Genomic DNA, 141,635 nt, shown 5'->3' with positions numbered 1-141,635 from the left:
CGCGGTGGAACAAGAACTATGAGGAGAGGAAGAAAATGAAAAGTAAAAAGATAGGCCTTTTTAAAGATTGCAAACACACTGAGAATGTTAACATACTTGTTACATCATTGGAGACTTTGTTCTTGATCTTCAGTTCCAAGGGTACTGCTAGGATCGGGTTGAGTTCCAACCATTGCTTTTTCTTCTGCAGCAGATGCATCTTGTAAGATCCTATGGGATTGTTCTGCATTATAACACAAGTGGGTATCACATTTCTGGCAAGCTCATCCACTGGTTGCTTATCTTTTTTAAAGTTATAACAATATGTTGCTAGAGATTTAGCTATCTCAAATTGTATATAAAAGAACCAACATTATTCAGTTTACATTTCTCTAAACAAACATCCATTCATTCATTGAAAAATACATCATTACCAGTTGTTCAAAATAAATAAGTGCTTGTCTCAGCTAGGAATAGAGTGGCCCTTTTTCAAAAGTGCATGCTGCTATTTTTCTGAACATGGGGCTTTGAGAGGAAATACCTACATTCTTTGCAATATTTAAAAACGGGTTTCACGGAATCAGGGGAAGAAGGAAAAGGAGGCACCAGAATCCCTTTCAAATATGGCTTCTTCCTGAGCCACCTACCGGTGATGCGCACGACTTCCCCATCTTGGGCTTGGGTTTGGGCTTGGTCCCTCTTGAGCTTGGGAACCAGAGTCAGAGGGCGGTTCTGGCTGACTTCTAAGACTCACCAGTTGAACTCGTCTTGCTCCTCCTCGGGATCTGACCATGATTTCTGCCTCTGCCTGGACAGCACTTTCCCCGCACACCTGGTTGAACACTTCAGCCACTTGGTTCCCTCATAGGCCTTTCCGCCCTGCTTCCCATCAGGCCCAAGAGGCAATGGTCCCCAGCAAAGAGCTGACGGCACATGGATTGAAACTTTCTGTGGATCCTCTTTAACTCTCCAAGCCCGCCTCCTGCATCTCTTCACCCACCCCTGCGCATATCGGCCGCCATCTTTGTTCACGTCTTCTGCTCCTCCAGCTCCTGAAGGCGGCGCCCATCCTCCCATCATCATGTAGTCAGTGCCAGCCCCGTGCGTGCTGGTTGTGAACACATAATCATGCAGTCACATTGAATCACTTCACTGCAGAAGAGCCCACCCCAAGAGAAGAGCTATGGGAAAAATGGTTTGGGGGCCGCTTTCCCTGAGCTTTCCTGGTATGTTTACACTTCAGTTGCCCTTCTAGCTCTAGCTCTTGCCCATCTTCCCAGTGGGAGAAGGTCAGGAACAAAAGAAATGTGTGGCCACTTTAAGAGGTGGGAAGTGGGCCAGGCGCGGTGTCTCACGCCTGTAATCCCAGCACTTTGGGAGGCCGAGGCGGGCGGATCACAAGGTCAGGAGATCAAAACCACCCTGGCTGACACGGTGAAATCACGTCTCTACTAAAGATACCAAAAATTAGCCGGGCGTGGTGTCGGGCGCCTGTAGTCCCAGCTACTCGGGAGGCTGAGGCAGGAGAATGGCGTGAACCCGGGAGGCGGAGCTTGCAGAGAGCCCAGATCGCGCCACTGCACTCCAGCCTGGGAGATAGAGCGACAGAGCGAGACTCCGTCTCAACAAACAAACAAACAAACAAACAAAGAGGTGGGAAGTGCTGCAGGGATGAGCCTCTTGCCCCTACTCCCTGGTCCCTGTGAGGTACGTCTTCCCCTGTAATTAGAGGTGCCAGTCATTCTTTTTATGGTACAAGTGACCTGTTGTAACAACCAGTATTGTCCACAAACAACATTAAAATGTGGATATAAAACATGAAGAGACAGTATAGGACTTCCAGGCCCCGTGAATATCACTAGCAATGATAGCGAAATACCACGAGTTCTTGCCTTCAGTTTTGTGCTGAATTGATAATTCTGCCTTCTGCGGAGCACTCTGCAGCAGCACTGCTAACTTGGAACTTCCTTGCTGTGCTACCCTAGGATGCAGTTATTTAATAGTCTGTGTTTCTAATGACGGCAGCTGCTTGTTTTTGTATCACAGAACTGTAGGGCTTCCTCAGAATTTATATGAGCTGAGTCTACCCCATACAGTGAGAAGAAATGGATTTCCTTCTGAAGTTGGATGTCGTTATAGCCGATCATAAATCAGCCTCTTTGGGGGCACCCACAGAGGCTGAGCCCCACTGAGCACAGATGGCTTGCCCAGTGCTGGGAGGGGCTTAAGCTCTTGCAAAGTACTTGCTTTATAGCCTGGGATTGATTATTACCCAGGGAATCACTTACAAACATTAAAAGCCTAAATTCTGACCACTGCTATGACATTCAGGTGGCAAAAGAACGAACATTTTCAAATTTTCCTTTTTTCTCTGCTTTCTCTTTCTTTCTTTCTTTCTTTCTTTCTTTCTTTCTTTCTTTCTTTCTTTCTTTCTTTCCTTTCTTTTCTTTCTTTTCCTTCCTTCCTTCCTCCCTCCCTCCCTCCCTTCCCTTCCCTTTTCTTTTCTTTTTTTGAGACACAGGTATTATAAGGTATTACAGTAATAATACATTATTATTATTATTATTATTATTGAGACACAGGTTTGCTCTTATCACCCAGGCTGGAGTGCAATGGCATGATCTTGGCTCACTGCAACCTCCACCTCCTGGGTTCAAGCGATTCTCCTGCCTCAGCCTTCCAAGTAGCTGGGATTACAGGCGCCTACCACCATGCCTGGCTAATTTTTGTATTTTTAGTAGAGATGGGGTTTCACCATGTTGGCCAGGCTGGTCTCAAACTCCTGACCTCAGGTGATTCGCCTGCCTCAGCCTCCCAGAGTGCTGGGATTACAGACGTGAACACAACGCCCAGCCTAAATTTTATTTTTCAAAAAAAAAAAACAAAAACCAAAACCTCAAAAACAATCTCTTCAGTTAAACTTGGATAATATAATTGCTATATCATTTTTTAAAAAAATACAACTTTTAAGTAGTTTTAGATTCTCGTGGAAGTTGCAAAAACATGTAGCTTTCATTCAGCTACATGGATGAATAAATACTTCTCAGAAAAAAATTGTATTACATGAAAGCCTAAAGTAACATAAGAAGTCGTTCATAAATATTCATTTTCACCAACTTGACTTTTTCAGGGGATTGATCATTTTACTCAATGTTACGGAGACTGTGGAATGGAAGGGTTTATAATTAACCTGTAATTTGTCACAACTATCCTAAAAGCCAAAGGCAATTTTTCCAGAGACAAACCTTAAAATATATTATTTCAATATATTGTAAAATATAAAAGCTTGACTGTATTACAAACGCTTAAAATATAAGTCTGGGCCGTTATGGTTCTGTCTTGGAGAAACGTAGGCAAATGAAGACCAGCAACCAAATGCTACTTCAAAATAGTTCAAATCCTTTTCTTGCAATTCTCTGAAACCTAAATAGGTCCACATGCACACAGGTCATGGTATCACAAAATAGGAATCTCCTGTTCTTTCATCTGTCCCCGTTACTCCTGCAACTTTCCCAGAACATCTGCTGCGGTTACCTTCCCCAAACCTTTCTCTTCTGACCAGCCCTGTTCACCTTTTCTCTCTCCTACTCTTCTTTCCCTCCCCCGACTCTTCATTTCTTCTTCTTCTTCTCTTTTTATTTATTTATTTATTTATTTATTTTTATTTGAGACAGAGTCTCGCTCTGTCGCCCAGGCTGGAGTGCAGTGGCGCGATCTCAGCTCACTGCAAGCTCCGCCTCCCGGGTTTACGCCATTCTCCTGCCTCAGCCTCCCGCGTAGCTGGGACTACAGGCGCCCGCCACCTCGCCCGGCTAGTTTTTTTGTATTTTTAGTAGAGACGGGGTTTCGCCGTGTTAGCCAAGATGGTCTCGATCTCCTGACCTCCTGATCCACCCGCCTCAGCCTCCCAAAGTGCTGGGATTACAGGCGTGAGCCACGGCACCCAGCCTTCATTTCTTTATGACATCAGCCAACCCAAACCCTCTCCTAGCAAGAAAGAACCCTTTCTCTTGAGAAGGAAGGAGATTGGAAAATTAGAACAGGCAATTACAGATCTCTCTTTGGAAGGCTGGGAGAAGAGAAACAGTTGAGAAGACTTCCGTGCCAATTTTTTTTTTTTTTTTTTTGAGACAGAGTCTCACACTGTTGCCCAGGCTGGGGTGCGGTGGCGCCATCTTGGCTCACTACAACCTCCGCCTCCCAGGCTCAAGCCATTCTCCTGCTTCAGCCTCGTGGGTAGCTGGGACTATAGGCATGTGCCACTACGCCCAGCTAATTTTTTTTGTATTTTTAGCAGAGAAAGTTTTCACCATGTTGGTCAGGCTGGTCTCAAACTCCTGACCTCAAATGATCCACCCACCTCCGCCTCCCAAAGTGCTGTGATTACAGGTATGAGCCACCGCACCTTGTCCCTGTGCCAATTTTTTTAAATGACAGCTTTATTGAGATATAATGTGCATACCACAGAAATCACCCTTTTAAATATATATTTAAACATTTAATATGTTTTTAAATATTTACTGTATCAAATGTTAACATTTATATTTAATATTAACATATATTTAATATATTAAAATATTAAATATTAACATATTTAATTTTAAAATATATATAGTTCAGTAGTTTTTAGCATATTCACAGATGTATGCAATCATAATCTAATCTCAGAACATTTTCATTATCTCAAAAAGAAGTACTGTACCGTCAGCAGTCACTTCCCATTCACTCACGACCTCTGGTCCTGGCAACCACTAATCTACTTTGTCTCTGTTGATTTTCCTCTTATGGACATTTCATAGGAACGGAAACCTACAGATGTACATTTTGTGATGGGCTTCTTTCTCTTAGCATAGTTTTAAAGGTTATCTGTGTTGCAGCATGCATCAGTAATTCATTCCTTTTTATGATGAAATAATATTCTGTTGTGTAGAGACGCCATATTTTGTTATCCATCTGGTTGATAGGTAATTGGGTTGTTTCTACTTTTTGACTATTATGAACAATGCTGCTATGAACCTTCTTAGACCAGGTTTTCATGGACACATTTTCATTTATCTTGAGTTTATAACTAAGAATGGAATTCATAGATCATACATCAACTCTAACATTTTGAAGAACCATGATCATTTTTGTGCCTCTACCTGCAGAATGAAAGCTAAGTCCAGCTTCCTTAACCTATTAATATTTTATGTCTTGCACTTAAAAATCCTCATTAAAACAAGAAAGATATAAATATTTCTATTAGATGATTAGAAATCATCCCTCAGGTTGTGTCAGGAGCTGTACACAGTTTTATTGGGCATCACAGATGCTTACTTCTATATCATTAAGGAAGGAGACCACTACTACTCCTGCTGCCCTCCTCCCCCCACCTTGCCTAGTTCACAAGACAGGAGGAGAGTGAGAAAGAAACAAAAGTAAGATAAATAGCCGGACAACCTTGGCACCATCACCCAGTCCTAAAAGTTAAACAAAGTAATAATAATAACATCAACCCCTGGCCTAAACTACCTGTGTTATCTGTAAATTCCAGACACCGTATGAAAAAAGCATTGTAAAACTTTCTGTTCTGTTAGCTGATGCACGTAGCCCCCAGTCACGTTTCCCACGCTTGCTCGATTTATCACGACCCCTTCACGTGGACCCCTTAAAGTTGTAAGCCTTTAAAAAGGCCAAGTATTTCTTTCTCGGGGAGCTCGGCTCTTAATACGTGAGTCTGCCGACACTCCCGGCCGAATAAAAAAACCTCTTCCTTCTTTAATCTGGTGTCTGAGGAGTTTTGTCTGCGGCTCGTCCTGCTACATCATGAGATTTTAGAGAGAAGCAGTGGGTATTTTTATTAAAGTAAAAATCAATGCAGGGTTGAAACTCATGATAACATACTGTGGCTGGGTACCTGATATTTTGGTTAGATCATAATTAAGCTTACTACTTTTTAGAGCAAACTATGTCCTTACCTTCGTAATGAAGAAAAAAGTAGGTGAGTAGGGAAGGCAGAATTCCTCCAGATGAGAGCAGAAAGCACAGGAGGCTTTTGCACCTTTGAAAAAGAGCTTCAGGAGAAAAGCTTCCACTCTCTTGGGATAGCAATCCTGAGGGAGGATCTCTGGGTACTCCTTTAAGGAGAACACGCCATCAGACGCCAAGTGCGGGAGCAGCTGACTCACATTGAATTCCTTCAGGATCTTCTCTTTATAACTCATCAGTATCCGAGAGGCACTTGTTCCTCTTCTTTTCTCTCTGTGTTCTTGTCTCACTGTCGTAAAACCAAGACTTGGCTCTTCTCTCAAACATCCTGGTGTGTGGAGAACTGGGGAAATATCTCCCTCCTGGGTCTTGCTGCTCTGTGCCCTCCGTGGGCAATGTCCACATCGCATGGACACCTGTAAGCAAAACCATACTGCCACCTGGAATTATTACAGATCTGCGGGAGGAAGGTAGGCTTCAGATTAAAGCCAGGAGCCGCACAATGCTGACTGTCCTGTCCCAAGACCATTATGCTGCACTAATCAACACCTTGCTGCAGTAAACTTCAAAAGACGAAAAGAGATGCAGTCTGGCTAACCCCTGATCAATTTAAATTCCTCCTTGATCCCCAAATAGTCATTTCCGCATCTCCCCACACCCTCAAATGATCATTTTCAACATTATGGAAATAACAGGCTCACAGTCTGTATTCAATGGTCTCATCATAGGCAGGAAGCCCTATCAGGAACTGCGCTGCTCACCTATCCCTGCACTTCCCACCATGCAGTTCGGGGTTAAGCAGGGAATTGCAGTAAAACTATACACAGTAAAGAAAAGTTAGTGTTTTGTGTGTGTGTGTGTGTGTGTGTGTGTGTTGTTTGTTTGTTTGTTTGTTTTTTGAGATGGAGTTTCGCTCTGTTGCCCAGGCTGGAGTGCAGTGGCACGATCTCAGCTCACTGCAACCTCCACCTCCCAGGTTCAAGCAATTCTCCTGCCTCAGCCTCCTGAGTAGCTGGGATTACAGGCGCGCGTCACCACGCCCAGCTAATTTTTGTATTATTAGTAGTAGAGACGGGGGTTTCACTATGTTTGCCAGGCTGGTCTCGAACTCCTGACCTCAGGTGATCCACCCACCTTGGCCTCCTAAAGTGCTGGGATTACAGGCATGAGCCACCGTGCCCGGCCGGCATTTCAGTTTTATTAAACTGTCTACTGCATGCCAGTTCTTAGTAGCACAGTCTCTTTTTGTTTTAGAAACTCAAAACCTTCTAAGTGATCACCTGGTTAAATAATGCAATCCCATAAATGACCCTTCTCTTCTGATCCACGCCTGGTGTCCACTTAATTAAACCAGTTTAGAAAAAGGGATTATTGCCGGCTCAGGGAGGCTGCTGCCACAGACAATGCCTCACTTCAGATTGTGCAGTTATAATACAATTGCTCCAAGCCACCCTTCATGTTTACACCTGCCTGGAAGCTCTCAGGCCCTGGAGTAACCTCAGGACACTCCTGGCCTTGTCTGTGGGTAACCAGTTCTTCTCTCAGATGTGCGGTCTGTGCTGTCCCTCCCCATCTGCCAGTACAAGTTAGGTGGGGTACCTGGGCCCTTCTCCCACTCACATTGCCTGTGCCCTCTCTGTAAGAGTCACCTTAAGACCATGTGGGTAAACAAGAGTGACTTAAAGGAGCTCAAATACGTCTTACTTTTTTCCAGTTGGGAAATTGGCAAAAAATTCTGTGGTTATGGTAATATTCTTGCCAGTTTATAGAAGCGATTAGATCTTTTTCTATAGCATCAGTGTGGAAGATTTCCTTTTCAGGAAATCAAAACTCCTCTGAGTGGCCTGATAATAGTAACCATAAGAAACTAATTTTCCTGGAATTGCTTCTGACCTCACTTGTGAACTGGAGATTGTAACTTTGCGTCACTATACTCCATTTTATTAACCATGTGGTTCAGACGCTTTGGCATTTTGGAGCCTTGGTGACTCTGGAGAGAGAGACTGTGCTTCCCAGGATTAGCCAGTTCCTTGAGATAGCAAAGAGCTTGCCTGAAAGCCTGCCTTTCGTACACAAATCAACCAATCCATTGCAGACCAGCCTGGCCAACGGGGTGAAACCCTGTCTCTACTAAAAATACAAAAAAAAATTAGCTGGACATGGTGGCACATGCCTGTAATCCCAGCTACCGGGGAAGCCGAGACAAGAGAATCTGTTGAACCTGGGAGGCAGAGGTTGCAGTGAGCCAAGATCACGCTACTGCACTCCAGCCTGGGCCGCAGAGTGGGACTCCGTCTAAAAAAAAAAAAAAAAAAAAATTCAAGCAATCCAGTGCTCATACCCTAGCCCCCTCCTTTCTCAGGCTCTTACACTCTGGGCCAGGATCTACCTGCCCTAGTCACCCCAGGGCCAGCTACCAGAATACTACGGACAGCCCTATGCCCCAGTCAATCATGCCCCAGAAATTATTCAAACCAGTCAATGCTAAGTCTGCTTACCCTGCCTCACCTGTCCCTTCTTGTGGAAACCATAAGAAAGGCCCTTGCCCTCCTTTTGCTCCTGCTCTATCTCCTGACCTACCTGGTACCCCTTCCTCTTGGGAATAGTAAAAAACTCTCTTTCCAGTGGCAGTCATCTCCTGACCTGTTGGCCTCATCACACCTGAATCCTAATAATACCTATCTTTAATAACACCCATGGAAAGTACAAACCTGGGGCTGGGCTGGGACAACATTGTGAAGCTCTTTGAGCTTCATGAATAACTGGGCCGGGGCAGTCACAATCCCTGCTACACTCTTTAGCAGCAGCAATTTCTGCAAATGCAGCCCTCATTGAAGCTTCTGAGAGAAAGAGTGTCATCTGGTGGTATTTTGTAGTCTCTTAGGCCATTTCTTTCGCTCTCTCTCTTTTCTTTTCTTTTTTCTTTTTTCTTTTTTTTTTTTTTTTTTTTTTGAGACTGAGTCTTCCTCTGTAGCCCAGGCTGAAGTACAATGGCATGATCTTGGCTTACTGCTCACTGCAACCTTTGCCTCCTGGGTTCAAGCGATTCTCCCACTTCAGCCTCCTGAGTAGCTGGGATTACAGGCACCTGCCACCATGCCCAGCTAATTTTTTGTATTTTTAGTAGAGATGGGGGTTCACCATGATGGTCAGACTGGTCTTGAACTCCTGACCTCATGATCCTTCCGCCTCGACCTCCCAAAGTACTGGGATTACAGGTATGAGCCACTGCACCTGGCCTCCTCTCTCTTTTAAATAGATCATTTTTAGAGCAGTTTTAGGTTCACAGCAAAGTTGAGCGGAAAGTACAGACAGTTCCCATATAACTCCTGCCCCTACGCATTCACAGCCTTCCCCACTACCAACATGGGCACCAGAGTGGTCCATTTGTTACAATCAATGAACCTATACTGATACACCTTTATTGCCCAAAGTCCATGGTTAACATTAGGTTTCACTCTTGGTGTGTTGGACATTTTATGGATTTGGTCAAAAGTATAATAACATGTGTCTATAATTACTGTATCATACTGAGTAGTTTCACTGCCCCCAAATCCTCTATGCTCTGCCTATTCATTCGTCCCTCCCTTCAACCCCTGGCAGTGCCTGATCTTTTCACTGTTTCCATAGTTTTGTTGCAGGCCATTTTTACTCTAAGATTTTCTTTATTTGACAGTCCACTTTGTGCTGGGTGTGTAATACAGAATCACGATGAGTGAGAGAGACAGCCTGGAGCATCTTGGAGTCCATGTTGGGATGGACTCATGGATTCCTATATTTTCCTACTCCAGGAAAGAGGTGTGGGTAGGGATAGAAAAAAAAAAAAAAGTCAAGTAGACAAATAAAAATAATTAGGCCTGGAGCGGTGACTCACACCTGTAATCCCAGCACTTTGGGAGGCTTAGGCGGGTGGATCACCTGAGGTCAGGAGTTTGAGACTAACCTGACCAACATGGTGAAACCCTGTCTCCAATAAATATACAAAAATTAGCCGGGTGTGGTGGCGGGCACCTGTAATCCCAGCTACGCAGGAGGCTGAGGCAGGAGAATCGCTTGAAGCTGGGAGGTGGAGGCTGCAGCAAGCTGAGATCACACCATTGCACTTCAGCCTGGGCGACAAGAGTGAAACTCCATCTCAAAAATAATAATAATAATCCCAGCACTTTGGGAGGCCAAGGTGGGAGATCACGAGGTCAGGAGATGGAGACCATCCTGGCTAACACGGTAAAACCCCGTCTCTACTAAAAATACAAAAAGTTAGCCGAGCGTGGTGGCGGGCGCCTGTAGTCCCAGCTACTCCAGAGGTGGAGGCAGGAGAATGGCATGAACCCAGGAGGCAGAGCTTGCGGTAAGCCGAAATGGCACCACTGCACTCCAGCCTGGGCAACAGAGCGAGATTCCCTCTCAAAAATAATAATACTAATGATAGTAATAATGAATTATTTACAGGTAAAGTAAAAATTCTCTAGTGTTCAAGAGATTAAAATAAATTGTCTCAAGCAAAAGTCAAACTAGGATGATTTTTTTTTATTATTCAACTTATTTAGAAGTTAGGTTTTTTTGTTCCTGTTGAATTGCTTTGTTCTGTTTTAGGTACTAAAAATAACCTTTCATTCTTTGGAGCTGATGGTATTTACTATGACAGGCAAACAATTGCCCTTCTTCCTACCACCATCTTTTCGTTGTTAATATTCCTGGTGTCCATAAATGTTCTTGCTTCTTTCTTTTTTTGTCTTTGCTTATTCAGTTACCTTCACCTAGAAATGCCATCTCCTTACGTCTGTCTGTGCTTCTTAAGGACTTGCCCAAATGTCATCTCCTGCAAGCAACAGAAATCTCCACTAGCTCACAACCACCCTTAACTTCTTCCTGGATTTACCTATTTAGGCATCAATTATTTACTTTTTACTATAATACATGAGAATTTAGCTCTTATACCACCCACTTCCCCTTCCTCAAACATTATCTTTAGTCATACAAGTAATCTCTTATCATTAGGACTTTGTAGAGTAAAGCCAAGTTTTCTAGACTATTTAGGATAGGGTATTTCTTTTCTTGGCACTGTTTTTTGTTTTGCAGGTCTTCGTCATAGTAGTAATTTTTCATTTAAAAAATGCTGTTGTAGCCCTTTCTGTGAGATCTCCTTCTCTTTTGAAGCCTTTGGCTCCTCTGTGCCCATCTTGGCAGGTTGTTCTTTCGGTTGGCTGTGCAGATGCCATCTTGAGGGTTTTCTCATCTGCTTTCCTAGAGTAGCTCCATTGTTTCCTGGATCCCAGGTCGTCTTTCTTGGCTTACTCTTTCTCATTTTACCTGACAACGTCCTCAAATAAAACCCTAAGAAAGCATGGAGTGGTATCTTTTCTGAGCTCTATCTTCCAAAAAAATATGACTCAGTGTTTGAGTTTTGGAGCCAGTCCGAGATAGGTTTGAATCTTGGTTCTCCTACTTATTAGCTGTATGCCCTTGGGATGATTCCCTAATTGCTCTATGCATGAATTTTCCATTTGCAAAATGGGGGAGCCAGTAATAGCAGTAGTACCTATGTTTTTAGGGAGCTATGAGGATTAATTGAATTGGTACATGTAAGCCATTTAGAACACTGCCTGGTGCGTACCACATCCCCATCAGTATTCACGTCTCTCATATTCTACCCTCACGCTTGATTGATAGTTTGGTTGATTATGTATTTCTAGGTTGAGGATAATTTTACCTTAGAATTTCAAAGTCCGTGCTGTTGTCTTCTAACCAGTTGTGGTGGTGAAGCCTCACGCCATCCTGAGTTTCACTTCTTTATGCAGAACTTTCTCCCTGGAAGCTTTTAGGAGTTTGTCTTTTCCTTGGTGAGCTGAAATAGCACAACAGTGTACTTAGTGTGGGTCTTTTTTCATTCATGTGCTGGGTACACCAAATGGATAGGCCTATGGATAGGCTCTTTCAAAGTTGAGTCTTGAATCTTGTCATATTTTTGTTGTTAACTTTCTCCTTTCCATTTTATTTGTTCATTTTGAAGTGTCTGTTAATTGGATTTTAGACCTCTTGCCTTGAGTCTTGTATCTCACGTTATTTCTAATGTTTTTAAAAATTTTAAGTTCCGGAATATTTTTCTTATCTTTCAACTTTGAGGAAATTTTATTTGGAGAGTCATAACTTTAAGTTTTGTTTTGGTTATTTATTGTTGCTTAACCAATTATCCCAAAACTTAATGGCATCAAACTACACATTTGTCTATCTGTCACTACTGTATGGGATAACTGGGGCTAGCTGGACAGTTTTTCTGCTGGTCTCATTTGGCAGCTCTCACTGTGCGGTTAGACGGTGGCAGGGACTGGTCGTCTGGATGCTCAGCTGCAGTGGAATGTCTGAGACGGCTTCTTCACCCACGGGACTCTGCTGCCTTGGTGTTTCTTCCTGTGGCCTTTCTCTCTGCATAGCACCTCATCCTCTCGGGCCTCTTCATGTGGCTTTTCTTTCTCCAAGAGGGTAGTCAATTCTTATTTTTGGCTTCCAGAAGCACAGAAGTGGACCTGCCAGGCATTCTTAAGGCTTAGACCTGGAACAGGTCCAGCGTCATTTCTACCACATGTTACAGGTTAAAGTGAGTCTTGGGGCCAACCCAGGTTCACTGTGGGATGGACCTGTCCAAGGACGTGATGACGGGAGGTGTGGCTCATTGCGGACCAACTCCCAGGATGAACCCTGAGTTCTAAGAACTTTTTCTTCTCTGATTATTTCTTATTCATATTCTGTTTTGTTTTATACATGTAATATATTCACAAGTGTCTTTATGAAGTGATTTTGATACTCTTTGTCTTCTCCCTTGCATCTCTTTGTTCTTTAATACATTTTTTTCTTAGTTTATTTTGGTCTTATTTTTCTTTTTAAAGCCTTTCCTTAAATATCTCTTCTATGTTGCTTATCATTTGTAGTCTTTTTTTCTTTTTTTTTTTTTTGAGACCAAGTTTCGCTCTTGCTGCCCAGGCTGGAGTACAATGATGAGATCTCGGCTGACCACAACCTCTGCCTCCCAGATTCAAGCGGTTCTCTTGCCTCAGCCTCCCAAGTAGCTGGGATTACAGGCATGCACTACCAGCTAATTTGTGTATTTTTAGTAGAGATGAGACTTCTCCATGTTGATGAGTATGGTCTTAAATTCCCAACCTCTGGTGATCCACCCACCTCGCATCCCAAAGTGCTGGGATTACAGGTGTGAGCTACCGTGCCTGACCTGTAGTCTTTTTTTTTTTTTTTTAATTCCTTTATTTGTTCATTCATATTTGAGAGAGGTGCTAAAAGACTGGGAGCCAGTGTGTGGTGGCTCACACCTATAATCTCAGAGCTGTGGGAGACCAAATTTGGAGGATCATTTGAGCCCAGGAGCTCAAGACTAGTTTGGGCAACATAGTGAGACCTCATCTTTACAAAAAATAAAAAAAAAATAGTGAGGTGTGGTGACACCCTTCTGTAGTCCCAGCTACATGGGAGGCTGAGGCAGGAGGATTGCTTGAGCCCGGGAGGTTGAGGCTATAGTGAGCTGTGATCACGCCACTGCATTCCTGCATTGCAGCCTAGGTGAAAGAGCAAGACCCTGTCTCAAAATAAATAAATAAATAAATACAAATAAAAATAAATAAAAATTGATTGGGAGTTCTTTGTGGCCAAGACTTGTCAACTGATAGCTTTTAGGGGAATGTATGCTGATTCCTAATTGTTATCCTCCACCCCTCTATCTTATCTCCTGGTGCAATTGTAAATGATGGCTGGAACTACTCCATTCCTCTAGACGTAAAATCTACATTCTCTTGCCTGAGGTAGGTATGTTTGCTTGGGTTCTGCTTAAGGAGATGGGGGCAACAGTGTATTTCAGGGCCTGTAACATGTGTTCTCTATACAGGCTTTTGGTTAATCTCTGTTTTCAGTCTTGCCTATCAGTCCCACTCTCGGGGGTACCTCGTATCTGAGTCTAAAACCTTTCCAGGTTGCTGTGGGACAAATTAGCCTCCTTGTTCTCAGTATCCCCCTGACCTCCACCTTTGTTAGCTTTGCTCCGTTAATTAACCATTTTCCATTTACTATCGTTGTCTAACGGAGATGAATTCTCTTCTATTGGTAACCCCATTCCTTTTTGTAATTGTGTGTTTATACAATGTTTATTCTTCACTGTATTTCTATTGGAGCCTCAGGACAAAGAGCAGATGGTAAAAATATGTGTTCAGTGTTCAGTTTTCCTTCTGTAAGATATCTGCAAATTGGAATAGATCATGGACTTAATGCATATAGAGCTACTTTGCTTTTCATGATTGTGCCTTCAATTCTATGTAGAAATATAATTTGTGACTTGCCTGATGAAATTTTCCTAATTTTGAGTTATCTTTACATTCCTATAATAAACACTGTTAGAATGGCTATGGTAATATTTTATTTTTACATTTTTCCTTCTGTATTAAATAAGATTATAGTTCTGTTTGTTTCCTTTAAGGCTGTTATTTCATTTCAGTGTCAAGGGTATGCAGGGCTGACTTGGGAAGCTTAACATCTTTTTTTCTAAGATCTGGGATGTAGATCTAGTTTACAGAGTAATTTTCAACTGCAGGAGTATTTTACCTTCCATGGGACATTTGGAAACATCTGGAGACATTTTTATGGTCACAACTGGTCATGGTCGGGAGGTCTTATTGGCATTCTGTAGGTAGAGGGGATGTTTCTAAACGTCCAACAACACACGAGGAGAACCCTCCACAAAGAATTGTCTGGCCCAATATATCAATATTGCTGAGGCTAACAAATTCTGGTTTAAATAAATATCCAATTTGGAGGATGAGTCTTTGTCTTTTTTCCTTCTTCTGCATATTGGTCTCCAGATTTTCCACTTCCTCAGTTAGTTTTCATAACAGTAGATTCTTAAACAAATGAACACTTCATCCATACTTCTAAGGTGTTGTAAAGATGTGTAGTTTTCACTTTTTGCATCATATTCACATGTGGCTATATGCTCTTTTCTCTTCAAGGTTTTCTTTATCTTGATTACTTATCAGAGACTTCTCTATTTTATTATCTTAGTCTTTTGAAAGAATCCTCATTTAGTATTATTTTTTAAATCGTTTTTTTTCTACTTTTTCCTTATGTCTTAATTATTTACCCTTTTTGTTTATTTTGCTTTTCCTAGTTTAGTAGATCAATGTAATTTAAATTACTTTGTAAACAAACATATAAGGGTATACATTTTCTTTGAGTGCTGTTTGACTTTGTTCCACAAGTTTTAAAATTATTTTTTAATAGCTTGTATTTTCTAAATTATTTTATTGCTGCTTTTGTTCAAATTGCTCTATTAAGTTTTATTTATTTATTTATTTATTTATTGAGAAGGAGTCTCGCTCTGTAGCCCAGGCTGGAGTGCAGTGGCATGATCTTGGCTCACTGCAAGCTCCACCTCCCGGGTTCATGTCATTCTCCTACCTCAGCCACCCAAGTAGCTGGGACTACAGGTGCTCACCACCATGTCTGGCTTTTCTTTTGTATTTTTAGTAGAGATGGAGTTTTACCGTGTTAGCCAGAATGGTCTCAATCTCCTGACCTCGTGATCCACTCATCTCGGGCTCTCAAAGTGCTGCAATTACAGACATGAGCCATTGCACCCAGCCCAAAACTTTGTGTTTTTACAGATATTAGACATGTTTCTGGTTTAAGAAAAAAAATCTTAACAAAAACGTAGAAGAATAAGAGAAACATTTTTCCAAAAAAGAGAAATCATTGTGATTATTTTGTCTTATTGGAATATTGGATAATATAGTCTGTTTCATTAATCATCAAGCATGCTATGGATTTTCCATTTTTATAGAATTTGTATCTCAGTTAAGGTAACACTGGTAATTTTTGTACTGTATTTGAAGATGAAAAATATAGGCCAAAATCATAGACCTTGCATAGAAGCTGGATAATGAAGACAGTTCTGGAGGAAAACATAGATACACACACATGGACACACATATATATAAAGTATGCACACATTTTATTTTTAAAGTTTTAAAGCTTTTAAAGCAAAAGCCAGCCCCTCCCCTCTCCCAGAGTGGATGGCCTCTCCTCTCTCTTAGAGTGGGTTGGGATAGCGGTTGCATGGGGACCTTTCCTTGTGAGCCACAGGTCCCTCTGGACACACTGCTGTCTGGCCACGCCCCCTTTCCCTTTCATCTTTCTCATTGACCAATGGGCTTGGAGCATTAAGGCCACGCCCCTATTGAGCATTCTACTGGGGCCCTGGTTACGCCTCCTCTGGCTCAGTCGCACAGCAACCTGGTCAGTGACTGGAGGTGTTCATCAGTGCTCACTAGGATTTTGCTGATGTGGCCCCAAACCCGCCTCCCTCCCCACCCTGCGATGGCAGAAGAAACTCAACAGAGCAAATTGGCTGCAGCCAAGAAAAAGGTAAAAACGCACTGCGTCATGGCCTCCCAACCCAGCCACAGATCCCCTCTGATAACAAGACTTCTGCCAGAGTTGATACCTCTCCTGAGGCACACCGGACTGGGCCCCCCAACCCCGGTGCCTCTGGGCTACTCCCACCAAAGTTTTGTCAGTCAGCCCCACCCCTTCAGCAAGCAGCCCAGTCCCTGCCCACACTAATCACCCCAGGTTGACTTTGGGCAGGTGACTCCTGGGGCTCCCCACTCCATTACTGGGCCCTCATCTCCTGCCACCCCAAGCTTGATCTCCCTGGGCTCTTTGGGCTCTCATCCCAAAGGACCTGGGTTCCCCAGCCCCAGCCCCTCCCTTGCCAGTCATCCCTGGGTGACTTTGGGCTGGTGACTCCTGGGACTCCCTGCTGCAGACTCTGCCCTCCCCTCCTACTGCCTCAAGGTCGACCTCCCTGGGCTGTTTGCACTGGAGTCTCCAAGGACCTGGGTCCCAACCCTGTGTTTCCCTCCCCCATCATGAAGCAGCAACAGACATCATGTGGATGTGGTCCCTCCCCCGAACCAGGAGGAGTGGAATGTGATGATGTCACAGTCCACCTAGTAACTGTCATTACTGGAAGACTGGCCTTTGATCTTATGATTAAAGTCCCCTAAGCGTTCTCAACCCATTTCTGGTTCCTCTGGTCACAGCACACATTTCCAGCTGGAAGGGAAATGGAGACTATGGGACCTAGGAGCAAGAGGTTTCAGGCTGCCTCACTCCCTTAACATTGACATTGACAGGGGGAAAAGCCTACACTTCCCCCGTGAGCTCAAAACGTTGACAGTATCTCTGGGTGGCAATGGGAGAATGGGTTTGGTTTTGGTTTTCTCCCAGGCTTCTACTTTCCAGAGAGATTTTAACATTTTTTTTTCTGCGTTCTCCACCTCATATTCTAATTCTCCATGGTTCTGGGACCAGACTGTGCTTCAGTCAGTGTTCTCTGAAGTGAGATTTGCTCATCTTCTGTGGAACAGATCTTGGGAAACTGAACTTGATGACTTGCATCTTCCTCATATTATCTCAATCTGGGGTACTTTGAGTGCCACAGGATAAATGTGGGACATCTTCCTGAAGCATCAGTTTCCCTTGATTCTCTTGAGATCAGGAGAAAAATCATTAGTGTACTTAAGGATGACAGTCACATAGGTTTCTAAGAGAATACCAGACTTCTCTCTGAAATGAGGTTTGGGTTGTCCTCTTTCTGATAAATTCCCAGATTTAACAGAAAGGCTGTCTTCTGCCATGAGGACACATTGATATAAAAGTTTGAGAGGTACTGGTGCACTTCTTCACACTAACAGACGTGTGAGGATGTATGACTCTAAACCACATGGCATACAGCTCCTGCCTACCTAATGTTTACTTTTCTACCTCTGCCTCTGGTTTTCATCCCTGGCAGCTGCTGATTCTTGGCAAAACCTCAGAGCTTGGAGTCAGAAGATTGAGTTTCAAAGTTCCAGTTTTGCCTTTTTCTTATTTTTTTCTAGCCATGATATCAATCCCTCTCAGTCACTAAATGATTGTGACAACACCTTGTATAGTTGTTGGTGTCATTAAATCAGATAGTGTATGAGAGTATTTTGTAAAAACTGTAAAGGAGGATGTGGTTGTAGGGGCTGATGGTTCTCATGAGTATTACTGTTCTTCTTTCCCACAGTTAAAAGAATATTGGCAGAGAAACAGCCCTGGTGTTCCTGCAAGAGCGAAGAGGAACAGGAAAACAAATGGCAGTGTCCCTGAGACAGCCACTTCTGGTGGTTGCCACTTACCTGGGGATGTGAGTCTTGGCTGACCAGGCTTCTGGGGACAGGGGGCCCAAGGGGCAGTAGAGGGTAATTGTTAAGATTGTGGATGGACTGCTGGGTACTGGTTCAGAATTCTGGATTTGGCTGGGCATGGTTGCCCACACCTGTAATCCCAGCACTTTGGGAGGCCAAGGCAAATGGATCATGAGGTCAGGAGATTGAGACCATCCTGGTTAACACGGTGAAACCCCGTCTCTACTAAAAATACAAAAAAGTTAGCCGAGCCTGGTGGCAGGTGCCTATAGTCCCAGCTACTCAGGAGGCTGAGGCAAGAGAATGGCATGAACCTGGGAGGCGGAGCTTGCAGTAGCCGAGACCGCACCACTGCACTGCAGCCTGGTGACAGAGCAAGGCTCCATCTCAAAAAACAAACAAAAAAAAGAATTATGGATTTGAATCCTGCCTCTCCATCTGCTAGGGATATGATTTAGGGCAAGTTCCTTGAGCTCTTTGGGCCTCCCTTTTCACATCTGTGTAATAGAGGTGGTATCGTTTGACTTCCATTTTTTAAGTTTAAATGAGATTTGTTACTGTTGTTTTTAATGTTAATCCCCAGTACATGGTCTGCTGTAAACACTCAGGACACCCAGGATATAGTCATTGTTTGATTTTTCTCATCCCCAGTCTTAAGGGGAAGCCAGGACAATGAGAACAGCCACTTGCCATCAGGAGTCACTGAAAGGGCCCCACGGTGGGATGGTGGGGAGATAAGAACCATGAGAGAAGTTGGCACAAAGGAGTTATGGGGCAAAGGGTCCAAGATAGGCAGAAAAGAAAATTGTAACAGTTGATGGGGAAGAAAGGAAGTCAGAGGGCTTAGACACTGAGGGGGAGAGAACATCTCCATATGCACTCTCATCTCTTGTAGTCAGCAACAGGTATTGGCGGGGAGGGCCCTACGTCATCTGCACCCCTCAAGGATCTGGAGGTAAGAGGCTCTGGGCGGAGGTGCAGTGACCCTGCAGGCCAGCCCTCCAACCTCCTCCCACAGCGGGGACTGGGTGCCCCTCTGCCAGCTGAGATAGCCCACACACACCCCAGCTGTAATGATTGTTCTCTCTACCTCTCCCCCGACTCCTCCTCCACCTCCTCCTCTCTGCATATGCCTCAGAGCCCGTGCCAAGAACTAGCAGTAGTCCTGGACTCGAGGTCTGTCAAAATCAGTCAACTGAAGAACACCATCAAATCTTTGGTAAGAGTCCAGTGGGGTCCCCTGATTCCATGCTGCCAATCCTGGGCTCCAGTTTCCCCTTGGGGCCCTGAAGAAAGGGGTTCAGGCCCCCTGGTGCCAAGGACAAATAGGGATCTGGGGTGCCCAGACCTCACCTGGAGGGACCCCAGAGCACGCACCATGGCTCTTCTTTTGCTGCCCTCTTTGCCGACTGTCTCCTCTCCACACACCCCTGCTTGAGTCCTTGCTACACACGCCCTGGGGCTGTGGCCTCTCGGGGAAGTGCGAGCCTGACTCGTTGTCAGGGGTGCTGTATTTCTGCCGTGACTCAGTCCCTAATTTGCTCTTCGATTCTGGACAAGCCACCTCTCCTTTTGGGCTCATGTTTCCAGAGGAGGTAGTGAGTATCAAAGGTGTCTGTTAGCTCTGAGAGTCCGAGATTTAAAGCCCCCCTAGAACAGAAACCTCAGGGCGAAGGGCACCTGACTGTCCTTTTCCGTCCTATATATACTGTGAGGAACCGTACCTGGCCCATACGTGCTCAGTGAATGTTTATTGAACGAACACACTTTTCTTTTTTTTTTTTTTTTTTTTTTAGACGGAGTCTCGCTCTGTCACCCAGGCTGGAGTGCAGTGGCCGGATCTCAGCTCACTGCAAGCTCCGCCTCCCGGGTTCACGCCATTCTCCTGCCTCAGCCTCCCGAGTAGCTGGGACTACAGGCGCCTGCCACCTCGCCCGGCTAAGTTTTTTTTTGTATTTTTTAGTAGAGACGGGGTTTCACTGTGTTAGCCAGGATAGTCTCGATCTCCTAACCTCGTGATCCGCCCGTCTCGGCCTCCCAAAGTGCTGGGATTACAGGCTTGAGCCACCGCGCCCAGCCTGAACGAACACACTTTTCTAAATGACAAGTCAGTGGAAGAGGGGGGCCTTTCTCAAACTCCGTCTCTAGAGGTTTATGTTCCTGTCCTCTCAAGAGATTTCAGATTCAGACTTTGAGATCTGTGACTGTGGGTGGAAACCAACAAAGACCCAAATCCTCTGTCCTTGGGCGCTTGAGGAGAGTTTACCAGTTCGTGTTCCCATTGGGTCTGAGAACTCTGCCTTTAAAATCCATTCCTGGCCCCGCCTACCGCTTCCTGGCCTGGGGAATAGAGTTGAGGGGCCACCCTCCATCACCTTAATTTGACTCTCCCGACAGAAACAACAGAAGAAACAAGTGGAACATCAGCTGGAAGAAGTAACGTGATTTGTTTCCTCGTGACATGACTGCTGGGTTTGGGGGGCACTCAGACGTAGAGGCCCCAGTCTCATCTCGCCCACTCCTAGCCTGGGGAAGAAGGCTCACCCCTCAGATTCCACCCCATCCCCACAGGGTCCCTGATAACCTGGTCCCATGGGTGGGCCTGTCCTGGGGCATTGGTGGCTTTCTGGGGGCATGTCTCTTGCTGTGCCATCTCTGCCTCCCCCTGGTAAGAGCTCTGTCTTCCTCTTCCTATAGGAAAAGAAGGCAAACAATGAGAAACAGAAAACTGAAAGGGAGCTAGAGGTGAGTGGAGGGTGTGAAGTTTTCTCCTGTCCTCTGGGGAATGTTTCTTTCCTTCTCTTCCAGCACTTGCTTGGCTTTTCTCCCAAAGGTTCAAATCCAGAGACTGAACATGCAGAAAGGGAAACTAAGTACGGACCTGTATCGCACGAAACGCTCACTCAGATATTTTGAAGGTGGGAATCTGGGCACCCTGTCATCCTTCAGCCTGGCACTTTGACAGGTCTTTAGAGGGAGTCCTTTGGGCCCCATCTCAACTCTCTCATTACAGAGGAGTCCAAGGATCTGGCCGACCGCCTGCAATGTTCATTGCAGCGTAAAGGAGAGTTAGAGCAGGCTCTGTCTGCTGTCACCGCCACACAGAAGAAGAAGGTGGACAGGGTGAGTCCGACCACCCGCCCTGTGCCCTGGGAGCCCAGCTTCGCAGATGGAGGAGTGAGCCTAAGGGTCCCTTCTTCAGGATGGAGTGGCCTGCCCAGGAGGCAGCATGGCTATTTCTTGCTGTTTTTGTGTCTGGTTGTTAGAGGCAGCCTGGGGCTGAGTCAGCTGCTGTGGGTGAGTTGGGGGGTGCGGTGGGGAGCACTGGACACAGAGCTTGGAGGCCAAGTGCCTGCCCTGCCTTTACCTGGCTGGGGTCTTGGCCAAGTCCTAGGTGGGGTATTGGGTACTTGTACTGTGAAGGTACAGAAGATTACCTTTAGTATGATACCATTTCTGTAGAGAAGAAACGTGTGTGTGTGTGTGTGTGTATGTGTGTGTGTGTGTGTACATATTATGATAATATACATAAAACATGTCTGCAAGGTTCATAAAAACCTCAGGAGAGAGCAACAGGGTGGCTGGGAGATACTTCCCTTCTGTACCTTCTGAGTTTTGGACCATGCAAAGGTCTCATCGTTTCAAAAACTGAACGAAAGATTAATTTTCCCCTTCCTATCTGTACCCCCATCCCCAGCAAGAAAAATGGGCTTAGAGTATCAGATAGACCTGGGTGTTCAAATCCCAGCTCTGCCTAAGTGGTGTTAGGCAAGCATTTAACCTCAAATACTCCATGGTTTTTCATTTACACAATAGAGGGAATCATAGTAACTGTCTCCTATGGTGGTTGTGAGGATTAAATGGGATTGCTAGCATGGTGCCTGGTGAAGCACTCCGTAAAGGTTCAGACAGTGCTAGTAATAACAGTAATAACAATAGCAATATTATCTGACCTCTCTGGGCCTCTGTTAGCCAGCTGTAAATTCCATCTCATTCCCTGTCCCTTCCAACTTTACTGAGTTCTTTTAAAAACCAGACCATGGGCTTGGAAGTGCGTTGATCTTTACTGACTGAGTTGTATACTGAGTCTAGCCCTAGCTCTTTTAAGGGGCACTGTGTGGAATGGCCCAGGCTCCCCAGATTGAAACTTCTCACTCTTCACCATCCAGTCCTCGAGCCACAGGAAAGCACGTATGGAGTGGAAGTTAGAGTGGTCCACACGGGAGCAGGCACTTCTGAAAGCACAGATGACCCAGGTGAGGTTTTGCAGAGGGAGGGATGTGGAAGGAAGATGACCCCAGGTGGCCAGGAGCAGGTGAGGACCAGTGACAGCCCTTCCTAACTTCTGTGCCCATTCTTGCAGTTGAAGGAGTCACTAAAACAAGCTCATCTAGAGAGGGATGAATATGTTCAACATCTAAAAGGAGAGAGGGCCCGGTGGCAGCAGAGGATGAAGAAAATGTCGCAGGAGGTGAGATCTGACCCTTCAGCTCCCCCATCTTAGATGGGTCACGGAATCTTTCTGGGCATCTGTAACATGGGAACAGTACAGCCAGAGGTGGTCATGGGTCTGGGCTTTGTGGAGGTGGGGGCAGAGAGGGAGATGGCAGCCACCAGCCACCAGCCACTCTCTCCAGGGCCCTTTCCCCCTGTGCTTTGGGCAGGTTTGCACCTTGAAGAAGGAGAAGAAGGATGACATGCGTCGGGTAGAGAAGCTGGAGAGGAGCTTGTGCAAACTCAAGAACCGGATGGGTAAGATGGGCCTGCCGTGACCTGGGAGCAGGCCTGGCATCAGAGGGCTGTGGGGGGCTTAGAATGCCCCAGGGAGGTGGGTGGATGGAAGAGCTTTGAGGCAGAGGGAAAGAGGTCTGTGCCAGGAGATGGCAAATCTTGTCATCTCCATGAGCCTCAGTGTCCCCATCAGCACAGAGGGCCCATTGTCAGCCACCCACAGTGCTCTGTATCTGAAAGTGGTTGGAAGATTGGCTACCATCCGGGTGCGAGGAATCATTAGCAGTGAGGCCAAGTTTGGGGAGCCTGAGAGGAGCTGTGCACCAAGAGGAGGGGTTTTTGTTTGTTTATTTGTTTTGTTTTGTTTTGTTTGAGAATCCAGAGGCCCTTATTGTCTGCTTCCTTTCTCAGCTAAACCCCTGCCCCTGGAGCCCCCAGCAGTGCCCCCTGAGGAGGAGCTGCAGCACCTGAGGAAGGAACTAGAGAGAGTGTCAGCAGAACTCCAGGCCCAGGTGGAAAACCAACAGCACGTAAGTCTCCTAAACCAGGCACAAAAGGAGAGGCTTCGGAGGCAGGAGGAGAGGCTTCAGCAGCTGGCCGAGCCACAGAGTGGCTTTGAGGAGCTGGTGCGTTGCCCCACCTGGGGAGCCTGCCCTCCTCCCTAGCCCTCCAGGCCTTTGTTTCCCCATCTGTAAAATGGGGCAGTGTAGCCTTCACGTGAAATGTTACTTTTAAAGGCACCTGTGAGCCAGAGCCCTGCTCTGGTGGCTGTGGGAGAGAGGGGATGATTTTTCTAACCTGCCTCCACCCTTCCCGGTGCCATGGGAGGCAGACACCAAGTTCTGGGGTCTCCAGCTGCAGTGGGTGGCTGCTGATTGCTTCTCTCTGTCCAGAACAACGAGAACAAGAGCGCACTGCAGTTGGAGCAGCAAGTGGAGGAGCTACAGGAGAAGGTGGGTGAGGTGAAGGGGACGGTAACCTCTGCCCCATCCAAGAAGGGCAGGGAGGCAGGCACCAACCTCTGGGGAGGGGAGGTGCCAGGCCAGAGGCAGCTCCAGCCTGGGGGCAGGTGACCCCAGCACCCTCCAGGGCAGTCCTGTGATTGTTTGTTGCTTCCTATCCTCTGACTTTTAGAGGTGGGTAGCCCTGGGCTCCTCCCAGGTCTGGACATCATCATCCCAGCTAGAGGCATAGAGCCCCCCAATCATAGGGGAAGAGACAGTGGGATAAGAGGCTCCTTATGCCAGGGACAGTGGCTCACGCCTATAATCCCAGTACGTTGGGAGGCTGAGGCAGGAGAATCACTTGATGTCGGGAGTTTGTGATCAGCCTGGCCAATATGGTAAAACCTCATCTCCACTAATATTATATATATATACACACACATATATATACGTATATATATGTGTGTGTATATATATATAAAAGCCGGGCATGGTGGCGCATGCCTATAATCCCACCTACTCAGGAGTCTGAGGCATGAGAATCGCTTGAGCCCAGGAGGTAGAGGTTGCAGTGAGCTGAGATTGCACCACTGTACTCCAGCCTGGGCCACAGTGACACTCTGTTTCAAAACAAAGCAAAAAGCCTCCTTAGATTAAAACTGGCTTCCAGCCTCAGTTCCACTGGTCACCGTTCAAGTACTTTGCATCTCTAAGTCTCTGTTTTGTTGTTGTTGTTGTTGTTGAGACAGAGTCTCGCTCTGTCGCCCAGGCTGGAGTGCAGTGACACGATCTCCGCTCACTGCAAGCTCCACCTCACTGGTTCACGCCATTCTCCTGCCTCAGCCTCCCAAGTAGCTGGGACTACAGGCGCCCACCACCACACCTGGCTAATTTTTTGTATGTTTTAGTAGAGACAGGGTTTCACTGTGTTAGCCAGGATGGTCTCGATCTCCTGACCTCGTGATCTACCCGCCTCGGCCTCCCAAAGTGCTGGGATTACAGGTGTGAGCCACCACACCTGGCTGTCTCTATTTCTTTAACTTCAAAAGGAAGTTAGCATTGTCCTTACAGAGGTGCTGAGGATTAAATGAGATAATACATGGAAAGCATTAGGCCTGTAGCACACTTAGCAGATGGTGGCTGGCTCTCACTGCTTTTCCACCAGTCTGTGGCCTACAGTTTAAATGGTGAGAAGAGGGTATGAGATTTGAGGCTGGGGAAGGAGGCATGGGGTTCTAGGAAAGGGAGACAGTCACTTAGGCCTGGAGCAAGGGGCCTGGGGCCTGGGCAGGTGACAGAGCCCCACAGTGCCCTCACTACCCTATTAATGGGCCCAGAATCTGGAAGCCAGCCGCCACGTGCCGTCATGCCCTGGGTCTTCCTGCAGGTGGAGCTGAAGAGCCAAGACGCTCAGAGTCTGCAGCAGCAGCCAGACCATTACCTGGTCACCTGCAGCAGTCCGTGGCCACCTATCAGCAGCAGGTGGCCGCCTATCAGCAGCTGACCTCCTAGAAGGAGGCGCTGCACAGGCAGTTACTGCAGCAGACCCAGCTAATGAACCAGCTGCAGCAGCAGGAAGCTTGGGGCAAAGCGGTGGCCGAGATGGCCCGCCAAAAGTTACAGGAGACCCAGGGGAGGGAGCGGCTGAGGACGGGGCCATGAGGGGGACGACCTGGCAAACTCAGTGCCTTGTCACTCTTTCCTGGCCCCTTAGGAGCACCTGGAGGCTGCCAGCCAGCAGAAGCAGCAGCTAACGGCCCAGCTGCGCCTCATGGCTCTCCCCGGTAAAGTTAGGGGAGACCACTCAGAGGAAGAGGGCAGAGCCCCAGGAGGAAGGGGGGACTGTTAGCAGCACAGGATTGAGGAGTTGGAAGAGACCTTTAGAACAGCTGGTCATTATGCCGACCGGGTGCCTGCACTAAGTTCGGCATCAATATGGCGACCTCCTGGGAGCGGGGGGCCACCAAGTTGCCTAAGGATGGCTGAACTGGCCCAGGTCAGAAACGGAGCAGGTCAGAATTCCTGCACTGACCAGTAGTGGGACTGTGCCTGGGCGGTATAGCAAGATCTTGGTTCTTAAAAGAAAAAATAAAGAACAGTAGCTCATTCTTCTCTGGGGAGGGGCTGGCTCAGGGTTACCCAGTGAGGGTGGAGGCAGAGTTGGGCCCACAGTACCTCCCTTGTTGGGTTGTCTGAGGAGCCCTCTGGCCACCCCCCACAGGAGATGGAGGACATGTGGACAGTGAGGAGGAGGAGGGACCTCGGCCCATGCCGAGCGTCCCACAGGACCTGGAGAGCTGGGAGGCCATGGTGAGCCTGACTCCCCCTGCACCCATTTTGCCACCTTCCTCTGTGGTCCCAGCCCCAGGGACTGGGGGCGAGTCTGTGATCAGGGAGCCCCAGCGGGGCCTGCGGGAAGTCATGGAGAAGCTGGAGGTGAGTGAGTGCTGGCATGGGCCAAGAAGGGCAGGGGTGGGGCAGGTCACTGCCGAGATGTGACCCCATTATTTTGGCTCCAGAGCGGCCTTATGGACCTCCTGGAGGAGAAGGCGGACCTGAGGGAGCGTGTGGAGAAACTAGAAGTTCAATTCATCCGCTACTGGAGGGAGAGATGCCATCAGTGAGTGGGAGGTCAGGGCACGGCAGGGGGAGCTGCAGGGCCCTCAGAGGGGCCCCAGCGTCTGAGCCCTGTCCTCCCGCAGGAAAATTCGTCACCTTATAAATGAGTCAGGAGGCAGTGTCAAAGATGCAGCACGAGGAGGACATCATCAAGCTGGCCCAGGACAGGGAGGAGATGAAGGTAGCGTGTGCAACATCTCTGCGGGGGTGGGGTGGGCGTGAGGGTGGGCGCCGGCAGCGGTGTGACGGCTGAGCACCCCTCCCTCCAGGTGAAGCTGCTGGAGCTTCAGGAGATGGTGTTGCGGCTTGTGCTGACCACAACAACCAGCACAGCAAACTCCTGACCTCTTCCCAGAACTCTGCTCATGAGCCCGGTCCAGGAGCCCCAGCCCCCCAGGAGCTTGGGGCTGCCCACAAGCATGGCGGTGGGTAGAGCCCTCAGGCGGGGCGGGCAGGCAGGAGCAGGGGGTGCTGGAGCTGCACTCAGATCCCTGCCCTCCTCTCTCCAAAGATCTTCGTGACATGAGCCTCACTGACAGCGCCGAGACTGGACAAGGAGAGGCCAGGGAGGGATCTCCCCACAACAACCCTACTGCACAGCCCATCACGCAGGAGCACCAGGAGCACCCAGGCTTGGGCAGCAACCGCTCTGTACCATTCTTTTGCTGGGCTTGGCTGCCGAGAAGAAGGAGATAAACATCACCGTCATCAAAGAGCTAGTCAAGACATTTTAAAACAAGAAACAAAGCTATGGGGTGAATCTCCTACACAATTCATTTCCTTCCTTTGAATGTTAGAGCCACGCTTGATTATTTTTGTTTCCAATTTATAGTTTAAGTTTATTTGTAAAAAGTTATAAGAGAGTGGGTCTCTGTGGCTTTCACTGAGGTTCACTCTGGCATCCTTTAGCATTTTTCTGTTTTAATTTCATAATTGTAGGTCATTAGCATGTATATCGAGTTTGCCGTTATGTGGTGGGAGTTCAAACACACAAAGACCCACTGTTTGCACAAAACTATTCTCGCTGGTTTGGAATAGGCTGCCATGCTTTTTTAATGTTATTACAGCATGTATGTTCATTACAGAATTCAGATAAAATTTGCTTATGTTGTGCTATTATGTTTGATTTAATCTTAATCACAGTGAGCCCTTCATTAGCTCAATATGCGGTTTGCCCTCAAGTGTGCACTGTTGATTACTTTGTAATATATGCCACCGTGAGTACTGACATTAGAGTTGTTTAAAGGCCGAGAACTGGAAACAGCCTTTCCCCCATTTTCTGTATACTGGTGATGGGAGTAATAACGTTTTGGGGAAGGTTTTTAAATCTCACAGAAGAGGACAGTGGCCTGCTCCAGCAGGAATGTGCGGGATACAGTGTGTTTCCTTTGTTCCGGTGCCAAGAATGAGCGCTGTACTATGGCAGTTCCCTTAGGATTTGTGTGTGCTCTGGGCTCATGAAGATATTGCATCAGGAGCTGCAGCAGTTGTACTCTTTATCCCTCACCTAAGAAGGGATTATTTCTGAGGAATGAAAGGCTCCCATCGTTGACTGTGGATGTGGAAAACCTTTCCTAGCTTAGAGCATTGGTATCTGTAATACATTTGAAAATCAGAGTTCATGTTACCTGTTTTAATCACATGACTACATGTCCCAGTACACAAAAGGGCACTGGCTGGCATTCTTCTTAATGTATTTAGTAAAAAGCATGAGAAGTCCTTTAAGAGTTTAAATGTCCCTGGAACAGGCATAGAGGCTCTAGTCCAGAATGAATTAGAGTGAAGGAAAGCCGTGTGACACCTGGCATTCCTCTGTTCACTGAGCTTCTTTGAGGCTTGAAGATTGATTTTACCATCTAGACCTCTCTGGCTAATACCTATTCTTCAACCACCTTAGTTACTCTGACATAGGAATTTACTTCTTTCCTTGAAAACACTTTAAAAAATAATAACAAACATTATTATAAACTAATATATGAGAGTACTTAGCTGAAACAAAAAAGTTTTAGTAGACAGTATTATACTATCTTTGAAAATCAAGGAGAAGTTTATGCAACTTAAAATGTTTACAAACTGCAGTGCAATCTACTGTTTGTGAATGTCAGTGTATTATCAGGAAACGTGTCTATACAATCACAGAGTAGTATATTTCCTCACAAACTTCTTTACGAAGAGTGAAATATGTTTTTGTACCTCTCGGTGTCAGTTAGGGACCTATTTTGTGCAGTATTTATGTGATTGTGCCTATGCATGATGAATGAATGAATTTCAGTCACACATTGTCTAAATCATAACTTGATGCTTGGGAAAGAATCAACAGTTAAAACCTCATGAAGTTCTAATGTCTGTGTTCAAAACACATCACAGTATTAGGATGTAGGGAGATACGTACGTGTGCTCCCTGGGGTGGGGATTTCTAGTTACTAGACCATCTCCATTTTCAGCATTTGGCATCTTCATGATACTTTTATAAATATGACGTTAACAGAAGAGCAACAATATGATTTTACCGATGGAATAACAGATTTTCTGCATTCACTGAAAGACTGTAAATATTGGGTCCTTGTGACTTCAACTGACTCTTCCAAATTGTATGAATGTATCAATGTATCAGATAAACCCAGTTTCAGAATGATAAAGAAAAAATATTAGACCAAATAATGCAGCTGATTAACAGTGGTACGATTTTTAGCCTGTGTTTTAAAATGGACTTAAAGTCCTGTTCTGCCTTTTATTTGTTGAACTTGCCACTTTGCATTCTTTGAGTTCAAAGACAGTTGCTAGCATCTGTACCTAATCTGACAATAATGTGTTCCTCAGCTGCCTATGGATTAAATCACATACTGGCATATTTAAGCTGAATGTCAGTCTGGAAAATAAATTTACTATATTAATTGAAATACCACTCTTTGTTTAGGTATTTGTCATATATTTAAGAAAAAATTACAAAGAATGGAAATCGTATGACAATAACGTAAGTCTTTCTTCAAAGTGCATGCAGACTTTTGCGATATCTCATTCAGCCAAGTATTTGTGCTCTTCCTCATTCAGTATAACGCAACTTTCAACTTGCTTAGAAGGCAACGTTGGAAGGTTAGAGTTCACCAGAAACATGGAATTTTACAATGTGAGTTCAACTGAATAAATTTGAATTTCTGTAGGAAGAATCAAAACACCTAAAGACCGCAATATATAATAATCGTTTTTAAAGTATTTATTAAACCTGATAGATTTTCCAGAAATGAAAAAAAATCAGCTCTAAAACCAAAGCAGATTTTTAGAAAACTGAAAATGTTAATCAGCCCTATCCATAATGAAGTTTCTCTAAAACTTTATCTTAAAGAGTCATTTTAAAATAATATAACTATTAAAAAATGTAACTGCTAGCTTAATGTTCTGAAATAAGTTTAAACATTTAAAAATATGAATACTGTTGCTTAATATAAAGATGGTGGGAAGGAAAAGTAGAGAAAGAAATGCCAATTCCAGTCCAAAGTTTTATTTGCCAAGCTTTCTTAGAATGAATTTTACCGATTTACGAATTCTTGTAAACAGAATGTATAATGGAAATACTGAAAGACTTTTGCCTAAAGTGGCATCATGGACTGCTGGTGTGATGCTACTGTAATGTAATAAATTCTTAAATTGTTGCAAAGTGCTGTTTTTGCCTTAAAATTTTATTTTGCGTGTCTCGAAAACTATAATATTAAAGGTATTGAAAGTGTGCAAATGTTGGGCATGCCTGGCATGAGATAATCTGTTTCATTTTTACAAAATTGTAATATATGCAAGTGTAATATATGCAACAAAATAAAGTTACGGGATTAAAAAAGTTATGGGGTGAAAAACTTATGGCAAAAAAACTTGTGACAAAAAAGTAGAAAAAAGTTTTATGAAAAGTTACCAAAAATAGTTATGAAAAATAAATTATGGGATAAAAAAGTCATGAGATAAAAATAAAAATTAAAAACCGGCCCCTCTCAGCAAAGCCTGGAGAAATGGGGCTGAAGTCTCCACCGCCACCATGTCCCTGCCACCCCTTCCCAGTCACCCCTTTACAATTAGGGTAGCAAGACAAGACCTCTGTCTAATGGGGAAAGACAAACAGACCCTTTGCCACCTTGACCAGGGCTGAGTCTTTAAATTTCCAGATGACGATGATTGTTATTTAAGAGCCAGAGGCTGGTGGAGTTGGTTTGTTTGGAGGCCTGATGGCCTTTCTCTCACCATAGCAACTTTTCCCTCAGCAGGGCTCCCAGCTTCTTATTCAGAGAGGTAACTGAGGCAGGACAGTGGGGCTAACTGTGGACCAGGCGAGGGTACGGCCTGCTGGGGTGGCCCCCTTCCCTGGTGTACATACTGTGTCTGTGTAACGTTTTGTATATTCCAGAGGGTAGGGCCATCCCTGTATTGGACCTAGCGGTGGTTGGAGCTGGCACATGGGCAGGAGGTTCTAATAATTATTTGTGGCTGGAAACTTATTTATTGCTAGCACAGGACAGAGGAAGGAGGCGGGGATGGGGTCGTGGCTCCCTGGTGATGCGACTCTTGTTTATTTTGCTTTTTATTTTGGAATAAACCGATTTAGCCATACTCCTCGGCCTGGTGTGTTCCCGTTTCCCTCACTGGGTCCTGGAGTTTGTGCCACCAAACGAGGAACCCCAGAGTGTCTTGAGCATGTCCAGCTAGGCTGTTGGGGACCTTCCAGGCTTGTTACCTGTATGCTGCCTGGTGGCACCTGGGGGATTCCACGGGGACTGCCATGGCGCCTATGGGGCGCAGTCTGGCCCTGACAGCCAACAGGCTCAGAAGCCTGATCTAGCGGTGGCCGGGAAGACAGGTACCAGCACCTAAGGGCACTGACTTCCACCCAGCCCAGGCGTCTTCCATTCCGTCCCCGTGCCTCCCTCTCCTGTCTGCACCTGGTGGCCTCTTCTGTCTGTCCCTCCAGAGTGCCGGCTGCCCCGCAGGCTCCCTCCAGGCTGAGTTCATGGCCTGCCCCCTGGTGGCCAGAGCCGGCTTCACAGGATAAGAGCCAGGGAAGCTCCAGGGGCTTTCCAGGAAAAGTGAACCTTGGAAAGGGTATGTCCTTTTCACCGCTCCCAACAGCACCCTAGAAATGGCTTGGCCTTTCCCCTCCCCTGAGCTCCACAGAGAACACAGCCAGCAGAGGACACATTTCCCCGCCATCCAGAAATGGGTGTGAGGGACAGCAGGACTGGTAGAGACTGTCAGGCCACACAGCTGCCTGCACAGCACTCCCATGCTTGGTGGGGGTGGGAGGGATGGCGGGGGCTGTCCGTAGGCCGGGCAGGACAGGGAGGCTCACTGGAGGTGCTGCACTTTGGAGGGGCAATGTCAGGGGACAGCTTTCTCTTGTTGGGACACAGGACTCCAGAAGGACAGCACGGTGACTGATTCCCAGTGCTAGAGGCCAGGCGGCCAGCCACATGTAGGAGAGTGTGTGTGTGTGTGTGTATATATGTATGTGTGTATATGTATGTGTATATATGTATGTGTATATATGTATGTGTGTATATGTATGTGTATATGTATGTGTATGTATGTGTGTGTATATATGTATGTGTGTATATATGTATGTGTGTATATGTGTGTATATGTGTGTATATATGTATGTGTATATGTATGTGTGTATATGTATGTGTATATATGTATGTGTATATATGTACATACATGTATTTATAGATATTTATAGAACAGGGCAGGGGCATACCACAGAGGGGGGCACACGTTTTTAGCCACAGTCACACCTGGAGGTGTCAGCTCACCACTACAGCAGACCAAGTCACAGATGAAGGGGGCTGGCTTTGGGGCTGGGGGAGCCACTGTCAAATCACAGAACAGCCACCCAGGCAGGCCTGGAAAGGGAGGTCTCAGAGAAGAGGACGGATCTGTTTAGAGGTCAAAGCGGGGCCAGGATGGACTTGCCGGACCCGATCGGCTGGCAGTTGGAGAGAAAGCAGAGAGAAAACAGGAGAGAGAAAAGTGAGCAGAGAGCTGGTGAGGCAAGTGCAGAGCACAGGTGTGCCACCGCAGCTGTGGGAGGGCCGGGGAGGGGAGGGCGCAGGTGAGGGTGTGGCAAGGTTCCTGGAAAAGCGGAGCTGGAAGGGAAAGGGGAGGAAGACAGAGGGAGGAGCAGGAGCTTCACAGGTAGTGCCTGGGGGCTGTGGCCACCCTCCCCACCCCACACACCCTGGCCTCGTCCACGGCACCCAGGCAGTGCACCCACTGTTCAGACCAATGCTCACCCCCTTGGGCTTCCCTCTTCTCTGGTCACTCGGTCTTCCAACCCCTGGTCTGGGGTCACCTCTTACTTTGGGGAGCCCAACGTAACAGCCACCAGGCCTGATAGAGAAGGAACACTGCTTGAACCAGGATGATGAAGCTAAAAGGGATGGATGTCTGGAGTGATCGCCGGAGAACCCTCTGGGTGGTCGGAACGCCCAGGATCCTCTGAAGGGACCCTGGGGGAGGCAGGGAGGGCAGGCAGCCAGATGCCACTGGCTATAGACTTGTAAGTCTAAGAGGGAAGCCTCAGCTTGTTGGGGGTTGCAGGTCGCGTAGGTGAGGCTGGGTCCTTCCTGCTGGGAAAAGTAGAAGAGGGAGAGTCCATGGCAGGGGAGGTGGGTGGGCTCAGCCAGGCCAGCAGGCACTGTGGTCCCCTTGTCTGAATAGCAGAGGCGACCTCAAGGAGCAACAGGCCAAGGTGCATGAGCCTGCTGGCCTGAGATAGTGCTTTAGCGGGGACCAGGGACCTTGCCTTCAATCACACGCTGGCAGCTATGATGGGACCTGGGAGGGAGGGAAGGGGCTGTTTGTCCCCGCCTGGTCTGTGAGGTGTGTTGTGGGTTGACTGTGTGTTTGGGACTCTCGAGGTTTTATCCTGGATCACCACTGGGTTGCCGACAGATAGAGGAGGTGGGACCCTGACTCTCACCCTGCTCTGCAGTGGATTTGGCTCTCACACTCCGAGGCTGGGAACTGGATACTCTGCCCTGGCAGCATGACTCGGACTGCACAACAGGTACAGTGTGCCCAGGATGACATTCCTAGGCCTCTGGCTGTCTCAGAGTACAGCCCCACACACAACCCCCTCCCAGCTCTCAGCCCTTACACCATAAACTGTGAGCTCTCTGATGGTTCCAGAGAGCACCCACGTCTGCCAGCTTGGGCATGGAGCCCGTTCCAAGAGCCCCAGGCTCAGCCATGGGAGCTGGGGGGGTTTGGGGCCGTGGGGGCCAGCCATGGTACCTGGGTCCGGCAAAGATGCTCTGCACCTGCAGCCAGGAGTTGTCCACGGGCCCCCGTGGAAGTGCTGACGGTGGTTGTGTTGATGTCGTGGATGATGCTGAGTGCCTCCTTCAGCAGGTGGTGCATACGCAGCATCTCACCGCGCCACTGTGCCTGCTCTGCCGACTCCTCCATCAGCGTGTTCTGGTCCCCACGCGAGTACAGGGTGGACAGCAGCTCTGAGAAGATGAACTCCTTGGTCTGAGAGTGGGCAAAGAGGGAAGGAGGTTGGGACCTGATGCCTGTGCTGCCCTGGCCTCCTGCCAGGCCCTGCTGGGACTGTGTGCTGGACTTGGAGCCCTGAGTATGGCTTTTCAGACGCAGCTTCTACACCACTTAGACTCAAAGATCTGCCTCCCCACCGCCCTTTTCTCACTCAGATAGGGACACTGAGGTCCAGAGGAAAAGTCACCTGTCCAAGGTCACAGGTCTGGGAGGGGACCCAGGACCTATCATGCCACCAGCACACCTGTCTACTGAGTTTTTTAAATAAATTTTTTTGGAGATAGGATCTCGCTCGGTCACAAGGCTGGAGTACAGTGGGCGAGATCACCGCTCACTGCAGCCTCAACTTCTTGGGCTCAAAGTGATCCTCCAGTGTCAGCCTGTCGAGTAGCTACGACTATAGGCACGTGCCACCCCAGCTATTTTTAAAATTTTTGCGTAGAGACCAGATCTCACTACATTACCCAGGCTGGTCTCAAACTCCTGGGCTCAAGCTATCCTCTCTCCTGGGCCTCCCAAAGTGCTGGGATTACAGTCATGGGCCACTGCGCTCAGTCCCACCTTATATTTCTATGAGACAGCTCACGTCTGGACCATGCCTCCCTCCTTGGACCTGGTCCCATAGGGCTGGTCGGCATCTCCCCCAGGCCATCATGGCCACCTGCATCCCCAGTGCCACAGGAGCCCCCACCCCCATGAGGCGGTGCATGCACGTTGTTGATCATGACGTGCACAATGGTCTTGGGCATGACACCAACTATGAGGTCCCACGTGGTCTTGCTGACAATGGCCATGTAGGAGTACACCAGGTTCTGGGTGGTTTCCATTTGCAGCTCCAGCTGTGGGTCCATGGACTGCATGAAGCTGTCAGAGCCATTCTCCTCAGCCTTGCCGTCCTGTCAAGGAGAACACAAGGGCATCAGGGTGGCCAGGTCATGCAGCCAGGCTCCAGGAATCCCTAGGCGTCTAGACCCTCCAAGGGTACCTGGAACATTGAGGCTTAGAGAGAAGCAACTGGCCTGAACACACACCCAGCTACCTACACACTCTAGATGGTTTCAGGTCTCTGCCTCTCAGGACCCCAGACTCCCCTGATTCACTCTCCTCTTAGTTCTGACTCTAGTACTCAGAATTTGCCTCAAGTTACCAATCCAGAAATTGGAAAAGAACAGCTCCAGGTCCCTTGCTTGAAGACCTGGCCAGAGCTTGTGCCAGGCTGCAGACATCTGGCAGGAGGCAAGAAAAGGGCATACTCACTTTCCCCTTGTCCTGGGAGGCCCACGTACCAACATTGCCACCGCCGCTGCCACCAGGGAACACACCATAGTAGACACACACAGAGAGGAAAACGGGAAGGGTCGAGTGAACCTGGGACACTGCACCCCGACTTTAACGTGTTGTTGAATTCAATTAGCTAATATTTTGTTGAGGATTTTTGCATCAATATTCATCAGTGATATTGGCCTGTAGTTTTCTTTTTTGGTTTGCATCTTTGGTTTTGGTATCACGGTAATGCTAGCCTTGCAGAATGAGTTTGGAAGTTTTCCCTCCTTCTCTATTTTTGGAATCATTTGGGTAAGGTTGGTATTAGTTCTTCTTTAAATATTTGCTAGAATTCAGCAGTGAATCCTCAGGTCCCAGGCTTTTCTTTGCTGGGAAACTTTTTATTACCGCTTCGATCCCATTATTTGTTATTGGTCTGTTCAGGTTTTGGATCTTATCGTGGTTCAATCTTGGTAGGCTGGATGTGTCTGGAAATTTATCCATTTTTAGTAGGTTTTCCTATTTCTTTGCGTATAGTTGCTGACCACTAGTGATCCTTTGAGGGCTTATTTTTGTTTGTTTGAGATAGAGTCTTGCTCTGTCACCCAGGCTGGAGTGCAGTGGGGCAATCTCAGCTCACTGCAAGCTCTGCCTCCCGGGTTCACGCCATTCTCCTGCCTCAGCCTCCCGAGTAGCTGGGACTACAGGCGCCCACCACCATGCCTGGCTAATTTTTTGTATTTTTAGTAGAGATGGGGTTTCACCATGTTAGCCAGGATGGTCTCGATCTCCTTACCTCGTGATCCGCCTGCCTCGGCCTCCCGAAGTGCTGGGATTATAGGTGTGAGCCACCGTGCCTGGCCAGTTTTTCTTTTAAATAGATTTGGGACAGACACTATGAGAGTATATAAGCGATGCATTATAGGACACTAAGTAAGTATCCTGTGAAATGGCAAAAACCGCAATCACTTTTGCACCAACCTAATAGAAACTTACCAGTGCACTTGCTTATTTTTCTACCTGCTCTTTAGGGCTTTCAATGTCAACCTACCGTGGCATAGACTTTAATCCTCTGGGTACTCTTTTGTTGTTCTTTCCTGTATATGCTGTGGAATTGAGATAGACTGGTTCGTGAGAGAGAGATTTTGTGTTGCCACAGGTAGGACACACCCAAAAAATACTTGGGTCATTTGCTGACACAAGTCATCTATTTGCCACAGTTTTGTAGCACTGATCTTGCATACATTTCATGTATCTTCCATGAATTCCACATCAGCTGTTTATAGAATACTCAGAGAGAAATTCAACACTAAGGAATAAGAGTGTTGGGTAGGGTTGAGTTTTGGAGAGTCACAAATCTTGTCATGTCTAAGATTTGTAATGTCTCCCCGCTGAGAATTAGTTTTGGCTTCCTTGGAGGTGATATTGCCTCTGTTGAGAATAAGTCGCCTACTGTGATCAGACCACTACACTCTAGCCTGGGCCACAGAGCGAGACCCTGTCTCAAAAAAAAAAAAAAAAGAGAGATTGAGAGAAGAGAGAATGCATGGCCTAGATGATGTCTAAGGTTCTTCCCACCCAGTTCCTGTTTTCCTGTTCTAGGCAGAGCAGTAAAGGGAGAAAGACACGGATGTGGGAGTTTAGTCCGGCATTTCACTGCCACTTACCCTGAGAAACGCTTCCATATTTAATCTCTCTGAACGTATTTACTCATCTTTAAAGGGGAATGATTGTTAACATCTTTTTCTCAGGGAAACTATGTCAAGGAGATAATATATTTAAAAATCTTTTTAACTGCAAACACTGTTTCACTCATTGTTACAATGTGACTGATCTCATCGTAGTGAGCAGTTGGCTAACTGCTAATTGTGCCTTTTAGAATGTAGGGAAGATAACAAGATTTTTAGCATATTATATATGTAGCTGGTTCTGGAACCGTAAACATACTCTTTTTTTTTTTTAACGGAACTATGAGTCACATAAAATTTACTCTTTTAAAGTTGTACAATCCAGTGGTTTTCGGTATATTCAGAGTTGTGCATCTACTACCACCATTTCATTTTAGAATCTTTTTGTCACCCCCAAAAGAAACCCTGTACCCATTAGCAGTCAGTCTCCCTTCTCCCAGCCCCTGGCAACTACTAATCTACTTTCTACAGAAAGTCCATACAGATTTGTGTATTGTGGGCATTCCGTATAAATGGACTCATGCAATATCCTGCCTTCTTTCACTCAGCATAGTGTTTTCAAGGTTCATCCAGGTTGGAGCGTGTATCAGTACTTTGTCCCTTGTTTTGACTGAATAATATTTCATTGTATGACTATATCCTGTTTTGTTTATCCATCTGTTGGTGAACATTTGGGTTTCTACCTTTTGGCTCTTATAAATAATGTTGATTTGAATGTCTGTGTACAAGTTTGATACCAGTTTTCAGGTCTCTTGCATATATAATTGCTAGGTCAGATGGTAACTCTACGTTTAACATTTTGAGGAATTGCCAGACTGTTTAACAAGGTATATGTACTATTTTACACCAGCAGTATATGAGGGTTCCCATATCTCCACATCCTTGACAACACTTGTTACTGTCTTTTTTATTATAGCCGTCCTAGTGGCTGTGATGGGGTATCTCGTTGTGGTTTTGATTTGTGTTTCTCTGATGACTAATGATGGTGAACATGTTTCCGTCTGCTTATTGGCCATTTGCATATATCTTCTTAGGAGTGGCTACCCATTTACAGTACGGAAAATGCTTCAGAAGCAACTCTAGTCATGCCTTAGAGATGGAGCTTTATTAAACATTCAGATCTGTAGCCCTATGAGGTGCTGGGTTCTCCTGAACTCCTCATACAGATTGAACTGAGTTTAGTGAACCTTTTCTGGAGCATTCCTGAGTTCAGGTAGAGGGAAAGGTTTTGGCTGTCATTGGTTCGTTATGTTCTTTCTAAATGGAAAAGGAATTGAAGTGTCTCCACTATCCATTTACTGGAAGAGTCATGAGAGACATGATTAGATGATCCCTGGGAGCCTATGGCTTAGGTCAGTGGTTCGCTACTTAGGCTGCACATTGGAATCACCTGAGAGGTAAAAACAAAAACCAGGACACCCTATGCCTGTGTCTCATCTCCAGCAATTCTAATGCGATTGGTCAGGGCTGTGGCTTGGGCAGCCTGTGTCTCATCTCCAGCAATTCTAATGCGATTGGTCAGGGCTGTGGCTTGGGCAGCCTGCCTCTCATCTCCAGCAATTCTGATGTGATTGGTCGGGGTTGTGGCCTGGGTAGCCTGTGTCTCATCTCCAGCAATTCTGATGTGATTCGTCGGGGCTGTGGCCTGGGCAGCCTGCCTCTCATCTCCAGCAATTCTGATGTGATTGGTCGGGGTTGTGGCCTGGGTAGCCTGTGTCTCATCTCCAGCAATTCTGATGTGATTCGTCGGGGCTGTGGCCTGGGCAGCCTGCCTCTCATCTCCAGCAATTCTGATGTGATTGGTCGGGGTTGTGGCCTGGGTAGCCTGTGTCTCATCTCCAGCAATTCTGATGTGATTCGTCGGGGCTGTGGCCTGGGCAGCCTGCCTCTCATCTCCAGCAATTCTGATGTGATTGGTCGGGGCTGTGGCCTGGGTAGCCTGTGTCTCATCTCCATCAATTCTGATGTGATTGGTCGGGGCTGTGGCCTGGGCAGCCTGTCTCTCATCTCCAGCAATTCTGAGGTGATTGGTCAGTGCTGTGGACTGGGTAGCCTGGGTTGTGTTTTAATGGTACCAGGTGATTCTGATGTGCCGTCCAGGTTGAGAATCACTTTAGGCCCTTTCCAGCTCTTTAAATACATGAATTTATCTAGGAAGGTATGAAAGTGTAAGTTTCTTGAGACTGCCTTTAATATCTATAAAGGCTTCAAAGCAGCTTCTATAGCTTTTTTTAATGGCTGAATATTATTCAACAGGCAGCATTTGGGTTATAAAATTAGGTTTTGGTGGCCGGGTGCGGTAGCTCACACCTGTAATCCCAGCACTTTGGGAGGCCAAGGCAGGCAGATCACGAGGTCAGGAGATGGAGACCATCCTGGCTAATATGGTGAAAACCCATCTCTACTAAAAATACAAAAAATTCGCCAGGCACGGTGGCGGGCACCTGTAGTCTCAGCTACTCAGGAGGCTGAGGCAGGAGAATGGCTTAAACCCGGGAGCTAGAGTTTGTAGTGAGTCGAGATCGCCCCACTGCACTCCAGCCTGGGTGATAGGGCAAGTCTCTGTCTCCAAAAAAAAAAAAAAAAAAAAAAAAAAAATAGGCTTCTGGCAGAGTGGATACCACCTGCAGCTTTTGCTCTCAAAAATAAATATGGTTCTTTTGGCACACTCATGGTTTTAGCCTAAAGTTCCTCTTTGTAAGCCAGTTATTAAAAGTTGTGATGCAGCCAGGACGAAGTGGTACACACCTGTAGTCCCAGCTACTCGAAAGGCTGAGGTGTGGGGATCGCTAGAGCCCAAGAAGTCAAGGCTGCAGTGAGCTGTGATTACACCACTGCACGGCAGCCCGGGCCACAGAGCGAGACTCGACTCTTTAAAAACAGAGAATGCTGTGATGAAAGGTGATGCTCACCTCTCCCACACTCATTTACAGTTTAGGGATTGTATTTCCAAGGCTTCTGGACTGAGAACCCTTATCTTTACCTCTTTGCTCATTGACACTGTATCCCCATTCATCCTCCTGATTAGCTCCCCTTCGATGGACACACGGGTAGTCATGGTGCAGGTCTCTGAACTGTCCTTCAGGCTCTAGGTGATCAACCAAGGCCCTTGTCTGCAGTGTCAACTCATTGCTGCCCCTTCCTAGTAATCCCCACAGTTTAGCTCTCCATCTCATAGACTTTCCTTGGGTGTGTTAACAGTAACCATGGCACAGTCAGCATGGATGAAATGCAACAGTGTTTAGAAACATTGATCTTCTCTTTTGTAATGCCCTGTAGTCTCTCTGCATATGTCACGTTTTGTAATTAACAGCTTGCTGGTGAAAAGGACCCCACGAGGTATTGGCTATAGGCCAGACTGTAAGAGAATTACTTTTTTTTGTCAATCATTTAACCATCTTTAAGCTGCAAGAGTTTTATGTGAAATGGCTTATGATTGCTTAGAGAATATTTGTAGAGAGGCACATTTGCCAGTATTAGATTTAAAAGTGATGTTTTCTGTATCTAAATGATGAATTATGATTCTTTTCAGTTGTTGGATTTGAAATTCCAGACAACTGGCATTGACTCTAATGAAGACTTCAGGGATTTGAATGTAAGTAACTGCTTATTTTTCCTCACTCATTTTTAAAAACCCGCATAAAAATTTAGGAAAGAGAATTGTTTTCTCCTCCAGCACCTCATAATTTGAACAGACTGATGGTTCCCATTAGTCAGATAAAGCTGTAGTCTAGTACCGACGTCCTTAGAACTAGAACCTGGCCAGGCTAGGGTGACACTTCTTGTTGACTGAAATAGTTGGAACAGCTTTAATATACAATAACTGTTGCATTATTATTTCAGATGATAAATGTGACCATAAGTAAGAAATAAATGATCGACTTTAGTCTTTTAATTCACTGTCCTTTGAATACCTGCCTCTTACTCTGGAGGCAGGAGTCCCATGGATGTGGGAACATGGTTGAGGAAGATTTAGGAAGACTGCAACAGCACACTACCTAAAGCAGGCTTTTTACTCCATCTTTTTACGCCACTTACCCTGGCCTCCCACTGTCATATGCTTAAAATTCCCTACTTTATTTGTCTTTCAAAACTACATATTGAGGCCGGTTGCGGTGGCTCACGCCTGTAATCCTAGCACTTTGGGAGGCCAAGGCAGGTGGATCACCTGAGGTCAGGAGCTCGAGACCAGCCTGGTCAACATGGTGAAACCCCGTCTCTACTAAAATTACAAAAATTAGCTGGGTGCAGTGGCATGTGCCTGTAATCCCAGCCACCTGCGAGGCTGAGGCAGGAGCATCACTGGAACCTGGGAGGCAGAGGCTGCAGTGAGCCAAGATCACGCCACTGCACGCCAGCCTGGGTGACAGAGCAAGACCTTGTCTCAAAGAAACAAACAAAACAAAACAACACCCCCCCCCAAAAAAAAAACTACATATTAGGACAAAAAAACAAAATAAAATAATGGGATGGACTACTGCTTTGTTGTCAAAGATACACTCCCCAAACTTTACTGGTCTAAAATACAGTAGTACTATCTGCTTGTTTAGTAAGAACCCTGGCAACATAACAGTGTTCTTATATGTAAAATGCTGTTCTTGCCTTTCATTTCAGAATATACCTTTTTTAATGTGAATTTCTGGATTTTCATTTTATAGCATGTTTGTGTCATTAGTGAAACTGGAAAAGCAAAATACAAAACAAGCCTCAGTTGAGAGTTCAAGTTGCGTTCGGAAATGTCTGGAGTCCTATGGACATCGCCAGTAAAATTATCAATGTTCTAGTTCTGTGGCCATCTGCTTAGCAGAGCTTTTTGTATGTATCTTCTAAGAATTGTATCTGTTTTATAGTTTAGAAATGTCAGTTGCTGCATTCCTAAAGTGTTTATTTGCACTACGAGCCTATAGACTGTCAGTTACCTTTGGGTGGATTGTGGTTTAACTTGTAAATGAAAAAAAATATTTTAAACCACACCACTATTGAGTGAAACATTAAATCTTATCCATAAGAAATAAGAAGATACATTAGTTTTTAAATTGTTATTTTAATTTTTATATATGCAGGAAAGAACAGAAGTAATTGAGTATTGTTAATTATACCACCGTGTGTTTAGAAAAGTAAGAAGCAGTCCATTTTCACATCAAGGACAGCATCTGAGAAGTTTTGTTCTCTCAAATAAAACTATGTCCTGAAATTATTTTAGTAGTGTTTCAGTAGTGTTGACTGTATTTTCCAACTTGTTCAGATTATTACCAGTGAATCTTTGTCAGCAGTTCCTTTTAAATGCAAATCAACAAATTCCCAAAAATTTACTGCTTTTTGAATTCTTCAATGTAAAAATCCTTAAAACAAGGTCTGTCTCTTTAAAAGAAACTATACAGTTATCATTTTGAGAGGTGACAGTGTGCTAGCAGCCCTCACTCTCTGCGACTCCTCGGTCTTGGCATCCACTCTAGGGGCACTTGAGGAGCCCTTCAGGCCCCCACCGCACTGTGGGAGCACCTCTCTGGGCTGACCAAGGCTGGAGCCAGCTCCCTCTCCCTGCCGGAGGTGTGGGGGGAGAGGCGTGGGCGGGAACTGGGGCTGCCGCGCCACCCTCACAGACCAGCGCTAGTTCTGGCGGGCAAGGGTGCAGGCTCCGTGGGCACCACACTTGAAGTGGCTGGCCGGCACTGCCGGCCCAGGGCAGTGAGGAGCTTAGCACCCAGGCCAGCAGCTGCAGAGGTTGCCTCTGCTTCCCCAGCACTGCCGGCCCCCATGCACCAGCTCGAATTCTCCCCGGGCCTCAACTGCCTCCCCATGGGGCAGGGCTTGGGACCTGCAGCCTGCCATGTCCAAGACCCGCCCCCTCCCCCCCGCCCCCTCCTCCCCTGCCCCGCCCCACAGGCGCCGCCCCCTGCTCTGTGGCGCCCAGTCCCATCCACTGCCCAGGGGCTGAGGAGTGCAGGCACAGCTCAGGACTGGCGGGCAGCTCCTCCTGCAGCCCTGGTGGGATCCACTAGGTGAAGCCAGCTGGGCTCCTGAGTCTAGTGGGGACTTGGAGAACTTTTATGTCTAACTAAGGGATGGTAAAGGCACCAATCAGCACTGTGTCTAGCTCAAGGTTTGTAAATACACCAATCAGTACTCTGTAACTAGCTAACCTAGTGGGGACTTGGAGAACTTTTCTGTCTAGCACTCTGTCTAGCTAAAGGATTGTAAATGCACCAATCAGCACTCTGTGTCTAGCTCAGGGATTGTAAATGCACCAATCAGCACTCTCAAAATGGACCAATCAGCTCTCTGTAAAATGGACCAATCAGCAGGATGTGGGTGTGGTCACATAAGGGGATGAAAGCAGGCTGCCCCAGCCAGCAGCAACTACCAAGTGTTTATGAGCCATAACACTCACTGCAAAGGTCTGCAGCTTCACTTCTGAGGCCAGTGAGACCATGAACCCACTGGGAAGAATGAACAACTCCAGACGTGCTGCCTTAAGAGCTATAACATCCATCGCGAAGGTCTGAGGCTTCACTCCTGAAGCCAGCAAGACCAGGAACCCACCAGAAGGAAGAAACTCCAAACACATCTGAACTTCTGAAGGAACACACTCTAAACACACCATCTTTTAAGAACTGTTACACTCACCTTGAGGGTCCGCGACTTCATTCTTGAAGTCAGTGAGACCAAGAACCCACCAATTCTGGACACAATTTCTCTACAAATTAACCGAGTATAGTTTTCTGTTGGTTCCCTTTCCCTTGTTTGCTAACTTTTAGTAGCTAGTTTAATTGTAATCTTAATGATTATGTGGTAGAACGGGTTGGTGGAGCTATAAAAATTTCTAGCTACTTCAGAGACATTAAATTTCAGGCACATGGTACACTTTAGATTACACTTTACTATTCTATAACACGGCTTTCTTTTGGAATTCTGTTCAGTTTTTCAGATTGTAGTCTCAACTACATCTCAACAGATTGTTCTCAGATATGTCCTATTACCTTCTTAGTGTTATAGGTGATTTATTGACCAAGAACAATGACAACAACATCTATTGTTTTTTGAGAGCAGGAGAAAAGTTTTAAGCCAAAACTTTTAATTGCTTATCTGCTCCATGTGAGGTATAAAACTCGCAACCTTGTCAGCCATCTAGCTTAGACGCATTTCTTAAAAAGTTTGCTGGAGGCCAGGACTACACTCATACCTGTAGTCCCAGCACTTTTGGGAGGCCAGGGTGGGGGATCGCTAGAGCTCAGGAGTTTAAGAGCAGGCTGGGCAACTTGGTGAAACACGGTGGTTGCTCCAAGGGAAGGGGGAAGTTTTCAAACCTGAGCTGTCCAAGCTCAGCATGAACTGCAGTGAGCTGCTGACTCAGGCTGGCAGAGGCAGCCAGGAACCATGCAGATCTGCAATCCCTTCTGCCAGGTCTGTCCCAGCAGGTGTCACTAAAAGGCAGTGCTGTGTGCTTCTGTCACTGTGGCAGCCTTGACAAGGAAGGTGGAAAGGAAAAGAGACCCAGTGCTGAACTCGAAGCAGAGATGGGCTTTTCTCTCTGCGTATTTTCCCTCTCCTCCCAGCCTGCATTTGCAGTAACATACTGATTTATATTTCTATTATCATGTAACAAAAATGGTTGTAAGCAGCTGTTATTTCCTTTTACATACAACGTTAGCTCCTATTTAGATTCCTAACTGAACTATGTCTAAAGAGGTACTTAAACTGACATGAAACGCAGATAATCTTATGAGTAAATGGCTTACTGCAAGAAAAAACTTCAAATTGCCAAGAGGAGTCCCTCCAAATATAGAAAGGACCAGTATTTTAAGAGGTATGTTAACTAAAATGTGGCAATATAAGGAGCGAAGCAGGAAGAACCTTTAAGTCCGAAACTTACAAGTAGTCAATTTCATAGTCAGTTTCCTGGTCTTCCACAACAAGCTTTGGCATCTGTTTTCTCTACAATGGTGGTAACGATAGCTATTTCAGAGCAGGAAAAGGCTTAGAGCAGTGCTAGAATATGGTCGTGGCTATATAAAGTTTAGCTATTTGTATATTGTAACAAACCTACAATTTTTTTTTATTGGTTGTCAATAATAGATTTCTTTCGGAAAAGTAGCAGCCTCCAGTCCAGGGAACACCTGCAGTTCCCACTAAGTGGGCATTGGTGTCTGCTAACCTTTGCCTCTATTTCTCTCAATAATATACTGTCAAGCTGTTCCTTGATGTAGCCATTTTATTTTTCTTTTTTTCCCTTTCCTGAGACAGAGTCCAGCTCTGTCGCCCAGTCTGGAGTGCAGCAGCACCATCATATCTCAATGCCACCTGGACCCCCGGGCTCAAGCAATGCTCCTACATCAGCTGTTGGAGTAACTGGGACTACCCCTGCGGCCCACCATGCCTGGCTAATCTTTATGGGTTTTGTTTTGATTTTCCATAAAAAGACTGGGTTTCAGGTGGGCGCAGTGGCTCACGCCTGCAATCCCAGCACTTTGGAGTCAGAGGTGGGTGGATCATCCGAGGTTGGGAGCTTGAGACCAGCCCAATCAGCATGGATAAACCCCCTCGCTACTAAAAAAAATATCCAAAATTAGCCGGGCATGGTGGCTCACGCCTGTAATTCCAGCACTTTGGGAGGCCAAGTCTGGTCATATGAGGTCAGGAGTTCAAGACCAGCCTGGCCAACATGCTGGAACCCCATCTCTACTAAAAAAAAAAACAAAAATTAGTCAAGTGTGGTGGTAGGCAACAGTAATCCCAGCTTCTCAGGAGGCTGAGGCACGAGAATCACTTGAACCTGGGAGGCAGAAGTCACAGTGAGCCGAGGTCACGCCACTGCACTCCAGCCTCGGTGACACTCTGCCTAAAAAAAAAGAAAAAAAAAAGTTTCCAAAAGTAAATAGAAATTTATCAAAAAAAGACATACAAATGACCAACTGGTATATGAAAAAAAGCCCAACATTACTAATCATCAGGAAATGCAAATCAAAACCACAGAGATATCACCTCATAACCATTAAAATAGCTACTACTTAAAAGACAAAAGATAATTTGGCGATGTGGAGAAAAGAAAACCCTTGTACACTTCTGGTGTGAATGTAAATTAGTACAGCCATTATGGAAAACAGTATTAAGGGTTCCTCAAAAAATTAAAAATACAACTACTGTATTGTCTTACTACATTTGTGTTGTTACAAAGGAATACTTGAGGCCAGATACATTATTTTATTTTTTGTAAACACAGGATTCTCGCTATGTTGCCTAAACTTGTCTTGAACTCCTGGGCTCAAGCAATCCTCCTGCTTCAGCCTCCCACAGTACTGTGATTACAGGTGTGAGCCACTGCTCAGCCGAGGCTGGGTAGTTTACAAACCAAATCTGGCTTAGAGTTCTGTAGGCTGGACAAAACACACAGTACTGGTATCCGCATCAGACTGCTTCCACTCATGGGGGAATGCAAATGGGAGCAGCCATGTGGAGATCACATGGTGCGCGAGGGGGCAAGAGAGAGAGGAGGGAGGTGCCAGGCTCTTTTTAACAATCAGTCCCGTGGTAACTAATAGAGTGAGAACTCATTCATTACCTTGAGGATAGCACCAAGCCATTCATTAGGGATCCAATGACCAAAACACCTGCACCACCTCCCACCTCCAACACAGGATCAAATTTCCACATGGGACTTGGCAAGCTCAGACAAACCATATCCAAACCATGGCACATACGATCCAGCATTCCACTGGGGTATGTACACTTGGGGGTATATACAAAGGTAATGAAATCAGTATGTTCAAGAAGTATCTGCACTCCCATATTTATTGCAGCATCATTCACAATAACCAAGACATGAAATCAACCTAAGTGTCCACCAATGCTTGAATGGATAAAGAAGAGATGATACCGCACCAGAGCCTGAGACAGCAGGAGCCCCACCTGGCCCGAAGCCGTTTCCGCCGCAGCAGGCAGAGGGGCTTAACAGGCACTATCAGCCAACTTGGGGTTCTGGAAGACACCCCCTCGGGGCACCCAAGTGCCCCTTCTCAGGGCTCAGTCTGACCATGGCCACGTCCTGCCTCACGCCGCCCCTTAGGCCTGGCATAGAAGCTCGTCAGCTCAGTCCTTGTCCTTAGAGCTGGGCCCAGACCCCAGGTTCTGGCCAAATCCCCACCCGCAGGGCAGCATGTTTGGTCTGCCACCTTCAGGAAAATGGCCGTGGCCTCGGCGTCTCTTCGGGCACACAGGAATGGGGGGTCTGCTCAGTTCCCCAACCATCCATGTTCCGAACCCCGGGGGCTGCGGAGCCTGCTGCCTCTTCCTGCGGGTGGGACGTTCTATGCAATACAAGGTTCCACTTTCGAGAAGTGCATGCAGCTGTGCTGGTGGGCACAGCTAGGTCACATCCTGACCTTCCTAGCCCTGCCCCCGAACTCCACGCCTGGGGCAGCTCCTCTGGCTTCTAAATCCGCGGTTGGGGATCATAAGTCGTGTTTAGTTTTATTTCTTTAAAAGAAACAAATACACAAACACATCGGTTGACTTCGCTTCCCTGTTCTCAAAGCATACTTGAATGTTGGGGGGATGTGGGAGGTGTGGGGGCCTCAAGACACCGTTTGCCCAGCACCGCTGCCCCTCCCGAATCTCGTACAATGGTCTCAGTCCCGTGGCCACCAGGGGGCTGTGCCCTCCCTGGTCCCCACTGCCCTTATCTGTGGCCTACCCCTTCCAAAGACCCCTGGGATAGGGAGGGCCCGGCAGCTGCGCTCCCCGCCTCACCTGTCAGTGATTCCACATTTTGCAACCAGGGAATTCACTGCCTTTTCGTATATAAAAGAACAAGCAAACGGACACCTGCCCTCTGCAGTCACCCATAGCCATCTGGTCTCGAAAGCTGAGTGACTGGCAGTTTTTTTCTTCCCCCTCAAAGGCAGGACAGTCACTTCCTTCTCCCTCCCCACCCCTCGCATACCATGTGCGACCTAGAAGACTGGTCAAAACTGTTACTGTGCGTGAAGATCCTAGAGCACTGTGGGCCCCAGACCAGCTCCCAGCACTGGGGGAGGGCAGTAGCCACGTATCAATGCTAACAGGTTTAAAAAAAAAAAAAAAAAAAAAGTTTTTCTAAAGTGGGAGGAAAACATCAGATCACTTTAATCACATCATACCAGGTGAACTTGTGTTCAGAATTCGTGGGTTTTTGGTCTGACTTCAAGAATGAAGCCGTAGACCCTTGTGGTGAGTGTTACAATTCTTAGAGGCGGTGTGTCTGGAGTCTTTTCCTTCTGATGTTCGCACGTGTGGGGAGTTTCTTCCTTCTGGCGGGTATGTTGTCTCGCTGGCTTACAGGAGTGAAGCTGCAGACCTTTGCGGTGAGTGTTACAGCTCTTAAGACGGCGTGTCTAGAGTTGTTCATTCCTCCCTGTGGGTTCATAGTCTACCCTGGCCTCAGGTGTTGCAAGTGTTCGTTCTCAGTAAGTGCCATAGCTCTTAAGGCAGCGTGTCTGCAGTTGCTAATTCCTCCCTATGGATTCATAGTTCTACGCTGGTCCAAAGACCAAAGCTGCAGACCTTTGCAGGGCCTACTACATCTCATAAAAAAACACAGCACACCCAAACAGCAAAACAAAGCTTTTACAGGGCAGAGAAGAATCTGAACTAATCATCACTGGTGGCCTTGGTGGGGTTGGGGTGGGGGGGGGGGGGGGCAGCCTGCTTTTAATTCCCTGATCTGGCCCCACCCACATCCTGCTGATTGGTCCATTTTACAGAGAACTGATTGGTCCATTTTACAGAAAGCTGATTGGTCTATTTTTCAGAGAGCTGATTGGACCGTTTTAACAGGGTGCTGATTGGTGCGTTTACAATCCCTGAGCTAGACACAGAGTGCTGATTGGTGCATTTACAATCCTCTAGCTAGACATACAAGTCCTCCAAGTCCCCATTAGATTAGCTACACACAGAGCACTGATTGGTGCGTTTACAAACCTTGAGCTAGACACAGAGTGCTGATTGGTGCATTTACAACCCTTTAGCTAGACACAGATTGCTAGACAGAAAAGTTCTCCAAGTCCCCACTAGGTTAGCTTGATACAGAGTACCTATTGGTGTATTTATAAACCCTGAGCTAGACACAGGGTGCTGATTGGTGTATTTGCAATCCCTTAGCTAGACATAAAGGTTCTCCAAGTCCCCACTAGACTCAGGAGCCCAGCTGGCTTCACCTAGTGGATCTCGCACCAGGGCTGCAGGAAGGACTGCCTGCCAATCCCAAAGGAGCTGTGTCTGCATGTCTCAGTCCTTGTGTGGCCAATGGGACTGGGTGCCACGGAGCAGGAGGTGGCCCTCATAGGGGACACTCGGGCTGCACGGGAGCCCACCGTGAGGCGGGGGGAGGTTCAGGCATGGCGGGCTGCAGGTCCGGGGCCCTGCCCCATGGGGAGGCAGCTCCGGGGGCCAGCACTGCTGGGGGACCAGGCGCACCTACTGCAGCTGCTGGACCGGGTGCTAAGCCCCTCACTGCCCTGGGCCGGCAGCCCCAGCCAGGGGCTCCGAGTGTGGGGCCCACGGAGCCCGTGCCCGCAGGAACTCACGCTGGCCTGTGAGTGCCTGGCACACCCCTGGTTCTCACCCTCGCCTCTCCCTCCACACTTTCTGGCAAGCAGAGGGAGCCGGCTCCGGCCTCAGCCAGCTGAGAGAGGGGCGCCCACAGTGCAGTGGTGGGCTGAGGGGCTCCTCAAGCACCGCCAGAGTGGATGCCAAGGCCGAGGAGGCGCAAGAGTGAGGGCTGCTAGCACACTGTCACCTCTCAAACTGATAGAGCTCAAAAGTTTGCCTTTATACCAACTGTCAATGCTGGAATTTTGTATTCTGTTTTGTAAGGATTTAATAAAAGTCAAAAAACCTGCAAAAAAAGAAAGTGATACACGTGCATGCACACACACACGTGGTGGAATACTACTCAGCCTTAAAAAAAGGAAATCCTGTGATTTGTGACAAAATGGATGAATCTGGAGGATGTTATATAATAAGTGAGGTAAGCCAGGTGCAGAAAGAAAACCACCTCATCCTCTCACTTACACATGGACCCTAGAAAGGTCCCTAGAAGCAGAGAGTACAATGCTGGATACCGGGGACTGAAGAAGGTGGGGAGAAAAGGGAGGTGTTGGTCAGAAACTATGAAGTTTCAGTTACAAGGAAGAAATTTTGGAGATCTGTTATACAGCATGGTGGCCATAGTTAATAATAATGTGTAATTGAAAACAGAGATTTTGAATGTTCTCACAAAAAATGGTAAGTATGTAAGGTTATAAATATAACTAGTTGAAGCTTCAACTCTCCAAAAAAAGAAAAAAAAAAAAATTAACCAAGTGTGGTGGCATATGTTTCCAGTCCCTCACCTCTCAACTCTCCCCATCAATTTCTATCTTTCCAATTACTCAGGCCTAGGATACATTTTTGACCCTTTTCATTCTTTTACATCCCATATGTAATCAACCAGCATATCTGGTTAGTGATAGAAATAGTAACAGAACTAGAAATAGATGCTAGTGCAATGTCAGGCATTTTTCAGAAATTAACTTACTAAATCTTAGAAGTATTTCTTGGCTTAGAAGTATTTATTTATTTATTTTTTATTTTGAGACAGGGTCTCACTCTGTTACCCAGGTGAGAGTGCAGTGGTACAATCTCAGCTCACTGCAGCCTCCACTTCCTGGGTTCAATCCTTCCACCTCAGCCTCCCGAGTAGCTGGGACTGCAAACACAAGACACCACACTTAGTTAATTTTTTTTTTTTTTTTGTAAAGTTGAAGCCTCACTGTATTGCCTTTTTGGAAACGAATCAAGCTAGTTATATTTATCACCTTACATACTTACCATTTTTTGTGAGAACATTTAAATCTGTTTTCAATTATACATTATTATTAACTATGGCCACCATGCTGTGCAACAGATCTCCAAAATTTCTTCCTTGTAACTGAAACTTCATAGTTTTTGACCAACACCTCCCTCTTCTCCCCACCTTCTTCAGTCCCCGGTATCCAGCATTGTACTCTCTGCTTCTAGGGACCTTTCTAGGGTCCATGTGTAAGTGAGAGGATGAGGTGGTTTTCTTTCCGCGCCTGGCTTACCTCACTTAATATATAACATCCTCCAGATTCATCCATTTTGTCACAAATCACAGGATTTCCTTTTTTCAAGGCTGAATAGTATTCCACCATGTGTGTGTGCGCATGCATGTGTATCACCTTTTCTCTTTTTTTTTGGCAGATTTTTTGACATTAAATCCTTACAAAACAGAATACAAAATTCCAGCATTGACAGTTGGTGTAAGGGCAAACTTTTGAGCTCTATCAGTTTGAGAGGTGACAGTGTGCTAGCAGCCCTCACTCTCCGTGCCTCCTCGGCCTTGGCCTCCACTCTGGAGGTGCTTGAGGAACCCCTCAGCCCACCACTGCACTGCGGGCGCCCCTTTCTGGGCTGGCTGAGGCCGGAGCCGGCTCCCTCTGCTTGCCAGGAAGTGTGGAGGGAGAGGCGGAGGCGGGAACCAGGAGTGTGCCACGCACTCACAGGCTAGGCGAGTTCCCGCGGGCATGGGCTCCACACTCGGAGCCCCTGGCCGGGGCTGCCGGCCCAGGGCAGTGAGGAGCTTAGCACTCAGCCCAGCAGCTGCGGTAGGTGCAGCCGGGTCCCCCAGCAGTGCGGGCCCACGGGAGCTGCGCTCCAGTTCTCCCAGGGCCTCAGCTGCCTCTCCATGGGACAGGGCCCTGGACCTGCAGCCCAACATGCCTGTACCTCTCCCCACCATGCGGTGGGCTTCCATGCAGCCCCAGGGTCCCGGCACAGCCCCTCAAGGGCTGAGGAGCGCAGGCACAGCTCCTTCGGGACTGGCAGGCAGTCCTGCCTGTAGCCCCAGTGGGGGATCCACTAGGTGAAGCCAGCTTGGCTCCTGAGTCTAGTGGAGACTTGGAGAACTTTTATGTCTAGGTAAGGGATTGTAAATGCACCAATCAGCACTCTGTGTCTAGCTCAAGGTTTGTAAATACACCAATCAGTGTTCTGTGTCTAGCTAATCTAACGGAGACTTGGAGAACTTTTATGTCTAGCTAGAGGTTTGTAAATGCACCAATCAACACTCTGTGTCTAGCTCAGGGATTGTAAACGCACCAATCAGCACCCTGTCAAAATGGTCCAATCAGCTCTCTGAAAAATGGACCAATCAGCTCTTCTTAAAATGGACCAATCAGCTCTCTGTAAAATGGACCAATCAGCAGGATGCGGGTGGGGTCGGATAAGGGAATAAAAGCAGGCTGCCCCAACCTGCCAGTGACAATCAGTTTGGGTTCTCCTCTGTATTGGGGAGCGTTTGTTCTTTTGTTGTTTGTTAGTGGTGGTGGTTGTTGCTGGTCAGTCTTTAGGTCAGCACTACTTTTATGAATTATAACACTGTCTGCAAAGGTTTTGTAGATTTAGTCGTGAGGCCGCTGTAGACTGAGCTGTCGGGAAGGAATGAACTCTAGACACGCGGACTTGACTTAAGGGCTGTAATACTAATCGCGAACAGCTGCAGCTTCAGGCCTGAGGCCTGCATAGGCTGTGAACCCACAGGGAGGAATGTAATGGTTCCAGACATGCCCACCTCGGAGGTCTGCAGGTTCACTCTTGTAAGCCAGCAAGACCACAAACTCTAAACACAGCGTCTTTAAGGACTGTTAACACTAGGACGGTCTGTGGCTTCATTCTTGAAGTCAGCGAAGTCAAGAACCCACCAATTCCAGACCTACAAGTTCACCTGGTATGATGTGAGTAAAGTGATGCTTTTCCCCCACTTCAAAAAAACTTTTTTTTTTTCTTTTAAAAAATCTTAGCATTGACACACGACTTTTCCTGTCCTCCAGCACTGGGAGCTGGTGTGGGGCCCAAGGTGCTCCAGGATCTTCACTCATTCACAGTAACGGTTCTGACCAGTCTTCCAGGTCGCACATGGTATGCGACAGGGGTGGGGAGGGAGAAGGAAGTGACTGTCCCAGCTTCGGGGAAAGAGTGCTAACTCAGCTTTGGAGACCTGATGACTGTGGGTGCATGCAGTGGACGGGTATCTGTTTGCTTGTACCTTTATACAAAAAGACAGTGAATTCCCCATTGCAAAATGTGGAATCACTGACAAGTGAGATGGGAGCGGGGAGGGCGGCCGGCCTGCCCACCTGCCTTATCCCAGGGGTCTTTGGAAAAGGCAGCCCACAGATAAGGGCAGTGGGGACCAGGGAGGGCACAGCACCCCCGCAGCCAACAGACTGTGACCATTGTACGAGATTTGGGAGGGACAGCGGGGATGGGCAGACGGTGTCTGAGGCAACCCCACCTCCCGGATCCCCCCAACATTCAAGTACTCTTTGAGAATGGGGAAGCAGTGTCAACCGATGTGTTTGTGTATTTGTGCCTTAAAAAAAAAAAAAAAAAAAAAGACTTATCCCCGAAAGCAGATTTAGAAGCCAGAGAGGCTGCCCCAGGTGTGGAGTTCGGGGGCAGGGCTGGGAAGGGCAGGACGTGACCCTAGCTGTGCCCACCAGCACAGCTGTGTGCCCACCTCTAAAGTAGAACCTTGTATTGCATAGAACGTCCCCACCCACAGGAAGTGGTGGCAGGCTCCGCAGCCCCCAGGGTTCGGAACGTGAATGGTTAGGGGACGGAGCAGACCCCCCATTCCTGGGTGCTTGCAGGGAGGTCGAAGCCACGGCTATTTTCCTGAAGGTGGCAGACCAAACACGCTGCCCTGCAGGTGGGGACTTGGCCAGAACCTGGGGTCTGGGTCCAGCTTTAAGGACAAGGACTGAGCTGACGGGCTTCTATGCCAGGCGTAAGGGATAGCATGAGGCAGGACGTGGCCATGGTCAGACTGAGCCCTGAGAAGGGGCACTTGGGTGCCCGGAGGGGGTGTCTTCCGGAACCCCACGTTGGCTGATAGTGCCTGTTTAGCCCCACTGCCTGCTGCAGCAGTAATGGCTTCGGGCCAGGCGGGGCTCCTGCTGTCTCAGGCTCTGGTGCGGTATCATCTCTTCTTTATCCATTCAAGCATTGGTGGACGCTTAGGTTGATTTCATGTCTTGGTTATTGTGAATGATGCTGCAATAAATATGGGAGTGCAGATACTTGAACATACTGATTTCATTACCTTTGTATATACCGCAAGTGTACATACCCCAGTGGAATGCTGGATCATACGTGCCATGGTTTGGATATGGTTTGTCTGAGCTTGCCAAGTCCCATGTGGAAATTTGATCCTGTGTTGGAGGTGGGAGGTGGTGCAGGTGTTTTGGTCATTGGATCCCTAATGAATGGCTTGGTTCTATCCTCAAGGTAATGAATGAGTTCTCTATTAGTTACCAAGAGAACTGATTGTTAAAAAGAGCCTGGCACCTCCCTCCTCTCTTTTGCCCCCTCGCGCACCATGTGATCTCCACATGGCTGCTCCCATTTGCATTCCACCACGAGTGGAAGCAGTCTGATGCGGATACCAGTACTGTGTGTTTTGTCCAGCCTACAGAACTCTAAGCCAGATTTGGTTTGTAAATTACCCAGCCTCGGCTGAGCAGTGGCTCACACCTGTAATCACAGTACTGTGGGAGGCTGAAGCAGGAGGATTGCTTGAGCCCAGGAGTTCAAGACAATTTAGGCAACATAGCAAGAATCCTGTCTTTACAAAAAATAAAATAATTTATCTGGCCTCAAGTATTCCTTTGTAACAACACAAATGTACTAAGAAAATACAGTAGTTCTATTTTTAATTTTTTGAGGAACCCGTAATACTGTTTTCCTCTCAAACTGATAGAATACTCTATCAGTTTGGGAGGTGACAGTGTGCTAGCAGCCCTCACTCTCTGCGCCTCCTCGGCCTAGGCATCCACTCTGGCGGTGTTTGAAGAGCCCCTCAGCCCACCGCTGCACTATGGGCGCCCTTCTCTGGGCTGGCTGAGGCCGGAGCCGGCTCCTTGTACTTGCGGGGAGGTGTGGAGGGAGAGGCATGGGCGGGAACCCAGGCTCTGCCAGGCACTCACAGGCCAGCGTGAGTTCCCGCGGGAGCGGGCTCCGTGGACCCCACACTCGGAGCCCACCGCCTGCGCTGCCGGCCCAGGGTAGTGAGGGGTTTAGCACCCGGCCCAGCAGCTGCCTAGGTGCGCGGGGTCTCCTAGCAGTGCCGGCCCGCTGGAGCTGCGCTCCAGTTCTCCGAGGGCCTCAGCTGCCTCCCCATGGGGCAGGGCCCCGGACCTGCAGCCCGCCATGCCTGAACCTCCCCCCTCCTGGCGGTGGGCTCCCGCAGCCTGAGCGTCCCCTATGAGCGCAGCCCCCTGCTCCATGGCGCCCAGTTCCATTGGCCACCCAAGGGCTGAGGCGTGCAGGCACAGCTCCCTTGGGACTGGCGGGCAGTCCTGCCTGCAGCCCCAGTTGCGGATCCACTAGGTGAAGCCAGCTGGGCTCCTGAGTCTAGTGGGGACTTGGAGAACCTTTATGTCTACCTAAGGGATTGTAAATACACCAATCAGCACCCTGTGTCCAGCTCAAGGTTTGTAAATACACCAATAGGTACTCTGTATCAAGCTAACCTAGTGGGGACTTGGAGAACTTTTCTGTCTAGCACTGTGTCTAGCTCAAGGTTTGTAAAGGCACCAATCAGTGCTCTGTGTGTAGCTAATCTAATGGGGACTTGGAGAACTTGTATGTCTAGCTAGAGGATTGTAAATGCACCAATCAGCACTCTGTGTCTAGCTCAGGGATTGTAACTGCACCAATCAGCACCCTGTCAAAATGGTCCAATCAGCTCTCTGAAAAATAGACCAATCAGCTTTCTGTAAAATGTACCAATCCGCTCTCTGTAAAAATGGACCAATCAGCAGGATGTGGGTGGGGCCAGATAAGGGAATAAAAGCACCCTGGCCCAGTCATTAGTTGGTAATGAGTCATGGTTTTTCTTCTGTTGTGTGGCAGCTTTGTTGTTTTGCTGTTTGGGTGTGCTGTGCTTTGTGAGCTGTAGTAGTCCCTGCAAAGGTCAGCAGCTTCACTAGTGAGGCCGGTATAGACTATGAATCTGCAGGAAGGAATGAGCAATTGTAGACACGCCGCCTGAAGAGCTGTGACACTCACTGCGAACAAATGTCTGTAACGCCTGAGGCCAGTGTAGACTATGAACTCACAGGGAGGAATGAACAACCCCAGACGTGTCGATTTAAGAGCTGTAACACTCAGCAGAAAGGTCTGTAGCTTCACTCATCTAAGCCAGCGAGACAACAAACCCACCAGAAGGAAGAAAGTCCAAACACACCATGTTTAAGAACTGTAACCCTCAACACGAGGGTCTGTGGCTTTGTTCCTGAAGTCAGTGACACCAAGAGCCCACAAATTCTGGACACAAGTTCACCTGGTATGATGTGATTAAAGTGATTTGATGTTGTCCTCCCACTTTGAAAAACTTTGGGTGTTTTTTTTTGTCTTTTAAAAACATCTTAGCATTGACACATGGCTGTTACCGTCCCCCAGTGCTGGGAGCTGGCTTGGGGTCCACGGTGCTCTGGGATCTTCACTCAACCACAGTAACAGTTCTGACCAGTCTTCCACGTCGCAGATGGTATGTGAGGGGTGGGGAGGGAGAAGGAAATGACTGTCCCACCTTTGGGGGAAAAAAAAAAACTGCTAGTTGCTCACCTTTGGAGACTAGATGGCTGTTGGGTGCCTGCAGAGGGCGGGTGTCCGTTTGCTTGTTCTTTTATAGAAAAAGGTAGTGAATTCCCCCATAAAATCACTGACGAGGAGCGGGGGGAAGGGCAGCCTGCCCGTCCGCCCTATTCCAGGGGTCTTTGGAAGGGGCAGTCCACAGATAAGGGCAGTGGGGACCAGGGAGGGCACAGCAGCCCTCTGGCCACTGGACTGTGACCATTGTACGAGATTTGGGAGGGGCAGCAGGGCTGGGCAGACGGTGTCTTGGGGCCCCCACACCTCCCAGATCCCCCCAACATTCAAGTATTCGAGAACAGGGAAGCAAAGTCAACCGATGTGTTTGTGTATTTGTTCCTTTAAAAAAAAAAAAATAACATGACCTGAGGATCCCCAACCGTGGATTCTAAGCCAGAGGGGCTGCCCCAGGCGTGGAGTTCGGGGGCAGGGCTGGGAAGGGCAGGACGTGACCCTAGCTGTGCCCACCAGCACAGCTGCTTGCACTTCTCGAAAGTGGAACCTTGTATTGCATAGAACGTCCCCACCTGCAGGAAGTGGCGGCAGGCTCCGCAGCCCCCGGGGTTCAGAGAGTGGATAGTTGGGGGACGGAGCAGACCCCCCATTCCTGGGTGCCCGAAGGGAGGCCGAGGCCACGGCCGCTTTCCTGAAGGTGGCAGACCAAACACGCTGCCCTGCGGGTGGGGATTTGGCCAGAACCCGGGGTCTGGGTCCAGCTCTAAGGACAAGGACTGAGCTGACGAGCTTCTATGCCAGGCCTAAGGGGCGGCGTGAGGCAGGACGTGGCCATGGTCAGACTGAGCCCTGAGAAGGGGCACTTGGGTGCCCGGAGGGGGTGTCTTCCGGAACCCCACGTTGGCTGATAGTGCCTGTTCAGCCCCTCTGCCTGCTGCCGCGGAAACGGCTTCGGGCCAGGCGGGGCTCCTGCTGTCTCAGGCTCTGGTGCGGTATCTTTTCTTTATCCATTCAAGCATTGGTGGACACTTAGGTTGATTTCATGTCTTAGTTATTGTGAATGATGCTGCAATAAATATGGGAGTGCAGATACTTCTTGAACATACTGATTTCATTACCTCTGCATATACCACAAGTGTACATACCCCAGTGGAATGCTGGATCATACGTGCCATGGTTTGGATATGGTTTGTCTGAGCTTGCCAAGTCCCATGTGGAAATTTGATCCTGTGTTGGAGGTGGGAGGTGGTGCAGGTGTTTTGGTCATTGGATCCCTAATGAATGGCTTGGTGCTATCCTCAAGGTAATGAATGAGTTCTCACTCTATTAGTTACCACGGGACTGATTGTTAAGAAGAGCCTGGCACCTCCCTCCTCTCTCTCTTGCCCCCTCGCGCACCATGTGATCTCCACATGCCTGCTCCCATTTGCATTCCCCCATGAGTGGAAGCAGTCTGATGCGGATACCAGTACTGTGTGTTTTGTCCAGCCTACAGAACTCTAAGCCAGATTTGGTTTGTAAATTACCCAGCCTCGGCTGAGCAGTGGCTCACACCTGTAATCACAGTACTGTGGGAGGCTGAAGCAGGGATACTGCTTGAGCCCAGGAGTTCAAGACAAGTTTAGGCAACATAGCAAGAATCCTGTGTTTACAAAAAATAATTTATCTGGCCTCAAGTATTCCTTTGTAACAACACAAATGTAGTAAGACAATACAGTAGTTGTATTTTTAATTTTTTGAGGAACCCTTAATGCTGTTTTCCATAATGGCTGTACTAATTTACATTCACACCAGAAGTGTACAAGGGTTTTCTTTTCTCCACATCGCCAAATTATCTTTTGTCTTTTAAGTAGTAGCTATTTTAATGGTTATGAGGTGATATCTCTGTGGTTTTGATTTGCATTTCCTGATGATTAGTGATGTTGGGCTTTTTTTCATATACCAGTTGGTCATTTGTATGTCTTTTTTTGGGAAATTTCTATTTAGTTTTGGAAACTTTTTTTAAGGCAGAGTGTCACCCAGGCTGGAGTGCAGTGGCGTGACCTCGGCTCACTGTGATTTCTGCCTCCCAGGTTCAAGTGATTCTCGTGCCTCAGCCTCCCGAGAAGCTGGGATTACTGTTGCCTACCACCACATTTGACTAATTTTTGTATTTTTTTTAGTAGAGACAGGGTTCCACCATGTTGGCCAGGCTGGTCTTGAACTCCTGAACTCATATGACCAGCCCAGCCTTGGCCTCCCAAAGTGCTGGAATTACAGGCATGAGCCACCATACAAGGTCTAGATTTGGAAATTTCTATAGACATATGCTCAGGTTCAGAAATTTCTTCCTCAGCCATATTCAGTTTACCTTTGATGCGGGATTTTTCTCGGCCCCTTCACCAGACTCATGGAAGGGGGTACCTCATCTCAGCCTGTCGTGGTCAACCTTTTGTTGGGAGGAGCATGCAAGCAAGCGAGGGTGGGATCTGGCTGGCTGCTCCGGGCACTGACACAGGAGCAAGCTCCATGCAGGGCCCACAGCCAGACGAGGCATGTTACCTCAAGGGGAACACAGTGGCGCCCAGGTGAGGATGCTCACAACCCTGAAGCCCCAGAGGGAGTGTTACAGTGCTCCTTTAGTTCCGTGGACGGTGGTGTGTTAGCAGCTTGGTTAGCCCCTTGCCTCGATCCAAGGGCAGTTGCCCTCTGCTGGCAAGGGCAAAGGGCTGGTGTGACAGCCTTTCTGGGAGTCTGCACTCAGTGGGTCCTGAGCATTTGTCCAGTGACCAAGAAGAATGAGCTCATATGAACTGAAAGATAATGAAGGTAAAGAATTTTATTAAGCAATGAAAACAGCTCTCAGTGGAGAGGGGATGGGAAGGACAGGTCATCTTCTCTGAAGTCAGGTTGTCTCTTCCCTGAAGTCAGGCAGTCTCCTCCTCTACTGAGTCGGGGGTCTTTATAGGCACAGGATGGGGAGTGGATGCTGATTGGTTTGTGTGTATGCAAAAAAGGTTAAAGCAAAGACACCACTTAAAGGTGGGCATGACGTTACAGAAAGGGCAGGTATATGTAAAATAGATGAAGGGTGGAGATCAACCAAAGGAAAGCACACCAAACAGGAAGACAAATTCTCAAGCTGGTCCAAGGATTTAACTTGTAGCTTGGCTTTCAGGCTTTAAACTGTCTTTGGTGGCTGGGTGCAGTGGCTCACGCCTGTAATCCCTACACTTTGGGAGGCCAAGGCAGGTGGATCACTTGAGGCCAAGAGTTCAACACCAGCCTGACCAATATGGTGAAACCTTGTCTCTTTGTCTCTACTAAAAATAGAAAAATTTGCTGGACATGGTGGTGTGTGCCTATAGTCCCAGCAACTTGGGAGTCTGAGGCAGGAGAATTGCTTGAACCTGGGAGATGGAGTTGCAGCAAGCCAAGATTGCACCTTCGCAGTCCAGCCTGGGCAACAGAGTGAGGCTCCGTCTCAAAAATAAAATATAAAATAAATTTTTCTTTGGCTTGGGGGTGGGGTTTCACTGGGGACCTTCCCCTATCTGCCTAGGCATTTGGCTGCCTCCTGTCGTTATCACCTTGAGCTCATGAAAGGCGTTCTTCATTTCTGTTAACAGTGGCTTTGATCTTGTGTTAGGCTGTTTTTGCATTATTTTAAAAAATACCCAAGGCTGAGTAATTTATATAGAAAAGAGATTTAATTGGCTTATGGTTCTGCAGCCTTTACAGGAAGTGTGATGCTGGCATTTGCTCGCTTCTAGTGAAGGCCTCAGGAAACTTTGACTCAAGGGAGAGGGTGAAGATGGAGCAGGAACGTCACACGGTGAGAGTGGGAGCAAGAGAGCAAGGATGGAGGTGCCATGCACATTTAAACGATGAGATCTTTCGTGAACTCACTCATCAGCAATGGGATGTTGCTAAGCCATTCATGAGGGATCCACCCCCGTGATCCACACATCTCCCACCAGGCCCCACCTCCAACAACTGGGATCACATTTCAACATGAGATTTGGAGGGGACAAATATCCAAACCATATCAGATCTGTAGCGTTTCTTTTTCATTCTTTCTTAGAAGTCTCTCTCTCTGCTTACATTACCTATCTGTTCTTGCAGGTTGTCTACGTTTTCCATTAGAGTTTTTAACATATTAATCAGTTGTTTTAAATTCCCAGTCTGATCATGCCAACATCCTTTGCATGTCTGAGTCTGGTTCTATACTCGCTCTGTCTCTTCAACTGTGTTTTTTGCCTTTTACTGGGCATTGTAATTTTTTATTGAAAATTGGGCTAGGCGCGGTGGCTTACCCCTGTAATCCCAGCACTTTGGGAGGCCAAGGAGGGCAGATTGCTTGAGCTCAGGGGTTTGAGACCAGCCTGGGCAACATGGTCTACAAAAAAAAAAAAAAAAGCCAGGAGTGCTGGTGCGTGCCTGTAGTCCCAGCCACTTGAGAGGCTGAGGTGGGACGATGGCTTGAGCCTGGAAGATGGGAGGCTGCAGTGAGCTGGTGATCACACCACTGCCCTCTGGCCTTGGAGACAAAATGAGACCCTATCTCAAAAAAGAAAAGAAAAGAAACAGCTACCTGCCTCATTCAGTGAGTGTATTAGTTTTCTAGGGCTGCCTTAACAAGTACCACATGCTGGGTATTGGCTTAAACAACAGATTTGTTTTCTCACAGTTCTGGCAACTAGAAGTTCAAGATCAAGGTGCAGGCAGTGTTCATTTCTTCTGAGGTCTGCCTTCTTGGCTGGTAGATGGCTGGCTGTCTTTTTCCTCTGACTGTATGTCTGTGTGCCAATTCCCTCTTATGATACCAGTCATATCAGATTAGAGTCCATCCTAATGACCTCATTAATTAATTTACAATTGCCCCTTTTAAGATCTATCTACAAATACATTCACTTCCTGAGGTGTACCATGGGTTATGACTCCAACATGGGAATTTTTCAAGGAACACAATCATCCCATCACAGTGAATCACGAGAAAGGTTTATACAACTCAAGATCAGTTTATACTAATAGCTAAGCATTAGTAATAGCAAATGATATGGAAAAGAAGGGAGCTGGAAAAATATATAAATCGGGCATGGTGGCTCATGCCTATAATACCAGCCCTTTGGGAGGCCGAGGTGGAAGGATTGCTTGAGGCCAGGAGTTCAAGACTAGCCTGTTCAACAGAGTGAGACCCCAGTCTCTAACATACGTACGTATAACATCAGAGGAGGTCCAGAGAAGCCCAACACAGGGTTCCAATGTCCTTCATTTGAGAGGAAGCCACACAGGATGTGATCTTTCCCTCTTGAGCAACAAGCTGCAGAGCATGGACAGAATGTCTCTGCCCAGGGAAGCCTGTTTGGAGTTTCACCATCTGAGAGGCTCAGATAGGGGCTGGTCACACACATACAACCTGCTAGCAACTGGCCATGGCACCCGAAAATGAGGACCCCAAGCATGGATCCGGGTTCACACACGTCATCCATGTTTGCACAAAGTAACCTGACAAGCTGGTAAGGGATGTTCCGTTGCTCCAGGTGTACATAACAAAATCACCGATCAGTAACAGAAAGAACACTCTGAGGGCCACGTTCCCAGGGGATAGCTAAGGGTCAGTCATGGTTCCCTTGGAGACGTGAAAGAAAGAAAATAACAGCTGCTCTGTTACCTCTTCACTCAGAACACCCAACCAGATTTCCCTATTCCTGACTCCCATCACTTACAAATGGGAGTGGAGGTACAGGTTTTAGGGATAGGGAAGTGAGGGGGTGAGGGAGCTAGGGATTGGGCACCATTTGGCCTACAAATTACATGTACCCAGGAATCATGTTTTTATTGAAACTATCTTTACCATGAAAAAAAATATGAAAAACGGACACCTCTGCTTTTCTGGGCTTTTTTCTTGATTATGTCAACCTTCCCAGCTCTTGGAACAGAATGCACAGTCTGTTACACCGAGCCCCGTCTGATCTCCTCACTCCGGGAGCTCCCTGCCCTCATCTCCCACGGCCCACTTGCTTCATGTCTTGCTCCAGCCACCCTGGCAACCCTGAGGATCCTCACACACACCAGGCCCCCGCCCGCTTCAGAGCCTTGGCTGTGGTTGTTCTGTCTGCCTGGAGTGTTCTTAGAAATACTCTTCACTGTTCCCTCATCTCCTGCATGTCTCTCAAAGGTCACCTTATCGGAGGCCTCCTGGCCACAAGTATCTAAAACAGCAGCCACTGCCATTCTCTGCAGAATTTGAGAATGGTGACAACGTGCCAGCAGCCCTCGCTCCCTCTCCGCGCTTCCTCAGCCCGTGATCCGTCCACTGTGGCTGAGCTTGAGGAGCCCTTCAGTCTGCCGCTGCGCTGTGGGGCCCCTCTCTCGGGCTGGCCAAGGCGGGAGCCGGCTTCCTCTGCTTGTAGGGAGCTGCCGAGAGAGAGGCACGGGAGGAAGCCGGGGCTGAGCGCAGCGCTCGCAGGGGTGCGGGTTCCCAATGGGTGCGGGCTCTGCTGGCCCTGCATTCTGCACGTTTGGCCAGAGCCTGCTGGGTTTGATGGGGAAGGAGCTCCCTCTGGGCTGCTGGAGTGCCCGGGCTGGGTGCGGCAGAGTCCTGCAGCAAGTGCCCTGAGGTGAAGCTGGCTGGGCTTCTAGGATAGGTGGGGACCGGGAGAACTTTTGTGTCTAGCTAAAGGATTGCAAACACGCACCAATCAGCACTCTGTGTCTAGCTAAAGGTTTGTAAACACACCAATCAGCACCCTGTCAAAATGGACCAATCAGCAGGATGTGGGTGGGGTCAGATAAGGGAATAAAAGCAGGCTGCCCTGCGCTACCCGCAGCAACTTGCCAGGGCTCTTTGTGGGATGTGGAAGTATTGTTTTGCTGTAAGTGTTATTGCTCAGTCTTTGCATTTGTGCCTCCTTTATGAACTGTAACAGTCATCACAAAGGTCTGCAGCCTCTTTTCTGAGGCCAGTGAGACCATGAAGCCACTGGGAGAGATGAACAACTCCAGACGGGCTGCCTTAAGAACTGTAACACTCACTGCAGAGGTCTGTAGCTTCACTCCTGAGACCAGTGTAGACCACGAACACACCAGAAGGCAGAAGCTCTGAACATGTCTGAACATCAGAAGGAACAAACTCTGAACACACCATTTTTAAGAACTGTAATGTACTCATTGTGAGGGTCTGTGGCTTCATTCTTGAAGTCAGTGAGACCAAGAACCCATCAATTGTGGACACACTTTCCTCAATCCTCAAACCTGACAATATATCGTTAATCTGAATATATGATTATTTTTTACCTGTTCCTCCTCCAACTCCCAGGAGAATGCCTGCATCCTGGAGGTAGGGACTGTTTTTGGTTCACAGCGAGATACCGAGGTCTAGCACCATGCCTGCCTGAGTGAATTGCTATTGAATGGATAATGTCGATCCAGACAGACACTGGGTGGAAGAAGGAAAAGATTTAGGACACGATAAGGTTCCCTACAGAGGAAATACTCAACTTTTCTCTTAGGCTTCGTTTTGTATATGCAAATACTGTATCACAAAATTTCTTGTAGGAAGGGGGTTGTTGCTCCCCTTTAAGGAGCTAACCCTGTTTCTTTTTTCTCATGACAACGTATTTGTAAAAGAGAAAATGCAGGTCCTTTGGACTGGAGGTTAGGGGGAGAGGAAGAGCTGGGGCTCACACATTTTGAAGGGGACAGCTGTCACACTGGTGGCATCATGGTAGCTGTGTCCATAGGGCTCACCAAAATGTCCCCCTGGATAAAATGGCCACATCAAGCTGTCTTCTCACTTTGCTATTTATGTCCTTTGCCTGTTTTTCTATGAAGATGTCTTCGAATGTGTATTTTTAAAGTATTTGTTTATATTAAAGTCTTTTGTCTGTCCAACAAGTTACTAATTCTTTTCTCCAAATTATTTCTTGACTTGTAACTTTGTGGTGCTTTCCAGCATTCAGAAGGGAATTTTTTTTTTTTTTTAACATTTTATTATTATTTTTTAGGCGGAGTTTTGCTCTTGCTGCCCAGGCTGGAGTGCAGTGGCGTGGTCTGGGTTCACTGTAATCTCCGCCTCCGAGCTTTGGGTGGTTCTCCTGCCTCAGCCTACCAAGTGGCTGGGATTGCAGGCGTGAGCCACCCTGCCCGGCGCATTTTGTATTATTTTTTGGTACAGATGGAGTTTCTCCATGTTGGTCAGGCTGGTCTCAAACTCCCGACCACAGGTGATTCCCCACACCCCACCCCCAGCGCCAGGGCGCCCCAACCTCCTGGGGTGCCGGGATTGCAGGCGTGAGGCAGCGCGCAAGGCCCAGTTTATTAACCAGAAAGGAGTAGATCGGGCTGGCATGGTGGCTCATGCTTGTGATCCCAGGACTTTGGACAGCTGAGCGTGGGGGATCCCTTGAGCCTAGGAGTTCCAGACTGGCATGGGCAACATGGTTGAAACCTGGTCTCTTTTTTTTTTTTTTTTTTTAAACTGACTTTTGCTCTTGTTGCCCAGGCTGGAGTGCAGTGGCGCGGTCTGGGCTCGCTGCAGCCTCTGCCTCCCAGGTTTGGGCGCTTCTCCTGCCTCATCTGCAGAGTAGCTGGGATTGCAGGTGTGAGCCACTGCACCGGCCCAGTTTATTAACCAAAGGAATGAATCGGCCTGACGTGGTGGCTCTATGGTTGTGATCCCAGGACTTTGGAGGGCCGAGAGCGGCGGATGGTTTGAGCCTAGGAGTTCCAGAGGGGCCGGGGCAACATGGTGAAACCCGGTGTCTTTTATTTATTGATTTTTTTGAGGCGCAGTTTTGCTCTTGTTGCCCAGGCTGGAGTGCAGTGGCGCGGTCTCGGCTCGCCACGGCCTCCGCCTCCTGGTTTGGGTGTTTCTCCTGCCATAGCCTCCCTATAGCTGGGATTACAGGCATGAGCCACTATGCCCAGCTAATTCTGGATGTTTCTTTAGTAGAGAGGGGGTTTATCCATGCTGATCAGGCTGGTCTCGAGCTCCCAACCTCGGATGATCCGCCCACCACTGCCTCCCAAAGTACTGGGATTGCAGGCGTGAGCCACCGCGCCCACCTGAAACGCAGTCCTTTTATGGAAAATCAAAACAAAACCCATAGATTAGCCAGGCATGGTGGGCCGTGCGGGTGGTCCCAGAGGATTGCTTGAGCCTGGGGGTCCAGGTGGCATTGAGATATGATGGCGCTGCTGCACTCCAGACTGGGCGACAGAGCTGGACTCTGTCTCAGGAAAGGGAAAAAAAGAAAAACTAAATAAAATGGCTACATCAAGGAACAGCTTGACAGTATATTATTGAGAGAAATAGAGGCAAAGGTTAGCAGACACCAATGCTCACTTAGTGGGAACTGCAGGTGTTCCCTGGACTGGAGGCTGCTACTTTTCCAAAAGAAATCTATTACTGACAGCTAATTTAAAAAAATTGTAGGTTTGTTACAATATACAAATAGCTAAACTTTATATAGCCACGACCATATTCTAGCACTGCTCTAAGCCTTTTCCTGCTCTGAAATAGCTGCTGTTACCGCCATTGTAGAGAAAACAGATGCCAAAGCTTGTTGTGGAACGACCAGGAAACTGACTGTGAAATTGACTACTTGTAAGTTTCGGACTTAAAAGTTCTTCCTGCTTCGCTCCTTATATTGCCACATTTTAGTTAACATACTTCTGAAAACACTGGTCCTTTCTATATTTGGAGGGACTCCTCGTGGCAATTTGAAGTTTTTTCTCGCAGTAAGCCATTTGCTCACAAGATTGTCTGCGTTTCATGTCAGTTTAAGTACCTCTTTAGACATTGTTCAGTTAGGAATCTAAATAGGAGCTAACATTGTGTGTAAAAGGAAATAACAGCTGCTTACAACCATTTTTGTTACATGATAATAGAAATATAAATCTATGTTACTGCAAATGCAGGCTGGGAGGGGAGGGAAAAGACGCAGAGAGAAAAGCCCCATCTCTGCTTGGAGTTCAGCACTGGGTCTCTTTTCCCTTCCACCTTCCTTGTCAAGGCTGCCACAGTGACAGAAGCACACAGCACTGCCTTTTAGTGACACCTGCTGGGACAGACCTGGCAGAAGGGATTGCAGATCTGCATGGTTCCTGGCTGCCTCTGCTGGCCTGACTCAGCAGCCCACTGCACTTCATGCTGAGCTTGGACAGCTCAGGTTTGAAAACTTCCCCCTTCCCTTGGGGCAACCACCGTGTTTCACCAAGTTGCCCAGCCTGCTCTTAAACTCCTGAGCTCAAGCGATCCCCCACCCTGGCCTCCCAAAAGTGCTGGGACTACAGGTATGAGTGTAGTCCTGGCCTCCAGCAAACTTTTTAAGAAATGCGTCTAAGCTAGATGGCTGACAAGGTTGCGAGTTTTATACCTCACATGGAACAGATAAGCAATTAAAAGTTTTGGCTTGAAACTTTTCTCCTGCTACCAAAAAACAATACGCATTGTTCTTGGTCAATAAAATACCTATTACACTAAGATGGTAATAGGACATATCTGAGAACAAACTGTTGAGATGTAGTTGAGACTACAATCTGAAAAACAACACAATTCCAGCCGTGTTATAGCAAAGTATAATATAAAGTGTACCATGTGTCTGAAATTCATCTCTTAAGTAGCTAGAAATTTTTATAGCTCCACCAACCTGTTCTACCACATAATCATTAAGATTACAATTAAATTAGCTACTAAAACAAGGAAAATGGAACCAACAGAAAACTATACTAGGTTAATTTGTAAAGAAATTGCGTCAGAAATTGGTGGGTCTTGGTCTCACTGACTTCAAGAATGAAGTCGAAGACCCTCGCGGTGAGTGTTACAGTTCTTAAAGATGGCGTGTTCAGAGTCTGTTCCTTCAGATGCTCGGATGTGTTTGGAGTTTCTTCCTTCTGGTGGGTTTGTGGTCTTGCTGGCTGCAGGAGTGAAGCTTCAGACTTTCGCGGTAAGTGTTACAGCTCTTAAGGCCGCTCATCTGGAGTTGTTCATTCTTCCCAGTGGGTTCATAGGCTCACTGGCCTCAGGAGGGAAGCTGCAAACCTTTGCAGTCACTGTTATGGCTTATAAACGCTGTGTGGTTGCCACTGACTGGGGCAACCTGCTTTTATTCCCTTATCTGACCCCAACCACATCCTGCTGATTTGTCCATTTTACAGAGAGCTGATTGGTCCATTTTGACAGAGTGCTGATTGGTGCGTTACCATCCCTGAGCTAGAGACAGAGTGCTGATTGGTGCATTTACAATCCTTTAGCTAGACAGAGTGCTAGACAGAAAAGTTCTCCAAGTCCCCACTAGGTTAGCTAGTTACAGAGTACTGATTGGTGTATTTACAAACTTGAGCTAGACACGGTGCTTATTGGTGCATTTACAATCCCTTAGCTAGATGTAAAAGTTCTCCAACTCTGCCACTAGACTCAAGAGCCCAGCTGGCTTAACCTAGTGGATCCCGCACCAGGGCTGCAGGAGGAGCTGCCCGCCAGTCCTGAGCCGTGCCTGCACTCCTCAGCCCTTCGGGGGAGGATTGTACCAGGTGCCACAGAGTGCGGGGGTGGTGCCCGTCGGGGTGAGGAGTGGGGAGGGTCTTGGATATGACGGGCTGCAGGTCCCGAGCCCTGCCCCATTGGGAGGCAGTTGAGGCCCAGCGAGAATTCGAGCTGGTGGGCCGCCAGTGCTGGGGAACCTCCACAGCTGCTGGCCTGGATGCTAAGCCCCTCACTGCCCTGGGCCAACGGTGCCGGCCAGCCACTCCAAGTGTGGCCTCACCTTCCCTGCCAGAACTAGCACTGGCCTGTGAGGTTGGCACGCAGCCCAGGTTCCTGCCCAGGCCTCTCCCTCCACACCTCCCTGCAAAGAGAGGGAACTGGCTCCACCCTCGGCCAGCCCAGAGAGGTGCTCCCACAGTGCAGTGGTGGGCTGAAGCGTTCTTCAAGTGCTGCCAGAGTGGATGCCGAGGTCGAGGAGTCGCAGAGAGTGAGGGCTGCTAGCACATTGTCACCTCTCAAATGATAACTGCATAGTTTCTTTTAAAGAGACAGACCTTATTTTAAGGATTTTTACATTGAAGAATTCAAAAAGCAATAAATTTTTGGGAATTTGTTGATTTGCATTTAAAAGGAACTGCTGACAAAGATTCACTGGTGGTAATCTGAACAAGTTGGAAAATACAGTCATCACTATTGAAACACTACTAAAATAATTCCAGGACATAGTTTTATTCCACAGAACAAAACTTCTCAGATGCTGTCCTTGATGTGAAAATTGACTGCTTCTTACTTTTCTTTTTTTTTTCCAGCTGCATCCATGTCCCTACAAAGGACATGAACTCATCCTTTTTTATGGCTGCATAGTATTCCATGGTGTATATGTGCCATATTTTCTTAATCCGGTCATAACAGTGCCTTATATGTAAAATGCTGTTCTTGCCTTTCATTTCCGAATATACTTTTTTAATGTGAATTTCTGGATTTTCATTTTATAGCATGTTTGTGTCATTAGTGAAACTGGAAAAGCAAAATACAAAACAAGCCTAAGATGAGAGTTCAAGTTGAGTTTGGAAATATCTGGAGTCCTATTGACATCCCCAGTAAAATTATCAATGTTCTAGTTCTGTGACCATCTGCTTAGGAGAGCTTTTTGTATGTATCTTCTAAGAATTGTATCTGTTTTGTAGTTTAATTTTGCCACTCAAAACATTCTGGTTTGTTGCTTTTTACACTTGTTATATACATTTTAAAAAGTAGAATCATAATATATGGTCCTTTGTCACTCACTATATTTTAAGCATGTTTCTGTGGCAGAAATATATCCTGGCATCATCATTTTTAATAGCTGGGTGTATGTTAAGTGAATCATTGGCACCCCAGAGCTGAATTTCCTTCTATGTACATTTTAATGGACTCAAGTAAGTATTTTTGCACTGAATTCATACAGTAGAATTTCTAGAGGAAAATAATGTAAAACAGTTTTAAGATTTTTAAAAGAAATGTTCAAATTATCCTGTAGGAAAATTGGTTCAGTTTATACTCCCATCAACAGGGACAGAGCTCCAGGTTCCCCCTTCCATTTGTCATCTTTGCTGGTCTTTAGGCAGAAAATCTCATTGTTTTCATTACATTTCTTTGATTTCTAGTGCTTTTGAATCTTTTTCATATGCTTATTAGGCCATTTTTATTCTTGTGGGAAGTGCCAGTTTCTCCTTTGCTGATTTTCTGCTGGAAATAATTCATTTTTTTCTCTGAGTAATTTAAAATTTTTCTTTATCGGCTAAGGATACAAACCTTTAATCTGTCATTGAGGTTACAAAGACTTTCTCCCAGTACGTAATTTGTCATTTCGCTTTATTTTTTGCTAGCCAAGCACCAATGTCACATTTCACTTAATTTTTATCCTGCTGCATGAAAAAATTTTAACTTAGTGATTTTAGTGGAAACAGGAGCAGGACAGAATGTAATATCTAGATCTCGCTCTGTCATCCCAACTGGAGTGCAGTGGCTTGATCATAGCTACTGCAGCCTCAAACTCCTGGGCTCAAGCGATTTTCCCACCTCAGCCTCCCAAGTAGCTCTAGGACTACAGGTGTGTGCCGCCATGCCCAGCTAATTTTTAAATTTTTTGTAGAGATGTGAATTTGCTATGCTGCGCAGGCTGGTCTTGAACTCCTGACTTGCCCCACCTTGGCTTGCTAATATGCTGGGAGTACAGGCGTGAACTACTGCTCCCGGCCAAGAGCTTACTGTTTTTGCTAGAGGTGTTCTTGGTATATTTTTATATCTGAGGCTTTCATGCTAGTGCTGAAGTATTACACTCACCATCTGAGGTTTACAGGACTTTTGTTTTAATATGGAACAGATGGAACTGTTTAGTTCTGCATCTTTGCAGGTATACATAATGTGCCGACCAGGACTCTGCTTTATATCCATTGAAAAGCAAGAAGTAATATAGTAAAACTTTGCCTGGCTAGAGGCTTTGGGAGAATGGAGTGTTCTGGTTTAATTCTATTAACTTGGAAGGATGAAGGTGAAACAAATTCAAAACTTTAATTTCCTGTTGAATGCAATGTGAAAATATAGTCAGTGATTCCACCTTTCTTCTCTAGTACTAAAGTTTGGACATTCAGATCTAGTTGGTCTTTTATCATAGAACTTCTAGTGTGCCTGAGTCTTACATTGTGAAGATCCTTTTCTAAAACTTTAGATGTAAGAGGATGTAAATGATACTGGATGAGATCAGGCTGGATGAGAACTGATATCTGTAAATATATGTTTTAGAAGAAATGTCTGATTGCCACTCGCTTTCTTATTGAACTTATAAAAGTAAAACACATTGGCTACAGGGTGGAAGTAGGAAGGAGATTTATGTCTTTTAATTGCATGTCATTGCTTCGTATCAAGACAGAACATATAGTATCCCTGGCTTTGGACCTACAGAAGGAAACACATTTTTCTACCTGCTGTATGCCAGTGGTTCCTGAACACCTGGAGGGCTTATTGCAGCGTGGATTGCTGGTCCCTACTCCAGAGTTTCTGATTCATCAGGTCTAGGGTGGGCCTGAGAATTCACATTTATAAGAAGTTCCCAGGTGCTCCTGGTCCAGAGACTATAGTTTTGAGAGCCGCTCTTATATACTAACTATAAATTGTAGAACTCTAGAAAAAAGCTTAGTTTGGTCTGGCATAAGCAGCACACAGATAATGGAGCAAATCATGAAAAACTCAACCCTTGATCCCAGGTAGCAAGCACTACACAGTGACAGAACACAATTCTTGGTTTTCATGATTGCAAGTCATAGCCAATCACTGAGAGAGAAATTCAGTTTCATTTTCAGGGCTTAGAGAGGCCAGGTGATTCTAGAAAAATAGGATTTAGTGATTAACCTCATGAGAGGAGGAGTTATTTATGTCCTTTTTCTCTCCCGCATCACTTAGCATTTAGCCTTACTTTGGAAGGGTCCTGTATTTGTTTTAAACTTGTAAAGACCTTTGAGTGTTTATTAAATGGAAAGCTTTGTGTGTGTGTGTATGTATGTATGTATGTATTTAGAGACAGAGACTCATTCTGTAGCCCAGGCTGAAGTGCAGTGGCATGATTTTGGCTCACTGCAACCTCCGCCTCCCAGGTTCAAGGATTCTCCTGCCTCAGCATACCAAGTAACTGGGATTACAGGCACCTGCCACCATGCCCAGCTAGTTTTGGATTTTTAGTAGAGAAAGGGTTTCATTATGTTGGCCAGGCTGGTCTTGAACTCCTGAATTCAGGTGATCCACCTGCCCCAGCCTCCTAAAGTGCTGGGATTACAGGCATGAGGCACCGCGCCTGGCTCAAAAGCTTTGTGTTTTTAAAGATATTATACATGTTTCTTTTTTAAAAAAAAAACTTTAACAATAAAGTACGAGAGTAAGAGAAAGTTTTTCCAAAAAAGAGAAATCATTGTGATTATATTATCTTATTGGAATGTTGGATAATACAGTCTGCTTTATCAATCATCAAGCACACTATAAAATTCCATTTTCATAGGATTTGTACCTCAATTGAGGTAATACAGTTTTAAAGTTTTTAAAGTGAAAGCCAGCCCACCCCTCTCCTGGAGTGGGCGGGGACAGCGGTTGCAGGGACAGCTTTCCTTGTGACACCACAGGTCCTTCATGACACGCCTCCTTTCTCTTTCATCTTTCTCATTGACCAATGGGCTTGAAGCATTAAGGCCACGCCCCTATTCTGCATTCTAGTGTGGCCCTGGTTACGCCTCCTCTGGCTCAGTCACACAGCTACCTGGTAGGTGACTGGAGGTGTATAGTTGTCCTCGCCTAGATCGTGCTGATGTGGCCCCAACCCCACCTCCCTACCCATCCCATGATGTCCAAAGAAACCCGACAGAACAAATTGGCCAAGGCCAAGCAAAAGGTAAAACGCACCAGGTTGCAGCACCCCAACCCAGCCCCAGGTCCCCTCTGACAGTCGAACTGCTGCCAGAGTCTGTGTCACTCCTGAGGCACACTGGGCTGGGTGCTCCCAAGTGCCTCTGGGTTCCCCACACCAGAATCTTGTGAGCCACCCCACTCCCCTCATGAGTCCTTCCCCTGCTCTCGCCAGTCACCCCAGGGTGACTTTGAGCTGGTGACTCCTGGGGCTTCCCTCTCCACACTCTGCCCTTACCTTCTGCTATCCCAAACCCAACCTCCATGGGCTCTTTGGGCTCATGTCTCCAAGGACCTGGGTGCCCCAGAACCTGCCCTCATCAGTTGCCCCAGGGTGACTTTGGGCATGTGACTCCTTGGGCTCCCTGCTCCACATTCGGCCCTCACCTCCCACCGCCTCAAGCCTGACCTCCCTGGGCTCTTTGGGCTCCTGTCTCCAAGTACCTGGGTCCCAATCCAGCGACCCCCTCCCCAATCCCAAAGCGACAACTTGGGCATTGCTCTCATGTATCCCCCCTGCCACTCCACCGAGGAGTGGAATGTAGTGATGTCACAGTCCCCCTAGGAACTATCATTATGGCCACGAGACCTGCCTTTGGTCTTAGGACCCGGTCCCCTAAGTATTTTTGCCCATTTCTGATTCCTCTTGTTGTAGCACAGGTTTCCAGCTGGATGGGGAATGGGGACCATGGGACCTAGGGGAGAGAGGTTTCAGGCTGCCTTACTTCCTTAACACAGACATTCACAGTGTGAAAAGCCTACACTTCCCCCATCAGTTCAACACATTGACAGTGTCAATGGGAGAAACGGGTTTGGTTTGGTTTTCTCCCAGGCTTCTACTCTCCAGAGAGACTTTAACATTGTTTCTGAGTTCTCCACCTCAGATTTGAATTCTCCATTGTTCTGGGACCAGAGTGCCCCTCAGTCAGTGGTTTCTGCAGTGAGATCTGCTTATCTTCTGTGGAACAGATATTGGGAAACTGAACTTGATAGCTTCACTCTTCCTCATCTCCACCTGGGGTACTTCGAGTGCCACAGGATAAATATGGGGCATCTTTCTGAAGCATCAGTTTCCCTTGATTCTATTGAGAGACAAAACATTAATGTACTTAGGGATGACAGTTACATAGATTTATAAAAGTATACAAGACTTTTGTCTGAGAGGAGGGTTGGGTTGTCCTCTTTGTGTTAAATTCCCAGATTTCACAGAAAGGCTGCCTTCTGCCATGAGGATACATTAATACAAAGTTTGAGAGGTAGTGGTGCCCTTCTTCACACTAACAGACATGTGAGGGTGTATGACTCTAAACCATTCCTACCTACTTAATATTTGCTTTTCTGCCTCTGCCTCTGGTTTTCATCCCTGGCAGCTGCTGAGTTGTGGCAAAATCCCAGAGCTTAGAGCCAGAAGACTGAGTTTAAGTTCCATTATTGCTTTCTGTTCAGCCATGGTATCAATCCCTCTCAGTCACTAAGTGATTGTGACAACACTTCCTACAGTTGTTGGTGGCATTAAATGAGATGGTGTATAAGAGTATTTTGTATAAACTGTAATGCGGGATGTGACTGTAGGAGCTTGTAGTTCTCATGAGTGTCACTGCTCTTCCTTTCCACAGTTGAGAGACTATCATCCCCAGGCCAGCCCTAGTGTTGGTGCAGGAGCAAGTGACACCAAAAAGAAGAACATAAATAACGGCACTAACCCTGAGACAACCACTTCTGGTGGTTGCCACTCACCTGAGGATGTGAGTCTTGGCTGGCCAGGCTCCTGGGGTCAGAGGGCCCAAGGGGTGGTGGAGGGTAATTGTTAAGATTGTGGAAGAACTGCCAGGTACTGGTTAAGAATTCTGGGTTTGAATCCTCTCCATCTGCTGGGGATATGATTTAGGGCAAATTGCTTGAGCTCTTTGGGCCTCTCTTTTCACATCTGTAAAATAGGAGTGGTGTGGTTTTATCTACATTTGTGAAGTTTAAATGAGATTCGTCATTGCAGTTTTTATGTTAATCCCTAGTCCAGGGCCTGCTGTAAAGTCTCCTTCTCGGGCTTGCGTTTCCTGAGGTAGAATTAGGGAGTATCAGAGGTTTCTGTTAGCTCTGAGAGTCCGAGAGTTAAAGGCCCACTAGAATGGAAACCTCACGGCCAGGGGCTCCTGTCTGCCTTTTCCGTCCTATATCCCCGCTGTGAACAACCGTCCCTGGCCCATATGTGCTCAGTCAATGTTTGTTGAATGAATGCACTTTTCTAAATCACAAACTGGCAGAAGGGTGAGCTTTTCTCACACTCCATCCCTGAAGGTTTCTGTGACTGTCTTTTCCAGAGAATCTAGTTTCAGACTTTTTCAGTTCTGTGGCTGTGGGCGAAATCCAACAAAGACCCAAGTCCTTTTTCTTTGGGAGTTGAGGAGAGTTTACCAGTTCGTGTTCCCATTGGGTCTGAGAATTTTGCCTTTAAAATCCATCCCTGGCCCCTGCCTACTGCTTCCTGGCCTGGGGAATAGAGTTGAAGGGGCCACCCTCAGTCACCTTCCTTTGATTCTCCCCACAGAAACAGCAGAACTGAGCCCAGCTGGAAGAAGTAACGTGATTTCTTTGTTTACTCACGACATGACTGCTGGGTTTGGGATACTCAGATGTAGAGGCCCCAGTCTCGTCTCACCCACTCCCAGCCTGGGGAAGAAGGCTCACCCCCCAGATTCCACCCCGTCCCCACAGGGTCCCTGATAACCTGGTCCCATGGGTGGGCCTGTCCTGGGGCAGTGGTGCCGTTCTGGGGGCATGTCTCTTGCGGTGCCATCTCTGCCTCCCCCTAGTAAGAGCTCTGTCTTCCTCTTTCTATAGGAAAAGAAGGCAAGCCACCAACATCAGGAAGCCCTAAGGAGGGAGCTAGAGGTGAGTGGAGGGTGTGAAGTTCCCTCCTGTCCTCTGGAGAAGGTTTCTTTGCTTCTGTTTCAGCACTTGCTTGTCTTTTCTCCCAAAGGCCCAGGTTCATACCATACGAATCCTTACATGTGAGAAAGCTGAGCTGCAGACGGCACTCTATTACAGCCAGCGTGCTGTCCAGCAGTTGCAAGGTGGGAATCTGGCACCCGCTCATCCTTCAACCTGGCACTTTGACAGACCTTTATGGGGAGACCTTTGGGCCACATCTGAATGTCTCTCATTCCAGGAGACTGCAGGCATCTGGTTGGCCGCCTGCATGATTCATGGAAGTTTGCAGGAGAGTTAGAGCGGGCTCTCTCTGCTGTCGCTACACAGAAGAAGAAGGCTGAAAGGGTGAGTCCAACCCTCTGCCCCATCCCCTGGGAGCCCGGCTTCACAGACGGAGGAGTGAGCCTAAAGGTCCCTTCTGTCTGATGGAGTGTCCTGCCCAGAACGCAGCATGGCCATTTCTTGCTGCTTTTCTGTGTGGTGGTTAGAGGCTGACAGGGGCTGAGTTGGCTGCTGTGGGTGAATTGGGGGGTGCCATGGGGAGCGAGCACTGGACATAGAGCTCACAGGCCAAGTGCCCACCCTGCCCATACTTGGCTGTGGCCTTGGCCAAGTCCTAAGTGGCGGTTAGGATACTTGTACCATAAAGGTACAGAAGAGTATCTTGAGTATGTTATTATTTGTGTTGAGAGAGGGAACACGTATGTGTGTGTGTATTATCGTAATATACATAAAACATGTTTGTAAGGATCAAGAAAAACTCAGGAGAGAGGAACAGTGTGGGGGGAGATATTTCCCTTCTGTGCTTTCTGAGTTTTGGACTATGCAAATGAATCATCCTTTCAAAATGTCAACAAAGGATTAATTTCCTCCTCCTTATCTGTGCCCCTACCCCCAGCAAAAGAATGGGCTTAGAGAATCAGATATACCTGGGTGTTGAAATCCCAGCTCTAAGTGATCTTAGGCAAGCACTTAACCCTTAATACTCCATGTTTTTCATCTTCACAATAGAGGTAATAATGGTAACCGTCTCCTATGGAGGTTGTGAGGATTAAATGGGATTGTTAGCGCAGTGCCTGGTGAAGCACTCAGTAAAGGTTCCAACAGTGGTAGTAATAACAGTAACAACAATAGCAATATTATCTCATGTCTCTGGGCCCCTGCTAGCCAGCTATGAATTCAGTCTCTTTCCCTGTCCCTTCCACCTTTACTGAGTTCTTTGAAAGACAAATGAGGGCCAGGTGCTCTGGCTCATGCCTGTAATGCCAGCGCTTTGGGAGGCCAAGGCGGGCGGATCACCTGAGGTTGGGAGTTCAAGACTACACTGACCAACATGGAGAAACCCCATCTCTACTAAAAAGACAAAGTTAGCCGGGTGTGGTGGCACATGCCTGTAATCCCAGCTAATCGGGAGGCTGAGGAAGGAGAATTGCTTGAACCCGGGAGGCGGAGGTTGTGATGAGCTGAGATTGCGCCATTGCACTCCAGCCAGGGCAACAAGACTGAAAATCTGCCTGGAAAAAATAAGAAAGAAAGAAAACAAAGAAAAACAAATGAGACCCTGGGCTTGGAAGTGCCTTGAGAGCATGTCAGGTGTGACTGGGAGTGGGGAGTGGTGTGTGGAGTGGTCACGGTGGCTGTTGTTCCTGGTCGGCCAGCCACTCCTCTGCCTGCTCTATCCTGACTTCACCTTTCTCTATTTGCAGTACATCGAGGAGTTAACAAAGGAGAGGGATGCCCTGAGTCTGGAACTGTACAGGAACACGTAGGATGGGGGATCGTGGGATGGGAGGTCTGGGGGCTCTTAGCGTGGGGGGTGTGCTGGGAGGTGGGGGTACAGGTGAGCATGGTGAGAGGCTCATACAGGTTTTCATGTGTGCACAGGGAAGCTCTAGTGCCGGCTGTGCCACTGACTCATGGGGTAGCCTCAGGCAACTCATGTCTTGTCTCTGGCCTGCCACCTGGGACTTTTAATTCTTGGGGTCCCATCCAATGCCACGGTTCTGTGGTTGTGGGGCGAAAGCAGAGGGTTGATCACCAAAGCGGTCCTTTCTGTTCTTCATTCATTCCTTTCTCTACTGCCTCTGGTCGTAGCATAACCGATGATGAGCTGAAGGAGAAAAATGCCGAACTACAAGAAAAACTTCGACTTGTAGAATCTGAGAAGTCTGAGATCCAGCTCAACGTAAAGGAGCTAAAAAGGAAGCTGGAGAAGGCCAAGCTCCTGCTGCCACAGGCAAGCAGCTACAGCCCCGGGGGTTGTGGGATCCCTGTCCAGCTGGGACCATGGTCTAGGGATCATGCAGGGTATGGGGAGGTTCCAGCCAAGAGCTGGAAAATTTGGGCCCTTGTTCTGGTCCCACCATAGAATCCTATAGAGTGTGCTAAAGATCTACAAACTGGGGCCCTTCCTGGGGAATCAGAATCTCAGAGTTAGGGCTTAAAAATATATATTTTAAAGGATCATGGGTGGAAACCATTGTTTGATAGATTACATTTATATGACTATCCCATGAGTCTGTTTCCTTCTGAGGTTCAAACCAACACTTTCACTATTCCAGCAGCAGCTGCAGGAGGAGGCTGACCACCTGGGTAAGGAGCTGCAGAGTGTGTCCGCGAAGCTCCAAGCCCAGGTGGGAGAGAACGAGTTGTGGAACCGCCTGTACCAGCAACAGGAAGAGAAGATACGGGAGCAGGAGGAGAAGAGGCAGGATCAGGAGGAGAAGATGTGGAGGCAGGAGGAGATGATGCATGAGCAGGAGGAGAAGATACGGGAGCAAGAGAAGATATGTGAGCAGAAGGAGAAGATATGTGAGCAGAAGGAGAAGATATGGAGGCAGGAGGAGAAGATACGGGAGCAGGAGAAGAAGATACGGGAGCAGGAGAAGAAGATGTGGAGGCAGGAGAAGAAGAGGCAGGAGCAGGAGGAGAAGATACAGGAGCAGGAGAAGAAGATGTGGAGGCAGGAGAAGAAGAGGCAGGAGCAGGAGGAGAAGATGTGGAGGCAGGAGGAGAAGATACGGGAGCAGGAGGAGAAGATGTGGAGGCAGGAGGGGAAGATGCGGGAGCAGGAGGAGAAGAGGCGGGAGCAGGAGGAGATGTGGAGGCAGGAGGAGATATGTGAGCAAGAGGGGAAGAGGCGGGAACAGGAGAAGATGTGCAGGCAGGAGGAGAAGATACATGAGCAGGAGGAGAAGATACGGGAGCAGGAGAAGAAGAGGCAGGAGCAAGAGGAGAAGATGTGGAGGCAGGAGGAGAAGATACGGGAGCAGGAGGAGAAGATACGGGAGCAGGAGGAGAAGATGTGGAGGCAGGAGGAGAAGCTGCGGGAGCAGGAAGAGATGATGCAGGAGCAGGGGGAGAAGATGTGTGAGCAGGAGGAGAAGCTCCGGGAGCAGGAGGAGAAGATATGGAGGCAAGAGGAGAAGATATGGAGGCAGGAGGAGAAGATGCGGGAGCAGGAAGACAAGCTGTGGGAGCAGGAGAAGAAGATGTGGGAGCAGGAGGAGAAGATGTGCAGGCAGGAGGAGAAGCTGCGGGACCAGGAGGAGAAGATGTGGAGGCAGGAGGTGAAGCTACGGGAGCAGGAGGAGATGTGGGAGCAGGAGGAGAAGATGTGGGAACAGGAAGAGAAGATGCAAGAACAGGAAGAGAAGATGTGGAGGCAGGAGGAGAAGATGCGGAAGCAGGAGTCGAGGCTGTGGCAGCAGGAGAAGATGCAGAAGCAGGAGGTGAGGCTGCAGGAGCTGGAGGAGAGGCTGGGGGAGCTGGGGCGGAAGGCCGAGCTTTGGGGGAGCAGGCGGAGGTGGTTGCAAACCCTGGAGATCATACAGAACGACCTCACCACAACTTAGCAGATGGTGGTTGGCTCCCTCTGCTTTTCCACCAGTCTGTGTCCTACAGATTAAATGATGGGAAGAAGGGTGTGAAATTTGAGGCTGCAGAGGGAGGCATGGGCCTCTAGGCAAGGGAGGCAGTCACTTAGGCCTGGAAGAAGGGGCCGGGGTCAGGGGCCAGGGTCCTGGGCAGATAACAGAGCCCCACTGTGCCCTCGCCACCCTGTTTATGGGCCCAGAATCTGGAAGCCAGCCACTACCTACCCTGACGCCTATCCTGCAGGTGGAGCTGAAGAGCCAAGAGGCTCAGAGTCTGCAGCAGCAGCGAGACCATTCCCTGGGTCCCCTGCAGCAGTACCTGGCAGCCTATCAGCAGCTGGCCTCTGAGAAGGAGGCTCTGCCCAGCTGCAGCAGCAGGAAGCTCAGGGCAAAGCGGTGGCCGAGGTGGCCCCCCAATAGTTGCAGGAGACCCAGTTGAGGGAGTTGATGAGGGTGAGGCCCCGAGTGGGACAACCTGGCAGCCTCCGTGCCTTCTCACTCTCTTTCCTGGCCCCTCAGGAGCACCTGGAAGCTGCCATCTACCGAGCACATGACAAGAAGGCAAAAACAATAAACATGTAAAAGCCGGCAGCAAGGCCTGGAGAAGAGTCAGCCGCCATGTGACTGTTTAGAATATAGTCTGAGCCCAAACCTAAAAAAAACAAGAAAATTTATTTTAAATTGTGGCAAAATACTGGTCAGGCACAGTGGTTCATGCCTGTAATCCCAGCAATTTGGGAGGCTGAGGTGAATGGACCACCTGAGGTCGGGAGTTCATTACCAGCCTGGCCAATACAAAAATTAGCCAGGCATGGTGGCGCATGCCTGTAATCCCAGCTACTTGGGAGGCTGAGGCAGGAGAATCGCTCGAACCTGGGAGGCAGAGGTTGCAGTGAGCTGAGATCGTGCCACTGCACTCAAGCCTGGGTGACAAAGCGAGACTCCGTCTCAAAAAAAAAAAAAATTCTTCCTTACCTGTGTTTCTACTTTTTTTTAATCTTGTTCTTTCTCATTTAGTCTTGTCTTGTCTTATGGCGTTCCTAGTAAACTTTTATCTGCCTCCAGAGAGTATTGACTTTGACTTTATGGCACACAATTGGAGTCAGCGCAGATCACCTTCATCTAGTTTGGGACTAAGCTGGTTCAAAGCAGGTTTTAGTTTTTGTGACGGCTGGTCTATTTTTTATTCATTTGGACTCCTAGGGGTGACCCTTCCAGGGTTCCCACCAAGGTCCCATCTCCTTACTGGGACCCAAATTCTCATGAGGTCATTTCAGCCCTGTGAGTGCCAAACATTCAGCTAGGCTCTCCAGCCTCTTAACCACCACTTCAGACTCAGTTTCTTAGCCTCTTAGCCCTCTACTGTTAACCAATCACCAAATGTCGGAAAAGCAGTACAGACTGTCAGGGTCACCTCCTAGGCCTGGTCACTCAAGTCCTGACTGAGGTCTCCAATTACCTTCAAACAGTTGTTTTTGGTGGTGGGGGCACATTTTTGTCCCGTTTCTCTAACTGCTTTTGTGGGGAGGTTAATCTATAACAAGCTACTCTGCCTTTAGTGAAAGTTGAAAACCTTCATCTGTCTTTTCTTTTTTTTTCTTTTGAGATGGAGTCTCGCTCTGTTGCCCAGGCTCCAGTACAGTGGCGTGATCTCTGCTCACTGTAACCTCCGCCTACTGGGTTCAAGCAATTCTCCTGCCTCAGCCTCCCGAGTAGCTGGGACTACAAGCCTGTGTCCCCATGCCTGGCTAATTTTTGTATTTTTAATAGAGACAGGATTTCACCATGTTTTCCAGGCTGGTCTCGAGCTCCTGACTCAGGTGATCTACCTGCCTCGGCCTCCCAAAGTGCTGGGATTACAGGCGTGAGCCACTGCGTCCGGCCCATCTGTCTTTTAAAAAATGTTTTTAATTTGAGGTATAATTTATCTTCAGTGAAATGCACAGATCTGGTGTATATTTTGATCAATTTTAATAAATGCATTACCCATGTATCCCACCTCCTTTGAAGATATAGAACATTCCTATCATCCAGAAAGTTCTCCTGTGCTTTAACCCTGTCCGGCACTCCCCCAGCAACTGATGAACCTGCTGAGGACATTGGTACAGGATTCTGGCCGCCCCAAAAGAGCTGCTTTGACAAACCTGCTTGCCTTACCCAGCACTAAGTCCCTGCCTGCTCTCTCAAGATTTCCATCTTTAAACTGGTTGTACCTATAACCCTCCCTCGTTAAGTCAGTAGATAAACCCTGAAAAAAAACACCCCTTCCTGGCCCAGCAGCCCACAGCCTAATCTTTCCTGTATCCCCAACAATCAGACACGTCACTCGCCTGCTGGTTCACCCTCACTAGGGTGGCAGCTGCACAGGAGCAGCTGGGCTGACCCGTTAAGCAAGAAGCCAATAGCTGGACAGTGACACTCAGACCCCAGCGTGGGAGAGCCTGGCTGAAAGCCCCCTTCTTTCTGGTCCGACTGTGGAGGGGCGGGGGCGGAGCATCCACAACTCTACTGCCCTCCGCATCCTTCAGCTGTGCTTCCTCCTGGGAGACGGAGCTGCTCATTCATTTGGCCAAAGCCTTCTTGAGGGCTGTAGGTTTGACAGGCTCGGGGTGTGGGGGCCACCGTGCTAGAGAGAGGCTGGTGTGTCAGAAGGCAGCCACCTGGCCAGAGGAGGGTCAACCCCCTTGGTGTCCTCCTTCCCCTGGCTGGACACAGCGCCCTGCACTCTCCACATGTGACTGCTCCCCTCAGAGCCGCTTCCAGGGGAGGGCTTCTAACCCTGTGGTGGGGACAGTGTGTTAGTTTACAGTGGGCCATGGCTCCCTCTGACATCTCCAACTCAGAGGCAGTGGAGAGAAGGTGAGAAATTCCCTGCACCTCCTCCCTCAGCACCCACCTCTGCACACATCCACATATGGAGACCCTGACGGTGGTCCCTGGGAGTGCCGCCACCTGTGCCTCCTTTCCATGCCTGCAGCAGCCATGCCCACTCTCCAGACCCTCACCCACCTGGCTCAGTAGGGGCTGCACTGCCCTGGGTCCTGCCCCTACACCTGGGCCTCTGTACCCATCAGTTCCCCCAGTTGGGTTCTTATTTCCCCCAACAAGTAGGGAGCCCATAAGGTTACCTGCTGAGCAAGCTGGGGGAGAGAGTAGGGTGGGGCTGGGAGGATGAGGAGGAGAAGCTTATGGTCGTGCTGGAGACTCAGCGGAGCAGAGTCCATGCAGGCCCATTGGCTGCCTAGCCAGTGGTGATCCCGCTCCCACCCTCACTTCTTTTTTGTTAACAAAACCATGGCCTCATTAAATACTGGACACCTATAAACCTCATGGACCCTCCTCCAACCTCCCCGCCATGTATTGGTGAATCTAGGTCAACTCTAGTCATTTCATTCCTCTGGACACTGATTGCCTGGGGCTTGGGCATGAGCTGCCTCTTCACCTGAGCCTGAGCCACAGGTGTCCTCTGCACCTACCAACTGATGCACTGGGCCAGGGAGAGCTCCGATTTGATGGAGATGAGCTGTGAGGAGCTGGTGGCTGGGCAGATCAGGTTGTTGTAATGTATTTTGTTCAGAGGGTCGTCCATCAGCTTCTGCTCGGCATGGGCCACGTGGCAGTCCCCTGGGTAAACACACAGACATGCTGGGCCCTTGTGCAACTGTCCCCCACTGCAGCTGACAGCTACGAAGTGGGAGCTGAGAGGGCCAGGGAGCACAGGCACCCCGAGGGCCGGCTGAAGCAGTTAAGGTGCTGAGGGGCCTGGCTCTCCCTGGGAACTTCAAATGACATTCATGACAGAGCTCAGCTGCCTCCTCCCATGCCACACCTCTTCCTCCTCCTCCTCCCTCGATCAATGAACAGCATCCCACGCTCCACACATCTGATACAAAACTGGGTGTCTCTTCCAGACTCCTCCCTTGGTTCATTCAAGTGGCCACCAAGTCCTGTCTGTCCTCCCATCTCCACGGCTACAGCCATGTCCCTGCCTCCCCCGCCCTGTCCGCTTTCTGTTCTCTCCACCTGCACTCTGTCCCCGCCATCCATGTGCCATACAGTGGCAGACTGGTCTTTCTACAGCACACTGGACTAGCGCCCTTCCCTGCCCACAGCTCTCAGAGCTGGAGGTGGAGTTGAAACTCACGGTTTGGCATTCAGAGCTCTTTCCCCCTCGGCACTGGCTTATCCAGAGGGCTCACAGTGCGGGGCAGGAGCCCCTGACTCAAATGTGGGTTTGGTGCTGAACTGGGTCTGAGGTGGTGCTTTCCCTATGAAGAGACAGGGCTGAGATGGGGGGATTTTTCTGGGTTCGGAGTTAGACCCACAGAGTGCAAGGTTTCTCTGAGGCACCAAATGGAGGGTCCAGCTGGCAGCTGGCTCCTGGTCTGGAGCTTCAAGGAGAGGTGTCAGCTCAGAGCCACATTCAATAGCCAGGTTAAATGCAGCCTCCTGCAGGGAGTCCCTGGAGCTTCCACAGCCTCAGATCTGCCCCTCTGCATACCCCAGATCTCTTGCCAAGTGGCGTTTGGGTCTTCATGTCATCTCCCTCCCATGTCTGGGAGTAAAGGTGAGGTGCAGGGACTTGAGCTTGTGTACTCTGGTGTCTTAAGGGAGAATGTGTCAAGCAGAGTGGAGGTGGCTTGGAAAGAGGGAGACTCAGAGGAGAGTGAAGGACACGTGACCAGGCGAGCCTGGGAGCAGGAAAAGAGATGAGCGTGAGCAGAGGAAACTGCTGGGGCAGGGGGCGGATGGGAGGATCAGGGAATGAGGGGGCTGGAGAGGTGGGGGTGGGGATGCTGGTGAGGGGCTGCCTGGCTCGTCAGGCTCAGGAGTCGGTTACATCCCCCCTCAAGGGCCAGCTCACCTGGTTGCCCCAAAGGCCTCCCTCTTTGAGGTGAGACCAGAGGGCCCAGAGCACGGATGACCCAACTGAGCAGGACTGAGGCGGACTCAGGTGGGTGCTGGGCTGGACTCCTGGCTGTGGGGAGCAGCTGCCACCCTGCCTACTGCGTCCACTTTCCAACTCGCTGCCTATCTGAGCAGATGCAATATTGGGCACCTTGTGAAACGTGCTCCTGGTGCACCTGCTGCCTGCTGCCCCTCCTGCAGAGTGCCCGGGCTCTCCAGAGGGGATTCCTGTGGAGGCTTCGCCTAGATTTTGAGGCCTGCCTCTCACACCCGGGGCTGCTACCCCAGAGGCCAGCTGCTTGAGTACCCTGGAAGCCTGTCTGTAGCCCAGGCTACAGCTGGGTCCATCCCACAGCCCTTCTTTAGTATATCTATTTGGACTGACTGGTCATTTCATAGAGAGGGGTGTGTCTTGCCCCAGCCCATCTGGCATGTCTAAAGCAGCTGTGGAGTCAGAATCTGCAGCTCCCAGCCCCCAGCCCTGCAACAGTAGGAGAGGCTGGACCCACATCTCTGAAGTCCTACCGGGCTGGTGTGAGCGGGTTCCCAAGTCCAGGCCTGCTCTGCAGGCTGTGGGGTTTGTGCGCCAGCTCTGAGCCCACCTGATGTGCTCAGGTTGCTCACCTTTGGGCCTGTCCTGCCTCTCAAGCATTCAGTTGACCCCGCGGGCCCCTCCCTCATCTTGACCACCAGCTACGGGCTCTGACTTAGAGGTTCACAGAACCTTAGACCATTTGGCCTCCTCCCCCATTTCTCAGCTGAGGAAACTGAGATCAAAGAGGGGAAGCAAATTTCTCCAGGACACCCAGCAAGTCAGAGACAGAACTGGGTCTAGGAACCTCTTCTCAACAGAGGTTCTCCCTGTCCCCTGAGCCTTTTTTAGTGCCTCATTAACTTCCCTGTAAGGAGACTGCCCCGCCGAGGCTGGAAATGGTGCTGTCCAGGGCGGTGTGTGCCCGTGACTGTGCCTGTGTTTGTACTTCTAAGTGTGTATGGGGGTGGGGATGAGGGGTGGGAATAAATGGCAGGGATGCTGGGGCTGGAATGCACTCCGACTCACCCCAAAAAGGGGCACCGGAGAGCCCAGCCAAGCACAGCACATGCTTCCACTTTCCAATCTGCGGAATGCCTGTGAGGCCGGCTGGGCCCAGAAGACAAGGAACAGGCCTTTCCCCACAGATGACAGGGGGGCCCAGGATGGGCGGAAGCTTCTGCTGCAGCTTTGGGGGTCACATCCCAGCCCACAGGCTGACAGTTAAGCAGAGAAGCCGCCTCTAGGGGTCAGTCATGATCTAGTGATTCTGATGAGGAGGGGGGCCCCACCAGCCTCTGTCCAGGGTCTTGTCTGGAAAAACTGCTCCCTGGCAGATACGGGCTAATAATTTGAGAGGAAGCCATAGCTGAAATTCTAAACTGTGTGAGTGTGTGTCCAGTTTGAAAAAGCATATCCGACTTCAACATTTATATTGAAAAAATGGAAAGCTATTCCCCTTGTTTTGGAATACAAACTACAGAAAGCAACAGTTAACAGAATCTTATTGGAAATGTCACATTCTACATCTGGAAAGGCACAGTGACTTTCAACTGGGGTGTGTGTCCTTTACTGCGGAAGGAAAGATGAGTTTAGTGAAAGGCAGCTATGAATTTACCTTTTATAAAAAGCTTGCCATATACTACTAGTGCTTTTTCAATCATGTCAGAATCACCCGGATGCCTGGGTAAATGCAAATTTCCAGGCTTCATTGCCAGAGACTCTGGTCCTGTGAGCCTAGGGTGGGGCCCGGAAATCTCTATGGGGTGGTGCAGGCTGCCCCAGGACCACACCTAAGAAACACTGCAACTGCCCCCCACACACATCCAAGTCCCCAAATATGTAGGCAGGCATCTCATCTCCATAGAACAGATAGGGAAACTGAGGTCCAGAGTGGGGAAAGAAATGGCACAGGGTCACCCAGGAAGTAGTAGCAGAGCCACGACACACCCACTGCCTGCGGACACCATCTCTGATGACAGCTCCACCTCCCTTCAGGAACCTTGCCCACCCCCACCCCTACCTCCTGCTGCCCCTATGGTGGGTCTCTGTCCAAGGAAGATGTAGCCCTGGTCCTCTAGGCTGACTGGGGCTCAGAGGAAAAGCTTGGTCCAGAGTGTAGGAGCTAGAAGGGTTCTTGGAATTCAGGTGGGGAAACTGAGACCCAAAGAAGGGAGTCTTCAGATTTGAACTCTGTCTGGAGAAGGTCTAGGTCCCCTTCCTGAGTGGTAGGTGTGGCTTCACCAGCCTGGCCCTCAGTTAAGCTGGCTGTCCAGGCCCGCCACACCTCGGGGTGGGTGACCAGAGGTGGCGGTGCCATAAAACACGTTTCCTGGGAGATCCACCCACAAAGTCCAAAACATTCCAGGGCTGGTGATTTGGGCAAGCCCCCTTCCCTCTCAGCCCGGTTTCCCCATCTCTACAATAGCTGTGTTGGAGGAGACTTCTCTCTGAGACTGAGCTGCAGATGTTCTCCCGGGTGCCCACACTGCCCAGGTTGCTGGTTCCTCTGTGCCCACTCTTCAAGACAGTCACCTCTTAGGTGAGGAAGGAGCCTCAGCCCTATTGGGAACAGGAGCCAGTGCACCCCCAGCCTCCCAGACCACTGGGGATGACCTGGGCTGCCTGAAAAGCCGGTGCCATCCAGTGCCACTGCCCAGGACACAGACACCCACCAGGGACGGTGGCCCTGGCCATCTCAGTGGCTCTGAGAAGAAGCGGCCCTCACTCCAAACCTCACAGAGCCACCCACACCTTCCCTCAGCCCAAAGAGGCTTTTAGGAAAATGAATCATCTCAAGTTCATACCCATGGGGTTGCTGAAAGAAAAGACAGTGTAGGGTGAGCTGGCGCGAGGGAGGGCTGCTCGGTGCAGACTTTGCAGGGAGGGCACTTAGGAAAAGGGACTGCAATCTGAGAGAGTGAGTAGCTCAGGGTTAAGGGGAGGAGATAGAGCTGGAGTGATCTGGCCTCATCGTCCTCCTTGGGCCTTCCAGCCTGGGCTCAGATGATTCAAGGGAGCAAATACTTCCTTTTCCCCACCAGGGAGTTCTCGCCACGTTTTGGAATCAGTACCATTCCCTTGGGGGCTGGGGGACAGCCCCCACCTTCCGACCTGGCTGGAACTGCTGCCTCCATTCTGGATCCAAAAGAACTTCTGGCAGCTTCTCCACCTCCCTCCCAGTCCAGCCTCACCTCCTCCCCCGTGAGGGCCCCAACAGCAAATCTGACAACTGGAGGAACAAGGCAGGAAGGGCAGGGTCTGAGGGAGTGACCACCTCGGAAGGCAGCTCGGCCACCTTCTCTCCAGGACTCTCAGGCTTGCTTCCATATTGCTCCCTCGACATCCTTTTGCTATCATCTGGCATCTAGACAGACAGATGGTCTTTAAAAACAACAACACTGTTGACGTGGAGCAGACGTCCCCTTTGGGATGGTTTGGAGAGGTTAGGGTTGAGGGCATCCTGTCTTCGGCAAACTGCAGCAGTGATAGGTGAGATATAGAAAGTAAATAAAGGCCATGTGCGGTGGCTCACGCCTGTAATCCCAACACTTTGGGAGGCCGAGGTAGGAGGATCACCTGAGGTCAGGAGTTGGAGACCAGCCTGGCCAACATAGTGAAACCCTATCTCAACTAAAAATATAAAAATTAGCCTGGCGTGGTGGTGCACACCTGTAGTCCCAGCTACTCAGGAGGCTGAGGCAGGAGAATCACTTGAACCCCGGAGGCAGAGCTAGCAGTGAACCGAGATCCTGCCACTGCATTCCAGTCTGGGCGATAGAGTGAGACTCTATCTCAAAAAATAAAAATTAAAATTAAAAATTAAAAAGACAAGCCCAGGCTGGAGAATAAGTTAATAATCTCCATGAATGAAAGGCAGAAAAGAAATGCAAAGTAGTTGTAGGCTGAAGAGCCTGGACCCTGCTGGGCTTTGGAAACCAAAGACAATGCCAGGTCTTTTGGGATAAAGGGACCAAATGACTCCTAGCTGGAAGCTGGGAACTTGGGTGTACCCCAGTAACTGAAAGGATGTTGGCCAGGAGTGGTGGCTCATGCCTATAATCCTAGCACTTTGGGAGGCTGAGGTGGGTGGATCACCTGAACTCAGGAGTTGGAGACCAGCCTGGCCAACTCCTGGCCTACCCAACAGGGTGAAACCCCGTCTCTACTAAAAAACACAAAAAAGTTAGCCAGGTGTGGTGGCGGGTGCCTGTAAACCCAGCTACTGGGAGGCTGAGGCAGGAGAATCGCTTGAACCCGGGAGGCGGAGGTTGCAGTGAGCTGAGATCATGCCACTGCACTCCAGCCTTGGCAACAAGAATGAGACTCCATTTCAAAAAAAAGAAAGGATGCTGGAGGGTGGGGGAGTCTGCTGCTGATCCGTGGTCTGTATCCCCGGCTTTATGGGATGTATACCTCCTCAATGTCCCCAGGACAGGAGCTTGCAAATGTTATACATCCTGGAGGCCACTGCAAAACTGTTAAAGTCAGTATAGCAAAGGTGATAGGATGAAATAGGTTTTTATAAAAATTTGACTTTTTTTTAATAAAAGTAAAAGAAGAGCGATCTAATTATCTATCGAGAATAATATAATCTTGGTACGAAACCGGAACAAGGATGTACAAGGACAGTTCACGGTAGAACAGTCTGAATGACGAGTCTTTGTCACAGGGAGAGGGCACAGGGCAGTGCTTAGCGCTCGGCCTCTGGAGCCAGGCAATCCGGATTTGTACTCCTGCTGCCACTGCTTACCTTCCCTGTGACCTTAGGGAAAATGACTTGCCTTCACTGTGCCTTAACTCCCTCGTAGATAAAGGGGGAAATAACCTCTACAAGAAGCCTTCTAGGATGAAATGAAATAACTGAAGGAAACTAACTTAACAATACCCAGAACATAGAAAAAAGATGTTAGCTATTACTAACTTTTAAGAACATGAATTCTAAAATTTTAAATAAAATAATACCAAGTCAAATACAGCAATGTACACACACACACAAATAATGCATCATCGTGAATTAGGTTTTATTACAATAATGCAAGGGCAGAGTCAACATCAGATAATGCACTATTAGCATGCTAGCATATATATATATATTTTTTAGACAAGGTCTCACTGCCACCCAGGCTGGAGTGCAGTGTTAAGACCTTGGCTCACTGCAACCTCTACCTCCCTGGCTCAAGCAATCCTACCCCCAAGCCTTCCAAAGTGCTGGAATTACAGGAGTGCATGACCACACTGGCCCTATCTCCCTTAGTGTATAGCAACTATCATATTTACTGGTAAAATTTTAGAAGCACTTTTCATCAAAGTTAGCACGTAGACAAGGGTACCTTCTATCACTGTCTTTACTGAACATGGCACTGGAGGTCCTAGGCAATGTGTTAGGCTAATACATATGAAATTGCCATTTTTTTAAGGTTATGAGATGCCGGGCGCTGTGGCTCACGCCTCTAATCCCAGCACTTTGGGAGGCCAACGCGGGTGGATCACGTGAGGTTAGGAGTTCGAGACCAGTCTGGCCAACATGGCAAAACCCCGTCTCCACTAAAAATACAAAAATTAGCTGGGTCTGGTGGCACACACCTGTAATCCCAGCTACTTGGGAGGCTGAGGCAGGAGAATTGCCTGAACCTGGGAGGTGGAGGTTGCAGTTAGCGGAGCTTGTGCCACTGCACTCCAGCCTGGGAGACAGAGTGAGACTCCACCTCAAAAAAAAAGAAAAAAAAAAAAGGAAAAGAAAAGAAATCAGCCAGGCTCCGTGGCTCACGCTTGTACTCCCAGCACTTTGGGAGGCTGAGGCAGGCAGATCATCTGAGGTTAGGAGTTAGAGACCAGCCTGGTCAAAATGTTGAAACCCCATCTCTACTAAAAACAAAATAAAACAAAGCAAAAAAAAGAACACACACACACACACACACACACACAAATTAGCTGGGTGTGGTGGGTTACTCAGGAGGCTGAGGCAGGAGAATCTCTTGAACCTGTGAGTTGGAGGCTGCAGTGAGCCGAGATGATGCCACTGCACTGCACTTCATTTCAACCTGGTGACAGAGCAAGACTCTGTCTCAAAAAAAAAAAAAAAAAAGACAGTATTTTGAGAGTAGACTACTGCTTTTTATTTTCACTTAATGTTCACAAGCCTTAAGTGTAGGCTGCCCAGTCAACTTTTGTTGTGTGGGGGCTGCTCTTCTCTAGTACCCAGGAAAGATGAGAACTGCTCCTGGAGGAGCCAGAAACCACGATCTTTTTTGCTCACCTTTTGGGTGGTATCCGATGAAGCTGGTGTCTGACCTGTGGTGGTCACACCCAGGACCCTTGGCTTAGGCTCAGTATCTGGTGTGGCAAATCACTCAGTATACGTCTTAGTCTTTTTTCTCTTGCTTATAACAGAAGATCTGAAACTGGGTAACTTATAAAGAAAAGGAATACAGTTATGGAGGCTGAGAAGTCCAGGGTCAAAGGGCCTTCTTGTTAGTGGAGATTCTGCAGAATCCTGAGGCAGTACAGGGCATCACATGGTGAAAGGGCTGTGCATACCAACATGCAGGTCTCTCTTCCTCTTCTTAAAAGCCACCATTTCCCCCTCCCACAATAACCCATTAATCCATAAATGGGACTGCCATTCAAGAGGGCAGAGCCCTGGTGATTCAGTCACATCCTAGAAGCCCCACATCTCAGTATTGCCACATCAGGAATTAAGTTTCAACATGAGTTTTGGAGGGGATATTCGGATCATAGCATTGTGATAGTGCTACAATTTTCTTTTTTTCTTTCTTTTTTTTGGGGGGGATGGAGTCTTGCTCTGTCGCCCAGGCTGGAGTGCAGTGGCGCAATCTCGGCTCACTGCAAGCTCCTCCTCCTGGGTTCATGCCATTCTTCTGCCTCAGCGTCCCGAGTAGCTGGGACTACAGGGGCCTGCCACCTTGCCTGGCTAATTTTTTTTGTATTTTTAGTAGAGACGGGGTTTCACCATGTTAGCCAGGATGGTCTCAATCTCCTGACCTCGTGATCCACCCTCCTTGGCCTCCCAAAGTGCTGGGATTACAAATAGACATGAGTCACTGCGCCCGGCCAGTGCTATGATTTTCAAACCATTTCTCAACGGTGTATTTTCTTCAAATGTTAAAAACCTAGTGGTTTTTGCTGAAGAATTGATCTGATTTTGTAAACTTAGAATAAAACTCAGATACATGGCATGTACCTTACTAGATGGCTTTATAACATGTATGTAATGTTTGCCTACATTTCTGGGTCTAAAATAGAAAGGGGTTGAAAGATGAGTATCATGTGCAGAATATCTTAAAATTTGAAATGAAACATGATAAACTAACTCAAGGCTTGACTTTTAAACAAACTGTGATGGGGAAATGAAGAATTAAAGTTGGTAACCAGGAGGAGTACTCATTTAAAACAAAAACAGAAAAGGATATTTGAGTAATGCATTCTTTGCTTTCCTAATGATTATGCTTGGTGACTTGAATAGTTATTTCAGAAGTTGAAAATTTTCTTTTTGCTACAGTTTGCTTACTCTGGAATAATAAATAATGATAATAAATATTTATTATTTATTATAACAAATATTAATTCTGATATAGTTATAATAATTTACTCATAATAATATATTGATGATAGTTTATTAATATATTGATATTTGTTGTAATAATAAATATTCCTTAATAATAATAATAACAGTAAATATTCCAGAGGAATATTCTTAAGTGAACCTAGAAAGAAATTATAGGTTTTGTTAACTCATGTTCTACCTGCCCTTTATGTTTCAGGCTTGGGATGATGTAGTTCGTAAAGAAAAACCTAAAGAGGATGCATATTAGTATAAAAAGTATTTAACATTAGTCCATGAGAAGAGTAAATTGAGCATTGCTGAAATTTATGAACAGGAGGACACCAAACTCAACCAGGTGAGAAAGCCTGTAAGGCAAAACCATTATTATTAAAGAAGTAGAAGTAGAGAACTAGGCTTTTTGTGACTGTTGAAATCATGAAACAGGAATCTTGAGTTCTTCAATTACCTCGTTTAAGTATAAAACCGAACATGCTAGGAATAGAAGGGTTATAATAGTCCCACTGAATGTGAGGGGTTGGGGGAGTTCACTTTGCAATTAGCCTGTGGTCATCTGACACTTTTACAACTAATTATTAACTTTGTAGCAATTATTATGGTGGTGCTGCAAGTTTAAAGTTGTTTCTCATTGATATTTTGAAGTTACTGGTATGTTTTACATGATTATGAATTCATTATCATTTTAGGTCTGTGTTTTCTTTCACTTAAATAAATCTCTGGTTAAATAGCAGGGCAAGGTCATATTCCCAGGAATATTATATTCTGATATAATAATTGAATTATTCCTTCACATTTGATTTATTGGGAATGTGGTTAATATGTGCTTGGGGATCAGCTGGCATTTTTATACTGCAAAAACCATTTATGATTCCTACCAGATTTTGTTAATGAATGCCACTCAGGTAGCAACAGCAAATTGCCCTGATGCCACCGTGAAGCTGAAGAACTGAAAAGATTCGAATTTAAATTCTTCCTGGCTGCCTTGGCAATCCAAGATGGTAGCTGAAGGAGAATGCATACAGTTTCATTTGAATCTTTGAGTAGATCCAGTAGATGCGGGAAACATTTGGTGACCACGAGAGCTGAAAATTAAATATGTAATGCAACAGCTTGTGCCTGCTCTAGACGTCAGTTTCATTTCTCTCTCAGAAGTCAATAGCCAGTTCGGAGGTTTTTGAGGATGGACTTGGAGTTCTAGTGTATTAATGAACTAGGCTAATTCTAGACGTGAAATGATGGTAAACAGTACATGTAGGAGCCTCTACTCACAGTTGTGTATGTAATGTGGCTCAGAAAAATGCTGTCAAGCAAATATTTGATTTTACAGATATTATTACCTAGAATGAGGTGAAAGGACACGGTTAGGATTTTTTTTTTTTAAGTGTGGCGTAAGTTAAAATAGTAAGAAGCAGTAAGTAGCATAATTCCCGGCCGTGCCTGGAAGGTGAGTGCTGACGATGGACATTGGAACAGACCTGGATACATCTCTGGCATCAGGGTCAGGAGGCAGCGAGCCTGTTGCTTCCTAGTTCTGGGTTTTTTTTGTGTGTTTTGTTTTTTTCCATGTCTTAATAAACAAACAAAAAGGCCTCTTAGCCATTTAGAATAAGCATTTGGGTCCTAGGGGAGCAGGGAGAGAAGTATGAAATGTACTTTTTCTCTTCAGTAGAGTTAAAATTGCTGTCAATTTTTTCAATGTGATTTGTCAGAATAAACCTTTAACATATTATATGTAAATAAAGGAAAAAAAAGTCCCTACAATCCAAATGGATATTTGGATAATTTTATGAAGTCTATGTTAACACTTTAGTTCTTTTTTATCAGCCCACAGTAAAGCCCCATATCCATGAAGCAGTTGCTGCCCTTTGCTCACTAGCCCCAGCCCCAGCAATCCCCATGCTGCATCCTATCTTTGTGGATTTGCCTATTTTGGATATTTGATATAAATGGAGCCTTACAATATGCAGCCTTTCATTTCTGACTTCTTTCATTTAGCATCATGTTTTCAAGACTGTGGCATTTGTTAGTGCTTCGTTTCTTTCTTACGGTTGTATGGTTTTCCATTGTGTGTATGTACTCCAGTTTATCTGTTCATCCGTTGATGGGCATTCAGGCTGTTTCCACCTTTTGACTGCTAATTGTGCTGTGCACATGTATCTGTTTGAGTACTTGATTTTAATTCTCTTGGTTTTACACCCAGGAGTGCTTGCTGGGTCAGATGGTAATTCTCTGTGTAGCTTTTTTTTCTTTTTCTTTTTTTTTTTTTTCTTTTTTTGAGACGGAGTCTCACTCTGTCGCCCAGGCTGGAGTGCAGTGGTGCTGTCTCAGCTCACTGCAAGCTCCTCCTCCCAGGTTTACGCCATTCTCCTGCGTCAGCCTCCCGAGTAGCTGGGACTATAGGTGCCCACCACCATGCCTGGCTAATTTTTTGTATTTTTAGTAGAGACGGGGTTTCACCGTGTTAGCCAGGATGGTCTCGATCTCCTGACCTCATGATCCGCCCGCCTTGGCCGCCCAAGGTACTGGGATTACAGGCATGAGCCACCGCACCCAGCCTTCTCTGTTTAGCTTTTTGAGGAACTGCCTGCCAAGCTTGTTGCCATTGTGGCTACATCATTTTACAGCCCCATCAACAATGCACAGGTGTTCCAGTTTCTCCATCCTTGCCAGCACTTGTTATCACTTGCTGTTTTCTTTTAACAAAAATTGTAGCCATCCTAGGGGGGGATAGCTTAGTTCGCTACAGAAGTAAATACCAAGGGAATTAAATTTTAAATTTTGCATGTTATAGGTAATGGTTACTGTAGCTCCTAAAATGCACATCACATTCTTCCTTTGGTAGGCGCTGGAACCATCTGGTGCTGCTACTTTTAATTTTGCTTGTGGAATGTTTCTTTGTAGCTGAAGCTTTGGTGATGAGAAACTGGGAATACCCTCATTTGCCTTTAGTGTTTTGTCCTGTGATATATATCAAGCTTCATAGTTTGATGTTGTTGAACTTATTTCCTAAGCAAAAAACAGCAGAAGAAGAAAATTCAGAATACACAGAAATTCAGATGATGGATTCCCTCTTTTTAAAATTGGATGCCCTCTCAAACTGCCACTTTATCCCTAAACCAGTATGTGTGTTAACAGTTCATTGTGTAGCTAGAGCAGGGTGACCTTAATAGCTTTGAGCCTTTCGGATAGCTCTTTACTTTGTTTCAGGATACAAACCTGCAGTAGTTCCCTGTAAATTCCAAGGCAGGGTCTCCATAAGGAAAACTCACTTCTGGTCCCATGACAGTTCTGGCTCTACCCAGATCTTCAGTGGGCCCCTGCCAGACCCTCAGCCATAGCCACAGGGGCCCCTTCCCCCCCTCACTCTCTCAGTCTTCTGTTGCATTTTCATTGTATAATGGGTTTGGAGACATATGGATATCTATACCCAGCATTTATTGAGTATCTGCTATGTGTCATACTAGGCCCTTTACATACATTAACACTTAATGCACACAACACAGAGGCAGGTACTATATTTTCCGTTTTGCAAGTGAGAAAATCAAAGTTTAGGGGGTGGGAGGGTGAGAACTAACTCTGAGTCCATGCTCTTTCCACTGCACGGTGTTCCCTCACCAGGCCCAACCCTCTCAAATGCTCCTCCCCTGTCCGTTTGATTGTCACCCAGACTTGGCTCAATACCTATCTACTCCTTGGAGCCTCATCTCCTACTCATCACCTTCTTTGAACCCATAAAACATGCTTGTACCATCCTTTGGTCCTTGCTCACCTGTTGCCCTTTGGTGCCTGTGTTGTTGTCTGAAATGTGATGTCATGGATTAAGAACTAGTCTAGAAGTCAGAACCTGAGTTGAGTTCTGCTCCTAACTAGTTTTGTCATACAGACAATTGCTTCACATTCCATCTGTACAGAAGAGGTAATCTCCAAGCTCCTTTCTGATTAGTTGATGGGTAGGTGATTTTTTTCTGTGCAAATATTTGTCTTCTCAGACAGTAAGCTTTTATTACTGTTTTATTGTTTATGTGTATGGATGTTGTTAATCCAGTAGTAATTACATGCAAGTAAGTTCTTGATGGCAGGAGCCATCTTTAGATTCCCAAAGTGCTAAATGTAAAATAAACAGGTGAAGAGATGAGTAGAATTTCTCAGCTCTTCTTGTCCAGCAGGTCTTACTGATGTGAAGGACATGGGCCCTTTCTGGGCCTTACTTGTGTGATCTGGCTCTTCCAGCCCATTTGGTCTCCCAGGCTTGCTACCCACAGCCCCACTAATCTTCCAATTCCTGAAGCAGGCCACGTCCCTTGCTCCTTCTTGCTGTGCTCTTCCCCTGGCCCAGTAGGTTGCACTTCCTTTTTTTGCATGGCTGGCTCCTTTGTTTGTCCAGGCTAGATGCCTTCCCCTCCTCGCAGATGTTCCCTGGCTCCTTACCTAGGGTCGAACGCCCCTTCCCACCTCGCTGTATGTGTCACCACCAGCTCGTTTTCCGCATAGGTGCATTGCACATTTGCAGTCATTGGCTGGTTGTTCAGGCAGCACAAAGTGCATCTACTGTTCCACTCTGTCCCTCACAGTAGCCGGGATCTAATGCAGGGAAACCCTTAGACATTCCTTGGAGTATTGGAAAGTGAAGGAGAAGTGAATGTATTTGTGTCTATGTGCCCCAAATGAAAAGCCTTTCTTTTTTCCACCATAAGAAACGTGGAACTGCTAGTGTAGGTTCTCCTTGATACTACCTTTTTCATGTTCAGCTTGGTATTTTACACACCATCTCTGTAAACTCCATTTACCAATCACAGCCATTATTTTTCGTGGCTTTTTGGACTCTCATTTTCTTTCTTTCTTTCTTTCTTTTTTTTTTAATTTTTGAGACAGAGTCTCACTCTGTCACCCAGGCTGGAGTGCAATGGCGCACTCTCGGCTCACTGCAATCTCTGCCTCCCGGGTTCAAGTGATTCTCCTGCCTCAGCCTCCCAAGTAGCTGGGGCTACAGGCACGCGCCACCATGCCCAGCTAATTTTTGTATTTTTAGTTGAGATGGGGTTTCACCATGTTGGCCAGGATGGTCTCGATCTCTTGACCTCGTGATCCGCCCACCTCAGCCTCCCAAAGTGCTGGGATTTCAGGTGTGAGCCACTGCACCCAGCCCATTTTCTCCATATTTCTCTTTAAATGCTAGAAGGGAACACAGTGTTCTTAGTCACTGTTCCACTGGTGGTCCAGTGGAAGAAATGATTTCTTTCACACACTCATTTTTCTCTCACTTGGAATCCAGGATCCTATTGTGTTTATCGCTTGTTTTCGTTCTTTGTGAAGTTTCCTTGAGCAAATAAGTCCACGGACAGGACGGTGATAAGGAAGAAAGAGCGCTACTGCAACTGTAATATATAGTCGCCGTTTTAATCCCAGGATCAGGATGAAACCTATTTTAACAACTGAATTTCTCAGGCAGTTCTTTAAAAAAAAAAAGACAAAAAACTGAAGCAGATGGTCCTTCAATTAACATTGCATTCTTTCCCCACTTTGTAATTGATAGGTTTGATTTATTTTGATACCGTTTTAGTTTTTCAAAATAGTTCAATATGATTTCATACTGATGTTTATAGAGATGTTTTCAGTAGCCGAAAGATGGGAAATGTATCAGGAGCCTCTATTTGACTCTTGTTTTCATAAACATCTTTCCTTGCATCTTTTTCCATATACTTCTTAGAGCTAGCTTTTTTCTGTAAGCAACGTCAAGATAATAGTAACAGAAATCAATAAATCTTACCAAACAGTATTTGTGGTTGTTTGAGAATGTCCACATGCATGGCAGATAGGAATAGTTAAGGAAGAGATGGAAGAACTGGTGTTTGAAGATGGTGGAAATGTAACTGTGGAGAAATACATGTGGTTGGAATAGTTTTGAGACAGAAAACCCTATAATACCCAGGTCTTATGGGATCCTGAAGCAGCCTGTGCCGCCCTCAGCACTGCCATCATGCCAGTCCGCTTAGGACTTTGGCTGTCACCATATCTAACATTTTAAATAATCTCCACTAGGTTTGCTGACTTGCAAGCAAGTGAGAAAAAGATAATCTTGGCCGGGCATGGTGGCTCAGGCCTGTAATCCCAGCACTGTGGGAGGCTGAGGCGGTGTATCACCAGGTCAAGAGTTCGAGACCAGCCTGGCCAAAATGGTGAACCCCGTCTCTACTAAAAATACAAAAAGTAGCTAGGTGTGGTGGCAGGCACTTGTAATCCCAGCTACTCAGGAGACTGAGGCAGGAGAATCACTTGAACCTGGGTGGCAGAGGTTGCAGTGAGCCGAGATCGTATCACTGCACTCCAGCCTGGGTGATAGAGTGAGACTCCATCTCAATAATAATAATAGTAAAAGATAATCTCCATAAAGTATTTTATATATTAGACTTTAAGTTACTAGGTTCACAATTCACACATTTTGTGTTAGAGCCCTTTCTGACTTCCCATTGACTGTATTATGTTTTTCTAGCCTGTACCAGAAATTAAAGTTGTGTCAAATCTGCCCTCCATGACCGTGGAGGAGTAGCCCCAGTGAGCGTTAGTGATGTAGCTCACCTGGCCCCAGAGGAGATCAAGGTAAGAAGTCAGTGTTAGGCTGCAATGAACCAAGATTGTGTCACTGCACTCCAGCCTGGCGACAGAGCAAGACCTTGTCTCAAAAAAAAATAAAAAAAAAAAAAGCCAGTGTTGAAACCTTAGGTGTCTGTTACAAGTTAGTTGATTATAGCCAGAGTCCATTTATTTAATGTCATTTCCCTTGCATTTGTAGTTTTTCTTCCAATGTATCTCTGCAGTTTCTGAGTATAAACTAATAATGTTATAATATTCAAACACCGGTCTCCAGTATTCTGGCTTTATTATGAGGTACAGGTTTGAGAGTTACTATAAAAGCAGTTTTTATTTTTTTTTTATTTTTTATTTTTTTTATTTTTTTTTTTGAGACGGAGTCTCGCTCTGTCGCCCAGGCTGGAGTGCAGTGGCCGGATCTCAGCTCACTGCAAGCTCCGCCTCCCAGGTTCACGCCATTCTCCTGCCTCAGCCTCCAGAGTAGCTGGGACTACAGGCGCCCGCCACCTCGCCCGGCTAGTTTTTTGTATTTTTTAGTAGAGACAGGGTTTCACCGGGTTAGCCAGGATGGTCTCGATCTCCTGACCTTGTGATCCGCCCGTCTCGGCCTCCCAAAGTGCTGGGATTACAGGCTTGAGCCACCGCGCCCGGCCTAAAAGCAGTTTTTAAATAGCTAATATCGATATCTTGTTATAATCCAATCCGAATACTAGCAATGATATCAGGTTTAAAGCAAATTGCTTGCATTGCGTACATACTAGCAATACTTTAATATCAGCATTTCCCGCTTATTTTATCCATGTGATGGTGATTAGTAATGGAATCTGGGTCTAGAATCGAGCATTTGGTTATCTGAAGAGGTTGGATATATCAACTGCAGCAGTCCCTGCCATGAGAACATCGAAGGCCTTGCGTTACACATTAATAATGGTTTCTGCCAGCTGTTCACCCTCCTGGCTGGCTTAGCAGCTTGGCCTTCCTTTTTGCTCCTCACTTGCCTTGCTATGCCTACACTCACCCCTTCTGTTGGAGCCTCTGCTGTCTCAGTGCAGGTGACAGCCCTGGCAGGATAGGCTGGTAGTTGACGAGAAAAGAGAGAAAATCGATCCTCAGTGGAGAGATGTTTCCCTTCCTTTCCACTGTTCCTCGGTCTCTGGGCCCTCTGTCCTCAGTCCAGTTGCTGTCATTAGCAGCTCAGAGCTGAGGCTGCCTCTGGCATGTCCCGGAAGCCTATTAGAATCTCATCTTGAGCTGTTAGCTTGAGAACCCAGCTCTCCGTGCTACCTTTGCGAATTAGTTTGGGAACTAAACCGTCACTTTAAGAGTCTGTGCTGTCAAAGAATGCATTCCAGGTTGTGAAGTGCTGTGTTACCAAAGCTCACTGGAATGCAGGTGGGGTTTGCTCTGTGTCTTCATGCATTTGGCCATAGACATAGCAGCCCACTCACTAGCTACGGTGCAGTTTCTTCCGTTCCAGTTTCGCGACGTTGTTGAAAAAGTGGAATATCGGCTGGGTGCAGTGGCTCATGCCTGTAACCCCAGCACTTTGAGAGGCCGAGGCGGGCGGATCATGAGTTCAGGAGATCGAGACCATCCTGGCTAACACGGCGAAACCCCATCTCTACTAAAAATACAAAAAATTACCCCGGCATAGTGGCGGGCGCCTGTAGTCCCAGCTACTCGGGAGGCTGAGGCAGGAGAATGGCTTGAACCTGGGAGGCGGAGCTTGCAGTGAGCTGAGATCCGCACCCCAGCCTGGGCGACCAAGTGAGACTCTGTTTTAAAAAAAAAGAAAAAAAAAAGTCAAATATGTTGGTGGTTATTTTTTAATAGGAGAAAAATAAAGCTGGAAATATAAAAACAGCTCCTGAAAAAACAGCTACAGACAAAAAACAAGAGTGGAGGAAAAATAAATACTAAAAGCATATGAAAATAAGAGAGAAGGAGAAGCGGAGAAAACTGCTTGAAAAGAGCAGTCCAGATCAAGCAGGGAAATACACAAAGCACTAGCTTTGGAAAAGTTAAACAGCTGACCAAAACTGGCAAAGCTTCCTTCAGAAAGGTGAGGACAAGGGAAAGAAAACTGCTCAAGGGGACCTTTGAGGGGACAGTACTGGGTGACTGGAATGTCTGAGCCAGACACCAGTCCACCTGCAGGATGGAGACGCATGCTGCTGACTGGCGGGAACCACAGCCTTAACGTTCTGGAGTTTTTCAGGTAGGGTCCTCCCAATCACCTGGGTCCTGGCAGCAGCTTTTCTTCCATTCCCTTTTAGCTTAAATTATAGAAACACTGTAGCAGTATAAAATGTATAGAATGCCTCTATGCTGACTGATTTAGTTTTCTGTAATTCTAGTCTTTTTTCATACTTATAGTTGTGTACACTGTTGTAATAATAATGACGTACTAGTACATTTTTGGCTTTTTTTTCACTTAACAGTACATTTTACAGCATAAGCGTGTGTTATTTTTAATTGCAGGATGAAGGTACAGACAAGGCCTTAAAGTCCTCTCAAGCATTCTTTTCTAAATTACAAGATCAAATAAAAACGCAAATCAGTGATGCAAAGAAAACAGAAAAGACAAAGAAGAAAAGACAGGATATTTCCGTTCATAAATTAAAGCTGTAATATATTTTGAACATAATGTAAATATTAATGTGTAAGCTTATATTTTATCATCGTTCTGTTTTATAATAAAATGAGTGAGAACCATTCTTTGCATCAGTGGCCGATATTTGAGAATTCCATGGTGTGAAAAGACAAACTCCAAACTCTTTACAGAGCCCGGCTGGTTTTCACCGGGTGTGAAGCAGGACCTGGCTCCCCAGGCCCTTCCTGTTCAGGCGCTGCCTGAGCTGATCCTGCTGTGCTCTTGCCATGGCCCGGGCCGGTGTGAAAGCCAGGCCAGCATGCCCATGTGGGATGGTGAGCAAGCACTGGCTTGCAGGCTGAGAAGAGGACAGAGCTAGCCAACCCCCTCACAACAGCAGAGGCCCCACTCTCTGGGGTCTTGATTTCCTTCTCCCACTGCCCTATCATTTCACAAAACAATAGCATCTTTATGCCTGTGCCTTACTTCTTTCCCCTTTGGGAAATGATCTCATGTCACCTGAACACAGGCTTAGTGTAGGCTATAAAGCACTATCCACAACCAGATGCAGAGGACAGCTATGATGAAGTGAATCTAGAAGCAATAGAAGCTCAATACATCCAGGGATGTAGACTGCAGTCTGCAGAGTGTTCTGTGACCACCAAGTGCTCATTGTTTCAACCTCCCCATCCAGGGAAAATTGCCTTTTGCCTGATAGGCTCTCATATTGATTTGATGGAAATGCAGTAAGCCTTAGTCCAGATGGGTAGACAATGTGGACTAAGATTCCACCAAAGTAATAGGTAAAGTCCTTCTGGTTTTTAATCCACAAGGGATCAGTCACAGTAGTCAAGGAGAGCCTGTGGAAGTTTGCATTCTGCATTCCTGTTACTGCAGAAGCTGGCTGCAGCAGGGTAGAGCTAGGCTGTATGGGGCTAAATTAAGCACTGGTTTTTGTCCATTTGTGCTGCTATAACAAAATACCTGAGACTGGGTCATTTATAAACAACAGAAACATTTCTTATGGTTCTGGAGGCTGGAAGGTCTAAGATGAATGTGCTGGGAAATTCAGTGTCTGGTGAGAGCTGCTCTCTCTGCTTTGAGATGGTTGCTTGTCATGTCCTCACTTGGTAGAAGGTGGAAGGGCAAAAACCACCAAACTCACTCTGTCAAGCCTTTCATAAGGATGCCAATCCCATCCATGAGGGCTTTGCCTTCAAGACTTAATCCTCTAAAGGTCCTACCTCTTAATATCTCACTGTCCATTAAGTTTCAACACATGAATTTTAAAGAACACATTCAGACCATAGCGTTCTGTCCCTGGCTTCTCAAATTCATGTTCTTAAATGAATACATTCGTTCCATCCCACTAGCCACCAAAATCTTACCTTGTTCCAGCATCAACTTTAAATTCTAAGTCCAAAGTCTCACGTAAACAGATGGGTAAGACTGACAAAGTATGATTCATCCTGAGCCTAATTTCCCTCCAGCTGTGAAATCAAACAAGTTATGTGCTTCCAAAATACAATCATGGAATGGGCATATGGTAGATATTCCCATTCTAAAAGGGAGAAATAGGAAAGAAGAAAGGAATAGCTTAGTCCCAAGTAAGTCCAAAACCCAACAGGGCAAGCAACATTAAATCTCGAGGCTTGAGGATAATCTTTGACTTTATGTCTCACCTTCCAGTCACAATGGGGTGAGGGTTGGTTCCCCAGGGGTCCAGGTGGCCCCAACCCCATAGCTTTATTGGGTGCAGACTGTGCCCTGGCTCTCACTGGTTGGTCTTGTGCCTGCAGGTTTCCCAGGCTGGCATTGCACACCGGTGGCTCTAGAGGTCCAGGGTCTCAGGGGTGGCCCTGCCCCAATGACTCTCTGGGCATTGCCTGTGAAGGCATTCTCTGCTGTGTCCCCACCTCGTGACAGTTCTCTGCCTGCATCTGATGCCCCTCAGTCCTTGTCATACCTCAGTCACTTGGTTTTCCGGCTGCCAACTCTCTCCTCCTACTACTGCACCAGCTCAGTCTCCTTTGCAGGCTCCTCCTCAATGCCCTGCCTTTTGTCATGGAATGCTCAGTCTTCTCACCATTTAGTTCTCCATTTACAGTCAATCCTTGGTCCCATATATTAATACCATTTAAACCCCAACAACTCCCAAATTTAATTTCCATCCTGACCTGACTTGATTAATCAATTCAAGGATTTTCGTCTACAAGAATATCTACATATTATCTCAAACTTACACGTCTGAAACTGAACTCTTACTCTTTCCCCTCCATCTTGCCAGTTGCTAGGCCAAAGCCCTCAGAGTTTCCCTTGACTCTTCTTCTCTTGTACCTTACCATCTTTACCATGAGCAGATCCTGCTGGCTCAGCCTTCTAAATATATTCAGAATATGACGATTTCTTATCAATTGCAATGCGAACACACTGACCCATGCCACCATCATCTCTCCTTGGATTACTGCGTCCGTCTTCTGTTTTCCTTGCTTCCTCTCTTGCTTTCCTCCTTGTGTGCCCCAAGCTCTAGCTCTAATTTTTTTTTTTTTTTTTTTAGGTGGAGTTTTGCTCTTGTTGCCCAGGCTGGAGTGCAATGGTGCAATCTCGGCTCACTATAACCTCCACCTCCTGGGTTCAAGCGATTCTCCTGCCTCAGCCTCCCGAGTAGCTGGGATTACAGGTGTGTGCCACCATGCCTGGCAAATTTATTTATTTTGTATTTTTAGTAGAGATGGGATTTTGCCATGTTGGCCAGGCTGGTCTCAAACTCCTGACCTCAGGTGATCCGCCGGCCTCGGCCTCCCGAAGTGCTGGGATTACAGGCATGAGCCACCTCACCTGGCCTCAAGCTCTATTCTTAATGCAACAGGTAAAGGGGTCCTTTTAGAGCTTATGCTCAAAATCTTTGTCTCCCCTCCTCCCATCTCACTCAGAGTCAATGCTCAAATCCATACAATGACCTGCAGGGTCATACATCAGGTGCTGACACACAGTAAGTAGCTGGATGGCAAGTTAGCCAGCTGTTTTTGTAAATAAAATTTATTGGAACAAAACCACACTCATATGTTACATATTGTCTATAGATGCTTTCACACTACAATAGCTGTGTTGCCTAGTTATGATGGAGGCCACATGGTCCCCAAAGCCTCAAACATTTACTACCTGGCCCTTTACAGAACAAACTGGCTAACACTTGCCCTCCATGGTCTGGCTCTCTGCTGCCTCCCTGGCTTTGCTTTCTTCTGCCTCCTTGGTGTTCTTAAGAGTCCGCTAGACAATCTTCTGCCTCAGGGCTTTTACATGTGCTGTTGCTGTTTCCTGGAATACCATGGCCTTCTCTTAGTCCACACCGCTACCTCCTTCAGGCCAATGTCAATTTTCAAATGTCATCTTGTCAGTGAGGCCTTTCCTTACCACTCTTTCAAATTGTAACCCTCTCACCCCTAAGATGTTTCTGGCTTTACTTGTCTTCGATTTCACCACACAGTTTACTTTTTAAATTTCTCTATCTTCTTCCACCAGAATGTATCCTTCATGACGACTTCCCCTCCCTCCAAGGAAGAATTTCCTCCCATTCCTCATCCTTCACTGCCACATATTTTCAGCATCTAAAATGTTACCTGGAATGAGGTAGGCAATCAATACATTCTTGTTAATGAGCTCCCTATTTATGTCCTTATTCTCTTCAGATTGCTCATTTATTTATGCACTCATTCAATGTATATTTATGAATAATAGCATAATGCCAGCCACTGCTGCAGGCGGCAGCGATGTTACAGTAAAGGCAACAAACACAACCGCCTGATCTCAAGAAGCTTGCATTCTAGGTCATTCACGGTGGGCTGGAACACGCTGGTGTCAGTGCTTCAGGGCTGATTGTTAAATTTTCAGCTGTTAGGCCGGGCGGGGTGGCTCACGCCTATAATCCCAGCACGTTGGGAGGCTGAGGCGGGCGGATCACGAGGTCAGGAGATTGAGACCATCCTGGCTAACACAGCGAACCCTTGTCTCTACTAAAAATACAAAAAATTAGCCGGATGTGGTGGTGGGCGCCTGTGCTCCCAGCTGAGGCTGAGGCAGGAAAATGACGTGAACTCGGGCGGTGGAGCTTGCAGTGAGCTGATGAGCTGAGATCGCGCCACTGCACTCCAGCCTGGGCGACAGAGACAGAACGAGACTCCGTCTAAAAAAAAAAAAAATAATAATTTCAGCTGTTAAACACAGCCATTATTAAAAGTTAAATAAATTATATAACCTTACAAATAAATTACATTAAAAAGAGAAGTTATAAATACTCAAGACGCATCACTTCCTAATCGCTACCTTTTATTTCTTGGTTCTTGATTATTTCAAGGGAATCAGATAACCGGTGATTAGTACTATCTTTTGGAAAACCCAGCTCAGTGGTTTTCCAGCTGAAACTCCCTCTCTCTGATTGGCAGGAGTCAGCCTAAGTAGAGTTCCACGTGTTGGTTGCAGAAGTCGCCCGCCTTCTCCCAGGGGGCTGTTCGCTCGCTTTGACACTGACTGCTCCCCCAACAAACAAGTTTAGCCTGCTCGCCCTTCCCACCGACTGGGGAGAGAAGTCTCAGAGTGCACAGCAGCACAGAAGTCGTGCGGGGACGCACAGGCGCCTGCCTCTGCGGGTGGGAAAGGAAGGAGGTGGCTGGGTTTCCGCTCCAAGGCTCAGCCCGCCTCGGCCACCTACGGTATGGGAGCCTTTAAACGTGGAAAGGAAAGGAGATCGATCACTCGAGCCTCCACTTGCCAAGCCTGTGGAAGCGAGACGCGGGGATCGGCTGGGAATGTCTGGAAGCGCCGGCGCGCGGAGCCAGGTGGGAGGTGCGCGGTGACCGCGCGGGGATCTTGGGCGACAGGGCACCGAGGGAAGGAGGACGCGAGGGCAGCCGGGCCCGAGGGAGCAGGGAGGGTGGCTCGGGCTCAGTCGCGTGGTCCCAGGTGCGCGGCCTTGGCCTTGCAGCGCCCACCGTGCTGGCCGGGGCCTCGGCTCCGCAGCAGAGGCCGCGGTGGTGGCAGGCGGCGCGGGCGCAGCTGCCCGGGGCTGGGGCGTTTCATCTGCGCGGGCCTGTGGGGCAGGCATCACCCTGGGCCACGCGCTGATATTCTCCATCACACTCAGAAAAAGTTACTCATACGGTGGTCTTATAAAGGGTCTGAAGTGGTCAAATTGTCCCTTTTTAGAAACGGATAGTTTTAGGTCTTAAAGATGTCCTAGAGATTAGCCTTACAAGCCCAGCTATGTCATTTTATGGTAAGGGACCCTAAGATCGCGTACAGAGCTTGTCGGAGGGGCTTGGGCTTCTGTCTCACGCTCAGGGTTGTCTCTTCATTCCAGGAGACCTTGCTCTTCCACGTTTCAGAGTTCATTTTTCCCCTTGTTGAATTCATAGAAGTGTTTTAATTCATATGTTTCTTCTTGTAGGAAGAAGAAATTGTCTAGACGAATAACATGAGGTCACATAGAATCCCACTTTTGGTGATTGCAAGTCAAGAAAGTAAAAGTAAACCATTGCTATCTTTCACCTTAAATATCCTGTGTTTTATTGCGCAGAACATCCAGTTTTTCTAATACTCGTGATGTCAGAAGGGAAACCTCCTGACAAAAAAAGGCCTCGTAGAAGCTTATCAATCAGCAAGAATAAGAAAAAAGCATCTAATTCTATTATTTCGTGTTTTAACAATGTACCACCTGCTAAACTTGCCTGCCCCGTTTGCAGTAAAATGGTGCCTAGATATGACTTAAACCGGCACCTTGATGAAATGTGTGCCAACAATGACTTCGTTCAAGTGGATCCAGGGCAGGTGGGCTTAATAAATTCAAATGTGTCTACAGTAGATTTAACCAGTGTTACCTTAGAAGATGTAACACCAAAGAAGTCACCACCACCAAAGACAAATTTAACCCCTGGCCAAAGCGATTCAGCAAAAATGGACGTAAAGCAGAAGACCAGTCCCTACTTTAAAAGTAAGGATGGTGTGGTGTGCAAAAATCAAGATAAGCTGAGAAATCGTAGTGTGCAAGTCATTTGTTTGGGAAGCCTAGCATCTAAATTGTCCAGAAAATACGTAAAGGCTAAAAAATCAATAGATAAGGATGAAGAATTTGCCGGTTCTAGTCCACAGAGTTCCAGATCCACAGTTGTTAAGAGCCTGGTTGATAACTCTTCAGAAATTGAGGACGAGGATCAAATGTTGGAGAACAGTTCTCAAAAAGAAAACGTGTTTGTATGTGATTCTCTGAAGGAAGAGTGTATTCCCGAACATATGATAAGGGGAAGTAAAATAATGGAAGCCGAAAACCAAAAGGCTACCCAGGAATGTGAGAAATCAGCCCTCAGCCCTGGCTTCTCAGATAATGCAATCATGTTATTTTCACCAGATTTCACTCTTGGGAATACATTAAAGTCTACTTCAGAAGACAGTCTTGTAAAGCAAGAGTGTATCAAAGGAGTGGTTGAAAAACGTGAGGCATGTCGTGAAGAAGTAAAAATGACTGTTGCTTCAGAAGCTAAAATGCAGCTGTCAGATTCAGAGGCAAAATCTCATAGTTCTGCAGATGATGCTTCTGCATGGAGTAACATCCAAGAACCTCCTTTGCAGGATAACAGTTGCTTAAACAATGATATCCCTTGCAGCATTCCTTTGGAGCAGGGGTCAAGCTGCAATGGTCCTGGTCAAACAACTGGTCATCCTTACTACCTTCGGAGTTTCCTTGTGGTGCTGAAAACCGTACTCGAGAATGAAGATGATATGATGCTCTTTGATGAACAGGAGAAGGGAATCATAACTCAATTTTATCAGTTATCAGGTATCTTACGCACGTGTTTGTTTTCAAGTGTTCATTCCCCTTTTGCTGCTCTGATTGGGGCATGGTGTGATGGGCAGTAATCTAGTGACCGCAAGGAGTCACTGTGGTGTTGTGAGTACCCTGTGGGAGTGTTGATGGCAGTCAGAGCATACTCGAAGTTTTTATTGAGAGGGATACATGGAAAAGAGACAGGATTTTGTCCCAGGTGATGTTTACTCCTGCTGAGCTTTGGTTACATTGGAAGCAGCTGTTTTTCGTTTATAGGTACATTTGTTAGTTATAAAACCACCTTTTCCAGCTTAAAAAAACAATACGATGTGACTTAGAAAAGCAGAGTTTGCATTTTGAGCGTGTAATCAGGCTTCCCATTAGGTTTTGTTGTTCCTCAAAGATGAAAGTAGAATAAAATACAATACAGGAAAAAACAAACTAATCTGAGGCATGTTTTCTTTCTCCCAACAACATTTTAGATTCATGGACTGTGCCTTTTAAAGACAGGATGTGGAGGAAATGGAAACTTTCAAGCTGAAATTGGTACATTACAAATATTAGTCTATGCCTCAAGTCCTTGGAAGCCAGGGGTGGCTCCAAGCCAGTAGTGCAGGTTTGTAGTAAAAGCCACCCTTGTGTCCTTACAGTGTTATTCAGAGGGCCATGATGGCTCTGTGGAACCATGTCCCTGAGGGCAGGAAAAAACTTACGTGGTGGTCTCACTGTCCTTTAGTAAAATGCAGCCATGTGTGACTCCTCAGTAGATAAAAAAAGAGAAGAATCCTAAACATTACTATTAATGTTTAAGAGAAGGATTTTTGTTTTAAATTCGCACAGTGGAATTATGGTATTCCTTGTGTTACTTTTTAACAATAATTCTCTGGGCACAGCTGTGTGTAGTATCCACTTGCATCTCTACTTCTGCTGTTCTCACCAGAAGATGGACATAATAGCACATCGGCTTTTCTATCCAAACTAGTCACAGATCTTTGGTTGGGTGCTGATTGCATTCCTGTGAGTATTTCAGTGATTGGTGGTTCTGTGCTTCCATGTAATTGAGAAATAGGAACAGTTTTCCTAGTGCAAGTCCTGCATATGCATGTGTCTTGCACTCAATGGAGAATCATGTACAATCTGTTGGTGTGTAGAAATAATGACTGCTAATTGTTTTTGCCTTTTTATTTTTTTATTTTTAAGTTCTTTTAGAGACAGGGTTTCTGGCTGTCACCCAGGCTGGAGTGCAGTGGTGTAATCATAGCTCACTATGACCTTGAACTCTTGGTCCTAAGCGAACCTCCTGCCTCAGCCTCCCAAAGCACTGGGATTACAAGCATGAGCCATAGGCTGGGCGTGGTGGCTCACTCCTGTAATCCCAGCACTTTGGGAGGCCGAGGTGGGTAGATGGCCAGAGGTCAGGAGTTCGAGACTAGCCTGACCAACATGGTGAAACCCTGTCTCTACTAAAAATACAAAAATTAGCCAGGCATGGTGGCGGGCACCTGTAATCCCAGCTATTTGGGAAGTTGATACAGGAGAATTGCTTGAACCTGGGAGGCAGAAGTTGCAGTGAGCTGAGACTGCACCATTGCACTCCAGCCTGGGCAACAAGAGCAAAACTCCATCTCAAAAACAAAGAAACAAACAAACAACCAAAAAAACCACCAGCATGAGCCATCATGACAGGTCAATTTTGCCTTTTTAAAGAAGAAAGGAAAATAAATGTTGGAAATTTTCAAAATACAATTAAACCATTTTAGAGTTGGCCGAAATTTAAAGATAATCTGGGTAATAGGGAGATTGAAACCAAACAGGTTAATTAGGAAGCTTGGTCAAGATTGCTGGGTTAGAGATGACTGCCCTACTGAAGCTAGACATTTTTTTTTTGGAAAATTATTTCAGATTATTTTCAATTAAATCAGAGTAATGCATATTAAGCTAAGAGTGGAGAACAAAATAAGAATTCTGGTTAGGGCTTTTCTGAGGGAGTAGAAATGTTGATGGCTAGAAAAGGGGGAACTTGATTTTAGAAGTTTTAAAATGACCAATAATTGTTACCAAATTTTTCAATGTACTTTCAAAATGGTTTATACCATAAAATGATGGCCTTATACATGTGGTAAGCGTATGTGTATTTCTAAATAGTACATTTACTCACCTTAGGTTTAAAAGGTAAATGTAGTGATTTTCAATGTTTTTCTTAACTTTATTGCAGTTACTGGTCAGAAGTTATATGTAAGGCTCTTTCAACGTAAATTAAGCTGGATTAAGATGACTAAATTAGAATATGAAGAGATTGCCTCAGACTTAACACCTGTGATTGAAGAATTGAAGAATGCAGGCTTTCTACAGACAGGTATGACTAGTAGAAGGAAATGTGAAATGAAAATATGATCTGAAGAACTGAGCTTCTGCAGAATGGTGGCAGTATTATGGTGCCCTCCCCTGGGTGGTGCTTGGTAACTTACTATTTTTTAATTGAATTTTTAATCTAATTATTCATATAATGCTAAAGCCATTCTTAGCCTGAGTTAAGAATACTAGAATAATGAAAGGTGGTCTGCTGCTGTTTTCTTGACTGTGGCAGGTTTAGAACGAAAATCACTTAGAGATAGACATGGGTGTGTGCCACAGAAGAAATACATCCCGGCCGGGCACAGTGGCTCATGCCTGTAATCCCAGCACTTTGGGAGGCCGAGGCAGGTGGATCACGTGAGGTTGGGAGTTCGAGACCAGTCTGACCAACATGGAGAAACTCCGTCTCTACTAAAAATACAAAATTAGCCAGGTGTGGTGGCGCATGCCTGTAATCCCAGCTGCTTGGGAGGCTGTGGCAGGAGAATCACTTGAACCCAGGAGGCGAGTTCAAGTTGTGGTGAGCCGAGATTGCACCATTGCACTCCAGCCCGGGCAACCAGAGTGAAACTCCGTCTCAAAAAAAAAAAGAAAAAATACATCCCTTCTCGGCACTCTCCTTCCAGCAAGAACTTGACTCATCTTAGTCAGAGTCCTCATCTTTATGATAGAATAAAGCTGGTTGTTTGAAACCAGTATTGCCTCGGAGTACTTCATCTGCCCCCCACCCCGTTCACACACATACAGCTCTTCGATTATGCTGATTGCCTGAAGCATTGTCGAATTGCTTTAAGCCTATGTGAACACTAAGGAGAGTCTGTCTTCTGCAGTGATACCCTTCGTTGTCTTGTCAGTAGCATTCATTAAGTACCTACCCATGTACTGGGTACAAAATTGTACTGTATTAGGAAAGGGAAATGTGAGCCTTCAGTTCAAGTTGCTGACATTTTAGACCAAAATAAGCAAATCAGCCAGATGGTTTCTTTGGGGCAGAGTTTGTTGTGGGGAGCAGTAAGTGGGATGAAGCGAAGTGAGCAGGAAGTGTGTTAGGGTGATTGTTAGGGTGGGGCCGGATGGGGTGGGATGGGGAAAGTTGCGGGAGAGGCATAAAAGCTCAGTGAAGGAGCTTGGATGTGAACGGTTAGTGGTGGGACACAGGACCCTCTGCAGAGCAGCGCTTCCCACACATCAGTGCCAGCAGGGTCACCTGGGGGACTTGATACTCAGTCCCCACCCAACTTGGAAAATGTGCAGATTCCATAAATTCATATGTCTGACAGGCATGCCAAGTGACTGCTGTGGGTGAGCCTTGACTTACCTTCAAATGAGCAACAAAACCAGGATTCTGGTGGCTCACTGTGGCACTCAGTCAAGTGCAAGTCCCACCCATGCTCCAGCCCTGTGGGGCCTGGCTCTGGCTGTCACTCTCGCTCTCTGCCACGGCCACCCAGCCGTCAGTGTTCTTCACCAGCATGAGCTCATTCTTGTGTCAGAGCCTTGCACTTTCCCCTCCACCCAGGTCAGTTTCTACCACGTGGCCACGTGGCAGAGTCCTCCTTTCCTTCACCTCTGCGTGGTGTCGCCTCGTCAGAGGTTTGCCTGACTGTACGGTGTGAAATAGAGCCAGCCTCCTGCCAGCTTCGGTTTGCCTCCCCAAGTTGTGTTTTTCTTTAGAGCGGTTATTACTACCTGATAAATATGCCTATTCATTTAATTATTATGCTGGGAAGCTAGCTCCTGTGGATGGGATTTCTTTCACTGTAGCATGCCCGGGACCTTAGAACATTACCAGGCAGACAGTGTACACCCAATAAATATTTACTGAATGGGGGAAGAAGGCACTGCCCTAAACTGTGAAGCCTTGAAGGCAAAGACCAGTGAAGTCTGATTGAGCCAAATTCCTAGGCCAAGGTTGGTGTCAGGGCCCACAATAGCCAAACAGGCTCACGAATGCCGAGTGGGCAAGAGAGGCTCTTGTGGGAATAAAAGGGCTGATGCTCAGTTTCTCTGACCTGGTTTGAGAGGTCCCGTTTTGTAGGGGTTTTGTAAAGAGAAAGGCAGGGAGTATATATTCCAAGCAAGTGTTGAGATGCCCAAACCATAATGGCTATCCATGTGTGCCTTTATTTTAGTCACATTTTCCTTTAGATTTTAGTGAGAAATTCTATTATTCGATAACCCTTTTAAAGAGATATGATAGCATTATTAATATGTTAATAATTCCACATTTAATGATTGGTTTGGGCAACTAATTAAAATTTTCTTAGTAGAATTTCATTTTATTTTCATCTAACTAAGGGAAATTAAGCTAGAAAATAGTAAAATTAAAAAAGTTTTTTTTTTTTTTTAACCATTTCAGAATCTGAGTTGCAAGAACTCTCTGAAGGGCTTGAACTCCTTTCTGCTCCTGAACTAAAATCCCTGGCCAAGACCTTCCATTTGGTGAATCCCAATGGACAGAAACAGCAGCTGGTGGACGCCTTTCTCAAATTGGCCAAACAGCGTTCAGTCTGCACTTGGGGCAAGAATAAGCCTGGAATTGGTGCAGTGATTTTAAAAAGGTTTTGTTGGCTATCGTTACAGTAAAAACATTTAAAATGTTGATAGCACATATTAACTTACAGTAGATTGTACACTTGGTTTAACTGTAATTGTATATTTCAGTTGCAATTAGATTGAGAAGGCCGGAAAAGTCTTAATTGCAATAGCCTGGATTCTTTCTTGGGTTATTATTCAAAATTTTTGTCATAACACTGTGTTAATTTCCATGACCAAGAAAAATCGGAAGGCAGTGGGGCCTTTGGTAAATTCTATTATTTTATTTTCTGAGAAAAATACAGTGTTAAGTGATTCTTACAGGATTTTAGGCTAAACTATTAAGTCAAATTTTTATTTTAGTAAAGTTTTTGTTTACTAAACAAAGTATAATCAGGGAGTCTTAATGTGCAAGTTTTCATGAGTGTAAACATAACAGTTTACCAAACACTGTGAGTGGCTTCTTTTGTTCTTGAGAAGCCCTTGACCTGTTTCATTTGAAAATTACAAAAACTTTTAGAATTGATTTCTTTTGCCCATGTTATTTATATAATCAAACTATATCAACTTTAGTCTGGGAGTTCACTACTCTGGAGTCACTGAGGATGAAATGAGAGGATGCTTTTGAAAAACACTTTAAAATGATGTTGTTATTTATTTTCTATGTTTATTTTGTATATTTCAGTTGTTATGAGCCCATCCTTGTTGGGGAGGTGCTATAAATACTAATCTTTAATGAAACATAGGTATAATAAGGCAGACATTATTAAGAAAAACGTCAATACAACACTTCAAAAAAGCTTGTATTACAGATTTTTAAAAAGTACTTTAATAAATCACATATTTGTAATTAATTGACTTGAGAAGTATAGAATCCTCATCTGTGTGGTATGTTAAATGTCTTCTAAGTCCTTCCTTTATCTAATTGTATTTCTTAAGTATTTGATGTTAACCTTATATGTAACATTTTATAGGCAAGTAAACATTAAAATTAGCAGCTCTCTGGCTGGGCACAGTGGCTCACACCTGTAATCCCAGCACTTTGGGAGGCCGAGGCAGGTGAATCACAAGATCAGGAGTTCAAGACCAGCCTGGCCAATATGGTGAAACCCTGTCTCTATTAAAAATACAAAAATTAGCCTGGCATAGTGGCACGTGGCTGTAATCCCAGCTACCTATGGGGCTGAGGCAGGAGACTTGCCTGACCTGGGAGGTAGAGGTTGCAGTGAGCTGAGATCGTGCCACTGCACTCCAGCCTGGGTGACAGAGCGAGACTCCATCTTAAAAAAAAAAAAAAAAAATTAGCAACCGTTTCTTGGTATATATACTTAGCATAGAACAGCTAAAATAAATGAGATGAACGCATTTTATCACTGACTTTGGACTTGTAGGAAAATAGAATCCTCAAGGCTGTTTTAGTTCTAGTAAAAACCACTGTCCTTTAAGGTTGTCCTTTATTTTTTCATTCTGATGTAAAGCCCAGCAGTGGAATTTCAGGGCAGTTGCCTGGTGCTCTTACTCTGCTATTATAATGAAGACAGGAAAAGGCACATTATTACAGAAAAAGGCACATTATTTATGCTTTTTTAATCCTTGCAGGAGTCATTGCTTAGTTTTCTGCGTTTAATGCTTCCTTTTCCAGGCTGGAGGCTGTGTCCACTGGGGGCGTCCCTGGGACTCTGCATGGAGGTGGATGAAATGGGTACTTTGGGGCAGTCTGTAGATGAGTGGCTCTCAGTTCAGTGGTGGTGTAATAGGAATCCCACCTCTTCCCCTTCAACTCCGTGATGGTGGCACTCATCTCTCCCACATCCTCAGGGATGCAGTGCTGCTTTTGATTTAGTAGCTTCTGCACCAGGAGGGTGTGACATCTTTCATTAGGCCAGTGGTTCTCAACTGGGGGCATCTGGCATCATCTGGAGACATTTTTGGTTGGCAGTACTGGAGGTGATGAAGCTAATGGCATCTAGTGAATAGAGGCCAGGGACAGGACACTGCAGAGCATCCTATAATTTACAGGACAGCCCCTGACAACAAAGAATTATCTAGCCTAAATGTCAATAGTGCTGACGCTGAAAAACCCTGCTATTGATGGTGTCTAAGCTGCTAGAGTCAGAGGGCCCACATGGTCCTGGGTTTAATTTAGACCTCCAAGCCCACCTTGCAGACATCCAGAATGGAACTGAATTCACTCCAGTGTTATCCTAGAATAGAGATGCTGCTGGACCATTCTGTACACTAGAGCAGGGGTCTGCAGCCCCAGGCCAGGGACAGATAATTATCCATTGCCTGTTAGGAACTGGGCCACACAGCAGAAGGTGAGCAGTGTGCCAGACAGCATGACCTCCTGAGCTTTACCTCCTGTCAGGAATGCGAACCTGATTGTGAACTGTGCATGTGAGGGATCTAGGCTGCGCATTCCTTATGAGAATCTATTGCCTGATGATCTGAAGTGGAACAGTTTCATCCCGAAATACCTCCCCCAACCCCAGTCCATGGAAAAATTCTCTTCCATGAAACCACTCCTTGGTGCCAAAAGCGTTGCTGACTGCTGCATTAGAGAATAGCACCAAACTGTGGTGTATACATTTGCACCACATCTTGGTACACAAAATCCGATGTTTTACCCAGAGCCTTTGATAATGACATTTTAAAGAAATACCATTATTTAATCTAAATCATCACTTGAGTAAAAAATTGAGAATTGCTTCATGTTGACTAGGTGATACTTTTCTGAAAGATTTCCTGGTATGTGAAGCACTCATGACCAGGGTAAACCCCATCCTACTGTGTGGTCGAGGAAGGAAGCACTTGTATGGAGCCAAACCATGTGTGGAACCATTTGGAGATGTACATTCATTTACTCCTGTGTATCCCTGGGTGAGCTCTCAGTCCCAGAGCAGTTAAGTAATGCTCCAGTGTTTAAAATAGTGAATGTCATTTCTCTTTATTTTAGATGAAAATAATTTGTAAAATCTGACATCCAAATGCTTAAAAAGCTAAAAGTTGTTTCTGCATTGTACATTTTTCAGAGCCAAAGCCTTGGCTGGACAGTCAATACGAATCTGTAAAGGCCCCAGGGCTGTGTTTTCCCGGATCTTGCTGTTGTTTTCGTTGACCGACTCCATGGAGGATGAAGACGCTGCTTGTGGAGGTCAGGGACAGCTTTCAACGGTCCTGTTGGTCAACCTTGGCCGAATGGAGTTTCCTACTTACACCATCAATCGGAAAACCCAAATCTTCCAAGACAGAGATGATCTTATCAGGTAAGATGATGTTAGCTCACTATAATATCTATATGTGTATTTCACAATATAGTAAAAGGTTTTATTATTTTTTTCAGCCAAAATAGAAACATTTGGACATAAGTCCACAGCCAAAACAGTTTTTAATCACTTTTTGCCCCACTTATATACATTTCTATGACTATAGGGAAAATGTAGAAGTGTGCTGAGATTATGGTTGCCACAACCCAAGGAATTTTGAATTAGAACTACAAAAACTTTCTCTGGTTTATGTTTCCAAGTACCTTTGGAAGGGAGTATTTTTTGTTTGTTTGTTTTGATTTAAGACAGGATTTCGCCCAGGCTGGAGTGCGGTGGCATGATCATGGCTCACTGTAGCCTCGACCTCCTGGGCCCAAGTGATCCTCCTACCTCAGCCTCCCAAGTAGCTGGGACCACAGGCACATGCCAGCACACTCAGCTAGTTTTTGTATTTTTTTGGTAGAGATGGGGTTTCACCATGTTGCCCAGGCTGGTCTCAAATTCCTGGACTCAAGCAGTCAGCCCACCTTGGCCTCCCAAAGTGCTGGGATTATAGACATGAGCCACCGCCCTCGGCCTGTATTTTTTGACACAGACATTTTAACAGACTTGGCTTATGAATATGTTGTTGGTATGAACAAGACTGAAGATGAATGTTTTCTTATTAATAACACTTTAGGTAAAGCTATTAATGACTTGTATATCATACATATGATAATTAGATATACAGATGATATTAGAAATTTTCACTAATTTATATTGGCACATGGATTTAGTGAAAATTTGGTTTGTCCAATAAAAGTAGTTTCTGAACTAAAAGAACTACCATGTGATCCACTAATCCCACTACTGGGTATATACCCAAAGGAAAAGAAATTGGTATATTGAAGAAATATCTGTACTCCTATGTTTATTGCAGTCTATTCACAATAGCCAAGATGTGGAATCAACCTAAGTGTCCATCAGTGGATGAATGGATTAAAACAATGTGGTACATATACACAATGGAGTACTATTGAGCCATAAAAAAGAATGAAATTCTCTCATGGTGGCAACATGGATGAGCTCAGAGGACAGTATGTTATGTGAAATAAGCCAGGCACAGAAAGACAAATACTGCATGTTCTCACTCATATGTGGGAGGTAAAAAAGTGGATCTCACAGAAGTAGAGAGTAGAATAGTGGTTCCCAGAGGCTGGGAAGGATAGAGGGGAGGGGGACAGGGAAAGGTTGCTTAACAGACACAAAAGTGCAGCTAGATAGAAGGAATAAGTTCTTTTGTTCTGTAGAAGGTAGGATGACTATAACAACAGTTTATTATATATTTTTAAATAGAAGAATGGATTTAGAATATTCCCAACACAAAGAAATGATAAATGTTTGAGGCAATGCCTGGTATGGCAACACATGCCTGTATTTCTAGCCACTCGGGAGGCTGGGGCAGGAGGGTCACTTGAGTCCAGAAATTCAGGACTAGCCCAGGCAATATAATGAGACCCCATCTCTAAAACATTTTTAGAAAAGTTTGAGGTGCTGGATATGCTAATTACCCTAATTTGATCATTATACATTGCATATATGCATTGAAGTATCATACTGTGCCTCATAAATATGTGCAATTTTATGTTAATTAAGAATAATAATAGATGCCAGACAAATAATGGGATTACAGTATTAAAAAGCAAGTTTTGAAAAGAAAGAATAGTGTAGGTCTTACAGAAAAAAAATGTGGATTTCCTTAAAGAAAACACCTTTGATAAAAACAATTAATTTGGATTTCCCAAAATGTCACTTTTGATTCTTGATTTGGATTTCTGACTCAAATTTAACCAAAATTGATTCTGATGTTTGCTTTTAGGAAAGTCCTTGAAGTGTTTCTAGGAAAGCCATGTGCTTTAAGAAGTAAGTTACTGAAATTTTTGAATCACGGCAGCGTCAGTATAATCTGATTTTGCCCATTTTATCTTAGCTGTCAGGAAGCTCAGTATCTTATTTGTGTTCAGTTGGAATAACTTTTTTAGTTAAAATCTCTAATAAGACTATTTCTTCTTACCCTGTTTTCAGTTGTCTCATATCTTCTTTACCTTTTTTGTTTTTATTGGCTTTATGTTTTTCTGGCTTGTGAGAATGTATACCCTGAAGCCAAGTTCCAGTTTCTATACCAATGAACTGTGAACCCACCCCGTGCCTCAGTTTCCTCATCTGTCAAATGGGGAGAATAATAGTATATTTTTATAGACATGGGTGGGGTGAATGGGAAGTGCTTAGAGCCTGGCCTATGAGGAATGCCTACTACATGTCCATTACTATTTTAATTGTCATTATTAATGTTATACCCAAGTTCTATGACAAAACCACGGTTGACAAGTTTAAAAGGCATCTCATATTCTTTCTAGAAAGCAAGTGTGCTGTAAATAGTAAAAATAATGAAAACTCCCTTGGTTAAGCAGAGGGCCTTAACATGTAAATGAAACTAGATTTAATTGACTTCTGGAAAGGTAATAGTATACAATATCTGGTAATGTGATACCTGGCCAGGAAACCCTTGTTGTCTACCTCTGTACTTGAGATAATTTATCCTTTTAAAATTTTTCTCATTCATTCAGTACAAATGAGTGTTGAGTACCTATTATGTGACTTGGTTAGGGGTTGTAGCAGTGCACAAGAGAGGGCCTCAGCCGTCATGGGGCTATGTTTCCCTGGGGAGATAGAAAATAAACAATATTTCAAGTGTGTGAGAAGTGCTGTGATAATTGAGAGGCAGGCTGGAGAAGTTCTTTATCGACAGAGTGGCCTGGAGAGGTGACATTTGAAGTGGGACTTGAGGATGAGAATGAGGTAGCCGTGTCAGGGTCTGGGTGCCTGTGTCCCGGCCACGAGATAGCATGTGCACAGGCCCTGAGGCAGGAGAGAGCTTGCTGAGTTGGAGGAACTCAGGAGACCCCTGGCTAAGATTGGGGGGGTGGCCAGGACTGGGTTGGTGGCAGCGGCAGTGGAGAGAAGTGAATATGTGTGAGGCAGTTTGGAAGCAGAAAAGACAAGACTTGATTCTGATGTGGGCGAGAAGGAGAGGAGTGGATCAAGGATGGCTCTGGTATTTTGCCTTGGGTGGAGCGCCATCCACTGAGGGGGATTGGTGCTGGAGACGTCAGTGTGTGGGGTGCTCTTCAGCTGTTTGGTTGAAGCTGTCGTGTGTGGCATTGGACTTGCCGTCAGGAGCTCAGGGAATGGGTCCGGCCTGGAAAAAGTCAACATTTTGAGAGTCACTGGGATATGGACAGTGTTTGAAGCCATGGAACTGAATGAGCAGCATATTATAAAAGAATTAGATCTAAGAATTTGTGAGCAAAATTTGACATTTGGAGGCAGTTTCTTTACTCTTACTTTACAGTGTTTGTACATACTGGTATTATGTGCTTTAGGCTTTTCTTTTAGATATAAGACCAAAATACAATGAACATGTACTCAAACTGTTAACAGAATTTGCTGGTCAAATGTCTTTGTGTTTTGGTAGCTAAAGGAGCGATGAAAAATTGTCTTTCTTAAGCTAAGTTGTAACATTTCAGCATTGCCATCTCCCAAGGAGCATCCCTTAGTTATTTTGAAATATTCCAGGTAATCCTTTTAGCTTGGGCAGCGCCCCTCTGGCTGGCTCTGATTGTAAATGATTAAATCATCAGATCTACGTCTGACTGTAATTCTGACGTCGCTTACATGTTTGCTGTCACATTGTTGAATGAGTGAATGGATGAGTGCCAGAATCAGGAAGGATGAGCTGATCCATATCACATTGATAGAATGGAACATGTTATGTAATGATACAGCACAAATGTTTTTATCTTTCCACTTGGGCTTTCTGTATCCGTTCTGGGCCACTCCAGTGATGTAGTTAAGAGAAATTATTACTAGAATAAAATTTAAGTGGCCCTCATATTTTAAAAAGCACACTTCTGCCTTTCAGAGTGAGATCTAGTGGCTAGGATGTGGTCATTCTATGGGAATGCTTATTCTTATTTGGAAGTTGGATGGCATTTTCCTCCAGATATGCAGCAGCCACGCACATGCTGAGTGACATTTCTTCCGCAATGGCCAACGGGAACTGGGAAGAAGCTAAGGAGCTCGCTCAGTGTGCAAAAAGGGATTGGAACAGACTGAAAAACCACCCTTCTCTGAGGTGAGAGTTTTTCTAGGTGCCTGCCAAAATTTATACATTGACCAGGTTGTTCCAAACACTTACAGTAGCTTTCTTCATGAAGAATATACTCCTTTTGCTCTGTGGTTAAACCAGCTGTGGAATTGAATTTTGTACCCGCTTTGCCTAGAGTGAAAGTGCTGTGTGCCATAGAAGGAAATGTCTGAAGGTTTAAAGTGAATTTGATATAACTCAGATCCCTGGGCAACACACATGCCAACCCCATACTTGGCTTGTCGCATGCCATCTGTAGGGGTGTTGGCCTCCCTGAGTACTGGTGAGCTGAACTGAAACGTGAGGGAAGCCAGCAGCAGGACGAATGTGGGAAGCATGGTAGGCGTGTTCTTCTGAAGGACATTCAAGTAGGTGTTACAAACTCTGCACAAGACAGCTCAAGCGAACTTCAGAGTTCCAGGCACACAGCAGATGATCTTTTATCTTGTTTGAAAATGGTAAACATCTTCAATATTTAAGACATTTTTTCCTTTGTTGTTACATAGTGATGAGAAAAATTAGTATTTTCAGATGCCACTTTCAAAAAATCATTTAGGATATATAGTTGACCCTTGAATAACGCAGGGGTTGGGGTACCGACCCCTCAGACAGTCAAGAATCTGTATGTAACATTTGACTTCCGCACTACTTAATTAATAGCTTACTGTTGACTGGAAGCCCTACCGATTACATAGTCAGTTAACACACATTGGATATGTTACACGTATTATATGCTGTATTCTTATAATGAAGTAAGCTAGGGAAAAGAATGTGTTATTAAAAAAATCATAAGGGGGCCAGCACGGTGGCTCACACCTATAATCCCAGCACTCTGGGAGACTGAGGCGGGTGGATCACCTGAGGTCAGGAGTTCGAGACCAGCCTGACCAACATAGAGAAACCTCGTCTCTACTAAAAATACAAAATTAGCCGGGCCCGGTGGCACCTGCCTGTAATCCCAGCTACTCAGGAGGCTGAGGCTGGAGAATCGCTTGAACCCAGGAGGTAGAGGTTGTGGTGAGATCACGCCTTTGCACTCCAGTCTGGGCAACGAGCAAAACTCTGTCTCAAAAAAATAAATAAATAAATAAAATAAATAAAAAATAAGGGGCTGGGCGTGGTGGCTCATGCCTGTAATCCCAGCACTTTGGGAGGCCGAGGTGGGTCAGGAGTTCGAGACTAGCCTGGCCAACATGGTGAAACCTCGTCTCTACTAAAAATACAAAAATTAGCTGGGTGTTGTGGCAGGTGCCTGTAATCCCAGCTACTCAGAAGGCTCAGGCAGGAGAATCACATGAACTTGGGAGACAGGTTGCAGTGAGCCGAGATCGCGCCACCGCACTTCAGCGTGGGTGACAGAGTGAGACTCCATCTCAAAAAAAAAAAAAAAATCATAAGAGAAAACATATTCACTGTTCATTAAGTGGAAGTGGATCATCATGAAGGCCTTTATCCTTGTTGTCTTCACATTGAGTAGGCTGCAGAGGAGGAGGAAGAGGAGGGGTTGGTCTTGCTGCCTCAGGGGTGGCAGAGGCAGAAGAAAATCTGCATGTAAGTGGAGCCATGCAGTTTAAACCCATGTTGTCCAGGGGTCAACTGTATATTTATAAAGAAATAATATTGACTTAAAAATCACAGGAAGTTAGATTACTATAAACAGAGGTTGATAAACTTCTGTAAAAGGTCACATAGTGAATACTTTAGGCTTTGCAGGCCATATGGTCTCTGTGGCACCAAATTTACTCTGCTGTTGTAGCGCAAAAGCAGCCACAAGAAGTATGTATGCAAATGAATGAGCCTGGCTGTGTTCCAGTTAACTTCATTTGTGGACATCGGATTTGGGTTTCCATATAATTTTCGTCTACCAAAGTGTATTATTCTCTTGGATTTATTTTGACAATTTAAAAACGTAAAAATCATTCTTAGTTTGCAGGACGTAGAAAATCAGGTGGCAGGCCCTGGGTTTGGCTGTGGGCCGGAGTTCGCTGACCCTGGTTTAGAATGACTAGTTCTCATCTTCCTCCACTGTCTGAGTGACGTAGGACGTGGCAGCTGGCTGTGAGAATGTAGGTTTGTGGTATAGAAAATTGTACACAACTGAAAGTTATTTAGAATGTATCTTTTTAAAAGATAGGAATTCAGTCTTTGTCACTTCTTATTATTGTCTTATAACAAATTAACCAAATTATTAAACTCCTGGTATATGTCTTCATTTTAGATGCCACGAAGATTTGCCACTCTTTCTGCGGTGTTTTACTGTTGGGTGGATTTATACAAGGATTTTGTCTCTGTTTGTGGAAATACTGCAGAGACTTCACATGTATGAGGTTAGAGCACAGGTCCCTGTCCCCCTCCCCTCCCCCGTGCCCCATTACTGATTTGACGGCGTTAAGCACAATAAGGGACAGCTGTCGGGATCAGCATTTTCTACTTATTTGGTTAGCACACAGTAATATAAGGGAGGCATATTTGTTTTGTTTTGTCTTTTTGAGACAGGGTCTCACTCTTCACCTAGGCTGGGGTGCAGTGGCACGGTTCAGCTTACCGCAGCCTCTACCTCCCCGGCTCAAGTCATCCTCCTGCCTCAGCCTCCTGAGCAGCTGGGACTACAGGCGTGCACCACCATGCCTACCTTATTTTTGTATTTTTAGTAGAGGTGAGGTTTCACCATGTTGCTCAGGCTGATCTCCAACTCCTGGGCTCAAGTGATTTGCCCACCTTGACCTCTGATGCTTTGAAGTGGGGGGCCTGAAGTGTTGGGATTACAGGGGTGAGCCACTGTGCCTGGCCAACGAGGGCATATTTAATGTAGGCAGCCCGCTGTCTCTTGGATTAGTATAGAGAAGAAGGTGAAGACGGACAGCTGTTCTGTTTGCCTGTGTGTTGATGAATCTGTGTCCCAGGACGGCCTGGGGGTGGCGGCCAGCATCCTGGGGGGTGCCCCACAGGTCTGCAGCCTGAGCCTGAGTCTCTTTCAGAACTCCGTGTGAGACTTGGGAGGTCCCCAGAAATCTCTGAGGGAGAAATCTCCCGTTTCCTGACTCTTCCCTGTCAGCTCTCATGGATTGTCTGGAGATAATTTATAATCACAAATCAGAAATCTGTCATATCCTTATACTAAACTTTGTGAAATTGCTAGATTTCACTTATGTTGTATTTGATATTTCTATATTGAAAATGTTATCTCCAGACCAGGCATAGTCAAAAACATATGTATGAAAAACAAGAAGAAAAGAAAATGGGATCTTACAAAGAGGATGTGCGAAGCTGGGTTCTTGGCGTGTGGTCTGTGCATCCGGGGGATCGATGGGTGGGCTTTGGGGAAATCTGTGAATCTCAAACTTGCATGTGTATGGGGGTTTACGCATTTTTTTGTGGTAAGTCATTCCATATTGCGAAGACGTCCATGAGCCACAGAAGATGAACAAACAGAATGACCGAACAGTCTGTACATAATCTAAGACCAGAGAGTCTCCCTGTTGAGTTGAAGTGTTTGTATGAGGACACCCCTAATTCCTTTCCTGCCCACCCCAAATCCCTCTTGCAGTTGGTCCTGTGACCTGCTGTGTTCCCAGAAGTATGTGGGTTTGCCAGCTGTGACCAGTGCTCAGCTGCCTGGAGCTTGACTCCGTGTGACTCTGCACTGGTTGACTGGTTTGCAGAGAACATTCTGCAGCACTCACAGATGTCTGTACCCCAGTACCAGCCGGCAGGGACCCGGTGAAAAGTAAGGATGCCTCAGGGAACTCCACCCACTCCAGAAGGCACCTCAAAGTCCCTGTCCTGTCAGTTCCGGGTCCTTGGCCTCATTGTAGAACGGAAAGATGCGCATTATAAATAGGCTTTACCAATCCTATGGGCTTGTAAATGTCATTACAGCTGGATTTTTTGTGAATCTAACGAGCTTTCTTTGTTATTGTTACAATAGGAAGCCGTCAGAGAACTTGAAAGCCTTTTGTCTCAGAGAATTTACTGTCCTGACAGCAGAGGCCGATGGTGGGATCGATTGGCCCTGAACTTACACCAGCACTTGAAGCGCCTGGAACCGGTACTCAGTAATGAAACACACCTGAAACGCCTTTTCATTTTGGAATCAGCTTTTAAAATATGGCAAACTTAAATGCCTTAAAATCTTACAACATGTATTTCTTTCGTTAACATTCTTCTTTTGTCTGTGTTCTCCCAACCCCAAAACGCCAGGGATGCCAGCGCAGCCTGGGCACGGAGCCTTCAGCCTGGGCGACGGAAGCTTTTGTCTTCTCTCCGCTGACTGGCGAGATGGGCCGGCTGTGGACTCTGTGCTGGGATTTAGGAATCAGGATGTAGGAATTAAGGGAGACGGAGAGTCAGACGACTCAGCCGTCAGCAAGTGCCTTCAAGGAAGGCGTTTGTTTTGGAAATGGTGACTTTGTTCATTTGTGGCACAGGGTCTCCAGGTCTCCAGGTAGAAAGATTGGCGAGAAATCGTTCCTTTCCTTGTCTTACTGCAGGTCCTTTATGTGTGACTCTGTGCTTCTGTGAGGTGTTTGGCTCTGCCATTGGGAAGCGCTGTTTGACCTTGAGCAGGTACCAGTGCTCCCTGTGGTGGCGACCTTGGGGGCACTTGGAAGCGCAGGGATTCTGTGGCCACTGCAGGCAGGCAGGGTGAGGCCGCAGAGCCTGTGCCTCTGGGCTAGGCAGCAACAGTGGTTCTTTATGTGGCCGCCAGCAGGCCCCACCCTGTCTCTCTTCCAGCCTTGCATTTGAGTTGAATGGAGGGGACTGTGCCTCTGGGAGCTTTTGATTTTTTCAGTGGCCCATTAAGTGAATCGGGGTGATGTAGAGGTGGAAAAAAATGACCACGGGATAGGAAATATGACATCTTGTTTTTATTGCCGTAAACTGAAAAAGTGCCTTGTTACCTAAAGTATCAGGGGAAGAGCCAGTAAAGCTATTTCCTCTCATGGAGGAGGGCGTGGGGCTTCCTTACCACTCGGTGTTTACTGAGGCTGAAATAGCAAGAGAAAGCATCTGGGAGCCCAGAACCAAATACAGAAGGAGAAAGCTTGTGTTTGTCACCTTTCTTTCAATGAAATAAAAGTTCAAGAGAGTGCAGATTTCCCCTCCGTTCACAGTTCTGCTAGGGGGTAGACAAGCCACTGAGCTTATTTTTGAGATTTGAGCTAAGCCTGGTTCCTCCTAACCTGTTCCCAGAGGTCTTACTGGTCACACTCACAGCTCTTGTTATTTCATTAGTGTTCTTTCATCTTTACCTCAGTCTCCAAGGAAGGGATCTCCTCGCTGAGTGCTTGTTCCTGCAAAGTGCCCTGCAGCCAGCCCAGGCCTGGCCAGGGCAGAGGTGGAGCCAGCTGGGCCCTCCTTCTCCGAGGCCAGGCTGCCGCTGCCCGGCACCGTCTTCTGCCAGCGAACAGGGTGCCCTTCAGAGTCTCATTCTCCCATCTTCATTCCTTTCAGCCACCCAACTCCGAATGGCTTGAGCCTTCACTGATTTTCAATTTCTTGGTTTTTATTTTTTCTTTCACTTTTTATGTTTCTATCGTGGTAAAATAAATTTAACATCCCTAAAATTTGGCATTTTAGCCATTTTTAGGTGTACAGTTCAGTGGCATTCATGGTACTCAAAACGTGTGACCACTGCCTCTCCACTGATCACTCCAAACAGATACACTGCAGCCATTAGGCAACTACGCCCCGCTTTCCCTTCCCCCAGCCCTGGTGACCTCTCATCTACTTTTTGTGTCTGTGACTGTGCCGTTCATTTCATTCATTTCATTGAAGTGGAATCCTACGATATTTGTGGTTTTGCGTCTGGCGTATTTTGCTCAGCATCATGTTTCTGAGCTTCACCCGCATCGTGGCACGTGTCAGGCCTCCGTTCCTTTTCCAGGCCGAACACACTTCCACTGTAGCATCTGATACCACATTTTCCGAGCCACTCATCGGTCGATGGACGCTGGGTTCCTTCCACCTTTTCAGCCATTTTTAAGCGTGCTGCAGGAGCCTCTTTCAGACCCTGCTTTCAGTTCCTTTGGGAATACCTGAGCGTGGAATTGCTGGGTCCTGTGGCGATTCTGTGTTGAGCTTTTTGAGGAGTGGCGGAACTGTTTTTCACAGTGTTTACACCGGTTTCACATTCCCACCAGCAATGTGTGAGGGTTCTGGTTTCTCTACCTCTTTGCCAGCACTTACTTTCCATGTTTCTGATTATAGCCATCCTAGTAAGTGTGAAGTGGTATCTCCTTGTGGCTTTCTGTATTTGTTTGTTGATTTGTCCAACTCTGAATCGCCTTGGGAAATACTTGTAACTCCTCCAAACCTTTGGCTCCTGTCCCTGTAAATAAGGAATCCGAAGCAGCTCCATGGTGCCTGACTGCATATGAGATTCACCTGGAGCTTTGATGTGCCGCCCCCCACGGCTGGGCTCCTGCTCTGGAGGTTCTCATTGTGTGGATCCGGGGTGGGACACATGTTTTCCTGCAAAGCTGCCTAGGTGATGTCCTGAGAACCACTGAGCCAAGTTTTCCTGTAAAGTCAGGCATCCCTGAAGTTCGCACCCTTTGTGAGGGGCGGCTGCTGGGATCCGCAGTCCACCTGGATTACAGCCCAGTCACGCTCCAGCACATTGACTGTGAAGGCTCTGGTTGCCGGATGCATTGAAAGCGTCAAAATAAGATCTAAGGAAACAGCCTAAATCTCTAGAGGTGCTGTTTGCTTATTTGCTAATCAGCAAAATTCAATAATAAACAGTGGGCTTTTCTGTCAAACTAAACGGGTGGAAGCTGCCGTGGGGTTTTCTAGGAGCCTGATGTGTGACCATGTTCTCTGCCAGACTATCAAGTGCATCACAGAGGGGCTGGCGGATCCGGAAGTCAGAACGGGACACCGCCTTTCACTCTATCAGCGAGCCGTGCGCCTGCGGGAGTCTCCGAGCTGTAAAAAGTTCAGGCGCCTCTTCCAGCAGCTCCCAGAAATGGCTGTGCAAGATGTGAAACACGTGAGGAAAGAGCCTTTGGGTGCTTTGGACTTGGGCGTGTGTGCCTGGTTTTTCTGGGGCACAAGCAACCTAAGAGCTGTTTTGAGTGTGTGTTTTCTGTTAGACTCGGAATCATCTAAAACTCGTTCTGGACGGCTGCGTGGCCACTGCTCCCAGTCTCCCCGTCGCCCTCCTCCCTGAGGAGACTTGGCTGCTTGGTGTCACACCCTGGGTTGAGTGACAGATCTCCTGAACGGGGCCTCTCAGCATCTGCCAGTTTCATTTACTCATTGGGGGCCTGTAGAGCAGCTCTGGTGGTTGAGGCTCTCCCAGGGCCGGCCAGCGAGCTCTCGCATCCCCGCAGGTGTGCGTGTGTGAGCCCCACGCTGTGTGCTCTGCTAGTGACTGGTTTTGTGGTTAGGGAGGTCAGTCCTTGGGATGCTAGAGGCAGGTTTTCAGGGACTTTTGCTGACCTGAGGCTGACAGATGTTCTTCTGCTGCCGTTTCAGGTGACCATCACGGGCAGGCTGTGCCCGCAGCGTGGAATGGGCAAGTCTGTGTTTGTGATGGAGGCCGGGGAGGCCACTGACCCCACCACGGTCCTGTGCTCCGTGGAGGAGCTGGCACTGGCTCATTACAGACGCAGTGGCTTTGACCAGGGTAACTGAGCAGGCTTCCTCTCGTGGCATCCGGCCCTGGGTGGATGAGCAGCAGCACTGGATGGGCTGTCAGCGGTGGGCTGCTGTCCTCTCTCCGTCCTCTGTTCACAGTGGAAGATGCTGTGGGCTGGGGATGTCTTCTTCCCATTCTTCCCCTTATCAATGATAGGGAGTAGGTCAGGGGTAGTTGTCCCATAGGGCCTGGCTCTGATCTTTTTTTCTTTTATAAAAACTTCTTGTTATGGAAGATACTGCACAAGCTTTTGTACAGAAGTCGGGGGCGGGGTGGGGGCAGTGTGCTCAACCCCACGGCCCACCCAGTTCCATTCAGTCTTCCTTCTGTTGTCTCCTGCCCCTTCCCCTGGGATTTTAGAAGCTGGCCCCAGATACCCTCTCAGGGGCCCTGCGGCCCATGCTAGTAGCTTTTGGGAACAGCCACTGAGCCTTCCGCCCTTTGCGTCTGGCAGGACTCTCCCTGTGCCCGGGCTGTAGGGTTACCAGTGTTAAAAACACTGATATTTTCAAATGTGTGAAAATCAGGACATGATTTCGGTATTCCCTGAGTGTTCAGAAGATTAACAAGTACTATAGAAAGACAACTACAAGATAGGAGTTTACAAAGCCCAGGTTCTTTCTGATGAGTGTTGAGATTCATCTACATACTATCTTTATCACTTACAGGGAAGGGTGATGCTATTGGGGAAGACTTGCAAATGCCAGTGAAGAGAGAGAGATACAGTAGGCCTGAAACGGTTAGAAATAGAAGAATAGAATGCCCGTTCAAGGCCCCAAGAGACATGGAAACTGGACACTTGCTGGAGGATGAAGCAGGCTGGGACGTGGGAGCGCTGAAATGCTTGCAGTTGAGCCATGAGCCTGAAAAACACACGATTCCTTTCCCAGAGTAGAAACTATTTTTCCCTGATTAAAATCAATGCAGTGAAACTGAGCTGAACTCTGGCTGCCAGGCTTTATGCCACAGGGAATTTTGTGTCAGAGCGATCTCAACCTCTTCTGGGAGGTGATTTCTGAATTACTCAGAAGGACTGCATCAAAAATGATTTCACTTATAACACAAACGCACAGCAGGGACCACTTAGGAGTTAAGGAACGAACCAGGCACGGTAGCTTACACTTGTAATCCCAGCACTTTGAGAGGTTGAGGCAGGAGGATCACTTGAACTCTGAAGATGGAGGTGGGAGGATCTCTTGACCTCTGGAGGTCAAGGCTGCAGTGAGCCCAGACTGCCACTCCACTCCAGCCTGGGTGACAGAGTGGGACCCTGTCTCAAAACAAAACAAAACAAACAAAAAGGAGTTCAGAAATGATCTGGCCTCTCTATTCCTGCCTGATCATCAGTGTATTCAGCAGGACGGAAGGCTGACTGGAAATCAGGTCCCAGCTCCACTCCTGGCTGGGAAAGAGCATGAAGTGTTCTAGGAAGAAAAGTCCTCCTGGGAGACTTGGCAACAGCCAGGAGCCCTGAGTGAACCGCTGTCCTTTTGAATCCCTGAGACGGGCTGCAGGGATTAGGAGCTAGAACTGAGGAAGACAGGACAGAGCAGCACAGCCTCAGAAGTGCAGGACAGAGGTGACCCCGGCAGGCATGATAGGCTGTGGCTGCCTGCTCTCTGCTCTCACAGCGCCCCCACCCCGCTCACTGTGGTCTGGTGCAGATGGGTTGGGGCCTGTACATGTCAAGGTGGGACCAGCCAGAGGAGCTTCGCTGCCAGTACTGGCATGTCAGGATGAGGCTCTGGTGGTCAGCACCTCCTCTGGCCAGTGGTCCTGTGGGGAGAGGCATCCATGCGGCCTCCTCCCTTGTCCGGTGTGCTGATGTGCAGAGAAGCATGGGCTTGGAGGGCAGCTGGATGAGCTGGGGCTTGCTCAGGGACACGGGTCCGTGTGCTGTGCCAAGGCTGAGCCCTTCATCCCACACCAGATCTTGTCTCTGACTCTGTGACCTCAGCACCTGACTTCTATCTCTCAAGTCATCTCCCAGTCAGTAAAACATTTATGTGACACGATGAGGGGGACTGAAGTGGGTGGTCTTTAAGGCCAGAGGTCTCTAAAAGCCTTGACTATTGGAAGCACTGGGCTAGGGCAGTGTAGTGCCCGGGGACGAGGTGCATCACAGCAGCACCTGCTGAGGCCAAGAATGGAGGTGGCTGCTGCCGGCCTCCTGGGAGGTCCCCTCAGGGAAGCATTTCTTCAGGGGTGGCCAGGGACCTCCTGCGCCAGGGTCTGCATGGGGTTTCCGTGCCATCCCAGCCCTGCTAAGTCCCAGCCCTCGGAGCCTGAGGAGGGTATCTGCTTATTTTTCTTTTAAACATGTTTCTTAGATTATTCACTAAAGTTTGAGAACCACTGCTTTGTGACTTTGAAATGTTCATTTGAATTTTTCTATGATTATTAAGATTTTTGCCTTTAAGGCTCTGTATATATACTGTATAAAATGAGCTGGGAATGGCATAAAAACAGGATTTGCTTCTGAATCTGAAATATTTCTATTATTTTCTTGAAATTGAGTGTGCAGTAGGTTATGGTGGTGTTTTGGAAGAGACAGATAAAACATTTTTTTTTTTCGTGTGTGTGACCTTAGGGATTCATGGTGAAGGGTCCACCTTCAGCACCCTGTGTGGCCTCCTCCTGTGGGACATCATCTTCATGGATGGGATTCCGGATGTCTTCAGAAACGCCTGTCAGGTACTCAGTGCCCCTGCCCCACGAGGAGGTCCTTCTGCACACATCCGTGGCTCACGCCCCTGGACACCGTGTGTCCACAGCCAGCAGAAACCATCTCTGTTACGGTCCTTTGGGCCATCCACAGGTCAAGGTGATAACTTATTTTTAAAATCTGATTAATAGAATTTAAGATGTACATATATGAAGTTTTAAACTTTAGCTTCCACCTTACATTTAGACCTTTGGTATAAAGTAGCGTCAGCGTCAGCCCTCCCAAGCACCTGCTGTGTCGCAGGCACTGTTGCAAGGATCTCACAGACATGGGCACATCTGCCTGCTCAGAGGTCCACCCAGCTCAGCGAATAGCTGTTTTTGCAAATTATTGTTCTAAAAAACAAGTTTAGTAAATTGTTTTATATCAATTAACTTTGACTTGTCCTTTTTTTTTTTTTTTTTGAGACGGAGTCTCGCTCTGTAGCCCAGGCTAGAGTGCAGTGGCCGGATCTCAGCTCACTGCAAGCTCCGCCTCCCGGGTTCATGCCATTCTCCGGCCTCAGCCTCCCGAGTAGCTGGGACTACAGGCGCCCGCCACCTCGCCCGGCTAGTTTTTTTTTGTATTTCTTAGTAGAGACGGGGTTTCACCATGTTAGCCAGGATGGTCTCGATCTCCTGACCTCGTGATCCACCCGTCTCGGCCTCCCAAAGTGCTGGGATTACAGGCTTGAGCCACCGCGCCCGGCCTGACTTGTCTTTTGAGAGAGAGAATGTATCAGTTGGTTGGCCGGTTTCCAAGTTTCGTAGGCACTGACGAGTCCTCTGGTGACCACAGCTCTCTGCAGGCACAGTGTGACAGCTTGCTTTCCCTGTGACACAGGCGTTCCCCCTGGACTTGTGCACAGACAGCTTCTTCGCAAGCAGACGCCCGGCCCTCGAGGCCAGGCTGCAGCTGATTCATGATGCCCCCGCGGAGAGCCTGCAGGCCTGGGTGGCAGCCACGTGGCAGGAGCAGGAGGGCAGAGTAGCTTCCCTTGTCAGCTGGGATCGCTTCACGTCTCTTCAGCAAGCTCAGGTAATGGTTCACCTGCATGGCAGGATTTGCTCAGAAAGTAACGCCACCCCAGTGCTGTCTTTTCAGCAACTTTATCAAAACACACACACGTGTGTATATGTAAATATGTGCATGTGTGTGCATATATACATATATATATATATATGAGAATATCCTATCCCCGCGGCCCCGATGCCACTGTTAGTGATGGAAACATACGAGGGTGTTAGAAAAGCCCCAGCTATACCTTTGCCACCCCTGAGTTGACAGCTTGCTTTGGCCTGCCCTGTGGCTGAGGCAGGGAGGCTACCTCCCGTGTTCCTTCAACTGCTGCGCTCTGTGAGGCCGTGCTGTCATGTTCCTGAGTGCATCCTCCACATCCCTTTTCCTCAGCGCTCCCCAGCATGGCCACACTGGCAGAAGCCTGGAAACTGACCACAGGAGGACCAGTCTCCCACCACTTGCCAGTGGGATTCCAGCCATGGCTCTGCGGCTCCAGTACAAGCAGCAGAACAGTGCTCGGTGGGCCTGGGGTCCATGTGCACTGAATTACATACACACTGAGCTTTTCTCCGTCTCGTGATCCCTGTAGCCTATTTCCATTCTCTGTCACAAGGGAAGTGGCTAACTGTCCCTGTTTTGTGTTCAGGATCTTGTCTCCTGCCTGGGGGGCCCTGTGCTCAGTGGTGTGTGCAGGCGCCTGGCTGCTGACTTCCGGCACTGCCGAGGGGGCCTTCCCGACCTGGTGGTGTGGAACTCCCAGAGCCATCGCTTTAAGGTCAGTGGAGCCAGAATGGAAGGTCCTGTTGGTAACCGTATTCGCAAATGAATCAGAGGCCACAAAGAGGCATTTCTTGAGTGGCTGTCGGCAAGACTGAATTCCTTGAGAACTTTTGGGCCGAGGGCCTGGGTTCCTGTGGGCCTCTCCCCTGCGACTGGCTTCATCAGAGCAGGCGGGTGAGAGGAGCCCCAGGGTGTGAGCAAGATAGAGCTCCATCTCTTATGACTTGATGTGGAAGTGAGGTTCCCTCACTCCTGCTGTATTCTGTGGTTAGGAACGAGTCTCTAGTCCAGCTGACACTCAGAGGGAGGGGGTCACACAGGGTGTGGACACCAGGAGCTATTTGAGAAGCTTACCAATAATTGTGCATTTTAAAATGACTTAAAGAATATAATGGATTGTTTGTAACTCAAAGGATAAATGGTTGAGGGGATAGATGCCCCATTCCCCTTGACGTGCTTAGTTCACATTGCATGCCTGTATCAAAACATCTCATGTACCCCATAAATATGTACCCAGAAACATTTTTTTAATGAACACTTCCTGGAATGCTGTCCACTAGCCCAGCCCTGCTGCCCCTCACTGGTGATTTCTCATTATTGAGTTTTGAGATGAAAAAATTACATATTCTGGATACAAGTCCTTTATCAGTTATATTTCATCCCAGTCTATGGCTTATCTTTTCATTTTCTTAATAGTGTCTTTTGAAGAGCAGAGATTTTAAAGTTTGACAAAATCCAACTTATTTGTTCTCTAGTGGATCATGCTTTTGGTGTCAGATGTCAGAAATACTTGCCTAATCCAAGGTCACGAAGAGTTTCTCCTTTGTTTTCTTCCAGAAGCGTTATAGTTTTAGGTTTCACATTTAGTTGTATGATCATTTGAGGCACCGTTTGTATACAGTGTGGGGCATGGACTGGGCTCCATTTGTGGCGCGGGATGTCCACTTGTTCCCGCTCCATGTGTCCAGAAGACCATGCTGCTCCCACTGAATTGCCTCTATATCGTCAAAAATCTAACCCATATATATGTGCGTCTGTTTCTGGACACTCTTCAGTTCCACTGATCTGTTTGTCTGTATTTCTTGATTATTGTAGCTTTCGATAAATCTCGGAGTCAGGTAGTTTAAGTCCTCTAATGACTTGTTTTTCAGAGTTGTTTTGGCTCTCTTGCGTTTTTATTTGAATTATAAAATCAAATTTTTTTTTTTTTTTTTTTTTTTTTGAGACGGAGTCTCGCTTTGTCACCCAGGCTGGAGTGCAGCAGCGCGAACTCGGCTCACTGCAAGCTCCGCCTCCTGGGTTCACGCCATTCTCCTGCCTCAGCCTCCCGTATAGCTGGGACTACAGGCGCCCGCCACCACACCCGGCTAATTTTTTGTATTTTTAGTAGAGACAGGGTTTCACCGTGTTAGCCAGGATGGTCTCGATCTCCTGACCTCGTGATCCGCCCGTCTTGGCCTCCCAAAGAGTATAAAATCAAATTTTAAATTTCCAAGGAAAAAAAAAAAAAGCCAGCTGGGCGCGGTGACTCACGCCTGTCATCCCAGCACTTTGGGAGGCCGAGGCGGGCAGATCACGAGGTCAGGAGATGGAGACCATCCTGGCTAACCTGGTGAAACCCCATCTCTACTAAAAAGACAAAAAATGAGCCAGGCGTGGTGGCGGGCGCCTGTAGTCCCAGCTACTCGGGAGGCTGAGGAAGGAGAATTGCTTGAACCCAGGAGGCAGAGGTTGCAGTGAGCTGAGATTGTGCCACTGCACTCCAGCCTGGGTGACAGAGCAAGGCTCCATCTCAAAAAAAAAAAAAAAAAAAAGCAGCCAGCTGAGATTTTAATTGGAATTCCTTTGAATCCGTAGACCATCTGAGAAGAATTGGTATCTTAACAGTACTATTTTGATCAGTGAACATGGTATATATCGCCATTTACTTAGATTTTCCTTATTCTTTTGGCAGTGTTTTTAGTTTTCAATGTAGAGGTCTTGCATATCTCTTGTCAGACTGTTCCCTAAGTACTTCATGTTTTTTATGCTATTTAAACAGTATCGTTTTTAAAAGTTTCAATTTCCAGTTGTTTGCTGCTCTGTGTAGAAATACAGTTGATTCTGTATATTGATCTTATATTCTGCAAACTTGGTACGCGTACTTAGTAGTTCTTGGAGCTTTTTTGGGTATATTTCCTTGGATTTTCTACATTGACAATCAGATTGTCTGCTAGTAAAGATATTTTTACTTTTTCCTGTCCAGTCTTAGTTCCTTTCTTTTCTTTTTCTGGCCCGATTGCACTGGCTAGAACCTCCAGGAAAGCATAGGCTGTCAATGGTGAGACTGGACGTCCGTGCCTGGTTCCCAATCTTGGGGGAAGGTACTTAGTCTTCCATTATTGAGTATCATGTTAGATGCAGATGTTTCGCAGATATCTTTTATTGTATTAAGGAACTTCCCTTTACATCCAAGTTTTCTGAGAGTTTTTATCAGGCATTGATGGGATTCTGTCAAATACTTCTTAAAAAAATCTATTGACATTATTATCTCATATTTATCTCTTGAGTACGCTTATTAATCATGTGATTTACATTGGTTTTTGAATCTTAAACCTACCCCGCATTTCTCCAGTACACCCCACTTGGTCATGATGTATTATCCCTTTTATATAATGTTGGGAGATGATTTTGATTTTGCAAAATAATTAAGAATTTTTGCTTGTATGTTCATGAAGGATATTGAGCTGTAATTTTCTTTTCTTATAATCTCTCCGTTGGGTTTTGGTTTCAGAGTCATACCGGCATCAGAATGGGATGGAACAGTTGGTGTAGAATTAGTATAATTCCCTAAACGTTTGATAGAATTCCCCAGTGAAGCAGTATGGGTCTGGAGATTTTGGGGGGAGGAAAATTTGAAACTGTAAATTAAATTTCTTTTTAAACAACATAAGGCCGTTCATATTATCTGTTTCTTCTTGATTGCGCTTTGATAGTTTGTGTCTTTCAAGGAGTTTGTCCATTTCATTTAAGTATTGTCTTAAAGTTGTTTACATTTGTTTCTTTTCTTTTTTTTTTTTTTTTTTTTTTTTGAGACAGAGTCTTGCTCTGTCATCCAGGCTGGAGTGCAATAGTGCGAGTTAGCTCACTGCAACTTCCGCCTCCTGGGTTCAAGTGATTCTCGTGCCTCAGCCTCCCTAGTAGCTGGGATTACAGCTGTGCACCACCATGCCTGGATAATTGTTTTAATTTTTATTTTTGGATTTTTAGTAGAGATGAGGTTTTGCCATGTTGGCCAGGCTGGTCTTGAACTCCTGGCTTCAGGTGATCTGCCCGCCTTGGCTTTCCAAAGTGCTGGGATTACAGGTGTGAGCCACCGCACCTAGTCGTGTATTGCATTTTAATATCTGTAGAATCTTTCTCTCTGTCATGCTCTTATTCCTGATATTGGTAATTTCTGTCGTTTCTCCCAGATGAATCTGGCAGGAGGTTTATCAATTTTATTGATTTTCTCAAAGAATCAGCTTTTGATTTCCTGTTTTTTTTTATTTCCTAGTTTCTTAAGGTGGAAGCTATGGTGATTGCTTTGAGACCTTCTTTTCTAATAGAGTTAGCTAGTGCTCCCAATTTCCTTCTCAGTGCTGCTTTATCTGAACCTCACAAATTTAGTAGTAGTTTTCATTTTCATTCAGTTCACAATACTTTCTGATTTCCCTTTTGACTCTTTTTTGATCCTTGGCTTATTTAGAAGTGAGTCATTTACATTTCCAAACACCTGAGAGATTTTCAGATACCTTTCTGCTATTGATTTGTGATTTAACTCCGTTGTAGTCAGAGGACATATTTTGTATGATTTGAATCCCATTAAATTTGTTGAGACTTGTTTTCTGGTCCGGAATATGGTTTTCCCTGGTGAATATTCTGTTTGTATTTGAAAAGAATGTGTGTTCAGCATTTGTTGTGGGCAGTATTTTTAAATGTCAGTTAGGTCAAGTTGGTTGGTAGTGTTGTTTAAGTTGTCTGTGTCCTTACTGATTTCTTATTTACTTGTTCTATAAATTATTGAGAGAAGAATATTGACATCTCTGATTATAATTGTGGATTCGTGTATTTCTTTTGAGACAGAGTCTCACTGTCACCTAGATGGGAGTCTCTAGCAGTGCAATCCTGGATCACTGCAGCCTTGATCTCCCAGGCTCAAGCAGTTCTTCTGCCTCAGCCTCTTGAGTAGCCGGAACTATAGGCATCCACCATCATGCCCAGCTATTTTTTTTTTTTTTGTAGAGATGGGGTGCCATCATGTTGCCCAGGCTGGTCTCAGAACTCCTGGGCTCCACGTTGGCCTCCCAGAATGCTGAGAGTATACCAGTATACCGTGCCCGATTTGTGTATTTCTTCTTGCGTTTCTATCAATATTTGCTTCATGTATTTTGAAGGTCTATTATAAGATGCGTAAACTTTTAGGAGGGTCATGTCCTCTTCATGAGTCTACCCTCATCATTATGCAGTGACCCCCCCTTTACTCCTGGTAATCTTTGCTCTGAAATCAACTTTGTCTGATATTGTTAACATGTAGCCACTTCAGCCTTCTTTTGTTTAATGTTAACATGATACATTTTTCCATTCTTTCACTTTTGACCCATTTTATCTTAGTTTTAATGTGGATTTCTTGTAGGCATCATATAGTTGGGTCTTACTTTTGAATCCAACTTAACCTCTGTCTTTTAATGGGGTGTTTGGAACATTTACATTTGATTATTGATATCCTTAGCTTTAAATCCTGATACTTATTTTCTCTTTGTCTCAGAACTCTTTTGTTCCTTGTCTTTTTCCTGAGTAGCTGGGATCACAGGCGCACGCCACCGTGCCTGGCTAATTTTTGTAGTTTTTGTATTTTTTAGAGATGAGGTTCCACCATGTTGCCCAGGCTGATCTCAAACCCCTGGGCTCAAGCAGTCCACCTGCCGTGGTCTCTTAAGTGTTGGGATTGCAGGCATGAGCCGCAGTGCCTGGCCCTGCCTTATTTTTAAAGATTGCATTTTATAGCTTTGTTGGCTTGTTAGCTGTAACGGTTCGTTGTGTTTAAGTGGTTGCATTAGTATGTATATTATATATCTTAAACTTATCCACCTTCAAGTGATACACACTTTAATGTAGAGTAAAAAGAACCTTTCTTTTTTTTTTTTTTTTTTTTTTTTTTTGAGACGGAGTCTCGCTCTGTCGCCCAGGCCTGGAGTGCAGTGGCCCGATCTCGGCTCACTGCAAGCTCCGCCTCCCGGGTTCACGCCATTCTCCTGCCTCAACCTCCCGAGTAGCTGGGACTACAGGCGCCCGCCACCACGCCCGGCTAGTTTTTTGTATCTTTTAGTAGAGACGGGGTTTCATCGTGTTAGCCAGGATGGTCTCGATCGCCTGACCTCGTGATCCGCCCGTCTCGGCCTCCCAAAGTGCTGGGATTACAGGCTTGAGCCACCGCGCCCGGCCGAACCTTTCAATCATATATATTTATATCTTCCCTCTCAGCCTTTGTGGTGTTTTCATGTATTTTACTTCTATGTGTTATATGTTCTATATTATTTTTGCTTTCTACAGTTGATTAATAAGAGTCTGTATTTACTCATGTAGATAGCATTTCCAGTGCTTGTTATTCTTCTGTATAGATCCAGATTTCTGTGTGGTCTCATTCTCCTGCTTGAAGAATTTCCTTTCATGCCCGTAATCCCAGCACTTTGGGAGGCTGAGGTGGGCGGATTGCTTGGGCTCAGGAGTTGGAGACTAGCTTGGGCAACACAGTGAGACCTCATCTCTACAAAATGGTGAACAAATTAGCTGGGTGTGGTGGTATGCAATTGTAGTCCCAGCTACTTGGGAGGCTGAGGTGAGAGAACTGCTTGAGCCTGGGAGGTCAAGGCTGCAGTGAGCTGAGATCATACCACTGTATGCCAGCCTGGGCAACAGGGTGAGACCTTGTCTCAAAAAAAAAAAAAAAAAAAAAAAATTTCCATGTCTGGAAGTTCTGCTAGTAATGAATTACAGTAGTTAGCCCTCTGTATCCATGGTTTCTGCTTCTGTAGATGCAACAAACCATGGACTGAAAATATTTGGAAAAAAGAAAAAACAATAAAAAGTAACTACAATAAACAAATAAAAATAGAGCATAACAACTATTTTCATAGCATTTACATTATATTAGGTATAAGTAGAGATTATTTAAAGTATATGAGAAGATGTGCATAGAATATGCAAATGCTATGCCATATTGTATCAGGGACTGGAGCATCCATGGATTTTGGTAACAGATGGGGTCCTTGAACCAGCCCCCCGTGGATACTGAGGGATGACTGTATTTAGGTTTTGTATGTCTTAGCCTTTATTTCACCTTTGTTTTTGAAAGATGTTTTCTTTGGGCAACGAATTCTACGTTGAGCGTTATTTTTCAATACTTTAAAAATATTAGTCTACTGTCTTCTAACTAGCATGGTTTCCAATCGAAGAATTTTTTTTTTCCCCTCTGGCTTTAAAAATTCTGGCTGCTTTGACTATATCCCCTGATTATACAGTCATGGTATTTCCTAGGGAAGTGTTATATTTGTGTGCCTGGAATTCACTGATTTTCTTGAATCTTTGGGTTTATAGTTTTCATCAAATTTGGACAATTTTTGGCCATTTTTTCTTTATTTTTTTTTTTCCTCATTCCTTTGAGGACTCTTAATTAAACGTCTGTTAGGCTGCTGAATGCTATATTTAAACAATTTTTTTCTATACTTTACCTAGAATAGTTTTTATTGCTGTCTTCAAGTCTAGTGATGTGTAGTGAACAAAACACACAATTCCTGCCTTCTTGAAGATGACATGTAGTACACATTTTTATCTTATGAATGCCACGAAAGAAGTGCTAGGGAGGATATACTCAGAGCTGTGACCTGTCCAGATGAGTTTAAGCTGAGCATTGAAAGATAAGAAGTCAGGCATGTCAAGAACAGGGAGAAATGTCCCAGGCAACGGGAAGAGCAAGTAGCAAGTGGAAGTGATGGCCTTGGGGTAGGGAAGAGACTGGTCATGGCAAGAAGGTTAGATTTAATTGAAAATAGAACAGTAATTGGAGGGTTTTAAGCAGGGAAGTAAAATCCAGTGCATGCTTTAAAACAATTTTTCATTTGCTATACTAAGAATCGGTTTACTCATCCTCTGTGAAGAGCTGTCTAGTTTCTACAGAATAGAAAAATTTCTGAATAAATTTCTTAGCTACAGACGCTCCTCAACTTATGATGGAGTTATGCCCTGATAAATCCTACACATCAACTGAAAATAATGTAAGTTGAAAATGCATTTAACATATTTATCCCAGCAAACCTCATAGCTTAGCTTAGCCTACCTTGAATGTGCTCAGAATGCGTGCATCAGCCTACAGTCGGGCAGAATCATCTAGCTCACCGCACGCCGTAGAGTACTGGTTACCCTCATGATCATGTGGCTGACCGGGAGCTGTGGCTCACTGCTGCTGCCCGGCATGAAGTATCATACTGGGAAAAGACCAACACTCAGAGTATGGTTTCTATTGAATGTGTATCACTTTTGCACCATTTTAAAGTCAAAAAATCCTAAGGTGAACCATTTTAAGTGAAGGACCATCCGTATATTTGTGTTATACTTACAAATACAGTGGGAGAGCAGAAGAGCCATTTAAGTAGTTGTCACTGACAACTACAACTTACTTGAATGGCTTTTCATTCAGTAAGACACTAGTAACTTTTAAAAATTTCCCTTCCAGCTGGTGGAAGTTAAAGGCCCCAATGACCGTCTTTCACATAAGCAGATGATCTGGCTGGCGGAACTGCAGAAGCTGGGGGCTGAAGTAGAAGTCTGCCACGTGGTTGCAGTTGGAGCTAAGAGCCAAAGCCTTAGCTAAAGGCTATGGAATTGGGGATATTTGGTCATACACGAATGTAAGATTTTCAAGAGTATAAAGCATCATGTTTTAATTTTATTGTCCATTATAAACCTGACAGTTTGACTTGTCATTGTATAGTGTCTGTGTATCACAAAACAGTGTTTGCTTGAATACAGTCATTGATTCCACACAGTGGGTAATAAGCTTTTTTTTTTTTCGAGACGGAGTCTCGCTGTCATCCAGGCTGGAGTGCAGTGGTGTGATCTTGGCTCACTGCAACCTCCACCTGCTAGGTTCAAGCGATTCTCCTGCCTCAGGCTCCCCAGTAGCTGGGACTGCAGGTGTGCGCCACCACACCCGGCTAATTTGTGTATTTTTAGTAGAGATGGGGTTTCACCATGTTGCCCAGGTTAGTCTGGAACTTCTGACCTCAACTGATCCACCCGCTTTGGCTTACCAAAGTTCTGGGATTACAGGCATGAGCCACTGCCCCCAGCCGGTAGTGAACTTTTTTAAAAGAGAAAAACCTCGTTGACCCTTTTTGGAGCTGGATGCATCTGTATGATGAGACATGCAAAAAGCTGGAAAACCCAAAAACAAGTGATGATTCATCTTTTTTAATAAAAAAGTTAGCGGCCGGGCGTGGTGGCTCATGCCTGTAAATCCCAGCACTTTGGGAGGCTGAGTAAAGCAGGCGCATCATGAGGTCAAGAGATTGAGACCATCCTGGTCAACATGGTGAAACCCGTCTCTACTAAAAATACAAAAAATTAGCTGGGCATGGTGGCAGGTGCCTGTAGTCCCAGCTACTCCGGAAGCTGAGGCAGGAGAATCTCTTGAACTCGGGAGGCGGAGGTTGCAGTGAGCCGAGGTCACGCCACTGCACTCCAGCCTGGTGACAGAGTGAGACTCCATCTCAAAAAAAAAAAAAAAAAATTAAAAAAGTAGCATAACCAATGTTTCCTTCAAGTAATTAATTATATGGGAAGCAGAGATTCTCAAATATTATCTAAGTTTTTCTTTACTGCCCTATACACATTTAGCTGTTAAACTTTGTTTTATGATTATCTAAGGGCAGAAAAGTTAAATTCCAATTTCTTTAGGAATTAAAAAATTCTCATGAAGTTGTGTTAATTTATAACATGTAAATGCTTGTTCTACTGATTGGGCCCAGATCATGAAAGGAATGAAGTCTTTATCGAGGCGTGTCCTTCATTGTCCTTCTCCCTGGGACCATCCCTAATAACTAGATCAGGGGTATTTTCTCTGTTGACAGTAAAGGCAAATCAGGGCTGCTCATCACCATGTGGGAGGGTCTCAGGCTGGCCAAGGGGGTGTGGTAGAAAGGTGATTTATCCATGTGCCAGGCCCAGGAGTCAGGGAATGGGATCCCAGTCTCTCGACTTGTTCTAAGGCCTTCTTGGGGGGAATATTACTCCCCAGT

General features: G+C 46.6%; 4 protein-coding genes and 1 pseudogene across 7 annotated transcripts; 3 read left to right on the top strand and 2 right to left on the bottom strand.

Annotated features, from left to right (window-relative positions):
* The first annotated feature begins 15,277 nt into the window (after positions 1–15,277).
* On the top strand, positions 15,278–27,371 carry LOC112627581 (golgin subfamily A member 8C-like). Of its 4 annotated transcripts, none has more exons than XM_025389971.1 (20): positions 15,278–16,365; positions 18,056–18,175; positions 19,072–19,131; positions 19,315–19,395; positions 20,574–20,612; positions 20,874–20,921; positions 21,010–21,094; positions 21,190–21,299; positions 22,346–22,432; positions 22,540–22,647; positions 22,841–22,928; positions 23,319–23,533; positions 23,801–23,869; positions 25,566–25,635; positions 25,684–25,695; positions 26,076–26,161; positions 26,371–26,471; positions 26,554–26,651; positions 26,740–26,895; positions 26,982–27,371. In XM_025389971.1, the coding sequence occupies exons 1-20, from the start codon at positions 16,282–16,284 to the stop codon at positions 27,164–27,166; spliced, it is 1,902 nt and encodes a 633-aa protein (XP_025245756.1). In that variant the 5' UTR covers positions 15,278–16,281; the 3' UTR covers positions 27,167–27,371. The 4 variants fall into 4 exon arrangements, with proteins under 4 accessions (XP_025245756.1, XP_025245757.1, XP_025245758.1 ...); XM_025389972.1 differs by lacking the exon at positions 25,684–25,695 and adding an exon at position 25,985 and having other exon boundaries at positions 25,566–25,640; positions 26,073–26,161; XM_025389973.1 differs by lacking the exon at positions 25,684–25,695 and having other exon boundaries at positions 26,073–26,161.
* Positions 27,372–33,866: 6,495 nt separating this feature from the next.
* Positions 33,867–34,993, bottom strand: LOC112627583 (putative GED domain-containing protein DNM1P46). Its single transcript, XM_025389975.1, has 2 exons — positions 34,698–34,993; positions 33,867–33,982 (listed from the first exon to the last, which is right to left on the bottom strand). Exons 1-2 carry the CDS (start codon positions 34,864–34,866, stop codon positions 33,879–33,881), a joined length of 273 nt encoding a protein of 90 aa, XP_025245760.1. The 5' UTR covers positions 34,867–34,993; the 3' UTR covers positions 33,867–33,878.
* A 37,414-nt stretch (positions 34,994–72,407) lies between these two features.
* On the top strand, positions 72,408–80,369 carry LOC112627898 (golgin subfamily A member 6-like protein 6). Its single transcript, XM_025390631.1, has 9 exons — positions 72,408–72,491; positions 74,122–74,250; positions 75,344–75,394; positions 75,483–75,576; positions 75,672–75,778; positions 77,140–77,198; positions 77,528–77,669; positions 77,995–79,179; positions 79,822–80,369. The coding sequence occupies exons 1-9, from the start codon at positions 72,408–72,410 to the stop codon at positions 79,888–79,890; spliced, it is 1,920 nt and encodes a 639-aa protein (XP_025246416.1). The 3' UTR covers positions 79,891–80,369.
* Positions 80,370–83,619: 3,250 nt separating this feature from the next.
* On the bottom strand, positions 83,620–87,593 carry LOC112628034 (annotated as a pseudogene).
* An 18,240-nt stretch (positions 87,594–105,833) lies between these two features.
* Positions 105,834–140,315, top strand: FAN1 (FANCD2 and FANCI associated nuclease 1). The gene is made up of 14 exons (XM_025390866.1): positions 105,834–105,972; positions 106,457–107,842; positions 110,046–110,186; positions 112,545–112,746; positions 115,753–115,986; positions 120,029–120,160; positions 122,391–122,499; positions 124,101–124,220; positions 127,002–127,166; positions 127,655–127,805; positions 130,408–130,511; positions 131,365–131,559; positions 132,188–132,316; positions 140,072–140,315. Exons 2-14 carry the CDS (start codon positions 106,612–106,614, stop codon positions 140,207–140,209), a joined length of 3,051 nt encoding a protein of 1,016 aa, XP_025246651.1. The 5' UTR covers positions 105,834–105,972; positions 106,457–106,611; the 3' UTR covers positions 140,210–140,315.
* Positions 140,316–141,635: the final 1,320 nt, after the last annotated feature.

The sequence above is a fragment of the Theropithecus gelada genome, chromosome 7a (assembly GCF_003255815.1).
Source record: "Theropithecus gelada isolate Dixy chromosome 7a, Tgel_1.0, whole genome shotgun sequence".
Lineage (NCBI taxonomy): Eukaryota > Metazoa > Chordata > Mammalia > Primates > Cercopithecidae > Theropithecus > Theropithecus gelada.
The sequence above is the reverse complement of the archived record's forward strand: the minus strand, read 5'-3'. Positions and strand labels throughout refer to the sequence as shown.

Coding starts and splice junctions, on each gene's coding strand:
- LOC112627581 (XM_025389971.1), top strand. CDS start 16,282: ATGTGGCCCCAAACCCGCCTCCCTCCCCACCCTGCGATGGCAGAAGAA. Junction 21,095..21,189: donor CTCACTCAGATATTTTGAAG/GTGGGAATCTGG, acceptor CTCTCATTACAG/AGGAGTCCAAGGATCTGGCC. Junction 21,300..22,345: donor AGAAGAAGAAGGTGGACAGG/GTGAGTCCGACC, acceptor TTCACCATCCAG/TCCTCGAGCCACAGGAAAGC.
- LOC112627583 (XM_025389975.1), bottom strand. CDS start 34,866: ATGCAGTCCATGGACCCACAGCTGGAGCTGCAAATGGAAACCACCCAG. Junction 33,983..34,697: donor GCATGCACCGCCTCATGGGG/GTGGGGGCTCCT, acceptor GCCCACTCTCAG/ACCAAGGAGTTCATCTTCTC.
- LOC112627898 (XM_025390631.1), top strand. CDS start 72,408: ATGTGGCCCCAACCCCACCTCCCTACCCATCCCATGATGTCCAAAGAA. Junction 75,779..77,139: donor AGAAGAAGAAGGCTGAAAGG/GTGAGTCCAACC, acceptor CTCTATTTGCAG/TACATCGAGGAGTTAACAAA. Junction 79,180..79,821: donor AGGAGGTGAGGCTGCAGGAG/CTGGAGGAGAGG, acceptor TCTTTCCTGGCC/CCTCAGGAGCACCTGGAAGC.
- FAN1 (XM_025390866.1), top strand. CDS start 106,612: ATGTCAGAAGGGAAACCTCCTGACAAAAAAAGGCCTCGTAGAAGCTTA. Junction 112,747..115,752: donor GGTGCAGTGATTTTAAAAAG/GTTTTGTTGGCT, acceptor TACATTTTTCAG/AGCCAAAGCCTTGGCTGGAC. Junction 130,512..131,364: donor TCTTCAGAAACGCCTGTCAG/GTACTCAGTGCC, acceptor CCTGTGACACAG/GCGTTCCCCCTGGACTTGTG.